Source organism: Microcaecilia unicolor, chromosome 9, assembly GCF_901765095.1.
Source record: "Microcaecilia unicolor chromosome 9, aMicUni1.1, whole genome shotgun sequence".
Taxonomy (NCBI): domain Eukaryota; kingdom Metazoa; phylum Chordata; class Amphibia; order Gymnophiona; family Siphonopidae; genus Microcaecilia; species Microcaecilia unicolor.
In genome coordinates, this window is record NC_044039.1 from 165,189,445 (window position 1) to 165,306,823 (window position 117,379).

Here is a 117,379-nt window from a genome sequence, read left to right on the forward strand (position 1 = left end):
AGGGGGAGGGGAGGGTCGCTGGACATGGGTGGCTGCAGGGGGGGCAGAGGGAAAAGGAGGGTCGCTGGACATGGATGGCTGAGGGGGCAGGGGAGAGGGAGGTGGGGAGGGGGTCCTGAGACCAGAGAGGTGGAGGTGGAGGTGGGGAGGGGGCCCTGCGAGGGGGGCACACACTCACTCACTCACTGTCGCTCACATACACTCTCTCTGACACACTCTCTGTCTATCACACTCTATCTCTCTGTCACACACAGTCTCACACACACAGACACTCTGTCTCTCACACACACTCTCTCTCACATAAACACACACACGCTCTGGCTCTGTCTCTCTCTCATTCTCTCTCTGACACACACACTCCATCTCTCACACACACTCTCTCTCTCTCTCTCTCTCAAACATACACACTAGCTAGCGCTCGTTTCATTTCTGTCAGAAATGGGCCTTTTTAAACTAGTTTTACAATAAATTAGGACTGGAATTTGCGTCTAGTACTCATCATTCTAATAACTGTTGTGAATGTCAGTGTACATAGCCAGGGCTGGTGTAACCATTAGGCAAGATTAGGTAGTTGCCTAGGGCAGGTAGCTTGTGAGGGGCAGCAAAGAGCAGATGCAGATTCTTTTCCCTGCAGGGAGAGTGACTACACATTTTAAAAGATAATGTCCAGTTTTGTGTTTTTATAGGATTCTTGTGGGAGGGGTGGTGTTGGGGTGATCATGATTGCTGAGCTCTCAAAATTTTGGAGCCATCTGAAAATTAATTGGAGGGAGAGGCATAAGCTTGAACGTTCACCCACGTGTCCAACCCTAGCACCTGTACACAGAAAGTCCAGGGAAGAACTGTATCTAATATCAGGGATTTGAATGGCACTGAACAAGGCAAACTTTATTCTTGTATTTCCGTACACTTGTTAAAGATGAACTAATCAAGATGCCAACTTTCCAAAACGACTGGGTTACTAAACAGCACACATGATCCCTCTCTAGAAGCAGGGAAGGAGGTTGCTCAATATCTGGGGGTCTTCAAACACTGCACCGACAAGATCTCCTTCCTTCGATAATCTTGAGTGTGCGGATCTAGATAATAACTGTTCTACCACCAACAACACTAGGAACGCCCTCCTTGCCATTACAGATGTTAGCCTGGGAAGAGGGGGTGGGCGGATGGAGGAGGGGCAGAGCACGACTAGCCATGACTGGAGGCGTGACGATAAAACGCTGGGGGAGGGGACAAAGGAGGTCCTCTGTCCTCTCTAAGTATTGAATCTTTGTGCAAAAAACAGTCTGAGACAGAGAGTGAGTCTATTGCTCCCTGATTATTGCAGACAGTAGGCGACAGGAAGGGTTAAAGTGGCAGCTCAGCAGGAAGGAGGAAAGATTTAACTTTGGCTAGCAAGGGAAAAGTGCAAACAGAATTGCAATAATTCCAAGAAAAAGGGAAAGGAAAGAAGCGTATAACATACTACAGTGCTGATCTAAGCAAGCAGTAGCTGCAGCAAGGGGAGGAAGTGGAGATCGGCGGCTTCCTGTAAGCAAAGCGCCCGATTGAAGACAAAGCTGGGTGGGGACTGCGCCGCTGTTGGGCTGCTGCACGGTTCATCTATCTGAGTAAGAAGACAGGGGCCTGCTGTGTTTACTACTAAGGTAAAAACCTGGAAAATGGCTTCATTTGCACAGGCGTTTCCTTCCACGTGATTTTCAGAGGGACTGTGAGGCCACTGGCTGAAAATACGGAGGGGAGCCGAGTGCTGAAAACTGTGAGCTAGAAATGAGCGGTGCTGTGTGTAATTAACGTAGAGTGAGTATGAATGACTTCTGGCAGCTAGTCACAAAAATCATAACGTCAGTTTAGGCAGCTCTTTGATTATTCTGTTGGTATTAAGCATAGCAAAACTGAGGTCTTAGCTTTACAAATAATCAGCTAATTCACTGGCTTGACTCTAAGAGAATGCATAGCGGGCTGTTTTAATTCAGAGCTGACTGATGTTATAAATGTCTTACCCCATAGAAAATAACAAATGTTTCTAGAGGGAGAATGCAAGTTTTATGTTGCTAGACAGCACGTTGTATAAAAATATTTATGTATTTTATAGCCGAATGTTAATCAGCTAGGTTTGTGAAAATGTGCAATTTCTTTTCGTGGTTGTCCGTTAAAAAAAACAGCAGGGTGCTGGGCTTTACATTCGGAGGTACTAAACGAAAAAGAGATGGTTGTAGAAGATGCATCAGTGGCTCGTATTTGTGAGAGATACATATACAGCAGTACTGTTAGGTTTGGGGATTTCAGAGTTGGTGGATGGCCACAGCTCTGTTTTCATCTGTTATAAATATGCTTTCAGACTTGGCTTTTGTATGTGGCCAGAAACTAGTTCTAACTAAAAGAAATTATTTCTTTTATAAATGGGAAAACCTTGGGCATATTAACAGGTGTGTTTATGAAGAGGAAGTTTGTAATTAGTGGCCTGTAGAGTCAGAACTGCTAAAGTCCTCCTGAGGCTGAGATTTTATCTTTGAAGACAGTTACAGTATACATTTAAAATTGGCTGCATATGTCCATAGAGTATTACAATGATTTTTCTTCACATAGATTGCTTTGGTCTGCCGGAAGGATTGAGAGAGGCAGAATGCAATGACTAATTATGATTATCAGAAACTAGAAAAGATTTGCTGTGAGATACGCCCAACCCAGTGTTAACTGTTTGTGCAGATAGACTAATATCCTAGGCGGGCAGGGATACTCAAGTTAGTCTGCTGTCTGAAACTAAGGAGTGATGTGTGCCTCAGACGCTGAGGGCAGGGGGTGTTCCTCTCAGAACTCCAATGGAGGAGCTGGGGTGTTTATGTGTGTATGTGGCAGGGGGTCACTCCCCTCAGAGCTGCAGTCAGGTACTGGGAAGTGAGGTCCCCTCAGAGCTCTGGTCAGGGTGTGTGCATGAAGAGTGTTATTTTTTTACTTATTGGTATTTATTAACCACTTTTCTTCAGAGATTCATCCAAGGTGGTGTACAGTAAGGTACAGTTTAACATAAAATTTACAGTTTTCTTTAGCAATAGTGAAAATGACCAAGTATAAACATAAATACAGTACATAAGGTAAAGTTGAAAACAGCAAATTGAAACCTAATAATAGGGCTACCGTGAAACAGGGTCAAAAATATAACACACTTGAAAGCACTGAAATTCAAGTAACAGAGATATAATATGATACCAGCATAATACTAATGAAATATCTAATAAGCACACATTAGAACATTCAAATAATGTAGCTAGGACACTAATGGAATAGAGAGATGCTGTGGGGGAGGTGGGGAGGTATCTGCAACAACAGCAAGGGTTGTGAGGAGATGTCTGAGGTAGGGAAACAGGTGCATGTGTTGGGGACACTGAGAAGAGAGGAGCACAAGACACACACTGCACTCATTTGCAGCAGTATTGCTGTGTCAGCTCCTGGTATTTGCCTGGGGCCAATCTTGCTGTTTCAACTGAGCGATCTTGCAACCCCATGGCAGTAAGATGTAATGGACCAGGTAAATGGTGCCGATAAAATTCAGTGCTCAACACTGTTCTATAAAGGACACTTTGGGATGAGAACTCTATACGATAGCACTAAGTACCAAATTCGGCACTCAGTTATGGGTGCAAAGACTTATTCCAGCAGAAACCTGGTGTAAATCCTGGCGTGCAAATCGGACACAGATTCCCACTATTCTGTAGCACTGCGCGCATTTTTGTAATTCCCCCTTACACGCCCATGCCCCTCCCATGGCCACACCCCCTTTGAGTTGTGCATGATCTAATTAGGTGCCCATTGTTATAGAGCAGTGTGTAGCCAAATTGATACCCAAACCATAATTGGTGCCATTTAGGTGCTTGTTAACTCCAATAATTAAATCATTGGAGCCCATTAACTAATTATGGGTGCCGATCTGGGATATGCACCTAATTTTGGGTGACCTTTAAAGAATCTGGGGGAGTGTGCTTAAGTGCTGCTGCCGCCAAGCCCGCTGGGGGTAATTTAGGGCCTGATAGTCAGTAAAAGCTGAGCTCCTAACTTTAGTTTCTAAATGTGTCCTATTTTCAGCCAAATTTAAGAGCCTAAATTGTTGGCTGAAAATCCATCTTAATTCAGGAGCTTAAGTTATGCTTATAAATTTAGGACTGCCTTTCATGAACCTAGTGCTGAAAATCAATGCTAAGCTTGTAATCTTCCCCACTCCCCCCATCCTATATCTGCCCCTGTTGCCATCCACTTTCTGTGCTTCTAAATTTAGGAGTTTAGTAATGTTTTGAATCTAAATGTAGGAATCCCGCCACTTCTCAAAGCCAGGAGTATAAGTCCTTTGAATATCAACTTGTTTGAAAACAATATCGCCTCCTTTCATCATGCCGCTCCCAAAAATAGCTTCCTGAGGCAGCTTCCTCAAGTGGCCTTATGATAGAATTGCCCCTACCCTGAGGCTTCAACTACTTCTACAGCAAGCGTATTGCTCAGTTTCTCTTTAAAAAAAAAAAAAAAAAAGACAGTACCTGGATAAAAATGGGTCATGTAAATACAAGGCTTTGAATATTTATGAGTTAGTACAAACAAACACTGGTGTTTTGAAGTTGTTACATAACATAATGAATGCTGCTTTGTGAGACTGCCCACTTGCAGACCAGACTGAATTAGGGCTCTCGCTTAGTGTTTTAAGCATATGCAAAGATGTCTATATGGCTTGGCTATGATATCACTAATACCACAGACCTTATTTTCTCTGGCTGCTCTCTTCCGCTGTGATATGGGCAAAGGTAAATCTTTCTTCATCAGAGAGGCTTTGTTGCTGCTCGGTGTGTAGTAGATTCAGTAAGAACATTTACTACTTACATTTAACAAAATATACTACAGGTGACCAGTTATAGTACCCAGCATGAAGGATCCTGCAGCCCAGTCCTCCCTTTTGATGAAATGATTTTAGTGAAAATTCAAGAACAATAATTGAAATGTTTCTACAGTTCTGAATGTTGAAGCCTTTCGCAGGAAGGGAGTGTAGTATACTACTTCTGGGGAAATTCTGAACACGATATTTGAAAATTCTGCAACGTTTTGCTTACTTCATTTGATAATTTTTTCTTCTGCAGGATTTCCCTCGTTATAAAAGCTGACACTTCCCTACTCATCCCAGCTGTTTTCCCTCCTCAAATTCCATCTTTTCCAGCTCTCTCTTAGCTTGCATCCCCTCCTGTCCCCTGGTAAATTCAGCCCCCAGCTTTCTCTGCCCCTCCTCCAAGGTGAATTTCCCACCCATCTTCCACCCTCTCTCTCTCTGTTCACCTGTTCTCTGTCCTCTAGCACAGGGGTAGGCAACCTCGGTTTTCGAGGGCTTCAACCCAGTCAGGTTTTCAAGATTTTCCAGGGAATATGCTTGAGATCTATTTGTATGCACTGCCTCCATTGTATGTAAATAGACCTCATTCATATTCATTGGGGAAATCCTGAAAACCTGAAGAACTGAGGTTGCCTGCACCTCTCTGCGTTTCAGTTCTCTCTCCCTACTCTTCAGCATTCATTGACCCCATTCTCTCTTCCCAACTTGCAAGTATGCTCCAGTTTTGCTATTCCCAAGGTCTCTCCCATCCCTTATGGGACATACCCCATCCACCTTTCTCTCCCCGTCTCCCCCCTTTCCCACACCAACACACATGACATGTACGACCCATCTGCTTTTCTCTAGACACCCCCCACCTTTCTTCAGCCATTCCCCCCCCCCCCCCAGATGATGTGGTGTAAAGCTGCACAATGGGAAGGTTGCGTTCTCTTCCCTTCCCATTCCAGGTCCAAGTGTTCTTTATAGTCGCAAGGTTTCACTGATCAATCAGGACCAAGATGGCAGAGGAGGAGGACGTGGACCAATGCGCTTCCAGGCACTAGCTGTTGAATGCAGCAGGGATGGAGAGAGGGAGGGAAGTGAGACTAGGCTCGGCCATTGCAGCTGCTTCTGCAGAATTTTACGCAGATGGGTACTTCTGTGCCAATTGTGCATTACGCAGTTGCACAGAATTCCCCCAGGATTAACATACCAAGTGTTCCTTGACAGAACCAACATACCCGTGTGTGTATGTTTAAGTTTAGTTATTTTATTCGTTATCACTCCGGACATGTCTTAATAAAATACATAAAACAAATACATATACAGTTTAATATACCATTGATGGTAACATTATTAGATATCTGACTTCTCCCTTTACCTGGTAGGTTGGAAATTTACCAAACCTTCCTGGGTACCCATCAGGCCGTTTGCATTACATTAATAGGTAAAAGTTTGTAAATGCAAAATTGGGGATACATTTTCTTCCTCCACAGTGGGTGTCATATTATATTTGTGATCTTGGACAAGTCACTTAACCCTCCATTGCCTCAGGTACAAACTTAGATTGTGATCCCTCCTTGGACAGAGAAACATCCAGAGTACCTGAATGTAACTCACCTTGAGCTATTACTGAAAAAGGTGTGAGCAAAATATAAATAAATAAATAAATAATTTACCTTTGTGGAGTCTGGTATAGAATTTGCCCTTCATTTTTGTGCTTCCCCCTGATTCTAAAGCAGGTCGCCTCCAGTTGTGCAGGTGAGTTAAAGAATACTGTCGCTTGTGTGTTATTGTTAATTATGTGCGTAAGTGCTAGCCAGATACTTGGTATGATCCTCTAAATAGGTGCGCAACATGCCTAGCCTGTAATTTCAAGGGAGCGGGTGCATGGGCAGGTCCTACTTTTACACAGTTATGCGCTAATGTTCTTCATTTAGGTGTCCGCATTTACGCATGCTATTGATGTTGTGTAAATGGGCACTGTGGGGAAAAAAAGAAAATAGTCTTTAATGAGTTGTATTGATGCTCTCAGGATTCGCAATCAGCTGCCTGACGTGGCCATGTTTTGCCAAGAGTACAGGCTGCATCGGGAGCATAAAGGTCCAACAAGTCACGTAGATGCACGTACATTTTGCACATTTATTTATTGATTTTATTTATGTGTGACTTGTTGGACTTTTTACAGATTTGTTTTTATGTTGATTATCAACAGTTCTTTATGCTGCTGAAAAGGGGGTGTGGCCAGGGGCATATTGGAGGAATTCCAAAAAGTCACGTGCAGATTTACAAAATTCTCCTGAAGCACACCTAAGTTGGGAGCTGGCATTTGTACCCGCTTTTAGCAGGCATAAATACAGTTCCCAAAAAGGCACGTGATTTCTGCCAAACACTATTCTATAAAGGGCGCACACTCCCTATAGCTCTTAGCAGGGCCGCCGAGAGGGGGGGCCAAGATTCCCCGGGCCCAGCCTCCAAGGGGGGCCTGGCACGGCATGGCTTTCGGAGGCAAGCAGAAAGTTCTGTTTTCTCTATCTGTCTCTCTCCTGATTCCATGTGTCTGGACCCTTCTTCGGTCTGTCTCTGTCCTGCTTCTGTGTGTCAGGACCCAGGTGATTGCGTTAACACGATAACTTGGGTCCCGGCACACATGAGTAAGAGAGTGACAGACCAAGGGAGAAGCAGATACAGGAGGGTGAGGGGGTGGCGGTGGCCCGCGTGGAGGGAGGTGGCGGCTGCAGTAGCCTTCCCTGGACCCGGCTGTCTTTTGGGGTCCTAGATCTTAGTGCTCAAGTTCTTCGGCACTGAATTTTCGTCCCCATTTATTGAATTGTCTCTCTAGCATGTAAGTGCAGAGGTAAGAAGTATTCTGTAAGGATCTGCATAAGTTGCAAATGTAAGGGAGTGCTCACATGGGAAGGGAAAGGAAATGGGACTTGATATACCACCTTTCTGTGGTTTTTGCAACTACATTCAAAGCGGTTTACATAGTATATACAGGTACTTATTTGTACCAGGGGCAGTGGAGGGTTAAGTGACTTGCCCAGAGTCACAAGGAGCTGCAGTGGGAATCGAACCCAGTTCCCCAGGATCAAAGTCCGCTGCACTAACCACTAGGCTACTCATCCACTCCATGGGTAGAGCATGGAAGGGGCATGGGTGATAGTGCCATACATGCAACTTACAGAATACTGTACATTATCCTCTGGATCCTATATATCACGCTAAGATTTCCACACAGCAATCAAAGCATATTCCATAACAATGTGCATAACTTAATTAGTTAACAAGCTAATCAGCGCTGATAATTGGATGTTAACCAATTATCTAATTGGCATTAATTAGAATTTATGCTCAGTACTTGCTAAGCGTATTCTGTAACGTGGTGTGTGTGTAACTTCTAAATAACTTAGTTTAAAAAGGGGTGTTATGGGCGGGTCATGGGTGTATCTAAAATCTATACATGTTGTTATACAATACACCCACTCCGCGCCTAATTTAAGCATCATGGATTTACACCAGTTTTTACTTGGCGTAATTGCACTAAATTTAGTCACATGGACTGGCATTCGACATATTCTATAAACCGTGTGGAAATATAGGCTTATTCTATAAAGTACGTTAGGTGTACTTTATAGAAGATGCTTAAGCGAATTTAATTTTGGCGCTGAACCTTTAGGTGTGATATTTAGAATCTAGTCCTACGTGTGCCCTGGTGTAACTATGGCTGCATAAATACAGTAAGATCTATGGGTGGTAGGTAGTAAATCTTTTCTTCTGCTTAAAAAATTGCAGGCTATTCGCAAATACTTTGATCTAGAAATCTTTTGTTTGGTGATTCAGTCTCTAATACTTTCATCTCTGGATCATTGTAATCCTATTTATATAGGGTGCTCAAAATCTTTAAATGTTAAGTTGCAGAGAGTACAAAATTCCGCAGTTAGAGTACTATTTGTGGCAAATAAATTTGATATTTCTCCTCTTATGTTGCAGTTGCCCTGGTTGCATTTAGATTGCCAGTGTAAAATATTGGTCTTAACTTTTAAAGCCTTCCATGGGGACTCCCCAGGTTACCTAATGAAACATTTTTTTTTAAAAATAGAAATCATAATAGATCTACTAGGAATATTTACTTGATAGGCTTTCCCACCATTCGAAAAGTAAAAGCATTACGACCTTTACAATCCTCCTTAACATATCAAGCTGCCTCTATTTGGAATTCTTTACATTTTACTCTCAGACAAACGGGACAGTATTTTATGATTAGGAAGTCATTAAAGACCTTTTTTTTTCCCTAGAAGTATTTCTCTTGATCTATACATTTTGTACTTTACTCATGGTATTGTGATTATTTTTTTTGTAAAAGCTGTTTGGAGAATGCTCCTCCTTTTTGAAGAACTTGTCAGTTGTAGCAGACTATAAGATTCCAGTGTAAATATAAAATGTGTTACTGTGGGCACATAAGTTAGGCACACAAATGCCAGGTTAGACTAGTATTCTGTAATGGAATCTGGGCTCTTGCCACATGGCATCAGGGAACCTAAAAGGGAGCGTCCAGTTATAGAATTGCCATTGTAGGGGCCCATTTTACTAAGGTGTTAGGCGCTAATGTGTATATATATATATATATATATATATATATATATATATATATATATATATATTGAGACATGGGGTGTTCTGTGCTAAACAGGTAACGCATCAACATTAGCACCCACTAACTGGTTAGGGCACGAATACTACAAGAGTCCTTACCACCTTCAAACTGCAGTAATTTTTTTTTAAAGACCGCACACTAATGGCAACATTAACGCATGTAAATTTAAAGCAGACTATTTGCAATTAAACTTGAGTGTTTCTCACAGAGGGACGGCGCTTTAAGTTAGCGTATTGAATTCTTTGTTTCTGCTTCGTTCCCAGCTTCCAGCCTGGGATTTTGTGCAGCTCCTTGGTTCTGTGACAGCGGCCCAGGAAGTGGTACCTTACCCTCGAATGTGGCCAATTTATAGGGCCCTGTTCAGCTCCTGGTCTCCAATTTCAGAGGGTTACAGTCTCTGACTTCTTTGCCCCTAGCAGTCAGACAGACCTGAGGTGGTTGTGGCTTCATCAGTCGTTGACCCTAGGAGGCCCTTCCCACTCCTGCATTGGGAAGCGGGGTCTATGGTTGACAGTTTCTTGGGCTGGGGGGCCTTTGCAAGGGTCCCCTGGTACGGCTCTTGGTTTCTAGTAGAGGTGCATTGGCCCTCTGGAGCTGTGAGGGGTGCGTTAAGCTCTGGAGGCTTTTGCCCCGCAGTTGGGAATGCTTTGGTTTGGGCCTTTTCGGACATTGCTATGGCACTAGCCTCTTCTACTAGCTAGGGGGGGGTGGTCTCCTAGCAGTCTTCTGGCTCTGGAGCCCAGCTGGTTAATGGCCAGGGCAGAGAGACACTTGTTGTGCCTTTCGGCGGTTTTGAGGGGTCCCTCTCGTGGGGACCGAACTTCTTAGCAGGCACGCTCGGACTTCCAGTGATTGGGAGCTGTCGGTCGAGCCATTACAGCTGCTGATGTGTCGATGGGGCTTGGTTCTCTTGGCCTATTCCTATGTCACTGTTCCTCGGTTCTTCAGCCGTCACAGGGAAGAGGACTCTCTGGGTCTGGACACCCTGCTGCGTTTGTGTTTGAGCGAGGGACTCCTGTATGCCTTTCCCCGTGCTGAAGTTAGGCCGGGAGTGGGGGAGAGTGGGAGACCTTCGGGATACAGTGCTCCTGTTCTCCAGCCTGGACATGGCTCCAGTGCTATGCAGATCTTGTGAAGCTCCCTAGTTGGGGAGCTAATGCAATTCCCTCAAGTTCAAGGTTCTTCTGTTAGGGCCTGGTGGTCATGGAGGATTCTTCTCCCTTTAGTCTTACGGCCTGGCCCTTGAGAGGGGTCTTACGGCCTGGCTTCCCTTCTGCAGGCTAGGAAGTGCTCTTCTTCCTTGGGCCTGCCAGTACTTTGCTTCCTCCCTGGGCCATTTCCTGGCATTTTTGCGGGAGGGAGTATCAAGGGCTAGCATTGGGTTCCTTGTGGGTTCTAGTGGCAGCCCTGGCTTGCTTTCAGGGTCGTTGGCAGACCTGTTCTTTGTGGCTTTTCCGGTTGTGATTTGTTTTCAGAGAGCTGTGGGTCGCTTACGCTGCCCTTCGCGTGCCTTTTCCGAATGGGATATTATGCTGGTCCTTCGGATGCTGCGGCACTCTCCATTTGTGTCCCATCGCTAGGTGATCCTGATAGTTCTCACATAGAACTCGGTGTTATTAGGGCGCTTCCGTTGGCCTGTTGCTTTTTGCAACTTCAGGCTCCTTCTTGAGACCCTTTCTCCGTCTCTGTTTTGGAGGCGGGGTCTTGTTTCGGGCAATACCGTCCTTCTTGCCCGAGTTCTTGTTGGTTTCTTTTTATTTAGTCGTCTATATGCCTCTTGCAGGCTTCTGGACTTTCACAGGGCTCTCTTGTGTTTTTTTGAGGTTCCTGATGTCTTCCGCCTTTCGTATAGACCTTTTGTGCAGTTTGGTAAACAGCATTTGGGTCTCATGGCTTCCAAGGCTTCCTTTGCCCGGTGGGTGAAGGTGGCTGTGGTCTCTGCTTGTATTCTGGGAGGCTCTTCTCCTCGTGTTGGAAGGCACACTCTCCTGGGCGTGTGACTATGTCTCGGGCAAAGACTTCATTGTCTTATCTGATGGATATTTGTAGGGCAGAGGCATGGGCTTCTCTGCTTTCCTTCCGTAGCATGATGGTATAGCGGGGGCCATGCAGGCAGCGGCTGCATTTGAGGTGTCAATTCTGCTTGTGGCTGGTTCGGTTTCCCACCCTTGTAAGGATAGCTTTTGAACATCCCACTCATCCTGGAATAGTGGGAATGAACGTAATGGAAGGAGAAATTAGGACTTACCTGATAATTTTCTTTCCATTAGTTCTTCACACTATTCCAGGAGCCCTCCCGAGGTTTGACGCCCTGATTGGTGGCTCTATGCACGGTCTTTGTATCCTGTTTTCCAAGGACCTTGTCTTCAGATGGTTCTTGGGGCTGGATATGTTGGTTGCTGACCATGCGCCTGTTTGGGCGTTCTTTCCTCCTTGCTTGAGGACTGATACTGAGGAGCTGAGCTGCTAGCAGGTAGCTATGTAGTGGTGCTCAGTTCTGTATTTTCTATCTCCACCTGCTGGTCGATGGACATAACTACCCACTCGTCCTGGAATAGTGTGAAGAACTAATGGAAAGAAAATTATCTTAATTTCTCCATTCTTTTGATTCGTTTTCCTCATTTATTTTGTAGTTTGTAATGTTAGCGTATGACCATTAATACAGAAAGTCGGCCATTTTGGACTAGATTCTATATATGGTGCCTAAAAAAAATCTGTGCCAAACAAAAGACGCCTTGGCATATTCTTTAAATTACACCTAAATTTAGGCGTGCTTTATAGAAAAAAAAAATCTAAATTTCTGAGCAGTTTATAGAATACGCAGAGTGCCCATCCACATGACTAAATTTAGTTGCAGGCAGTTACGCCAAGTAAAACTTGGTATAAATGTTGACGCCTAAACTAGGCACGGATTGGGTATATTGTATAACAATGCGTGTATATTTCAGAAACGCCCATTCCATGCCTATGGCCACATCCCCTTCTCAACTATGTGACTTAGAATTTACATGCATCACGTTATAGAATACGCTTAGACAGTTCTGCGCTTAAATTCTAATTAATGCTAATTGGTGTAAATAATATTTATTAGGTTTTATTTACACCTTTTTGAAGGAATTCACTCGAAAGTGGTTTACTGCTTGTATAAAGCCTATCATGATAACTGTCATCACAGTCATAATAACCCATTTATTGAATCTTAAATGTCACGATAAATGGTCAGTAGTCAGTGCACGGCATTTTTCACTTGGTACACTCGTTATTGTGTGATAAAACTCCTTACCGCATTCTAGTACATTTCTCTCTAGGTAGTTTTACCTTTTTTCTTGGGACTCTTGAGTGCTATCCCATTTAAATCAATAACATTTACTGGCTTGCTTGTTAAGTGGAAATTATCGGTGCTGATTGACTTGTTAACTAAGTTGCAAGTGAATTCAGAATACGAATGGATTAGCGTGCGCAACTTAAGATGCATGATATAGAATCCTGTGGTTTACGACTGCAGTTAAAAATTGACCTTAGCGCATGAGGAAAACGCCACGTAAATGTGTGCTAAGGCCACATTTTTACCTCAGTCGTAAACCCCTGGATTCTATATCGTGCATCTTAAGTTGCGCTCGCTAATCCAGTGCAGCTTCTTAAAAGGACCCCTTAGTTTTACATAGGAGCAACTTATTAATAACTAGCTTACTTCCTGAATCTCAAGATCCCTGAACGTGAATATAGTCACTCCAAGGCATATCCACGCTCTGCTCCCTGTCCGACAGCATGCTGGTCTGAAACCTAACCACGGATTTGTTAGTTTTAGCTGTAAGTGATCGTAAGCTGTTTCCACAAGGAGGTCGGGAGAATTGTGCGGTTGCAATATGAGTGCTGTGGTTCACCGTCGCTGTTAGCTGTGCTCATAATTTACTGTCTTAATTGGATTCTGCCAAATACAGTTTGAGACTGACATATTTAATCCTCTTCTTTGCCATATGAGCCTTGATTGGGCTGAAATGTGACTCGGGTAATTAATCTGCAGAAAGCAGCATGGCCAAGGTTTTTCATTTCAAGAACAGTCTGCCGCTTGGGATGGGCGTTCAGCAGAGGCTTGTTAGCGTGTCTTGGTTCTTTGATTTTTCTCAGCACTGTACAAAGAGGGCCCAGGTGCTGGGGCACTTTTCCAGATGATTACAATAGACTATCTGTAGTGCATCACAAACCATTTCACTTGGTGCAGTGCAATGTTATGCTTGGTGCCATCCTTTTGTAGGTCTATTGTTCACTGTGTTTTCTTTTTGTCTGTAGGCATGAGCCTGCTGTTTAGCTCCTGAGCACAGCAATGCCAACTGGATCCTTGAAATAATAGCTTGCTTGTCTTTTGTTTCTGTTGCTTCCTCTTATCTTTAATTCCAACCATTTGTTTCTCACCTGGCTTTCTAGTAGACATTCAACTTTAAGTGGCTTTGCTAAATTCTTGTACTGTGACCTGCTAGTACCCCTGCAGTTTCCAGAACAAGAGGAGGGCTCTTCTGAGCAATGAGGTAATGGTAGGAGGGAAACTGCAACTGGTAGAAAAGCCCAGCCCCATTTAAGGTCCTTGGGGGTCAATGTTCAGCCAGTGACAGTCAGCAGTTCAGGTTCAAAACTTAGACTATGAGCCACTAGGGACCACCGTGGATATACCACAGAAAGGTGATATCAGAAATACATGACCTTTACCCAGTGGTGTGCCTAGCTTGGTTGCCACTTGGGGCGGGTCACCCCGTCACCCCCCCCCCCCCCCCCCGAGGCATATCACATCACCCCCCACCACTCTTTCTCCTAGCACTGGGGTGCATGGAGCAGACGCACGGCTGTTGAGTCTGCTGGTCCCCTGCCCCGGAACAGGAAGTAATGTCTGAGAGAGCAGGGAACTGGCAGAGCCGACAGCCGCTTGTCTGCTCCATGCATTGCCCCACCCTTGGTATGCTGCTGCCCCTAGATAAATTACACCCTGTTATTTAGTGCTGATTCCTCTCTGTGTAACTCCATGGAATATCCGGGTAAAAAGTGGCCACTGAAATTTACCTGGGTACTATCGGTACTCAACGGCAGTACCTGGATAGATACTGGGTTAACTTAGCACCATCTTAGTGCTGCCTTCAGTTAACCAGAAAGCTGTTTGGACACCAGACACCTAGCTCCGCCCCATCACTAATTAACTAGTGCTACAGTGGTCTCCCTGGATTTTCAGCACCATTACAGGTTATGTGCTACTGAAAATCTAGGGAAGACCCAGCAGAGGCATATCCAGCCCTCTGATTTTTTTTTTTGGGGGGGGGGGGCCAGAGGTGGATGAGGGGGCAACCTATTCCCTCCCTCCACTCCCCTGTTCCCCGCCGCCATGTTAAAACTACTACTACTACTACTATTTAGCATTTCTATAGCGCTACAAGGCATACGCAGCGCTGTACAAACATAGAAGAAAGACAGTCCCTGCTCAAAGAGCTTACAATCTAATAGTTTTACCTTTGCTGGCAGGGATGCTGAAGCCCCAGCAGCCGAAGAAATTCTCTGCCGAGCAGCTCCCCTCCTCATACTGCTGCAGTAACCTGGACATCAGAGGGGTCAGCCAGCTGCTAACTCTGGGACTCCTTGAGCATGCTCAGTTCTTGCAGGAACTGAGCGTGAGCAAGGAGTTGTGGCATTGGCTTCCAGGAGGGGAGCAGCTCAGCAGGGAATTTCTTTGTCTGGCAGAGCTTTGGCATCCCCACCAGCCATTTAACATGTGCAGTGCAGGTTTGGAGGGTGCTCAAAGTGAGGGGGGCCCAGGCCCCCAGAGCCTCCTCCTCCTGTAGCTATGCCACTGATGCCCAGTCAGTGGAAGAGAACTGGAGAGCCAGAGCCCCTTCCTCCCTCTCCTCCCTACTTTTCTCTCCCACTGAATATTGTGCCCCTTGTCTTTGGTTTCTGGTTCCCTGGCTGTTGCACCACACAGCAAGGGGACAAAGGTCTGGCTAACTCAGCCATTTCACCTGGAGGGGTAGTGAGAGCTGATGGGGGTTGCTTAGGCCTCTGTGTTTCCTGAAAGTGAGCATGCAACTGCTGTTGAGGAGCAGAGAACCACTGATCTGGAAAACAGAGGATAGAGTGGACACCCCCTGGATCTGAGCCGCATCTATGGCCACACCTGAGTTCAGTCCAGCCCTGAAAGGTGTTCACCAGAAACGAGTGAAAGGGGGAGTCTCTTGGGGATAGGAGAATAAATCACTGTAAGCGTCTGGAGTGTTTTGCTCACTGCCGCCTATTATTCTTGTTGTGAGTCGTTCCTTGTGCTTTGAAGACTATTTTCTAGTACCCATTTTGGTTCAGAATGCCAATTGTGGCCTGGGCTGAATTATTAAGTGCTGGTAGAGTAGAGTATGGAACATTTATTTATTTTAATTTTTTACCATTATGGGAAAAAATCCATTTAAAATAGTTTACAATTAAAAGGAACAATAACAGCAAGAGCGAAAACATAAAATACAAATTTGAAAAAAGTTCAATGCTGGGCTCCATAGGCCTGAAGAAACAAAATCTTCAAACTCCTCCTAAAAGACAACAGTGAAGGCTGATCGCTCAGATCTTGAGGAATACGATTCCAACCTTCTGAACCAATAGCTGTGAAGGACATGTTCTCCCGTGGACAAGCCTCATGATAACCCGACCAGGGATTAATTTTTGCCAGTAAGCTCCCAGTTACACTGGTCTGAGTTGGACTCGAGGATGGTATCCAGGGGTCCTTTTACTAAGCTGCGGTAAAAAGTGGCCTGCGATAGTATGGGCGTGTGTTTCTGGCGTGTGCTGGGCCAGTTTTTACTGCGTCTGCAAAAAGGGGCTTTTTTTTATAATGGGACAGGAAAAGGGCATGCTGTAAAACTGAAACCAGCGTGCGCCTAAAACCAGCCTGAGCCCTTAATGCCACCCATTGATCTAGCGGTAAGGGCTCACGTTCTACATGCGTAGTGACTGGTTGGTGTGCGCAAATTGCCGATTACCACTGGAAGAGGTGTGCGCAGGAGGAAATAATATTTCCCAGGGTGCATAGCAAATCCAAAATTACCACCAGGGGGTGCGGTGTTCTCATTTTGGCGTCTGCTGCATGCGCGTAGAGCCTAACACGCCTTTATAAAAGGGCCTCTGAGTGAGAATAACCCTACACATCAGTGTTACCTCCCTGAAGATGTGCTCTCAGTCTGCAAAGGCGTGGATAAAAACCCTGTGAGGACCCCTCCAGACTGGCAAGGGGGTTACATAGGATACAAAGAAATATATAAATATATAAAATTCTAAAAAGCATAAGACAAAATAAACATGTACAAAGACCTAGCAGCTGCTCAGATAAGTCCCAGAGCAGCGGGAATAGCTAAGCCTTTACCCCTTTCCTTCTACAAATCTGTTATAAACCTGAAATCAGTTATTGGCAGGTTCCACAATGTGGAATTGGCTATTGAGAACATGCTTGGTCGTACAGATTCTCACGGAGGACTGCATGCCTCTGTGAGAATCTGTTTCCACCAGGCTAAAGCTCCCAGCTTCAGGTTTCTCATTCCAGTTAATTCAGAGGGAAAAAAATAAAAAGTTTACAATCAAATGTTTCCTAGGAGAAATCAGTTGCCATGTTCAGATTTGGGGAGGAGGGAGGGAAAGCATTCAAAACACACTTTTCCCTTCGTTTAGCCAGTAGACCAAAATGTGCACAAAGAACCCCACGGGGCTGTGCTTTCTCAGACACAAGAACGGGACTAATTAGATCATAGAAGCCAGTCACATACTGGAAGGAGAAGGAGCCGTAAAGCCAGCAGAAAGAGTGAAGGTGAGAGGAAGAGATCAAAAGTTTGATCAGAAACACTCACCTGTGTGAAACTGAGCTAGCTGCAGGAAGGAGCTGTTCAGTAGCTGCAACAGCACAAGAAGGTCTTGAGCACATCTACTGGGCATGTCCCTGTCCTTACATCCCAGTGCTCAGCACTAACAGCACGCATACAATTTGCATACCATTAGCGCTGATCACTGGGAAGTTCTATTTCAGCGGTGTCCACTCAAATGAGTAGTGCGACCAGCAAGGCGCTCCCAATGAGAACAGGAAGATGGAGCTACAGTAAAAAAAACTTTATTCTTATAATGCCCGACACGGCACCGTGTTTCAGCAAAGTGCCTGCTTCATGGGTCTTAATATGGACGTTTATAGACTAGAGGTTTGCACTGGCTCTTTTTACAAAGACGCTCGGTGCGAAGAGGAAAACAAAATCAAGGAAAGGGAACACAATACTGGAAATCACTATAAAACATGTTTCCTTTCCTTGATTTTGTTTTCTTCTTCGCACCGAGCGTCTTTGTAAAGACAGCCGAAACACAATGCCATGTCGGGCATTATAAGAATAAGGTTTTTCTACTGTAGTTCCGTCTTCCCGTTGTCATTGGGAGTGTCTTGCTGGTCGCACTACTCATTTGTGTGGACTTCTATTCCTAGTGGAGCACAGTCTCCCGCGGGTTTCCCTCTCCTCTTTGTTCAGCAGTGTAACAGCGGTATTTTCTGGCACTGTTTTGTATAGCGCCGGAGTTTTGAGCACGAGGCAGGGAGATAGCGGCCCATGAAGACTCTGGAACACTACATAATAACTTAATCGGCAACCAGAGAAGCTGGTTGGAGCCACAGTAGTCAGTGAGAACAAATGCTGCTACATTTTGAACTCATTGAAGTACTTTTGATAGTGGAAAGTGCTGTAAGAGCGGTGGGCTGAGAACCAGGGAAGTAAGGGTTCAAATTCCACTGCAGCTCCCTGTGATCTCGGGCAAGTCACTTAACCCTCTGTTGCCTCAAGTGCAAATTTAGGGGTCCTTACGAAGCCATGCTACAAAGTGGCCAGCGCTGCTGTCAGCGCATGGGTTTACCGCTAGCTGTGGCCACTTTTTTAACGCAGCAGTAAAATGGCCATGTGCTAATTTCCTAACCTAAATTTGCTGCTTTCAAGAGGTTTAGTCTCTTCTTGATACAGTCTACAGGGAAAAGGCTGTCCTTTCCTACCATATCACCCCGGGGGAGAATAAAGTTAACTTTCTAGTCAATGAGGTTGAAACAGAGTTTTGATATTAATCGTTTTATGTATGAAAGGTCCTTTTAATCCTTAAGAGAGAACTTTGACACTGACACGCCAGTACCAGGGATGGAGTTTTATGACATTACTAGTGATCATTCTATGACTGTTTCTTTCCCTGTTATAATAAACTACAAAACCAAAGATATGAACTCAATGTCTGCAAATAGCAATACCTTTAACTTTTCTCTTTACACATTATTTTTATACATACATATTCATGGTATGATATGTTCTTATATTTGTTATAAGGGAACCCTCGGAAGATACCACTTGTAAAGACAATATCATTAGTTATTTTGCCTAGTGGCATAGCATCTCTTCATTGGGCTATCCCTTAATTAATTTTTTATATAAATGCTATTGCAAACACATAAGAGTGCTCAAACTAAATGTGCTCCAAATAATAATAAACTTATCTTATCTTTAAGCCATGTCCATGTCTCTTGATTCTGTAATCCACATGGGCGCAATCAGGGGAAGCCCATGTGGATTACAGAATCAAGAGACATGGACATGGCTTAAAGATAAGATAAGTTTATTATTATTTGGAGCACATTTAGTTTGAGCACTCTTATGTGTTTGCAATAGCATTTATATAAAAAATTAATTAAGGGATAGCCCAATGAAGAGATGCTATGCCACTAGGCAAAATAACTAATGATATTGTCTTTACAAGTGGTATCTTCCGAGGGTTCCCTTATAACAAATATAAGAACATATCATACCATGAATATGTATGTATAAAAATAATGTGTAAAGAGAAAAGTTAAAGTTATTGCTATTTGCAGACATTGAGTTCATATCTTTGGTTTTGTAGTTTATTTGGTTGCGTCTACCAAAGAGCATAGTATTGGGGAGATTTTGTGTAGTTTCTTTCCCTGTTATAGCAGTTCAAGTTACCTCTCTGGTCTGTTGGTAACAGTGAGCTGGTAATTAGATTTTTTTTTTTCTGCCCTTATCTGTTAATGCCAAATCCAATTTCCTTTATGAACCTTTGTTAATTCCTTGTTACTCAAGATGTGTACCTTGATTGCGCATTCTTGCATGCTGTGACATCCTTTTTATTCCTCCCTGAAGACAAATGCAGTTGTAATAATTTGTTGCACAAGCTGTAAGTTTTTGTGTCTGTGGCATGGATTTCTGCCCGAAACATTATGGGCCCTGTTTACTAAGCCGTGCTAGAGGTGCGTTAGTGCTCTTAGAGCGCGCGCTAACTGTGAAGGAGCCCCCACAGTGCATGCGCTAAAAAACGCTAGTGCACCTTAGTAAACAGGGCCCTATGTGTGAAATAGGATAACACTGAGAGCCACAAAGTATTTGATGAACTTCAAATAACAGCTTTAGAACTCATTGTGACCAGGGGGATGACAGGAGTGGAGAGAGGTGGAGGGTGGGATAGATAGGGGGGCATAATTGAACGCAAACGCCCATCTCCATGGGCGTCTATCTTCGAGGACGGGTCTGCGAAGGGGCGGGTCAGACCGTATTTTCGAAAAAGATGGGCGTCCATCTTTTGTTTCGATAATATGGTTGGTGCCGGGCAAATGCATCGGATTTGGGCGGATTTGAGCTGGGCGATATCGGTTTTCAGTGATAATGGAAACCGAAGGCACCCAGCTCAAAAACGGAACAAGTCCAAGGCATTTGGTCATGGGAGGGGCCAGGATTCGTAGTGCACTGGTCCCCCTCACATGCCAGGACACCAACCGGGCACCCTAGGGGGCACTTGTAACAATTAAAAAAAAAAAATTTAAAATACCTCCCAAGTCCATAGCTCCCTTACCTTGGGTGCTGAGCCCCCCAAATCCTCCCCAAAACCCACTCCCCAGAACTCTACACCATTACCATAGCACTTATGGCTGAAGGGGGGCACCTAGATGTGGGTACAGTGGGTTTTGGGGGCAGTTTGGAGGGCTCCCATTTACCAGCACAAATAGGGTGGGGGGGATGGGGATGGGGGATAATGGGCCTGGGTCCACCTGCCTGAAGTCCACTGCACCCACTAACAACTGCTCCAGGGACCTGCATACTGCTGTGATGGAGCTGGGTATGACATTTGAGGCTGGCATACAGGCTGGCAAAAAAAGTTTTTAAAGTTTTTTTTTTTTTGGTGGGAGGGGGTTAATGACCACTGGGGGAGTCAGGGAGGTCATCCTCGATTCCCTCCGGTGGTTATCTGGGCAGTTGGGGCACTTTTGGGGGACTTGTTCGTGGAAAAAAAAGGGTCCAGAAAAAGTGACCCAAATTCTCGCTTCTGGCGCCCTTCTTTTTTCCATTATCGGCCAAGCGCGCCCATCTCTCCTCGGCCGATAAACACGCCCCAGTCCCGCCTTCACCATGCCCGACAACTTTGTCCATTCCCGCGACAGACTGCAGTTGGAGGCGGCCAAAATCGGCTTTTGATTATACCGATTTGGGCGCCCATGAGAGAAAGGCGCCCATCTCCCGATTTGGGTCGAAATATGGGCGTTTTTTGAAAATAAGCCTGATAGTAACATAGTAGATGACGGCAGATAAAAACCTGTACGGTCCATCCAGTCTGCCCGACAAGGTAAACTCATATGTGCTACTTTATATGTATACCTGACCTTGATTTATCCTTGCCATTTTTGGGGCATAGACCGTCGAAGTCTGCCCAGTACTTGCCCCGCCTCCCAACCACCGGTGCTGCCACCCAATCTCTGCTAAGCTTCCGAGGATCCACTCCTTCTGAACAGAATTCCTTTATGTTTATCCCACACATTTTTGAATTCCATTACCGTTTTCATCTCCACCACCTCCCGCGGGATGGCATTCCAAGTATCCACCACTCTCTCTCTCTCTGAAAAAATACTTCCTGACATTACTCCTGAGTCTGCCCCCCTTCAACCTCATTTCATGTCCTCTAGTTCTACCGCCTTCCCATCGCCACAAAAAGATTTGTTTGCGGATTAATACCTTTCAAATATTTGAACGTCTGTATCATATCACCCTGCCCTGTTTCTCCTTTCTTCCAGGGTATACATTGGCAGTCTTGATTCTATGTACCCAGAGATAAAGAAATGACTCTGATTTCTGGGAGAATGATTTCATGTCTGTTTAACATTTGTCCCCCCCCCCCCCCCCCCCCCCCCCCCCCACTCCCCACATGCTTTGTTCTGTTTACTATACACAAGTCTTGCCTGGAAGGTTAAATATGTTTCTTATATTATACCTTGCACATTAGCCATTCCTTTGTAAGATATAGTGTAATGATTGTAATGTGTGTGTGAATGGTAACTGATCTTATTCTTCCATCCATGGAGAGAGACACCTGCAGAGCTAATTAAGACATCTTAAGCAAAGTGATTCTACAGAGACTGCCCCTTTAGCTGCTATTTTGGTGCAATGGCTTTGAACCAGTGTGGGTGGAATGGTAATTGCACAGGATTCACAGCTGAATATATGATATTTGCTGACTATGCACATCCATAAATCAGATCGGAGAGCATAAAACATGGCCAGAAGGCAACAGTGACGTGACCAGGACAGTAGCGAATGTGCCACTTGCCTTGCTGTATCTGCCCATTGCTTAATAAGCCTCCGCACTCATAACAGATGATAGGGATGGGTGTTACATGATACAAAAGTGCATGAGAGGTTTCTTCAGCATGTGGTGTTCTCCAGTGACTATAAACGCTGAAATAATGTAGTGCTTGAAACAAGGTCCTTGCCCCAGAGACCTTACTGTCTAGTGCAGTGCTTCTCAACTCTCTCCTGGGGGCACACCTAGCCAGTTGGGCCTTCGGTGTGTGCAGATCTTTCATGCATATTCATTGTGGCAATCGTGGAAACCTGACTGACCAGGAAGAGGGTTCAGAAGCACTGGTTTGGTATCTCGGGTAATGGCAGATGAAGTGGCTTGCTGAAGGTCACAGTCAGGCTCAAAAAATAATCAAATGGTAGAAGTAGAGTGTATAATAATCCTCCAATAGGCAGAACTTCACTGTAATAATAAACACCTTAGAACCCAATTTCAAGAACGTCAGTGGTACCACTCCAGTAGCTTATAAAATCATTGCTATCTAAGCTTTATGTACCAAATCGTCATTGGTTCTAAATTTTTTTCATAGACTGATGTGGTAGCCGTGATAGTCCACTTTTAAAGGTAATAAATAGAAATGTATTTATTTATTACATTTGTACCCCACGCTTTCCCACACATGGCAGGCTCAATGCGGCTTATACAGTAACAATGAATATACAATTTGTAATGTACGTAATAATCATGTTTTAATAATAGTAATAATCAGAAATAAAACACAGAAAAGAAAATAAGATGATAACTTTTTTATTGGACTAAGTTAATACATTTTTTGATTAACTTTCGAAGGTAACCCTTCTTCCGAAGGGTTCTGGTCTGAAGAAGAAGGGTTACCTTCAAAAGCTAATAAAAAAAATGCATAATTTTATTTTCTGTTCTTTGTTTTGTTGTATTTCTATTTATTACCATTTGGGTTCTGCAATATCTGTGAGGCGGCAGCGATGAGATGGAGGGACCCAGTAACCTGGTTCAACACGATGTGGAAACTACTGGAGAACTAGACAGTGGAATAGACTAGCCCCAGGGGCAGTTGAAGATAAGCAGGGAGGACCATCAGGATCTCGTGAAAATTTTTAAACGTTATCTTTCTTAATTTATATTTTAGTTCACTAACTTAATATGAAAACTTAAACATCATAAGCACTAGCAATTGTAGCAGCTTTTAAAGCTATGCTCAAACTTTCAGTAAAAATATGGATATAAAAAAAATTACATAAGTACATAAGTACATAAGTAGTGCCATACTGGGAAAGACCAAAGGTCCATCTAGCCCAGCATCCTGTCACCGACAGTGGCCAATCCAGGTCAAGGGCACCTGGCACGCTCCCCAAACGTAAAAACATTCCAGACAAGTTATACCTAAAAATGCGGAATTTTTCCAAGTCCATTTAATAGCGGTCTATGGACTTGTCCTTTAGGAATCTATCTAACCCCTTTTTAAACTCCGTCAAGCTAACCGCCCGTACCACGTTCTCCGGCAACGAATTCCAGAGTCTAATTACACGTTGGGTGAAGAAAAATTTTCTCCGATTCGTTTTAAATTTACCACACTGTAGCTTCAACTCATGCCCTCTAGTCCTAGTATTTTTGGATAGCGTGAACAGTCGCTTCACATCCACCCGATCCATTCCACTCATTATTTTATACACTTCTATCATATCTCCCCTCAGCCGTCTCTTCTCCAAGCTGAAAAGCCCTAGCCTTCTCAGCCTCTCTTCATAGGAAAGTCGTCCCATTCCCACTATCATTTTCGTCGCCCTTCGCTGTACCTTTTCCAATTCTACTATATCTTTTTTGAGATACGGAGACCAGTACTGAACACAATACTCCAGGTGCGGTCGCACCATGGAGCGATACAACGGCATTATAACATCCGCACACCTGGACTCCATACCCTTCCTAATAACACCCAACATTCTATTCGCTTTCCTAGCCGCAGCAGTACACTGAGCAGAAGGTTTCAGCGTATCATCGACGACGACACCCAGATCCCTTTCTTGATCCGTAACTCCTAACGCGGAACCTTGCAAGACGTAGCTATAATTCGGGTTCAAAATTTAGAACCAATGACAATTTGGTACATAAAGCTTAGGTAGCAATGATTTTATGAGCTACTGGAGTGGTACCACTGAGGAAATTGGGTTCTAAGGTGTTTGTTATTACAGTAGAGCTCTCTCTATTGCTCAAGGTCGCAGCATACGTCAGAAATAGGGCTTAAATCCAGGTATTGAGGTTCTCCGTTGTCTGTCCTATCAGTATGCTTTCTGCTAGAACCAAAAACAATAAATATTTCATTCCGTAACACTCTCGGCTGCAGTTATCCAGTGGACTCTGATTCACATGTGTGGACAGAAGGGATCAGGTGTTCGCATCCTGGGACAGTGAAGTGAAAATGTAACTCACACAGTTTACAACTGGACCTTGTTTTTGGAGTACAGGTAGTACAAAATCTGCCAGTGGAGCTCAGTGGTTTCTTTCAAGGATTTAAAGAAATGTCATTGCATGAATTTAATTCTTCACAGAAACTTGGCCGTGTGTCACAAGGAAAAAGGTGTCTAGAGTCATTCTTACTGTAATGAGAGCTCTGGCCAAATAGGAGGGGGTAGGGTGACTCTATAGAAGGTGTCCCAAGGCAACCAGACTTTTGCTTTCTTCTGTTTATGTTCACTTCTAAATTATGATTTGTATTGCAAACTTTTTCTAAACATTTTTTTTAAGTTAGCAATACAGAAAATGTAAGCACACAGTAATAAAACTGAGACTTCAGTGCTCAAGGCATAAAGACCTGGAAAGTGCCTCCAGGGAATCCCGCGGGCAGGTCTCTTAATCTCTAACTTCATCAGGAGTAAAATCTTGTTATGTCCTCATTTGCATCTGGCTCTCTAGGTAGATGATGATCTGGGATATGCTGTCATCTGAGCCAGAAAAACCTGGTCATCCGGGATTTGATTAGCAGCAGGTTTTCTCCATAGACCCTTACTGTGCTTCGTATTTCAATAACATTACCTGCATCTGAAAGCCAGGGATTAGCTGTGTGGAACCACAAGTTCAATTCTGCTTTCCAGTTAGCTCAGAGCAGGTCAGGTGACACTGACTGCTTTCCTCCAAGGCTTAGATTCCTCCAGGTCACTCTGAATCCACACTACCAAAGCTGAGCAGTGAATATCAAGTTGGCCAAATGTTCGACTTCACTGAGATTCTCTTCTGATATATGGAAAGGCAAACTTTAACCATCTGCAATGGTGATATTGAATTCTACAAAATAAGTCATACAAGTATAGTAAAAGATGGAAGACTGATAGACCCCGTCTAGCCTGCCCTGTGAAGAAAGCACACACACATTTCCCCACCATCCAGCCCAGAAGGGTTTTCCCTCTCCTGGCAGACTGGGAGGATAGGGTGCCAGTCTGTCACAGCAAATAGGGAGGAACCTCTACAGAAAGCAACACAAGCAGGGAAGGAGTAGAGGCTGGCCAAAAGGACAAACCACCACAAGAGATGTTACTTAAAGGTGTATTTTCAAATCACTTAGGCTTACAAAGTTCCACAGTAACCTATGGGACTTTGTAAGTCACACTTCATTCAGAGCACCAGTTAAAGGACCCAACACTAGTTGAGTATTGGCGGGGAGAACCACCTGCCTCAGGGGTCACAATCAAACCACTGACATGGTGTTTGTCTAAAGCTTCTAGGATTGACCAACACTTTTGTTTTGCTAGCTTTGTGATTGACAAACAATTTTGCACCAGCAAGTATATGCCTCTCTTGCCTATAGAGTTTGTGACCCCTAAGGCAGGTGGGTCTATCCCCCCAACCCCCCCCCCCCCCCCCCAACACACACAACTTTTATCTCAACCTTACTTTCCACAGTTGGCCCAAGAATGAGTAATGGTAATGGGTAATGTATTTAATAAACTGCCTTTCTATGGTACAACCAAAGCAGTTTTACAAACACAGGTACCTTCTCTAGCTCACAGTCTTAAGTTTTATATACTTGGGGTAATGGAAGGTTAAGTGACTTGCCCATGGTCACAAGGAGCCACAGTGGGAATTGCACCCGGCTCCCCAGATTCTTAGCAGTCGCCATTTCCCTTTTCTTTTATCTCTACCTGTTATCCTTCATCAACTCTATCACTACATTCTATGTCTCTTAAATTCTATCACAGTGTTGGTTGTCACTTCCTCTGCCTGTGGGCTGTTCAGGCAGCAGCCACCTTCTCGTAAAAACCAAAGAGGAGTGTATTCTCATACTTCCTTTACACCTGGCTGTCTGCATCTTCTTGCTACTGAATTTTCCACTTCTGTGGAATTCACCTTACCATACTTTCTCTTTCTCTCCTCCAGTGAGTGCATTTTGAGCATCCTAAGCCTCCTTTCTAAGGTTGTGAAAAGTGTTGAACTTGGTGATCTTGACCCTGGATCTGAAGGGATTTGGCTCTACTGCTCTAAGCCGGGTGTGCTTTGCCGTACTCGCACAAAGAGACAGCCCAAACAAGTGCTTCATTTCTCACTTTGTGTCGCCACTCTCCAGAAAAGAGGGTGCAAAATTCAAGGATTTTGGGGTCAGCTTTGATGACATTTTATGTGAATCATGTACTATCCTGTGGCAAATAAGCCGGCTAGTATTTTCAATCCTGTGTTTCTCAGAATTGGTTGAACAATATGTTTGAGAATAATTAGTTTTATAATTGATTTTAAAATATGGACAAGAGAAGAGAACTTCAACAATTTGGGGCTATATCTGAATGAGTATTACGTTTAATAAGCCATCAGTACCAGTCAATCAGTTATCAATGTAAAGCAAGTGAGTTAGCCTTCTTTTGAGTGATCAGTTCAGGACAGATCCATTAACAACTATTAGCCAGGTAGGCTTCAGAAATGCAGTCTCCTCCAGTTGGAAGCTGGGAGTAAGCTCCATCTCCCCATTTGGATCTGTGGGCGACTTCTTTAGAGTCATCGGAATTTATCACTGTTGGAAATAGGATGCTGAGCTCAACGAACCTTTTCATGTGACCTAGTACAGCATATCTTATGGCAAGGCTTCTCAACACAGTCCTCGGACCAGATCTCATTGGGATTTTAGGATATCCACAGAGAATATGCATGAGTTAGATTGACATGGTCTTCCAGTCTATCTCTTTCATATTCACTGTGTATATCCTAAAAACCCTATGTGACTGGGTTGAGAAGGCCAGTCTTATGGCATTACCATGTAGCCTGGACCCACTGCTTGGCTAGGCAGTCCCGGGTTCGCTCAAGGGTTTGTACAAGCTGAGTAATAGGGTTCTGGTGAACAGGGGGAAACACAAAATCTCCCAGGCAACTCAAAAATATGGAAAATCCACTTCTCTCAAACCCAAATGTCCTCCTTTCATAAAAAGATCACCTATCGTTTTGGTGATGTCCCTAATTTAAAAGTGCACACAGAAAAAAGATACACAAATACATTTTAAAATAAAAATCAATCTGCACTAACACAATGTTCTTTCCTTATGGAGTGGTCCTTCTCTTCTCCATGGATCCCAGGCTTGGATACCTTGGACTCCTTACTTTCTCTGGAAAAACACTCACAAAATAACATTTGCAAAACAGTCTCTCTGGTACTTGGTTTTAATCACCTGTGTCTAAGCCATGGACTTCGCCAAGAATATCCTGAAAGTTTTTATATGCAAAATTGGATACTGAGGGAAGTTACTTCATATTCCCAAAGACAAAAACAGCAAATTGGGTTTGGTCGTCACACTGTAATCGCAAGATGGTGAGCAGGACGTGCCCATAGGTGTCACTAACATCACAGGATTATCTTGCATCCTTTCCAGCTACTCACTGCTGGAACTCCACTCTCCAAAGTCCACACCCCTCTCGGTTCCTTACCACTGGTTAGGTCAAGCGGAACTGTGAAACTCTTCTCTCTGTATGAGGCATGACTGGCCAAGCTCCCTGCTGCTCCTCCAAAGCAGGGGTTCTTAACCCGGTCCTCGAGATAACCTGACTGGCTGGGTGTTTTCAGGATACCCACAATAAATATGCGTGAGAGTAATTTGCATACAATGGAGGCAGTGCATGCAAATTTTCTCTCATTCATATTCATTGTGACTATCTTGAAAAACCAGATGGACTTGGTGAGTTCCGAGGACTGGATTGAGAATCCCTGCTCTAAAGGGCCTTCTCGGATCACTTCTGTGGTGGACAACTTCTCCCACTGAAAAGCCTCCAGCCCCCCCTCTTATAGTTCCCACCAAAACACAAAAATGAGACCCCCCCACACACTGATAGTGATGGATATACAGCCCCTCCCTCATTATCTCACTTTAAATGAATGTCAACAGCTAGAATCGGGGTCCAGAATTTTCCTCTAGTCAAGTATAGAGGGACGATTGAGGAGCCCTTCTACACCTGTCTTGTGTGTATACTGGAAAAATGCATTTTTCATGACTAATATGCATTATGAACGTGTCCCTGTGCTTGTCATTCTGTTTGCTTCGCAGAACACCATTACTAGTAGTGATTCAGGAGAAAACAAATTAGAAATCCTGTAGAGTGCTGTCAGTAGAACAGAACAAGCGGGGTGAAAATCTGAAATCTTTCAAGCCCTAAATTGCACCAAAAAGAAAAAAAAAGTTCCCTTCTTTAATTATCGGTTTTCAGTTACAATATAGGCAGCCTACTGTGAAAATTATCATGTCTTACAGGGAGAAGTTCAGTTATTATCTTTCTAAGCATAATGTGAGAAGAGAGAGATAATCCACCAGCCATATATGTGCAAAGACATTCTAGCCCAGGGGTTCTCAGCCCAGCTCTCGGGACACACCCAGTGCATGAGCTAGATTTAAATTCACTGCCTTTTATTATATGCAAATCTAGCTCATGCATATTCACTGTGGATACCCTAAAAACCAGACTGGCTAGGTGTGCTCCGAGGACTGGGACGAGAACCCCTGTTCTAACCCAACACCTACTCTTCATTGGTACAGTTGTTTGATAATTTCTTGTCTTATTACTGTTTGTGGTGGGGGAGGGGGCAGAGCGGTATTTTAAGCAGAGAGAAATGCTTAAAAGAAATGTGAAAAATTTTTCCATTCTCACAAAGTACCGTTTCCAAATTGCTCAGAAAAATCCTGTGACACTGACCAGGGATAGATTGGCAGGCCACTGATATATCAGAATGGACCACTGATCTGGTCCCCCCTCCCCTCTAACCACAACCCCATTGCTCACCTAAATTTATTGTATTATGTACACAAAAAATATGCCTCATGCTTAAACATGAAGGTTTTAGATTCAGAGCGTTGCTAATATGTATACTGTCTTATCTTTGTTTTTTTATGGCTACAGGTACACAGTCATTTTGTCATATAACGTTAGCTTACAGGATTCATGGACTTGATGTCTTATTTCAGACAAATTCTGTGTACCTGTGTAATGTGGTATGTGCTTTTCCTTAGGTTTTTGGCTGACCTGGCAGCTCCTGTCATTGCTCTTATAACCATGCTCATTCTTATTATCCGCTGAAATGCCTAAGAGAAAAGGTAAACCAAAGGGACTTCCCCTCCTAAGGCAACAACCTGTCTCTGCTGGTCAATCGTCCATCGTAGCGTATATGGTTTCTACACCGACGGGCGAATCCTTAGCCGCGACCGGGAAGAGTCCTGGCTTGGAGGGCGAGACTTCGCTTAGCCCATTAGGCCCAACTACCCCCCCACCGCCACAACCCGACGGCGTCGGAGTTCCGAGTGCGGAAAGCGATAACTCGAAGGGGCGGCAGACCCCGTCGAGGGAAGTGGCGTCAGCTGCTATCGAAGAGGTGGGGGAAAGATCACCAAACATGGCGGGAGGAGAAACATCGATCGAGGGGAGCCAGAATGCTGACTCTGGTGAGGAAACTTTACTGCAAGCCATGAAAATACAACCTTTGGTGAAACCCCAAGAGGTAACTCTGGAATCTATTTGGTCAGCGCTTGAGGCAATGCATAAGGTCTGTACTGTGTTTATTACTGCCTCTTTAAATTCTACAACGCAAGTAAAAGAAATAAAAGATAAACTTGAAAAAATTTCCTCTAAGCACGTAATTTTTGAAGCAGATTTGGCTAACATAAAAGAACAACAATCACAGATAATAGGAGATCGAATGTTGTATAATAGGAAAATTGAAAATTTGGAGAACTCAGTGAGGAATTTAAACATTCGTTTGTTAAATTTTCCTCAGACTAATTATATGTCTGCTAGAGAAATGTTTAATAAATTCCTGAAAGACATATTTAAATACTCAGAACAATCCCTGCCTCCATTACAAAAAATATATTACCTAGGAGTTAAAAAGAAATTGTTGACTTCTTCACAAGCAATATTGGATCAACGGGAGATTTCTTCTGAGGTATTGGATTTGTCAGGCTTCTTAGAGCAAACTACAGAAGAAATTAAAACACGAGCAACTGTAATTGCTACATTTGTATTTTTGCAAGATAAAGAAGCGATGCTCCGTTTATACTTCAAAAAAATTAAACCTGAATTTCTGGGAAGCAAAGTACTGATTTTTCCTGATATTTCCCGCTGGACACAAAATAGAAGGAAGAAATTTTTGGAAATGAGACAAAGAACTTTGTTGATTAGTGCTTCTTTTCAGTTGAGATTTCCCTGTAAATGTTTGGTTACTTTTAAAGAAAATAGATATATATTCTATGAGCCAGAACAGTTGGGTGCCTTTTTGGATATGCAAGATAGCAAGTAGACTGACCGATAGAATTTAGTTGGACTATAAGATATAAAGAAAACCACCTACTCATTATTTCCTTGTTATAATTTTGTTGTTAAAAATTCAGCTTCCAGTATTGAAACCTTGGATCTTCCATTTTTGTGGACTATAACCCAATATTTTATTTTCTTTTTGTTTGTATAAGTATATTTTCCTTTGTGTTTTGACACATAGTAGCTAAGTGTAAATATTGGTATATCTATCAAAGATTTATGTCTTTGTAATTATGAAAAATCAATAAAGAAATTAAACATAACCATGCTCATTCTTTGTAGCCAGCTTTCTCTGCTCTGGTTTTAATTAATGATCACTTTTAGTCCTCCCGGGACCTAAATTCACACAGTTAGAATCTACTAGACATCGTGCCTTCTTTTTTTGAAGCAGGTTATTTTGGAACTCCCTCCTTTCTGTATTCATGCTGAATCTTCTCTGAAAACTTTCAAAACAGCAATTTATTTATTTATTGCATTTGTATCCCACATTTTCCCACCTCTTTGCAGGCTCAATGTGGCTTACAATACGTCATGAATGGTGGAAATATAATTAAGAAATAGACATTTAGTATTACAGAAGGATCTTGGGTACATGATAATGATAAAGCATGATAATAGTCTAACAAGCAAGTATTATAAGACAATTCTGGATATATGTGGAGGAGTTCACATTTGTTGATCTTTGTGGTATGCCTTGTTAAAGAGATGGGTCTTCAGTAGTCTGCGAAAGTTAGTTCGTATATCGTTTTCAAGTTTCATGGCAGTGCGTTCCAGAATTGTGTGCTCAAATAGGAGAAGGTTGACGCATGCATTAGTTTGTATTTTAGACCTTTGCAGTTAGGGCTTTTTACCCAAACCTATAACACTGCATAGGGCAAATGCTGCTTCCTACTGCTACCTTACCTCTCAATGGAGGAGGGTGAATAGTGGAGTTCCACAGGGATCTGAAATGCATTCCTTCCCATGGCCGATGCCCTTCCCCCACCCACCCGCCCATTTGGTCTGGCATCTTTCCCTTCCCTCCCAGGTTTACCTTTTCTAGAAGTTTTCCTTTTCAGTAAGCCTTCGCCTTAACAGCAGCAGACGTATTGAAACGCTGCTTCGGCCTGCATCGGGCCTTCCTTTCTGACCCGTTCCACCCCCTTCTGAAAACAGGGTCTGAGGGAAAGGCCCAGTGCAGGCCGAGGCAGCATTTCGATATGGTTGCCGCTGCAGAGGAGAAGACTTACTGGAGAAAAAAAAACAAACTGGGAGGGGAAAAGGAGCCACCAGTGGTTCGAGAGAGGAGGGAGAAATGCCGGACTGACCACACATGTATGTGAGTGTGTAGGCAGGGGAGGGAAACCTTGAATTGTGATTAACGTGCAGCCCTACTATTCACCCGGCCTGTGGAGTCAGTACACCAAACTTTCGACTCCGACTCCTCTCTTTTTCTACTGTCTTATTCCGACCCTGACTCCTCCTATGTGTAGTAAATCTAAGAGAAATCCAGTTAATTACAGAAACATAGGATATTTCTTTATGTACAAAATTAGAACTAATAGAAATAAATATATTTGAAGTTTTAACAAGAACCGGTACAAATTATCTATCAATCTCAGTTGTTTGTTACATATGTATAAGTATAAAATGATATATTTACCATATATTATAATGTAAGTTTGCATTTTGGAGCTGGGAGAGGTACATTTTACTGACTCCGACTCCACCCAAAGTTGCTTCCAACTCTACAGCCCTGTTCTTTACACATGGAGATAGTTTTTAAATGACTTCCTACATCTGATTGGGGAATGACACAGGGACAGTGTTTTTCCCCGTAACAGTACAAAATCTCATTCGTACAAAACGTGCGGGCGATTGTCTTTCATCTCAAATGATGGGATTAGTGCGGTGAAGTATCCGTTTGCCGGGATGGGGACGAGGATGAACTTTGTCGCCATGTCCAGGTTCTATTCTTCCAGATGGCCCTCTAGCTGCCGTGTGGAGCCTTTGGAGAGGCTAGTGTGGAAGCCACAGCTTCCAGATTGCTTTGCAGTGCCACGGGGGTATCCGATATCACAGCAAGCCCAAGTTTTCTCCTTTTGAGGACATGTAGCTCAGTTGTAGCACTGGGCAGTCCTCAAGCATTCTAACCATGTTGATTTTCGTACATCTGAGGTTAGCATGTCTTTTTGTTTTTTTTTTTAATGAACATAATGAGTAAAGAACTGAGTGCTTCATCCTTGAGTGGATCCATGCTTAAATGTTAAGGTTGTTGTCGAGCAGTCAGTGATTACGTGTTGCATTATTTGAGCGGGATGCATAAATCAATGAGTTAGCAATATCTTTAGAGTGCGGCTCTAGGCAACTAATTGCTTTATTTATAGCGTGTGTTGCAGTATGCATCTTTTAGTGGATGTGATAATGATAATCATTATGGAAACACATTCTTAAAAATTGTATTCATCCTAATCAGCTAAGAGCTTAAAGGTATTTTTGGAATCGTATCTTATGAAAGCCTGTGAATCGTTTATAAAAGTACCAAATCAGTATGCGTCTTGTTAAAGTAATTAGACATCTCCAAGCAGATGTGCTTATCCAGCTGTACGGGACAAGAGGAAATCAAGTGTAACCAATTGAATTCAGGGAAGGAACAGTGTAACTTATTAGGAGCTTATAGTCCTCTCATCACAATGAAGTAAAGATGTTGGATGCCAACCTGGTAGGAATTTAGATGAAGAAATGGGACAATTTCTAGCTGCTTTGAATAGAAAAAATGTTTCTTATTGAATTACATTTTTAAAAAAAAGTGTCAACAAAGAGGTTGTAGGTGACATGTTTTTACTGGACGGTGGCATTTGTGACTAGCTCCCGAGATCTTCGTCAACTCCATGCCAAATTAGCTAAGGGTGATGTTGGTTGGCTTCGGTCTCTCTGGCCCTTTTTATCTCTTTCCTTCACTCATTTCTTTAGCTTCTCCTTTCCATTTTATTTCTCTCTCTCTCTCTTCTTGTCGTTTTCTCTTCCTCCACTACATCAGCCTCTCCATTTCTTTTTTTTTTCTACCCTTGTAACTATCCCTTCCCTCATACTTCTACTGTCATCTGACTCTCTTTTGACCTTCATCCCTGTGCCCTCTCTCACCCAGCACTGCATTTCCATGTCTGTTGCCATTGCTAGTCCTCTCAGCCTTTTTGACGCTCTCCCCATCTGACTTCTCATCAGTCTCACCTTTTCCTTTCTCTCCCTCAGCAATGCCCTCTCTCTTTACCTTCCCGATCCTCACTTTCCTACCCCATCAACAATCCATGCCTTCCCAAAATCTACTCCCCCTTCTGCTACCCCTTGGTTATCCTTCTCTAGCATTCCACTATTTTCCCCGTTTTGGACTCTTCCCTTCCTCTTATTTTCCCTCATACTCATCTTCATGGTCCTTTCAGTCTTCCCACTCACTCTCTTCTGCAGCTTTTCTTCACGCACTATCACACTCTGTGTGTGTCCCTAGTTTCCTGTTCTCTAGCTCTCTTTCCTCTAAACCTCTCCTCCCAGAAATCTGCCCACTAATGTTATCTTTTCTCACTAATCTCCCCTGTCCAGCTCAGCTGAGATTGCAAATGGCAGTATGGTGATAGCAGCTTTCACCCTCATGGTATCAGCAGCTTGAGAACCATGCATGCATGCATGCCACGCTCTAAGTTGTCAGTGCTACGAGGAAGACAGCTGCTGGCATTGCACCTCTTATTTGGTGCCAGCTCACTGGAGAGACCTGGAGCTGCAAACCAGAAGTGAGATAGCAGTGGAGAATGTACTCACTCTGCTGCTCCCCAGTATCTCTCCACACTCGTCCTTCCCTACACCCCTTCCCGTGCACTCCGCTCCATGGATAAATCCTTCTTATCTGTTCTCCATTACTGCCAACTCCAGACTTCGCGCCTTCTGTCTCGCTGCACCCTACGCCTGGAATAAGCTTCCTGAGCCCCTATGTCTTGCCCCATCCTTGGCCACCTTTAAATCTAGACTGAAAGCCCACCTCTTTAACATTGCTTTTGACTTGTAACCACTCGCCTCCACCTACCCTCCTCTCTTCCTTCCCGTCAACATTAATTGATTTGATTTGCTTACTTTATTTATTTTTTGTCTATTAGATTGTAAGCTCTTTGAGCAGGGACTGTCTTTCTTCTATGTTTGTGCAGCGCTGCGTACGCCTTGTAGCGCTATAGAAATGCTAAATAGTAGTAGTAGTAGTAGTAGAATTTGGCTTTCTGGGGCACAAGATCACATCATCACAATTATCAGGTCCAAGCCCCTCTTTTTCCAAATTTAAAACACTCCTGAAGACTCATTTTTATCAGTTGACCTTTGGAACCGATCTTACTACTACCTGACTTCGGTTTTCCTGGACCTGCGTCCACAGCCTCAGACTCCTCCCCACTCCAGCCCTGTTTCCCTGTCCTGTCTATTGATGGCATTCTTTTCCACTTTTTTGAGGTTTACTGACTTCTTTTATCATGTTAACCACTTTGATTAAGCAATTTGTAACAGCAGTGTACCAAGACCCGAATAAATTATACACTTCAACAATAAACAATCTGAAAGGAATGGATGTGTTTCCATAACCGGTATGGCCAGTAGGACTGCGCTCTGAAATGGACCTCGACCTCATTTCAGGGAGTGAGTCTCAGTAGAATATTGGTTGGGAAACAAGTTGGCCTTCTGCAAAGAGAAAACGGAAAGTGGCAAGATGAACTTTAGCACAGCCCCATCTGTTTCTTTGCTTCCTCTTTCCTTGCTGGTCGGATTGTGAGATACAGGCTGCTGCTTCTACTGCTGTTGTGCTGCCCTTTCTACCCCCCTGCGCAGAAACTTCCTGTGTGTAAGGACAGGCACATTATTTATAGTGACTAGATTTGACAATATTAGAGATGCCACAGACACATCTAGCTGATTAACCACGAACAAAAGAAGTAAGAGATTTGAATTTATCTCACCAGAGATGAGCCAGCTTCAAAGGCTAAATATAATACGCACAGCGAGAAAACTGCTCCTTGTGAATTGGCTTAATTCTTTATTGCAGAATTTCATGATAGGCCCATTAAAAAAACAAACAAATAAAAAAAAAGATTTAGGGTGGGGAAGGGGAGAAGCATTTCTATTTCAGGCTGCCAGCTCTGTCAATGTATTTGTACTATATATTAAGGAAGGTAGAATCTTGTTTCCACCACACTACTCCTTGTGGCCTTAGGCGAGTTGTCATATCCCACTACCTCAAGTACTTCCTTACATTGTACACTCTTTGGACAGGGACTCTTCATAGGTACTCGGCTACCACCATTGTACAGTGCTGCATGTGCCTAGTAGAGCTTTATACATACTAGCCGTTAAGCCCGTAACAACGGGCTAGTTTTTTGTTTTCCTATGCCCCGCCCACCAACCCTGCTTTCTCCCCTGCCCTCCCCCCAGCGTGTTTCCCTCAGTTCCGCCCCCTTCTTCCCTCCCTGCTCCCTCCTCCTCCGATTTCCACGCCCATGTCCAAGCCCCCCTCCCTATTGGGCTGTACTGCTGGTGGAGGCGGGGCTTGGACTTCTACACTCTTAGCGTTCTGACTCTACTGCGCATTTGCAGGTGAGTCGGTCACTTGCCGTTTATATGTTTGATGTTTATAGTAGCTTGATCTATTTATATACCTACCCACACCCTGAGCCTTGTTTAAGAATTACATCTATTACCACATGATCCAAAGATGACATTGTTTATCAAAAGCAGTTGTTTGGTTTGTTTGTTTCCACAAGCACAGCTATAATGTATCAAACCTCACTGTGATGTCATAATGAAAGTGGAATGCTATTGGTCTGCGACATTTCCCCAGTTTTCTTGGAGGTACACCTAGCCGCTTGCATTTTAATATGTGCACAGTGAACACATCTTCTTCTTATATAATAATTCTCACCTTCAACATTCTAATGTGCCTGGGACCGTGCCTCCCTCGGAGGTGGTCTGCTAGGCAGTTTAGAATGCACTGACATCAGTGATGTCACTGGCAGCTGATTCCAAGGCAATGGGAGGAGTAGGGAAACATGCTCCGCGTGTTTCCCTACTCCTCCCCCTGCCTGGGAAACAGCTGTCAGTGCCCCCCCCCCCTCGGTGCAACAACCAAGCCCCTGCCCTGCAAAACCGCGAGCCAGGCAGGGGGGGGAGTAGGGTACTCCTCCCCCTTTCTATGAATCAGCTCTCAGTGCCCCCCCCCCTCGGCGCAACAACCAAGCACCGGCGCAACACCAAAACCCCTACCCCCCCGTCAACGCATCACCCAAGACCCTCCCCCCAGTGCTTTACCAAAGCCCCTACCCCCCCCTAGCGGGCACATCAACCCCCTCGCCACCCGCAGCCGCCAATACTAACGCTGTCCGGCTGCTACTGCTTCTCCTGTGGCGCAGCAGCGGCCGGTACAAAAAGAAAAAAGCCAAATTTTAAACCTGAAACGTGGCTCCGTAGACAGCCATCTGGCATTGGCTGTCGGCTCTGCAGCCGCTCCTCCTCTCCCCTCCACGTCACTTCCCCTGCAGGAAGACCCCGGAGGAGCGCAGCGACGTCAGAGGGGAGAGGAGGACGACAGCCAATGCCAGATGGCTGTCTATGGAGCTGTGTTTCAGGTTTAAAATCTTTTTTTTTTAGCTTTTTTCTTTTTGTACCGGCCGCTGCTGCTCAACAGGAGACTCAGCAGCGGCCAGACAGCGTTAGTATTGGCGGCTGCGGGTGGCGAGGGGGGGTAGGGGCTTGGGTGATGCGCCGGGGCGGAGGGGCTTGGGTGATGCGCCGAAGGGGGAGGGGAGGGTCGCTGGACATGGGTGGCTGCAGGGGGGGCAGGGAAGAGGGAGGTGGGGAGGGGGTCCTGAGACCAGATGGGTGGCTACAGGGGAGGGGAGACAGAAGGGACGCTGCAGGGGGGGCAGGGGGAGAGGAGGGTCTCTGGACATAGGTGGCTGCAGGGGGGACAGGGGAGAGGGAGGTGGGGAGGGGGTCCTGAGACCAGATGGGTGGCTACAGGGGAAAGGAGACAGAAGGGACGCTGCAGGGGGGGCAGGGGGAGAGGAGGGTCGCTGGACATAGGTGGCTGCAGGGGGGGCAGGGGAGAGAGGAGGGCCGCTGCACATGCATGGCTGCAGGGGGGAGAGGAGGGTTGGTGGGGAGGGGGTCCTGAGACCAGATGGGTGGCTACAGGGGGGCAGGAGGGATGCTGCGGGGGGGGGGGGGGATTACCTTGCTAGCGCCCGTTTCATTGCCTACTGAAACGGGCCTTTTATACTAGTACTAGATAAATTGGAACCAAATAGGACTAGATTCTACATATCGCAGCTAAAACTTCGATGCCGAAATGAAACCCACTCAAGCTCATTCTATAGAGTACGCCTTAACTACTACTACTACAAATCATTTCTACAGCGCTACCAGTCGTATGCAGCGCTTCACAATTGAACATGAAGAAAAGACAGTCCCTGCCCAAAACAGCTTACAATCTAAATTAATTTAAGTGTTTTCTAGAATCGGCCTAAATTTCCATGCAGTTTATAGAATACACTGAGCACCAGTCCACAAAACTTAATTTAGTTGCGGGCAGTTACGCCAAGTAAAACCTAGTGTAAATGCTGACGCCTAAATTAGGCACGGACTGGGTGTATTCTATAAGAACACACATAGAGTCTAGAAACGCCCACGACTCGCTCATTCCACGCCCACTTTTCAAGTGGAGGAGTGGCCTAGTGTTTAGGGTGGTGGACTTTGGTCCTGAGGAACTGAGTTCAATTCCCACTTCAGGCACAGGCAGCTCCTTTTGACTCTGGGCAAGTCACTTAACCTTCCATTGCCCCATGTAAGCAGCATTGAGCCTGCCATGAGTGGGAAAGTGCGGGGTACAAATGTAACAAAACAAAAAAAAACAACAAACTATGTGACTTAAAATTTATACACAGCACATTATAGAAGATGCAGTTTTGCATATAAATGCTAATTAATGCCAATTGGTGTCAATTGTTTGGCAGTTATCGGCACTGATTAGCTTGTTAACCAATTAGGTTATTTGCATTGGAATACACTTCGATTTATGCATAGAAATCTCGGCGCGATATATAGAATCCTGGGATAATGTGCAAATCGGTCTTGTGCAAAAAAAACCTTTTGCTAACATGGGAGAACACAGTAGGCTTTGCACAAACAGGTTTGCTCTAGTTCAGGGGAGGGCAACCACGGACCTCCAAGGGTCACAAAGCAGTCAGGCTTTCAGGATTTCCACAATGACTATGCAAGAGATTGATTTACATGTCCTGCTTCCATTGTATGCAAATAGATCTCGTGCATATTCATTATAGAAATCCTGAAAACCCGGCTAGCTTGTTGCCCACCCCTGCTCTAGCAGCACCTAGATCTTGTATATAAATGGGCAGGGCCGGTCTTAGGCAGGGGCAGCACGGGCAGTCGCATAGGGCCCCACGCTCCTAGGGGCCCCGCATCTCTGGCATGTGTGTCCTCCTGTCTGGGAACACCTCCCTGCTCCGTACCTTAACGTGCATCCACATTTCAGTAGAGAGCATCAGGCAGCGATTCTCATATCCCGTCAGCTGCTGAGCCCAGAGCCACCTTTCTGCTACATCCTGCCCCCTTTTGATGTCACTTCCTGTTTTCGCAAGGGCGGGATGCAGCAACGAGGAGGCTCTGGGCTCGGCAGCTGACAGGATATGAAAATTGCTGCCACTGTCTGCCGCTTTCTCCTGAAACGTGGTGGATGCACATCAAGGTATGGGTTGAGGTGGGGTTCCAAGAGTTCTAAACCTCCTTTTAAACTTTGATAAATTGTAGCTTATGGGGGTGGGGTGGGTGGGGGGCCCACTGAACTGGTCTGCACAGGGCCCCGCAATTGCTAAGAACAGCCCTGCCCCCGGAGTTGCAGGCATATATATCTGTGCATGTTCAGGGATACTAATCTGTGCCTGAAAGTTTTGTGGTACTAATATTTATGCGCAGAATAGCGGTCCAGCACACGCTCGGATCTATCCACATGCATCTCTGGGTGCTGATAGTGTTTTGTGCAAAGACAGTGTACTTACGCCCTTTGCCACCAGCACACAAACCATGAGCTCTTTTAAAAAAAAAAAAAAAATTGTGGATCACTACACTCACAGTAAAGGGACGTAGCAAGCATGAACTTTCACTAAGACTACCACAGAAATTCCCTACTTACATTAGACGCCTCCTCAGACCTGGCATTAAATTTCTGCTTTGCACTCAGCCTTTTGGTCTTGTGCTCATTAACCCTTGGAGCAGGGACCCGTTCGACCAGGCATGCCCCTCCCCCCCCCTATACTTCATCAATAACTCTTCTGCACACAATTGTGGGATAACCATATGCCGCAGCTTGATTTATTAGTAATTTAAAACTTTCAGTTAATATCAGTAAAGGATAACCCCACCCCCGAGCTACAGTTGTCAAAGCATAACATCAACAGCTGCCCCCCTCCGCCGCTCGCCTTGATAGCAAAGCAGCAAATTCCACTTCCTGCTGTCCCCGCTTCTCGTCCTCTTCCCAGCTCCGCCCTAACAGCAAGAGCCCTGGCCTGTGTGGACCTCCACACATTTATTCCGGGTCACCTGCCTTTAATGCCCTGGTTCATCCCCGTGAGCCATTGCTCCTGTAGCTCTGGATTTTGCCGCTGCGACAAATCCAACGCCATTCACCTGAAAAACAGAATTCTACAACACAACAAAGGAAGCCTCACCCCCTCAATTAAATGTGAGGGTGGGAGGGAGGGCAAAGCCACCTCCGAGGATCAGGAAACGCCCTGAGCCTCGGAGGAAGCCCAGCCTTTATTCCCTCCCCACTGCCCTGCCCCCGGTAACCTCTCCTCCAATCGGAAGCAAGAATCAGGCTCAAGGGCTGGCTGGCTTCTTTTAAGCCAACCAATCCTTCCAGCCCCCGAGCCCTCGGCAGAGAAAAATAACCACCCCCCCCCCCACGCACTCTCTCCTTCCTGCCCAGAACCTTCCTGAACGGGCCCAGCCCTCGTTTAACTGGGCCCGTCGAGACAGGCTCTCGGGCCTTTCTTTCTCTGCATCTGTTCTGACTAGCCGGTAGGTCTTATGACCATGGATTTAAATGTGTATATGCCAGTGTGTGATGAGCTCTTGCAAAAAAAACATTTTTACATAGGACAGCCTTGTGTGCTAAAGCTGAGAACTGGTGTGCGAAGTCTAGCATTCTTCACTGTAACAGCCTCCCCAGTGTACATAACACTGTGTAAATCTGTCTCATGTGCCTCCAGGACAGGGTTGCGAATTGCTGGTTTTGAGTCCTTCAGTGAAAGTCTAATCGCAGCATTGAGTCACATCTCAGTACTGGGAGATTTAAGATGTACTTTAGGTGTTTCTCTGCCAGTCTAGGTGTACAGAGACCAGGAATAAGGGGATGCAGAACCCTCATAAATGTAGAGGCTGACCAAATTTTGGTTTTGCTTACGGTGCCAAAATTGGCCCATTATCCATTTTCTACCTGGTTTTGGTTTTGTCTGAAAGGTTATCTTAATTTTCAATCATGTTTTTGGTCTCAACTGAAAGTTTGTGCTTAGTTTTGTTTGTCTCCCAGACCCCCTTGAGTGCCTTCCCCCTTCCACCTTTAGGTTCCCTGGGCCTACCTTACAATCCTCAGTAGTCTGAGGCAGGGGCGTAGCCAGACTTCGGTGGGAAGGGGGTCCAGAGCCCAGGTGAGGGGGCACATTTTAGCTTAGCCCCCCCCCCCCCGGCGCTGTCGTTGCCTACCTTTGCTGGCAGGGGACCCCAACCCCCGCCAGCCGAGGTCCTCTTGCTTCCCACGCAAGGCTTCATTCTGTTTCTGACGAGAAACAGAACGAAGCCTTGCGCGGGAAGCAAGAGGACCTCGGCTGGCGGGGGTTGGGGTCCTCTGCCAGCAAAGGTAGCCCATGGCAACGGCGGGGGAGGGTTGGGGGGGTCGAGAGGGTCGTTGGCAGGGGGGTCCAGGACCAAATCTACGGGGGCCCAGGCCCCTGTGGCCCCACATAGCTACACCCCTGGTCTGTGGGTCTTGTTGGGGCAGGAGCTGTGCCCACTTACTCCTGCCCATTCTGGCTTTGCTCTCAAAATGGCTGCTGTGACTGGAGCAATTCTCCTGCCCTGACTACACCACTAGACCACCAGGGATGGGAAGATAGTCCTGGAGAAGGGGGGCGGGGCTACTTTTTATATTCTATTTTTTTTTAAACTGAGATTGCAAGTAATGCAGTTATGATCATTCATAATGGTTTATATAGTAAATAGAGTGCTCCAAATAAATGCTTTTGATACAGAATTTTAGCAGGAATTTTAAGTCTGTAAATTTGGGGTAAGCTCCTTAGGAATTAGCCTCTCTGTGGAGATATGACACCAGCTGTTACTCCAAATGTGGCACAAAGTCAATCAAAATAAAATTCAGCCTGCCTCCGCCACACCTAGCCCCACCCCCGCACCGCATTGCCACCTTGACCCCTTCCCAAGAAAGCCAGATCTGTAAGCAGCGAAAATACTGACAGAAATGCATTTTCTTCTGTGCTAAATACAAAATGAACATGACATGCTCATGAACTGCTTAGATATGTATATTTCATGAGCATGTCCCCCTTTCTTTTCCCTCCCATCCATGAGCAACATAGCCCCCTTTCCTTTTCTCTCCATCTCCTTCTGTGTATTACCCTCTTTTTTCCTCCCTCTTCTCCCCTTCCCAATATTTTTTCCAGCCTCCCTCCACCCTCCTTTTTTTTTTTTTTTTTTTTTAACATCTCCCTCCCTCCCTCCCTCCCTCACTCCACCCAACCTACCTACCTACATAACTCCATCCATATCCCATCCCCTCCTCTACTCTCCTGTCCCGTACCTTATCGTGCCTGGTGGTCTAGTGGCCTTTTCAGGGCAGGAAAGAGCACCCCCTTGAGCAAGTGCAAGGTGATGCATGTGGGAAAAAAGAACTCGAATTATAGCTACGTCATGCAAGGTTCCACGTTAGGAGTTATGGACCAAGAAAGGGTCTGGGTGTCGTCATCGATAATACACTGAAACCTTCTGCTTAGTGTGCTGCTGCGGCTCGGAAAGCGAATAGAATGTTGGGTATTATTAGGAAAGGTATGGAAAACAGGTGTGAGGATGTTATAATGCTGTTATATCGCTCCATGGTGCGACCGCACCTTGAGTATTGTGTTCAATTCTGGTCGCCGCATCTCAAGAAAGATATAATGGAATTGGAAAAGGTGCAGCGAAGGGCGACTAAAATGGTAGCGGGGATGGGACAACTTCCCTATGAAGAAAGACTAAGGAGGCTAGGGCTTTTCAGCTTGGAGAAGAGACGGCTGAGGGGAGACATGATAGAGGTATATAATAATGAGTGGAGTGGAACAGGTGGATGTGAAGCGTCTGTTCACGCTTTCCAAAACTACTAGGACTAGGGGGCATGCGATGAAACTACAGTGTAGTAAATTTAAAACAAATCGGAGAAAATCTTTCTTCACCCAACGCGTAATTAAACTCTGGAATTCGTTGCCGGAGAACGTGGTGAAGGTGGTTAGCTTGGCAGAGTTTAAAAGTGGGGTTAGACGGTTTCCTAAAGGACAAGTCCATAAACCGCTACTAAATGGACTTGGGAAAAATCCACAATTCCGGGAATAACATGTATAGAATGTTTGTACGTTTGGGAAGCTTGCCAGGTGCCCTTGGCCTGGATTGGCTGCTGTTGTGGACAGGATGCTGGGCTCAATGGACCCTTGATCTTTTCCCAGTGTGGCATTACTTATGTACTTATGCTGGGTGCTGCAGCAGACTGTTCACTGCTGGAGCCGCTTCAAAATGGCTTCCGATGGTTCCAGGGTTCTTGAAAACCTGACTGACTGGCTAGGTGTGTCCCAAGGACTGGGTTGAGAATCCCTGGCTTAGATTTATGAGCCTAATGCTGAAAATCAGTGCTAAGCTCCTAACGTTTCCCTTGCCCTAAACTGACCCCTGTTGCCACCCACTTTTTATGCTCCTAAATTTAGGGGCTTCATGAATTTTCAAGTATAAATTTTGGCACTCAGCCCTAGTAAATTTTCAAAGAGGCCAAATTGGGATCATAAACCCTTTGAATAGCAAGCTTAAACTAAACAGTGCCCATGTTAAACTTATAGCGGCACAAATATTTAAACACTGGCACATAAGAAAATAAGCATTGCCATATGGGGACAGACCGAAGGTCTATCAAGCCCAGTATCCTATTTCCAACAGTGGCCAATCCAGGTCACAAGTAGCTGGCAAGATCCCAAAACAGTAAAACAGATTTTATTCTGCTTATCCTAGAAATAAGCAATGGATTTTCCCCAAGTCCATCTTAATAATGGCTTATGGACTTTTCTTTTAGAAAATTATCCAAACCTTTTTAAAACCCTGCTAAGCTAACTGCTTTTACCACAGTCTCTGGCAACAAATTTCAGATTTAATTTCACATTGAGTGAAGAAATATTTTCACTGGTTTGTTTTAAATTTACTACTTAGTAGCTTCATTTCATGCCTCCTAGTCCTAGTATTTTTGGAAAGAGCAAACAAGTGATTCACATCTACCCATTCCACTCCGCTCAGTATTTTATAGACCTCCTATCGTATCTCCCCTCAGTCTTCTCTTCTCCAAGCTGAAGAGCCCTAGCTGTCCCATCCCCTTTTTTTGTGGCCCTTCTCTGTACCTTTTCTAATTCTGCAATATCTTTTTTTGAGATGTGGTGACCAGAAATGCACACAGTATTCAAAGTGCGGTCATACCATGGAGTGATACCGAGATATTATAACATTCTCATGTTTGTTTTCCATTCCTTTCCTATTCTCTGTACCTTTTCTAATTCTGCAATATCTTTTTTTGAGATGTGGTGACCAGAAATGCACACAGTATTCAAGGTGTGGTCATACCGTGGCGTGATACCGAGATATTATAACATTCTCATGTTTGTTTTCCATTCCTTTCCTATTTCCTAATGTTCTGTTTGCTTTCTTAGCCGCCACTGCGCACTGAGCAAAGAATTTCAACGAATCACCAACGATGACACTTAGATCCTTTTCTTGGGTGGTGACTCCGGAACCTTGCATCATGTAGCTGTGGTTCGGGTTCCTCTTTCCCACGTGCATCACTTTGCATTTGCTAACATTAAACATCATCTGCCATTTGAACGCCCAGTCTCGTAAGGTCCTCTTGCAATTTTTCACAATCCTCTTGTGATTTAACAACTTTGAATAACTTTGGGGGTCTTTTACTACAGCTTAGCTCGAGTTATCTGCAGCGGGGCCAATCAGAATAAAAAGGGCCCTGGTGCAGATAACTCAAGTTAAGATCTAGTAAAAGACCCCCTTTGTGTCATCAGCAAATTTAATTACCTCAATGGCTATTCCCACCTCTAGATTATTTATAAAATATAAAAAACAGTGGTCCCAGCACAGACGTCAGGGGATCCCCTCTATCTACCCTTCTCCATTGAGAATTTTGACCATTTAACCCTACTCTCTGCTTTCCACTGGCACTTAAAATTAATACAGCCACCCGGCTAGGTGAATATTAATCCTTTTTATTTTTAGGACTATGCTTCATAAAAGTGTTTTCCAAAAAGTCTCCTGTTGAGTAGACTTGGTGTTTGCAGTGCATAAAGCTGATTTAGGAATTTTTTTGTGAGTCAACCAGTTAGGGCCATAGGGCATCTGCCTCTCCTCTCTTCCCACTAGAATGCCTTTATTTTTAGATTTCTCCCCCCCCCCCCCCCCAATATTTTTCTGTACTGTCCAGGGAAACCTTTAAAACTCCCATTCCTCCCCGAAGAGGCTAAAAATGTAATTTACATTGATGGTTTCAGTCCCTGTATGCTGTCATCACGTCTTCTTTTAAAATGTCTCTCTCTAATAGCATCTTAAAGGACTAATTTTTCTTTTTGAGGGGGGGGGGGGGGGGGGTGTGGTGGAAAAATAAAGCATTGCTTTGAGCATCAGTGTCCATAAGGTAATGGAGCATGATTCATTTAGACTTCTGGCCCTTAACTGCAGGGGATCCTTGCTTCCTCTGGCAGCTTCCAGTCATCCCAAGTTTTATCCCGTTACCTTTCCAAGTACAGAGACTGATGAAAGCCAAGTAAGACAAAGAGATGTCTAGTGACTCAACTATTATGAAATAAACAGTTTATTATATTCAAACACATAATTAAATCAATTTATTACATATAATTAGCTCTTACCTGGGAGGCTAAATCAGGTGTATCATGCATTAATTACCTACTGGGTTAGTTGTATGCCACTGTCCTCCTTTTGAGTTAAATAACCAAGGGGGTCTTTTATGTAAGTGTGCTGGCATTTTTAGCACAAAATAGGCCTGCGCTAAACGCCAAGGACACCCATAGAAATACATTGGTGTCTTTAGCGTTTAGCATGCACCTGTTTTTTAGCACGCACTGAAAACACCAGCGTGCTTATGTAAAAGACTCCCCTAGCAGTACAGTACAGTCTCGATTATCTGATTTTCGCTAATCCAGCCACCCAGCATATCCGACAGAGACCCCACAGTGACGTCATTGCATTTATTTCTATTAAAAATCTTAGAACGATTTTTGAAAATTGGGAACTCTGTGCCTTTGTTTATGCATTGTTTGAGGGGTTTATGCAGTGTTTTCCGTATTATGCAACTTTTTACTTAGCTAACAACAGGTTGGTCCTGTTCACGTCGGATAATCGAGATTGTACTGTAGGTACAAAAGAGAGAAAAGGGTAGGTGGGAAGGATTTAGCAATCGGATTTAAGGTGCCATTGAAATTTTACGTCTTCACGAAGTCCTTTGAGTGGTAAGAGGCCTGGCTGTGGTGGGAGATGCTGGAGAGAAGCCTTGTAGACTCCATTATTTCCTCCTGCTCTTTTTTTTTTTTTTTTTTTTTAATTAGTGCTATTTTTACTGCTAGCAGTGTATTGTAAACTGCTCTGAAGAAGGGTTACCTTCGAAAGCTAATCAAAAAATGTATTAAGTTATTCTAATAAAAAAGGTATCATCTTATTTTCTTTTCTAAGTTTTGATTTATTTTGATTTATCACCTAGAGTGGTATAGAAATTCTTTTTAATAAGCATATGCTAATATTTAAACTTTATATTCTGATCATACTGTTGCTTTCATTGTAAATTGTCTATGTCTAGGTTCACTTGCTTTCATTAAAAAGGAGGTAAATAAATCTTGATAAATAACTTGGGGCTAGATTTACTATAGTGGATTACTATATTATCATGCAAGTTATTTACCCATTTTACACAATAACAGCTATTTACTAGTAATGTGAATTAACAGTACTGGTGTGTGTTAACACAGTGACAGGGATGCATATTTTCAAAGCACTTAGACTTACAAAGTTCCATAGGTTACGATGGTTCCATAGGTTACGATGGAACTTTTGTAAGTCTAAGTATTTTGAAAATGAGTAACCTATTGGTTTGAATATAGTTGCAAAAACCACAGAAAGGCAGTATAACCACTACACCTCTACTCAGGAAATCTAGACTGCCCCAACTTGACATTTCGTTCTTTAGATTGTAAGCTCCTTTGAGCAGGGACCGTCCTTCTTTGTTAATTTGTACAGCGCTGCGTAACCCTAGTAGCGCTCTAGAAATGTTAAGTAGTAGTAAGTATTTTGAAAATGAGCCCCATAGTAACATAGTAAATGTCAGCAGATAAAGACCTCATGGGCCAACTAGTAGTAATAGTTCAATCACAGTGAAACCCAGTAAAACATTCAAATAACAGTTAAGAAACATAAATGATCTCTGAGGGAGATTAACGACCTTAGTAGTTAGAATGGATGAGCAAACTGTGTAGGCCATTTGGTCTTTATCTACCATTGTTTCCTGTGTTAATGATTGCTTGGCAAATAGTGCAAGTAGCTTTATTAGGATGGGAAATTAAGACCACAATGTCTATTCTGTATTCTGACCAAACAAATAATATGTTTGGACCAGTGGTGTAGCACCTCTTCCTCCCCATCCCTGGTGGTCATCCCAGCATCTCCCCTGATCTTTCAAACTCTTCCCCCCCCCCCCCCCATGTACTTTTTCAAAACTTCACTGCTGGAGGTTGCCTGCATCAAGTAGAGACTGATGCAGGTTACTGATTCTGCATAGGTGGGACCAAATCTGAAGAAGGCTCTGGGGCTTGTGCAGCAGTATAGGTGAGTCACTGTTCACTGCCAGCAACCGCCAGAAGTGAAGTTTCTAAAAAGAACACCGAGTTGGGGTGGGGGTGGAAGAGGGCAGTTGAGAGACAAGGAAGAGATGCTGGATTTCTAGCAGGGGAGGCGAGGAAGAAGAGATGCTGGGAGTCTTCAGCTGTTGGGGCTTGGAGTTTCCCCACCAGCCACAGCAAAGGTTCATCATTGTTGGGTAGGCCTGTGCCAAAAGTGGGGTGTGCCTGTTGTGCCCAGCAGGGCCCAGTCATGGCACCAAGGCATTCACTTGAACAGATGACTGGGAAATTCTCCCATGATGGCTAATGCAGGCTTTTGTTGTTTGAGGCAGGTGAAGTCTTTACTGTAATTTTGTGTGCTTACCTGATGCAGTCTCTGGCAATGCCCTGGAGCATCAGGGTGATTAATTTGTTGTTGGAAAGTGGTGGTTCATGGTTCCTCCTCAGGTTTAATGGGAAAAACAGAAACACCCCCTCTCATGCTGTTTATCCAAGCTTTGTTGCCACTGCATGTTTGTTGATTCGTTGTTCTGTACATGCTCACCAGCTGAATATTTTTCCAAATTCAGTAAAGTTTCTATAATGTTATTGGAGGGTTTATCTGTATTAAGTATGTTAAGCCCCTGGAGCTCTTCCATAATTGTCATATCAATGGCAGATTTTTGGAATTTAGATATCAATAAATCTTTGGTAGGTAAACATCTACTCAGAGCATCAGACTGGAAAATGCTTTAAAAATACAAACAGCCTCCTGTACCAACACACAGCAGAATGATAAGGCTAACTAATACGAAAGCAGGTTTAAAAAAATGTATAAATTGGCCATTTAAAATGTTTTTTATTAAATCATTAAGACTTGACATGAACAGCTCCATCAGGTATACTAGGTAAAACCAATTCCAGAGATATGAAATCATTTTATTATGGCCATCCCCAACCAGTTTCAAAGAGCAGCTCCTTTTGAAGGGCGACTGCCTTGAAATGAGAAGACCACGGGTTCATGGCTGACACTTTCAACAATTTAGAAAGTTTAGAAAATCTTGTTTTGACTTAGGACTGCTTGCATTTGTTTGCTTTGTTTGTTTATGGACATTTCATTCTTTTGGAATAGGTTCACGACATCATCATTTTAACTATTTATGTCTTATTGATTTGAATTTGTCTTTGTTTTACAATTTTATTTATTACCCCCTGATGAAGCCATTTGAGCAAAACGTGTCTATGTTGAATCTTTTAATTTGATTTTTATGGAGCTTTTGTTTGTAGTGGTATAATATATATTTGTATTCATATGGTTTGATCTCCTTTTTTGCTGCAGATCCCAGCCTCTCTCTTTGTAATCTCCAATTAACGTCTCATCCTGGACTAGTCCATGGGGTTCACTAGTGCCAAGCATCTCGGCACCAGGAGATTTGAAAGGCTTCACTGCACAATCTATGAACCAATATCTTTTGTCTTTTTAAAGTAATATAAGGCTCTCTGTTTAAAATCAAGTCAGGCAACTGTGGAAACTGCTGTATACTATACCAGTGCCTTGAGATTTCTAGAATGATAAGGCAAGTGGTCAAGATTGGCTAAATAAGAGAAAGGGAAATGGAACTTACTGTGGTTTTTGCAACTACATTCAGGGGCCCTTTTACTAAGCTGCGTAAGCGCCTATGCACGCCCAACGCATGCCAATTCGAAGTTACCGTCCGGCTACAGAGTGACCCTTGCAGTAATTTCATTTTTTGCACACGTCCGCTATGCGCGCCCGAAAAATATTTTTTATTTTCTAGTGCGTGTTTGGCACGCGTAGGTCATTACCGCCCAGTTACCGTGTGAGTCAATGACTGGTGGTAAAGTCTCAGACCCAAAATGGACGCGCGGCAATTTTCATTTTGCCACATGTCCATTTTTGGCAAAAAAAAAGACTTTTTTTACAGGTGCGCTGAAAAATGATTGTGTGTTCCCAAAACCTGCGCCTACACTACCACAGGCCATTTTTCAGCGCACCTTAATAAAAGGACTCCTCAAAGCCGTTTACATAGTTTATACAGGTACTTATTTGTACCTGGGACAATGGAGGGTTAAGTGACTTGCTCAGAGTCACAAAGAGCTGCAGTGGGAATCGAACCCAGTTCCCAGGATCAGAGTCCGCTGCACTAACCACTAGGCTACTCCTCCACTAGCAACAAGCCATGTAGAAGCCTGCCCTTGCAGATCAGCAATGTGGCCGCACAGGCTTCTGTTTCTGTGAGTCTGACGTACGTGCAGGACATCAGACTCACAGAAACAGAAGCCTGCGCAGCCGCGTTGCTGATCTGCAAGGGCAGGCTTCTGCATGGAATGTTGCTAGTGGAATAGCAACATTCCATGTAGAATCTCCAATAGGGAAAGGGAAATGGGACTTGACATACCGCCTTTCTGAGGGTTTTGCAACTACATTCAAAGCGGTTTAAATATATTCAGGTACTTATTTTGTACCTGGGGCAATGGAGGGTTAAGTGACTTGCCCAGAGTCACAAGGAGCGGCAGCAGGAATCAAACCCAGTTCCCAGCCGACTGTACTAACCATTATGCTGTTCCTCCACTAGTGGGATATGGAAGCACAAGGTGCATCTTCTGAGAAGGGTGACAGATGGCATGCAGTGGCAGAACCGTCTTTGTATTTATAAAATTTATAACCTACTTTTCCAACGAGAGGTTGAGATGGTTTATAATGAAGAAAATGGCATTAGCTCATCTCTAAACACCATCACCAATTATTAAAAAAAAAATCAAAGCAGAACAAACTGATATATTACTACTACTACTACTATTTAGCATTTCTATAGCGCTACAAGGCATACGCAGCGCTGCACAAACATAGAAGAAAGACAGTCCCTGCTCAAAGAGCTTACAATCTAATAGACAAAAAATAATAAAGTAAGCAAATCAATCAATTAATGTGAACGGGAAGGAAGAGAGGAGGGTAGGTGGAGGCGAGTGGTTACAAGTGGTTACGAGTCAAAAGCAATGTTAAAGAGGTGGGCTTTCAGTCTAGATTTAAAGGTGGCCAAGGATGGGGCAAGACGTAGGGGCTCAGGAAGTTTATTCCAGGCGTAGGGTGCAGCAAGACAGAAGGCGCGAAGTCTGGAGTTGGCAGTAGTGGAGAAGGGAACAGATAAGAAGGATTTATCCATGGAGCGGAGTGCACGGGAAGGGGTGTAGGGAAGGACGAGTGTGGAGAGATACTGGGGAGCAGCAGAGTGAGTACATTTATAGGTTAGTAGAAGAAGTTTGAACAGGATGCGAAAACTGATAGGGAGCCAGTGAAGGGTCTTGAGGAGAGGGGTAGTATGAGTAAAGCGACCCTGGCGGAAGATGAGACGGGCAGCAGAGTTTTGAACCGACTGGAGAGGGGAGAGGTGACTAAGTGGGAGGCCAGCAAGAAGCAGATTGCAGTAGTCTAAATGAGAGGTGACAAGGGTGTGGTAGAGTGCTCGGAAAGAAAGGGGCGGATTTTACGGATGTTGTAAAGAAAGAAACGACAGGTCTTGGCAATCTGCTGGATATGAGCAGAGAAGGAGAGAGAAGAGTCAAAGATGACCCCAAGGTTTCGAGCTGAGGAGACAGGGAGAATAAGATAGCCATCAACAGAAATAGAAAACGGGGGGAGCGGGGAGGGGGTTTGGTGGGGGGGGGGGGGAAATGAGAGCTCGGTTTTGGTCATATTTAATTTCAGGTGGCGTTGAGACATCCAGACAGCAATGTCAGACAAGCACGCTGAAACTTTGGTTTGGATGCAAGGTGAGATATCAGGGGTAGAAAGGTATATTTGGGAGTCATCAGCATAGAGATGGTAGGAAAAGCCATGGGATGAGATTAATGAACCAAGGGAAGAAGGTGTAGATAGAAAAGAGGAGGGGACCAAGAACAGAAACCTGAGGTACGCCGACAGGCAGAGGGATAGAAGTAGAAGAGGATCCACCAGAGTGAACACTAAAGGTGCAGAGGGAGAGGTAGGAAGAGAACCAGGAAAGGACAGAGCCCTGGAATCCAAGTGAGGACAGGGTATCAAGAAGTATGCTGTGATCGACAGTGTCAAAAGCAGCGGAAAGATCAAGAAGAATGAGGATGGAATATTGACCTCTGGATTTAGCCAGTAATAGGTCATTGGAGACTTTAGTAAGCGCAGTTTCGGTTGAGTGGAGAGGGCGAAAACCAGATTGTAGTGGGTCAAGAATAGCATGTGAGGAAAGAAAATCAAGGCAGCGGCGGTGAACAGCACACTCAAGTAATTTGGAGAGAAAAGGAAGGAGGGAGATGGGTCGGTAATTAGAGGGACAAGTAGGGTCGAGTGAAGGCTTATTAAGGAGAGATGTGACCATAGCATGTTTAAAGGCAGTAGGGACAGTCGCAGTGGAAAGTGAGAGGTTGAGAATGTGACAGATAAAAGGAATAAGAGCAGGAGAGATGGCATTAAGAAGGTGGGTGGGAATGGGATCAGAGGAACAGGTGGATCAGAGGAACAGGTGGTACATTTTGAGGAAGAAAGGAGAAGTGTAGTTTCCTCAATAGTAACTTGAGGAAAGGGAATGAGGGCTCTGTCCTCTCCTGGTTCTCCTCCTATCTCTCCCACCGCACCTTCAAAGTTCACTCTCATGGATCTTCCTCCACCCCCATCCCCTTATCTGTTGGTGTTCCCCAGGGATCGGTCCTTGGACCCCTTCTCTTCTCAATCTACACCTCTTCCCTGGGCTCCCTGATCTCATCTCATGGTTTCCAGTATCATCTCTATGCTGATGACACCCAACTGTATCTCTCCACACCAGACATCACCGCGGAGACCCAGGCAAAGGTATCGGCCTGCTTATCCAACATTGCTGCCTGGATGTCCAACCGCCACCTGAAACTGAACATGTCCAAGACCGAGCTTATCGTCTTTCCACCAAAACCCACTTCTCCTCTTCCTCCACTTTCTATCTCAGTTGATAACACCCTCATCCTCCCCGTCTCATCTGCCCGCAACTCGGAGTCATCTTTGACTCCTCTCTCTCCTTCTCTGCGCATATCCAGCAGATAGCCAAGACCTGTCGCTTCTTCCTCTTTAACATCAGCAAAATTCGCCCTTTCCTCTCTGAACACACCACCCGAACTCTCGTCCACGCTCTCATTACCTCTCGCCTGGACTACTGTAACTTACTCCTCACCGGCCTCCCACTTAGCCATCTATCCCCCCTTCAGTCTGTTCAGAACTCTGCTGCACGTCTCATATTCCGCCAGAACCGATATACTCATATCACCCCTCTCCTCAGGTCACTTCACTGGCTTCCGATCAGATACTGCATTCAATTCAAGCTTCTCCTTCTACCTACAAATGCACTCAGTCTGCTGCCCCCTCACTACCTCTCTACCCTCATCTCCCCTTACGTTCCCGCCCGTAACCTCCGTTCACAGGATAAATCCCTCCTCTCAGTACCCTTCTCCACCACCGCCAACTCCAGGCTCCGCTCATTCTGCCTCACCTCACCCTATGCTTGGAACAACCTTCCTGAACCCTTACGCCAAGCCCCCTCCCTGCCCGTCTTCAAGTCTTTGCTTAAGCCCACCTCTTCAATGCTGCGTTCGGCACCTAACCCTTACCGTTCAGTGAATCCAGACTGCCCCAATTTGACTGCCCCTATCGGACCGACCGTTCCACTTGTCTATTAGATTGTAAGCTCTTTGAGCAGGGACTGTCTCTCTTTGTTAAATTGTACAGCGCTGCGTAACCCTAGTAGCGCTCTAGAAATGTTAAGTAGTAGTAGTAGTAGTAGAAGGAGAGAGAGGGAACGGACTAGTGGAGGGAGAGGTGGTGAGGTAGAGAAAGCAAGGTTTATCTTTTGAACCTTGTTGTGAAAGAATTCAGCAAGGGTCTGAGGAGATAAGAAGGGGGATATATATGTATATATAGGTATACATAAGAATAGCCATACTGGGTCAGACCCAGTGGTCCATCTAGCCCAGTATCCTGTTCAACAGAGGCCAATCCAGGTCACAAGTACCTGGCAGAAAACCCAAATAGTAGCAACATTCCATGCTACCAATCCAGGGCAAGCAGTGACTTCCCCCATGTCCATATTCAATAGCAGACATTTATTTATTTATTTAGATTTTGCTCACACCTTTTTCAGTAGTAGCTCAAAGTAAGTTACATTCAGGTACACTGAATATTTCTCTGTCCCCAGGAGGCTCACAGTCTAAGTCTGTACCTGAGGCAATGGAGGGTTAAGTGACTTGCCCAAGGATTTGAACCGGACACCTCTGGATTGCAAGACCGGTGCTCTAACACATAGGCCACTCCTCCTGTAGCAACATTCCATGTAGAAGCCTGCCCTTGCAGATCAGCAATGCGCCGCGCAGGCTTCTGTTTTCTGTGGGTGCAGGACGTCAGACTCGCAGAAACAGAAGCCTGTGCGGCCGAGTTGCTGATCTGCAAGGGCAGGCTTCTACATGGAATGTTGCTACTGGAATAGCAACATTAACATTCCATGTAGAATCTCAAATAGTACCAACATTCCATTTATTTTATTTATTTAGATTTTGTTCACATCTTTTTCAGTGGTAGCTCAAGTTGAGTTACATTCAGGTACACTGGGTATTTCTCTGTTCCAGGAGGGCTCACAATGTAAGTTTGTACCTGAGGCAATGGAGGGTTAAGTGACTTACCCAAGATCACAAGGAGCAGCAGTGGGATTTGAACTGGCCACCTCTGGATTCTAAGACCGGTGCTCTAACCACTAGGCTACTCCTCCACTCATATGGACTTTTCCTCCAGGAACTTGCCCAAATCTTTTTTTGTAGATAATTGTAGCTCACTTAAGCTTCATATCATCGTGATCCCTGTTAAAACTGAGGTGGAGTATTTTAGTTGCGATCTTGGATCAACACTGGGGCTCTTTTTCTAAAGAGCGGCAGGTTTTTGCAAATACTGCACCTTAGTAGCAAATATTTTGGCATGGTGCAAAGCCTGTGTGGTAAATGCAGGGGACATGCCCAGCGTCTACCCTGTCTTTATCACACAGGGCATTTACCACATGGGCACTGTGTTACATGCTTTGGCAGATAGATAGCATACCAAAAGCATGTAATGCAGTGCCAGCCCACTTCAAGATGAATGAATAAATAGTGCTTCAGTTGCACCCCTCCCCCTCACTGGCCACACCTGTACACCACCCTGTTTGTGCCTGCACACTGACTCTACACACATTAAGCAGCTAGCACAGGGTTTTTATTGCAATAGTTCCCTTTAGTTCACATTAGCTGTTAACCTATGAACACATGACAAAACCTGTGCGAGCTGCTTAATGCATTATATTGTTGTAAAAGGGCTCCTTACTGTTAAAGCAGCTTAACAAGGGCTGCTTTTTAGAAGCTTATACATAGTATAATAGGTTCAGCTTTTTCTTGATTCAGGTAGTTTCAGGATTTTATTTGTTGGGATTTATTAACCGCCTTTATGAAGAGATTCACCCAAGTCTGTGTACAGTAGGTACAGTTTAACATAAAACTTTTATAATTTTATTAACAGCATAACAATATTAAAATAACCAAGAATAAACATAAATGCAATAAATGAGGTAAACTTGAAAACGGTAAACTGAAGCCTAATAATAGAACTATCATGAAACAGTATAAACAAATATACACATTTAACAGCACTGGAATTCAAATACCAGAGATATAATACAATGTCAGCATAATACTAATGATATACCTAATAAGCATGCATTAGAACATTCAACTAACCTAGATATGATGCTAAAGATTTTCTGCAATATAGCTTACCATATAGCTGAGGGACCAAGGGCAGATATATGATGGGAACAAGATGGATGGTATAGAGTCAGTTGGAATAATTGGATGGTTAGCTAAACTCAAGGCAAGTTCGTTGTATAGTTAAACAAGAGATAAGGAACTGATTTACGTTAGTGTGTGTAGCAAGCTAGTCCAGGTGCAGAATGAGTGTATAGTCGGATACCCTTTCTATGATCTTGCAAGCATTTTCTCGTCCCCTGTTTGATTACGCCAGTGTGATTTGGTCAGATTCCCAGAGGCCACAATCAAAGCATTACAAGTGATACAGAATTTGATGACCAGAATTCTGTTGTTTGTTTGTTTTTTTTTTGTTTTTTTTTGGGGGGGGGGGGGGTTAGCTCGTAATGAGCTTGATTGATTGTCTTGTTCACGATCAAATAATGTATAAAGTTACATTGATGATTTTTAAATTGATCATTGGTATGGCCCCTAGAGTGATGTCCATGGTGGTACACACCTGTACTACATTCCTCCGAATGCCCACTTTGAGCTTGTTTAAGTCATTCTTTTTGAAGTTCCTGTGGTAAGATTTGTCCAGAAGGCTAAGTCCCACTCCAGGGCTTTTTCCTAACTTTGAAATGGGTTGCCTAATTTATATTAGAGACATTTTTGATTTTTTTTTCCGCAAGCATGTTAAGACATTCTTAATTGACTTTGCCTATCAGGGGTTTTAGCTAAAGATTGCAATTATGTTGTATTGGTTTCTAATGACTTTTTTGTTTTCCGTAACTCACTGTGAACACATTGGATGGGTGGAATATGCTGATTTTTAGAACTTTTAGAATTTGGAAATCAAGAAAGCGTCCTTATGGTATTATCTTATGTGATCAATTTTAAAAGAAATTGTGAATCTATTTTGTATCCATACTACCCTTTATTTCCTGTCTTGAGCTAGATTATTGCTTTAGTAGGTTATAAATGTGTTATTAAATTAAGAAAGAAAGAAATTAAAATATCATACAAGCATCATGCATAATAAAGTAAGACAATTTTCCCCACCCCCTAACAATGATACCGTTGATTGCTTACTTGATTAAAAAAAAGAAGTTATTGACTCAGCACTGGCTTCTAAATTCTCTAGCTCTGTAATTGTTGCATACAGTAGACAGTCTTAATGACCAGTGATCCAGTCAATAACAATGGTTGTTTTCTTCTCTGTTCTGTAAACTGACTGCTTTTTTTCTCGCCATTTCCACTAAGGCTTTGAAATGAAACACATCCTTCATTCTAGCACATGTGTACTCAATATAGCATTTCCAAATTGGTCATCTTGTGACCTTCTGAAACACGTTCTGTTTTGAGATCGAGACCTGCACATTTAAGAAGTCTAATGCCTGTCTGGCCTTAACTCGACTGATTGTATCAAAGAGAAAAAGTCCTTGTCCTTGTAGTGATCTTCATTTTAATTCCAGTGAGAACATTTTAGCACGTTCTATTCAGTGTAACAGTAGGTCTTTATCATAAAATGGGCATTAGCGAAAACTCAACTTACAAAGAGTTAGCTGTAACTACACTTAAATAGCATCCCAGTCTATATAGCGCTGGATTCAGCTAATTGAGGCTTGGGCTTGCTAACAGTACTGTCATTGCTGGGCAGGGGTCAAGAGGGCAGGTTGTCACCCATAAGTCTTTTGGAGAATTTTTTTTTTAATGCCTCCTCTATGACCTGGTTTAATGAGTCCCAGATAGATGAGCATTCTCTTCTCCTCCATTCCTCCCCCCCCCCCCCCCCCCCCCCCCCACCCCATGCACATTAGAAATACTGCTACAAACACATTTTCACCTTATAATAATTAAGCATTTATTCCTGGAGACACTACTGTAGTTAAACTCCAAAGAATGGCTTTGGCTCAGCTAGAAATGAAGGGGCCACTAAAATGGTGAACTCCTGTCTTATAGAAGGACAGCTGCCAACAACACTAAAAAGGGTTGTGGGCACCCCCTCCTGAAAGCTCCCTTGATCAGGGAAAGCTCAGAAGCTACCAATCGACCTCTAACATCTTGATCCTAGCGAAAACTCAGTGCATTCAAGTCAGTGAGTGGCTTAATGAAATCAACTGACTAGACCAGGTGTTCTCAACCCAGTCCTCGGGACATAGCAGTCTGGTTTTCAGGATAATAAATATGCATGAGATAAATTGCTTACAATGGAAGTAAGGCATGACAATTTTCTCTCAATATTCATTGTGGGTATCCTGAAAATCTGACTGGTTAGTTGTGTCCCGAGGACTTGTGAGAACCCCTGGGCTAGACCCATGCCAATCTGGTTTCAAATCTGGGTACAGAACGGACAGTTCTTGTGTGCCTTTTTGATGGTCTCCACAGAAACCGTGACATGGGATCTGCCTCTGTACTAGTTTTGCTGGATTTCTCACACTGTGGATCATAATATCATTCTTACAAGGGTAGCAAAAACAGGCATCGGTGGCACAGTATCTACATGGTTCAAATCCTACTTGTCGGACAGACAACAATCATTCTGTTCATCACCCTGGGCACTGAACTGTTACACAGAACCGAAGAAAAGTTTTCTCCGTTTCGTTTTAAATTTACTACTTTGTAGCTTCATCGCATGCCCCCTAGTCGTAGTATTTTTGGAAAGCATAAACATAGACATATCTATGTTATTCAAATGTTCTAATACATGCCTATTAAGGTGTTTCGTTTGTGTTGTGGTGACCACATGAGTACATGAATGTTTCTGCTATGCTGCCTATTATGTCATTGTTTTGTATTTTGATTACATAGATCATATTGTTCTACAGTGCTGTTAAATATTTATTTCTGATATCATGTCATGTTATTCCTATTATTAGGATTCAGTTTGCTATCTCAGACTTTATCACATGGATTATATTCTTGCTTTCTTTGCTTCATTTTACTATTGTTTATGCCTGAGGTTTTCAACCTAGTCTTCAGGGCACACCCAGCCATTTCGGGTTTTCAGGATATCCCCATTGAATTCAATGGAGATATCCTGAGAATACTGACTGGGTTGAAAACCTTTATGCTGTTAACAAATTGTGAGCACTTACTTACGGGTGAAGGGGCACATACATGAGTTTTATGTCAAGCTGTACCTGCTGCACACAGAGGAGCAAAGAGGCAAAGCAGGAGCAGTGATCAACAAAATGACATGGAGCACAAATTCCAAGATATGTGGGTGATAAAGGATGAACGCAAAGTGATACCATTATGGCATACAAAATTAGATTTATGAGGGGCGGCTGAGGGGAGATATGATAGAGGTCTATAAAATAACGAGTGGAGTGGAATGGGTAGACGTGAATCGTTTGTTTGTTCTTTCCAAAAATACTAGGACTAGGACATGCGATGAAGCTACAAAGTAGGTAATTTAAAACGAATCGGAGAAAATGTTTCTTCACTCAACTTGTAATTAAACTCTGGAATTTGTTGCCAGAGAATGTGGTAAAGGCGGTTAGCTTAGCGGGGTTTTAAAAAGGTTTGGATGGCTTCCTAAAGGAAAAGTCCAAAGACCATTACGGCTTCCTAAAGGAAAAGCCCATAGACCATTATTAAAAAGACTTGGAGAAAATCCACTGCTTATTTCTGGGATAAGCAGCATAAAATGTATTGAACTTTTTTGGGATCTTGCCAGGTATTTGTGGCCTGGATTGGCCAATGTTGGAAACCGGATGCTGGGCTTGATGGACCTTTGGTCTGTCCCAGTGTGGCAATACTTATGTACTTATATGTGTGCATAGATCAGTGGTTCCCAAACCTAGTTCTGGAGGCACCCCTGCCAGTCAGGTTTTCAGGATACCCTCATGAGATAGATTTCCATGCAATGGAGGCAGTGCATGCAAATCTCTCTTCTGAATATTCATTGTGGATATCCTGAAAACCTAACTGGAAGGGGTGCCCCTAGGACCAGGTTTGGGAACCACTGGCATAGGTATTGTATTCATTTAATTACAAATAATACCCATGATGCAGGCAATTGCCAAAATTGTTGCCACATTGGGTTTCATCTAATAAATCTGATTTTGTGTGCCAAACCGGTGTCACGTTGTGTTCATCCTTCATCACTCGCACATCCTGGACTTTGTGTGCCAGGTCGTTCAGCTGTACCTGCTGTACCCAGCCTTGGGTGCATCTCTTCATGTAGGTAATTAATAAATAAATAGGTGCCCGAGTTTATAACTGGTGCATTTCTTGAAAACTAAGTGGCCCATTTTCAGTACTGCGAGTAATGTGTAGGTCTGTGTACACTTTTGCTTTTGGAGCTGGAAATAGATTCACATGAGTTCTGTGCTTCAGGTGCTTACCATTAATGAATTAGTTGGTATATGCAATGCAGGCTTAATTAAAGCAACTCTTCTGAGACCCCCCAGTGAGCAGGGCTTGTCATCTGGGATTCTTTTCTTGCTGATGTAATCTGGCATATAATGGGCATATTTGCTAGGTTTTGTTCAAATTGGACTGAAAATTAATTGAAACTTGCATAATCCCCTTGCATAGTGTCCTCTATGTAATTGTCAAGGGGCCACGTTCAGATGCTGAAACCCTGGAATCGGACTTCCCCAACGGTATGGGGAGCCAGTGTTCTGGGCTCAAGGGGATCCAGCAGAGTCACTCAAAGTCTCGCACAGTAAGTTGCTGTGCCAAACCAAACCTGATTTTACTGAAGACAAAGATATGGAAAACAGAAAATGGTTCTTCAGAGTCTCAGCAGATATAAGGAAACAATAAAAACAGATTTCCTTATGCTAAAGTTGCAGGAATATTAGGACTTCCACCAGGTCCTTATGGTCTCACTTCTTGCTGAGGTCCAACTAGAAATCGCAATATGAAGCAAGTAGACCAATCCCCTATGTGAATAATCTAATTACTGATGGAGGAAAAGACTTCAGATGCTCGGCTATCAATGGTATAATTTCTAATGTAGACACCAACCGAGCTTCCTCATTAGTCTTAAAAACCTCCCGTTATTGTATAAGATTTAGTAATTTTTTTATATTTCATTTTTTTCTCTCTCTATATTAACTTTTATCATTTATCAGGAACATGTCAAATTGAAGACACTTATCTTAGTAAGGTATGGTTTGTTGCAGTTTGCTCTTGCAGAGCACCTCCGTTTCACTTATCGCTTCCTCAGGAGTCAAACCACCATTCCTCTTTGTAACTTGCCAACATGTGAGTTTTTATTGTGTAAGCGCAAAAAGGCTGGATCAGGTTTGTTAGAATACCTCTGTTATACAGAGGGTATTCTGAAAAACAACACAGTTTTAAATCCCAACGCATGTGGATCACCAGGCTGCGGTTAATAGATTTTCAGCTAAGTGCTGGGGACGTGTGAGCATCTCTCTGTTCTGACATGTTTTGTACAATGAAATGTCATCTGTTATGCTTCTAACTTCCCACTGCTTTTCACCTGTTCAGTGCATCTACCAGTTACATCTGTTCAGAGGTGTTAACCTTTAATAAATATAGGGGTATGTTTACTAAGGTGTGCTAATGATTCATGTGCGCTAAATGCTCAGAAGGCCACAGGTATAACATGGGCTTTTTAGCATTTATTTATTTATTACATTTGTATCCCTCGCTTTCCCGCTCAGCGCAGGCTCAATGCGGCTTACATAGTAACAAGAGAATACAATCTGTAGTATCTGAATCAACAAAGGAGGTATGTGGTAGGACAAACGAACAAGGGTAAATGGGATAAAAGAGGTATGAGAGAAAGGATAGGGATAGGTAAGGAAGTGGAGCGATGAAGAAGAGGTAGGGGAAGAGCATGGAGGGTAAGAAGATTGGTAGGAGGTAATTTCTGAGCCATTGTTGTTAATGATTAGATGAACCGGTAAATGGATGGGTTGCTTATGTTTGCTTATGGTAGGTCAAGTCATTTGGGTAAATCTGTTTGAATAGATGGGTTTTCAATAGTTTCCTAAAGGGAAGGTATTTAGCACGCCTTAGTAAAAGGACCCCTTAGTCTGTAGGATTTCATCTCTAAACGTTAAGGGAATTAGCAACCCATCAAAAAAAGAGAAACTTTTAATATATTTTCACAAGGAGCAAATTGATCTTGTGTTTCTTCAAGAGACTCATCTTGGTTATAAAGAGTCTTTGAAATTGACAGATGGGTGATGAAAAGCGTTAGCTTTTTCTCCAGCCTTGGAAAAGAAAAACAGTGTGGCAATCCTTTTAAGAAAGTCATTGGCTGGTGCCATGCTATCAAAGCATTCTGATACAGAAAGGATGCAAGATGTAACCTGTCCATCCTTGCAGTAACCAGCAAGTCTGCCTATTTAATCTATATGCTTCTACAATAAATGTCCCTTCATGGTTTTTTTTTCATAATACGGTGAAGTTATTTTTAGAAGATGCTGCAACTCAATAATAGGAGAGGATTTTAACACATAGAGACAGTTATCTACCTGGATACAAAATTGAAGCATCTGACTTGATTTTCCATCTATTAAGCCACTTAATGGTCTGGTAGACCCATGGAAGGCACACCATCCTATGCATAGAAGATACACCTTCTAAACAGAAACATTCCTTTCACAAACTACACAAGACCATAGGATACTGAGCTTCATCATGTCTTAGTCTGACCCAGTATGGTCATTTTCCAGCAGTAGTCAATCCAAGTCATGGCCTGAAAGGATCCCAAAAGTAGATACCTTCCGATCTTCTTACCCCTACGTTTAACCAGTTGCTTTCCACAAGTCTACCCTGTTAAGTCAACTTTTCTTCCAGATTACACATGTCCTTTTTTCCCCTGCTCTGGTGGTTCAGTCTTCATCCTTTGTAGGATAAGGAGGCTTTGACAGCTCTTCACTATGTCTACAGAGAAACAAGAAACCTAGTATAAGAAGGATAGATTGTAAGCTCCTTGGTGCAGGGACTGTCCTTTTCTTAATCTGTACAGCGCTGCGTAACCCTTGTAGCGCTCTAGAAATGTTAAGTAGTAGAGTGATGGGAACAGGATAGAGTCATCTCGTACAGTAAATCTCCCTTGTGTAACTATGTATTGGATGTAGTCGGACATATAGACAACCGTGAGAGTTCACATATCTGGAGAAACAGAACTGATTAAAGGTATCTAGGTCTCTCACCATCCACAGAGCAGTCGGTGCTTTCACATCCATAGCCAAGCTGCGAGGATGATCTACAGAAGAGTTCAAACATGCAGCTGGAAAATTAGAGGTTTGATCAGGCAGAATTAATGCTTCTATTAATAGAGCCACTGCTGGTGCCTCTCATGCATCCTGAATATCTTATTCAGGTTGTGGTGCATATTTCTTATTTTTTTTTTAGTATCTGCTTTTATAATTATCCAGGCTCTATTTTCCACTACCTTTAAGGCCCATGAAGAATATGACTGAATCCATCATTAGGTGTTGAGACATTGAAATTCATTTCTTAGTAAACGTCTAGAAATAAAACAAGTGCATTTTCTACACTTCAGGCTTGAGGAAAAAGCATTTCAGAGAAATGATCAACTTCAGTAATTAGCATAAAATTACCAGTATTGTCTGTGCCTCTTAATTATGGGTCATATACTTGGAGCTGTAGGAACAGATGTTTCCCCCATTATGAGAGCTGCAGTTTCCAATGAAACATGCTAGGACTGGTATATTCCCAGAAGGGTAGGAGTGCAGGGGAGGGGAGAGGGAGGGAATTTTCTTGACAAAATCACCCTCTATAAATATGTGGGCATGAGTTTTATGGTTTTCTTTATTTTCTGGAAAGGACTAGGCTGACAGTATGGAGAACCCATTTCATTTCTTTACACTGTCTTGCTACCCTCCAATCTGATATATTTATATATATAAATTTATAGTGTGCTTAGCACAAGCTTTGTTCAAGGTGGTGTAAAAAAAAAACAAATCCATAGTAAAGCAACAACCACGTAACAAAGAATTGAAGAGTGCACTAACCAACAAAAGAAGAAAAATCATACAAACAAAGGGCTGCTTTTATACAAAGCCATGGTAGTGATTACTGCGCGCCCAATGCAACAAAGCCCAGAGGAATTGAATGGGTTTTGTTGCCTTTGGCGTGCCGCTAATCGCTAGCACTGCTTTGTAAAAGAAACCCAAAGTAAATCTGTCAATTCCAAAAGCTTCTCTCTAGACAGCTGATTGGAAAAAGCTGATGCGTATGGTAATTGTCTCTCTTACCTTCCATAAGGAAGCACCATATGATTTAGCCAACTAAAATGCTTTTAACAATTTTTTACTACATTTTAGTCTTCTACTAAGGGTGTACTTTTTGACTGCTTTGCACCTGTGGAGAAACACATACTACAAGGACTAGATTCTATGCATGGCGCTGAACATATTTCCGTCTAGGCATATTCTGTAAACACCTAAATTTAAGCACAGTTTATAGAATACGCCTGGTGACCATGCCCGTGCTTAACTCTAGGTGCGTCTATTTACGCCAAGTAAAACCTGGTAAAAATACTGACGCCCAGGGGTGTATCTGAGGTTCAGCGGTAGGGGGAGCAGGGGCTAGTGTGAGGGGGCACATTATAGCCCCCCCCCCAGCCGCCGCCGCCCCCCACCACTGTCAACCACCCCCCCCGCCGCCAACCCTCCCCCGCCGTCGCCTACCCCCGCCAAGGTCCGCTTCCTCCTGCCTGCCAGTGCCTTTTACTTCAGCTGGCGGAGGACCCCAACCACCGCCAGCCCAGCCGAGGTCTTGTTTAAGTTTTCTTCCTTGTGCTGTGCTGTTAAAAGCTGCATCCCTTCCCTTCCAGTTTCAAATGGAGCCTACGTGCAGGACGTCAACGTGCTATGATGTCAGACTCCGTCCGAAACTGGAAGGGAAGATATGCAGCTTTTAACAGCAAAGCACAAGGAAGAAAACTTAAACAAGACCTTTGCTGGGCTGGCGGGGGTTGGGGTCCCCCGCCAGCTGAAGTAAAAGGCACCGGCAGGCAGGTGGAAGCGGACTTCGGCGGGGGTAGGTGACGGGGGTTGACAGCGGTAGGGGGGTCCAGGGCGAAATCTGTGGGGGCCCAGGCCCCTGTGGCCCCACGCAGATACGCCCCTGCTGACGCCTAAGGTGCAGAGCAGGTGTATTCTGTAATCATTCTTGTAGATTTTTGGAGCACTCACAGTCTGCCAATTCCACGCCCCCTTTTGGGTACCGAACATTAGAATTTACGTGCACTGCTTTACAGAATACGCCTAGAAAGTTGTGTGTGTAAATTCTAATTAATGTCAATTAGTATCAATAATTGATGGAGGAGTGGCCTAGTGGTTAGAGCACCGGTCTTGCAATCCAGAGGTGGCCGGTTCAAATCCCACTGCTGCTCCTTGTGATCTTGGGCAAGTTGCTTAACCCTCCATTGTCTCAGGTACAAACTTAGGTTGTGAGCCCTCCTGGGACAGAGGAAATATCCAGTGTACCTGAACGTAACTCACCTTGAGCTACTACTGAAAAAGTTGTGAGCAAAATATAAATAAAATAAAATAATTGCTTGTTAAGCTGATTGGCTTAAGTAATTAAATTGCGCTGATTGACTTGTTAAGTAATTGTATTCACAAATCCAGAAGACGACCAGATTTGCACACACAATTTCTGTCACACTATATAGAATTTGGGAGAAAGTGTACGACTGAAAAGAAATGATTGTATTCCAACCAGTCCTACACAAAAGGAATGATCTTTGCCGAGTCTATTGTGAGCCACTTCGCTGTTGTGCTGAGGTGTGAACATAACTCTGCCGTGTTTACGCGCATTTACACCTGGATTCTATATATTGCACCCAACTAAATCGTCTAACAAGCTAATTAACACCAATTTGGAAATGGGCACACACCTTATTACGTGTTATTCTATAACAATGTGTGCCCAAATCCCATAGTGCAAAGCCCAAAAGGGGGCGTGGCATTTGTATGCAGTGTTATAGAATATTGGGGATTTGCGCCTAAATTGAGTGCTGGGAATTACATTTGGTTTCAGCAGGCAAATCCGAGTGCCCATTACAGAATAGCATGGAGTGCCATTTATTGAATCTAGCCCTTAATGTGCACTAACATCAAAACTTAACCCATAGTACCTGCAAAACCTCTGCATTAACTGTTAAGGACATTACCAGTTAACACATTAGCTATTGTTTTCCTTCATTAATGGTACAGCCGATAATGTAGAATGCAGTTACATCCCAGGAGTGGAGGAGTGGGCCTAGTGGTTAGAGCACCGGTCTTACAATCCAGAGGTGGCCGGTTCAAATCCCACTGTTGCTCCTTGCGATCTTGGGCAAGTCACTTAACCCTCCATTGCCTCAGGTACAAAGTTAGATTGTGAACCCTCCTGGGACAGAGAAATATCCAGAGTACCTGATTGTAACTCACCTTGAGCTACTATTGAAAAAGGTGTGAGCAAATCTAAATAAAATCTCTAGGCAAATAAATAAAATCTCTAGGCGTGTAGTTAATTGTATCATATTATCTGCAGTGTTAGCACTTAACACACATTGACCATCTCCACATTAACTGTGAGGCACAGTCCACATCTGTGCTATGCCCGCTAATTAGAATTTCTGTGTTAGGTGTTTAATAGTAGTTAACGAACACTGGCAGTTAATGCATGTTAGAAAGACATGTTTAAAACACTTATTGCAGCTTAGTAAAAAGGCCCCATGTGTATGAAAAACAAAAACATGTTTTTTCTTTTACTTTTCAGTCAGTGGAAAGGGAATGAGGACTTGATATACCGCCTTTCTGTGTTTTTTTTTGCAACTACATTCAAGGCGGCTTATCTACTCACCCTCAACCTTCTGAGGACACTGACGTCAGTGAAGCCAAGCCCTGACTTCCTTCAAAAAGGTTCGAAGGTTCATGGTGGTGAAGCCACCAAAATCGCTCCAGGCCCCGCCCTCAAGGGCGGAGCAATGGCAGAACAATGAAGGGGTTGGCAGGGAGGGAAGCAGGGAGAGGCGTGGGGGGGGGGAAATCGCTCCGGGCCCCGCCCTCGAGGGCAAAGCAATGGCAGAACAACGAAGGGGTTGGCAGGGAGGGAGGCGGGGGTGGGGGGGTGGGAAATCGCTCCTGGCCCCGCCCTCGTGTCAAACGTCATGACGTTGGGGGCAGAGCAATGGAAGAATAACGAAGGGGTTGGCCAGGGAGGGAGGGAGGTGTGTTGGCGACGAACACCTTGCTAGCGCCCGTTTCATTTGCTCTGAAACGGGCCTCTTTTACTAGTATAGTATATACAGGTACTTAGTCTCTACTTCAAAAATGTATTCAAAATATATTTTCTTGGCTCTGAAAAGAATCTAGTGTAAACTGGGGAGACTTGGGCCCACAGTAACATAGTAAATGGCAGCAGATAAATGAATGGTCCATCCAGTCTTCCCAACAGCACACTCATTATCAAGTTGTGATTAAAGCAATAATGACTGTGATATAAAATACTGATCATTGTCTCTATTTTTTTGTTTGTTTTTTTCTGGGATATAGACTGTAGAAGTCTGCCCGGCCCAGTCCTTAGGTTCCAACTACTGAATTTGCCATCGAAGCCCACTCCAGCCTATCCAAATTCGTGTTGTTATTTCCAGGACACAGACCGTAAAAGTCTGCCCAGCACTGCCCTCACGTTCCAAATTACTGGAGTTTGCCTTAACCACACCTTCCTATTTTCAAATATTTGAAAGGTATTAATTTGCAAACAAACCTTTTCCAGAGATGGGAAGGTGGTAGAACTAGAGGGCATGAATTGAAATTGAAAGGGGGCAGACTCAGGAATAATGTCAGGAAGTATTTTTTTCACTGACAGGGTGGTAGATACCTGGAATGCCCTCCCGCAGGAGGTGGTGGAGATGAAAAAACGTGGGACAAACGCAAAGGAATCCTGTTTAGAAGGATCAGATTCAAAGAAGCTTAGGGGAGATTAGGTAAGAAAACCGGTGCTGGGCTGACTTCTACGGTTTGCACCTTGATGGAGGCTGAGTAGATTTGGATGATCCAGAAATTTTAGGCCAGTGCAGGGCAGACTTCTATGCTCTATGCCTTAAAAATGGCAAGGATAAATCAAGAACAGATATACATATGATGTAACACTTCATACCATATGTAATGAGTTTATATTGGGCAGACTGGATGGACCATACAGGTCTTATCTGCTGCCATCTACTATGTTATGTAACTGGAGAGCACCACAGCAGTCAGACCATATATTCTGTGGTGCTCATCAATTAAGTGCAGCTGAATATTTCCTTCTGGCCTGATCAGTAGAATGAGAAGAATCCAGCTATAATTTAGAGAATGATGGAACAGCAGCAGGTTAGTATTTCAATGCAGAGCACAGGAAGGGGGTGTATAAAATAAGTATGGAGGAGAGGTAGGCTGACTGGCCAGTGTAAAAAGCTCTGTGAGTAAGAAAAAGAATTTTAAAATGTGTTTTCTGTAACAGGCAAGCAATGTTGTGCAGGCAGGGGAGGTGGAGGGGAAGTCACAGTCATATCGGGAGCCATTGTAGAAGAGTTCTGTGTTCTGTATCCAATTTAAGACATCTTAAGGAGTAGAGTGGTGAAGCTATGAAAAATGAATTGCAATAATCTGGTTAAAATGAGAATTTTCAATAATTTATCATCCAAAAAGAGCCTAAGGGATCTTACCTTCCACAAAGCTTGGAAAGATTTCTGAGCAACTCAACAAAGCGACTGATCTGAATGGATACCGAGAGAAAAAAGCATGTCTTTATAAAGAACAGGTATCCAGTAGATGCTCGGAGAAAGTAGAATGGATGAGTTATTGATAAGAGCCTCAGATTTAGCTGGATTTGAGGACAACATATAGTCTGAAAGCCAAGATGCAAAAAATGTGAACATAGAATTTTATGATCATAACATCTTAAACCACCAACTTAATAATAATAAAACAAAAATAAGTAAACATAAAATCATGTAAATCTTCACTACTCTGGTCATCCCTCATTGGGTTCCAATATTATCAATATGCTAACCCCCAGATTCTGTAAAGTCGCTGAAATTTATGGTTAGCACACAAATTTGCACATGCAAGTTATAGAATAAAGTTAATTACATGCACGGCTTGATTTAAAAATTGGCTGTTAATCGGAATTAACAACCAATTATTGGCTTAAGTAGGTGTCAGGTTGTGATAATTGGCACCATTTGCATGCACAACTGCCCTTATTTGCTATTCTAGAAGTTGTGCGTACCGATTCCATTGCGTGCAGCTTCTAGGGGACGTGGATGTAGGAGAGGAATGGGTGGGTTAGGGGTGTGTCTAGGAGTTAGGCGTGCAGGTTATAGAATACTATGAGTTACGCACCTAATTGCCAACAGGCACGACCACTTACACCATGTCTGGTGTAAGTGCTCGAGCTTAAAGTCTGGCACGAAATTGCAGACTTAATCTAGTATTCTGTAACAGCAGTTCCATAACCGTTATAGAATGTGAGCTTAATGCACATCATCCCGGTACCAAAACTTTGGCGCTCTTTCTTGAATCTTACCCCTAAGCTTACAATCGGTCCATATTGCTGAACATCGGTTTAGGATTGAATTTTCAAGGCGAAAGATTCCATGGCTATCCCAAACTGAAGAAGAGGGATTGGCGATCCTGCCTTCTTCCCCACTTAAGAACAGCAGAGAAAAAAAAAGTACACATTTTGATTTAATGGAAGCTTTTAATTATTTGGGCACACTAAAAAAAAAAAAATTTTAAAAATAGGGAGCCAGTACAATGGACTTTCTAAAGCCGCCTTGGAGTCACATAAACCTGTTTTACTAATTCCCACTGAGCTGGGCCCAGGGCAGGACAGCTGCCACCCCACTCGGGCTGCCGCTCCCCCCACTCAGACCCCCACTCCTTACCTTCCTGCATCTGCTCCTCCCTCAGTCTGTCACTCTCCTGCTCCTGTGTGCTGGGACCCAATGATCACGTTAACGCAATCACCCAGGTCCTGACACACAGGAGCAGGTAAGGGGAAAGGGAATGGGACTTGATGTACCACTCTTCTATGGTTTTTGCAATTACATTCAAAGCGGTTTACGTGGCATATACTGGTACTTATTTGTACTTGGGGCAATGGAGGGTTAAGTGACTTGCCCAGAGTCACAAGGAACTGCAGTGGGAATTTAACACAGTTCCCCAGGATCAATGTCTGCTGCACTAACCACCAGACAGACTCCAGTGCTGGACCTCCTTGGAGACCGGGCCTGGGGAATCTTGCCGCCCCCTCCCCTCTTGGTGGCCCTGCTACTTCCTGCTCTTATTCAAGCACCAAAACATCCACTTACCACATAGTGCCAGTAAAACTATTTAATCTGTCCTTAAAACGGAAGTGAGATTTCTGCTCATAAAGCTTAAGGTTCAATATTTAAAATTACTTATCCAAGTAGCAGCATCTGCTTCCTGGATAAGTTCCACCAAGATAAATATTCAGTAGCCTTATTTAAATAGTACCAGGGCAAACCAGAGTTATTGAGGAAGTGGCAATTTTAGCACTGGATAACTATCCAGATAAGTTACAGTAGGACATTTAAAAGGCTGTTCTGTGTCTATCTGGATAGTGGCTGCATATCACAGTTCTCCGGATAGTACCAGCACCTCACCACTCTTTCTGGATATTCAGCGACAGCCACTATCCAGATACTGCCACTGAATATTCAAGAAAAATGTTTTTTTTGCCCACGGTGGCTACTGTTTTAAACAAACGCTGACCACTCCAGGTTCAGTATTGGGGCAGGGGTTAGCTTGCGCCTGTTGTCTGAAATGGAGAGAGGAGCGAGGTCTGTAGAATCCGTCCTGCAAAGATTACTCGTCCCGTTGGAAATGACTGCAAGTGGAACGCGGGCAGCCCTCTGACACTCACTGCCCTCTGAGGCCTGTTCTTTGGCAACAGTTTTATGAAAACTGATTTGGAGCCCAGCACTCAATGTTTCTTGCCGCAAGCTCAAATATTGCTGTGACCCGTTTCTAAAAAAAAAATCCTGCAAGATGTCTTGGTTCAGTAGAGATTGTCATGATATTGTGCAAAGACGAACAGCATGTTTTATGCACAGAGATTGCTTTATAAAATCACTCCCCATGATTTGACAGATCTGCTGTAATCTCTTCTCTCGTGTAGCTAATAATAAGCTTAGCTTTCAACAAGCTTTTATTTAGAAAGTGTAGTGGAGCAAAACTAGAACCGTGCAAACTGGTACGAAAGCATTAAGGAGGTCTGAACATGAGAAAATCCGACCTGTGTACATTTTTTTTGCCTTCTTTCTCTGAAATGATTTGTCTTCAGCCCAAGGCATGATCTGATGGGACAAACTGTACTCTGACCCAATGTATATCTTTCAGTTCTTCTAATACGGTAGTTCGCAAACGTCTCCTGTCCTACTGTAATATTTTTAAGATGTGCACAATGAGTATGCAGGAGAGACCAGAATGGTGAAACCGTGATTTTTACTGACAGACCGGGGGCAGCCTTCCTCTTTTCATTTAGGCCAGTGCTTATCAATCTTTTTGTCCGTGACCCCATGGTCGCACCAAATAAGACAGTGTGACCCTCCAGAGGTGCAGAATGATTCGCCTGTGGAACGCCTACCCAGGTTGGGACCCCAAATGCAGGTTTTGAGACTTCCATTTGGGGCCCCAACCTACAGTTTGGGAAGCTCTGCCTTAGGCTAACCTATCCCTGTGTCTGTGATTGATCTGTGATCCCAGAATTTTATTTATTTATTTATTTATTTTTGGTCTGTAGATGCATTTCTACTAACTGTGTGTGTGACAAGAGTTTTGTTTTTCTAAATTCAGATCTAGTTTGGAAACCTGGTTTTATTGACAAGCTTTTGAGCTAGGAACCTATAAATAGGGAGTAACACGGGATTTTCTATTTAATTTTTATGAATTATGTGTACATGTTGGTTATGTGTTTGGTTTTGTCTTGTTATTTTTGTCTGTTATTATATGCCAACTTGATGCACCATGAAAGAAGGTTAAGAAGATCTTAGAATAAATTAAACTAACCCCCCTGTTTTTTTTTTTTTTTGTTTGGGTGGGTCTGGGTCCTGCTCACAGGTAAAGAAGAATACAGTTGGTGGGTAGTTGTCAGGTACAGACAGGGCCCTCTAAACATTGAGGGGTAGTGCTGAAGCATTGTGCAACACCTAGATTTGGGGGGTTTGTTTTGCATATCCTGTGTTAAGGGCTTTGATAATTAGTCTGTCTGTGTTTTAGAGGCAGATGCAGCAACCAAACGTAAAAAAATCAAAATCGTTAAAGTCCCTAACGATTTTTAAAAAACGAAGAATGCACCAAAAAAAAAAGTCACACATGCTCAGATTGGTATTCAAACGTACAATGTATCAAAGAATCACAATACACATCGGTAATCGGCCCCTAAATCATGCGCAGAGCAGCCAAGCGTTTTGCTGGCTGCTCTGCGCATGCTGCAAACGTAAAAACAAACAAAAAAAAAAGCCACAACACATACACGTGGCTACCCGGTCAGCAAAATCCAAAAACAAAGGATCGGGAGGGGGCAAGGGCGCTCATCAGGAGCGTCCTGTATGGACGGCCTTGCCCCCCCCCGCTCCCCACTTTCCGCCACTCCCCCCCCCCCCCACGAAAAAGCAAAGTGCTAGCTGCCCCGGTCCCCCTCCCTTCCTGTTCCTGTGTTCTGCAGAGCTAACTCCGCCTCCCGTCATTCTTTCGCCCCGTGCCCCCGCCCCGCTGCCCCCCCTGAGGTCGACTCCGCCGCTCCCCCCCCTCCACCGAGACCCCCCTCCCTATTAACGACCCGAGCAGCGCCTCTCACCTCTTTCAGAAGCGCTGCACGGGCAGGAAGATCTATTGTGTTGGTTGTAGAGTCTCCATGACGTCTCTTCTTCCCTGGCCCAGGCCCCGCCTCCTTCTGACGTAGGTTACTTACCTCTCGTTAGATTTCCTGCCTTTTTCCTGCGTAAAGGCAATCGTAAAAGGTTAGTGCATGTCGTTTCAATGGGGTTTTCACACTAATTGCTCATCTCCATTCCGTTTTCGTTAGCTGCTGGCTTCCTCGGTAAAAGCCCTTTGATGCATGCAACGGATCAAATTTTCCTCGTTGGAGGGTCATTAAAGGCTCATTTAGCTTTAGTGCATCTGCCTCTTAATGTCTTAAAGAGGATGTTTTCCTTTTGCATTCTCTTTTTAGCAGGAAAATGCTGTTCACTGACCTCAGTGGTGTGGGCTTCATGCAATGGACTTTTTCTTTCTTCATCTGTAGTATGTGGTATATATCATTCAGTGTAAAAAATGTAACGAAGGATGCTATATTGGAGAAACAGGCCAGATGCTTAAGACAAGATTCAATCTGCACAGACATCACATGAAAATAGCCGGTGCCAGTCAGGCCCCCACCCCTATGGGCCAACACTTTACAAGACCAGAACACTGCACCAGTGATTTCACAGTAAGAATCCTGAAAGGTAACTTTAAAACAATACAAGAACGTAAGACCTTTGAAGTCAGAATGATTGAATATTTTGACACCCAACAGACGGGACTTAATAAGGATCTGGGTTTTATAGCCCATTATAAACCATAAAGTAGTATTTCTCTGTTTATCACCCTCCTCTCACCTTCCCACACCATCCTCCCGTTAGAATATCAGTGAAATGCTTTGATGTCCCCATGCATACCCCCACCCTCCTACTTTGTCAGACTGTCAAAGTAATGCTTTGATGTTTCTCTTATATATACTATCTGCTACCACATTTGCTTATTTCCGATCTGACAAAGAAAGGCAACCTTCGAAAGCTAATCAAGAAATGTATTAAGTTATGTCCAATAAAAAAGGTATCCTCTTATTTTCCTTTCCATGTTTTATTTTGTTTGATTTCTATTGATAACCTTCATCTGTAGAAATACCCTCATTGGCAAAGTTTTAGCGAACCTTGTAGCAGATAAGCTACATTTTTCAGTTTCTCCACATCTTCAGTACGTGTTGCCTGCTTTTCCAGAACATCCTGCTTATTTCTCAGTTTCAGATTCTTATGTGAGCATATGCTTAAAGCCTTGGTGATTAGTGCTGCTTGCACGTGTCAGACTTGCGTTCTGTCCATCAGTTTTTTTTTTTTCATATGTGTAAGTGCTGAAGAAAGCATGCTGGTGTAAGGCTTTGTTCCTCTGTGCTCTGCTCTCTCGCTTGTACTGCTCATTTCTCTTATTAAGGCTGGTGACAGCAGAACTTAATAAGTGGCTGATTTTCTTTTATTCTGTGAAGTGTTTTTTTTTGGTCACAGTTGTTTAGAGGCCTGCTGCACCTGTAGGGTCCAATGTATCAAGGCCCCAGAGCCATTCTGGATCACAGTTATGCTGTAGTGAGCTTCTACTAAGATGAGAGCACCACAGAGTAATTTTTTGCTTTTCTCCAAGAACATGTCTGCTGATTGCTATGTTAGCTGCAGTTCAATGCAAAGACAAAGCCTTTCAGTGTGATAGAGAATGGCACAGTATTATTATGGAGGGAACATAACATATTTACATAGTAAATGACAATAGAACATCGCCCATCCATTCTGCCCTGAAAGGTGCCCAAGCTTGTACCTGTGACTCTGTAGGGGTTAACCCCCTTTAAGGTTGTAATTGATACTCATAGTAACATAGTAGATGGCGGCAGAAAAAGACCTGCACGGTCCATCCAGTCTGCCCAACAAGATAAACTCTTATGTGCTACTTTTTGTGTATACCTTACCTTGATTTGTATCTGCCATTTTCAGGGCACAGACCGTAGAAGTCTGCCCAGCACTAGCCCCGCCTCCCACCACCGGCTCTGCCACCCAATCTTGGCTAAGCTTCTGAGGATCCATTTATGTTTATCCCACGCATGTGTGAATTCTGTTACCGTTTTCATCTCCACCACCTCCCGCAGGAGGGCATTCCAAGTATCCACCACTCTCTCCATGAAAAAATACTTCCTGACATTTTTCTTGAGTCTGCCCCCCTTCAATTTCATTTCATGTCCACTAGTTCTACTACCTTCCCTTCTCCGGAAAATGTTTGCGGATTAATACCTTTCAAATATGTGAATGTCTGTATCATATCACCCCTGTTTCTCCTTTCCTCCAGGGTATACATGTTCAGGTCAGCAAGTCTCTCCTTTACAGATGCCAATAAAAGAGTTTGCTCATTATTGGAGGTGCTCAACATCTACAGAGAAGGCTTATATACTCGATGCAATGTGCTTCAATGTTTACACTACCATGCATGATACCCTTTTAAAATACAGTTTGGTTTTTTTTCATACTTCAGGTCTGCCATCCTGTGGCAACATAAGCGTTGCCATACTGGGACAGACCAAAGGCCCATCAAGCCCAGTATCCTGTTTCCAACAGTGGCCAGTCTAGGTCACAAGTACCTGGCAAGATCCCAGAACAGTAAAATAGATTTTATGCTGCTTATCCTGGAAATAAGCAATGGATTTTTCCAAGTCCATCTTAATAATGGCTTATGGAGTTTTCTTTTAGGAAATTATTTTTTAAACCCTTCTAAGCTAACCGCTTTTACCACATTCTCTGGCAGATTCCAGAGTTTAATTACACGTTGAGTGAAGAAATATTTTCTCCAGTTTGTTTTAAATGTATAACTTAGTAGCTTCATTGAGTGCCCCCTAGTACTGGTATTTTTGGAATTAGTAAGCAAGCAATTCACATCTATCTATTCCACTCTACTCAGTATTTTATAGACCTCTATCATATCTCCCCTCAGCCATCTCTTCTCCAAACTGAAAGTAAGTAATTTCATCCTCTGTACCTTTTCTAATTCCACTATATCTTTTTTTGAGTTGTGTTGACCAGAATTGCACACAGTATTTGAGGTTCAATTGCTCCCTGGAGCGATACAATGGCATTATAACATTCCCATTTTTGTTTTCCATTCCTTTCCTAATAATTCCTAACATTCTGTTTGCTTTCTCAGCAGCCAGTGCACACTAAGAAGATGGTTTCAAAGTATCATCAATGATGACACCTAGATCCTTTTCCTGGGCGGTGACTCCTAATGTGGAACCTTGCATCACATAGCTATAGTTTGGGTTCACCTTTCCCACATGCGTCACTTTGCACTTGCTCACATTAAATGTCATCTGCCAATTGGATGCCCAGTCTCCTAGTCTCATAAGGTCCTCTTACAGTTTTTCACAATCCTTTTGCGATTTAACAACTTTGAATAATTTTGTGTTATCAGGAAATTTAATTATCTCACTAGTTATTTCCATCTCTAGATCATATATATATATATATATATATATATATATATATATGTTAAAAAGCAGTGGTCCCAGCACAGACCCCTGGGGAACCCCACCATTGTTCCCTTTCAGCTGAACGGGAGTCCTCCAACTGCATTGCTACCAGTGGGGGGTGGTGTTTCAATGGCTAGAGACAGGCTGGTTCCCTGGAGTCCTGCAGTGCTTGCCTGTCCCTCACTATTGAAAATGTGATAGTAAAACAGCACCACCCACTGGCAAGACTGTAGATGGTAGACTTCCGCTCAGCTTAGAGGTAACAGTGAACCCTACTATCTAGCCTTCTCTATTAAAAATACTGACCATTTAATTGTACTATCTGTTTTCTGTCTTTTAACCAGTTTTTAATTCACTATAGGACATTGTCTCCTATCCTATGACTTTCTAATTTCCTCAGGAGTTTTTCATTAGGTACTTTGTCAAATGCCTTTTGAAAATCCAGATACACAATATTGACCAACTTACCTTTATCCAAATGCTTATTTACCCCTTCTAAGAAATGTAACCAGAGTGTTTTACATGTATTATACGCAGGTACGCTCTCTGCCCCTAGTGGGTTTACAATCTAAGTTTTGTACCAGAAAGACCCAGATTCTCCTCCTGGGTGGTGTATAGAGCAAAGGATGTAGACCGATCCCAGAGCAGTGCTTACCAAACTCTATGACTGTGACTTCATTCTCGTGGCAGTTGATAAACACAGGACCCCCCAGGCTTGGCGTGATGTCCGTTTTTCCAGTAGCTGGAATGTAAGACCAGTGCTGGGCAGACTTCTACGGACTCTCTCTTAAATATGGAAAATAGGACACGTCTTATGGCCTGTGTCCCTAATATGGAAAAAAAAGATCTGGATGGGCTGGAGTGGGCTCCGATGGTAGCTCCAGCAGTTGGAAAGTAAGGCCAGTATCGGGCGGACTTCCACGGTCTATGACCCGAGTATAGCGAGGACGGATTAAGGTCAAGTATGTATATTTTATATCACATTCATGTCTCATGTTAGGAGTGTAACTCAGAGGGGAAGAGGATAGGTTAATAACGAGTAGAGGGCAACCAAAACCTTTTTTTTTTTTTTTTTTTGTTTCGGATGAAAACAAATGTGCAGCCAAAATCTGTTGCTCAGATTTCGACCAAAACTGAAACCAAAATTAGCCCAGCCTTAAGACCAGGAACATCCCCCATTCACTCTCTCCCTTCCTCCTTTCCTTCCTCCTTCACTGCACCACTCCCGTGCAAAACTACTAATCTGCAAAGGGCACTCTGTGCAGAGCGCCATGTACAGAATAATATCATGGCGCAGCTTTTAATGCCTGGGATTGTAAGTGAACATTATATACCATCGCACCTAAGTCCTGAGAACGCCTCTCACCCACCCGTGCACTTCTCATGGTCATGCCCCCTTTTGAGTTGCATGCTAGGAATATTAGGTGCACCATTACAGAATTGGGCGTGGAGCAGATCTGCGCGTAACTCCTAATTATTGCCAATTAAGTGCCGGTTAACACCAATTATTGCCTAATTAGTTTGCAAACAGATCTGTGATCCGCATCTAAATTTTCACGGCCAATTTTGGGTGGCTTATGTAGAATCTGGGGGTTAGCATATAACTGCATGAGGGTATACACATGGGCAGGACATGGGCGTATCTCCCACTTACATGCCCAACTTAGTTTTATGTAAGTTACACACATTGTATATTCAGGGCCAGTTTTACCAATTGCGGGGTCACCCCCTGACCCCTTGCCTAGCCCTGCCTCTTGCCCAAACCCTGTCCACCTAGCCCCACCCCCAATGACATGCATATTTTTCCAATTTTAAGAAATATGTTGAGTCCTCCTTTTCATAAAACATTTAAAACAACTGAAACAGCAATACCAGACTTAAAAAGTAATCTTCCTTGCTCTTTCTGCAAAGTTTCTCAAAATTTTGTTCAACTTTAATTTTTTTAGCCTCTTCATTTTCAATGGATAATATTGCAGGGCTGTTCAATGTATGTTGGAGCATGTTTGACCTTAGATAAGATTTGATCAGTTTTAATTTGGAAAAGCTTCTTTCCCCTGATGCAGTTGTCTCTGGAATAGTCAAAAACATGCATAGCGCAATAAAAAAAAAAAACAAAATGGGAAAATGCAGTAACTGTCTCATTAACTACAAGGAATTCCAATATTTTCAAAGCACTTTTTAAATGTCTGTATCCTTGCCCTGACACTATCAAAGCATAAATCTACCTGAGTGGTACAGAACGAGTAGAAGTAAATTGATTTTTCACTCGTTTCAAAAGTACAAAGACTAGGAGACACTCAAGAAAGTTACTTGGAAATACTTTTTAAAACAAATAGGAGCAGATATTTTTTTTTCACTCAATGAATAGTTAAGCTCTGGAACTCTTTGCCAGAGGATGTGGTAACAATGGTTAGCATATCTGGGTTTAAAAAAGGTTTGGACAAATTCCTGGAGGAAAAGTCCATAGACTGCTATTGAGACAAACATGGGAAGCAACTGCTTGCCCTGGGATTTGTAGTATGGAGTGTTGCCACAATTTGGGTTTCTGCCAGGCACTTGGGACCTAGCTTGGCCACTATTTGGAAAACAGGATACTGGGCTAGATGGACCACTGGTCTTATCCAATATGGCACCTAGGCATACCTATTGATGACTGCTATTGACAAAGGGGTAAGTGGGAAACGCTAATTTTAGGTGTGCCAGTGCAGTTTTATGCCAGTATTCTATAATGGACACAGATGCTGTGTATAGAGGAGGTGTTTCCAATGCAGCATTGGGGTGCCTGATGGGTCACCCGGTTTTAGAATTGCCCCCTTAGCTATGTCTTCTTCAATGGAGCAGTAGTGAGGGTAAATCTCAAAGGATAGTGAGTGGAGGAGTGGCCTAGTGGTTAGGGTGGTGGACTTTGGTCCTGAGGAACTGAGTTCGATTCCCGGCCCAGGCAGCTCCTTGTGACTCTGGGCAAGTCACTTAACCCTCCATTGCCTGCCGCATTGAGCCTGCCATGAGTGGGAAAGCATGGGGTACAAATGTAACAAAAAAAAAAAAAATACTGCCTGGGGTACAGAACTTAGGGGGGGGGAACAGGAGCTTAAAGGAAAGTTTAAGAATCATATTACTTGAATTTTTTGAGATGGGGTGAAAGTGTAGCCATCCGTAAAATCCGCCCCTTTCTTTCTGAGCACTCTACCAAAACCCTTATCCACACCCTTGTTACCTCTTGTTTGGACTACTGTAATCTGTTTCTTGCTGGCCTCCCACTTAGTCACCTCTCCCCTCTCCAATCGGTTCAAAACTCTGCTGCCCGTCTTGTCTTCCGCCAGGGTCACTTTACTCATACTACCCCTCTCCTCAAGTCGCTTCACTGGCTCCCTATCCGTTTTTGCATCCTGTTCAAACTTCTTCTACTAACTATAAATGTACTCACTCTGCTGCTCCCCAGTATCTCTCCACACTCGTCCTTCCCTACACCCCTTCCCGTGCACTCCGCTCCATGGATAAATCCTTCTTATCTGTTCCCTTCTCTGCTACTGCCAACTCCAGACTTCACTCCTTCTGTCCTGCTGCGCCCTATGCCTGGAATAGACTTCCTGAGCCCCTACATCTTGCCCCATCCTTGACCATCTTTAAATCTAGATTGAAAGCCCACCTCTTTAACATTGCTTTTGACTAGTAACCACTTGTATCCACTCGCCTCCACCTACCCTCATCTCTTTCCTCTCGCCTCCACCTACCCTCCTCTCCTCTTTCCTCTACACATTAATTGATTTGTTTGCTTTATTTTTTGTCTACTAGATTGTAAACTCTTTGAGCAGGGACTGTCTTTCTTCTATGTTTGTGCAGCGCTGCATACGCTTTGTAGCACTATAGAAATGCTAAATAGTAGTAGTAGTACTTTGCTTTGCTCCTTGGAGTCTTTCAGGAGATGTGGCAGTAATAAATAGATGAGTTAGAGATTGCAGAGTCCAGTAATTAAATCACTGCTTTTCCTTTTGTTGTTCATTTGAAACATTGAAGCACACAGTTAAAATGCAGGTGGCCCTCACTGTGATACATAGCAGCTAAAATACGTCAGAGGAAAGTACTGCATAAGAAAGGTATTTAAATCTCTCCCACTCTCTCAAAAAGGCTGAGTTGAGTCCTTTTCCTACAGAGACCCAGGCTGGCAGCCAATGAGAAAGGCCAGAAGGGATTTTTCGTGCAGCAACGGACTTGGCACTGAGAAATGTGTGTGTTGAGCTTGTGCTGCATGCTCTTTGCTTGTGACCCAGGCACTGCTGGTGCATTTATGGAAGAACAGTGCACCGAATCAGGTCTGGATAACACTGAGAGACTCGGAGGTGTACTTTCAAAGCACTTAGACTTACAAAGTTCTATAGGTTACTGTGGGGCTCATTTTCAAAGCACTTAGACTTACAAAGTTCTATAGGTTACTGTGGGGCTCATTTTCGAAAGAGAGAAACATCCAAAAAGTGTCATAAAGCACCATTTGGACGTTTTTCTTCTCAAAACGTCCAAATTGGTATTTTCAAAACCTATTTTGCAGACGTTTATCTATGCAATTTGTCTGCAGTGCATTCAAAGGCGGGATTAGGGCATGCTCCCACTTGGAGGTTTTACAGCCATAATGGAACAAAATAAAAACGTCCAGGACTAAAACTAAGACGTTTTGTTCTAGTCCTGTTTTCAGAACGAATAAGGAACAAAAAGGTGTCCTAAATGACCAGATGATCACTGGAAAGAATCAGGAGTGCCCCCCACAACATCCTCCCCAGTGGTCACTGACCTCTTCCCACCCCAAAAAATGTAAATACAAATATGACTTACCAGCCTCTATGACAGCCTCAGATGTTAAAGTCAGGTCTATTAGAGCAGCATGCAGGTCCCTGGAGTAGTGTAATGGTCAGTGCAGTGCACTATGGAGTGAGGGACCCAGGCCCCTATCTCTCTCTACCTGTCACACTTGTGGTGGAAATTGTGACCCCTCCCAAAGTCACCATATAGGTGCCCCCTTCACCCATAATGGCTATGGTAGTGGGGGACAGTGGGTTTTGGTGAGCTCAGGGGACAAGGGAGCAAAGGTGAGATGTGTACCTGGGAGCATTTTCTTAAGTGCACAGAAGTGCCTTCTAGGGTGCCCCATTGCTCTCCTGGGATGTCTGAGGGATCATTCTACTAAAAATGCTGGCTCCTCCTACATCTCAATGGCATGAATCTCTTCATTATGCACTTATTAGTTTTGTTTTGTTTTGTTTTTGAAAATGGACCAAAAAAAACAAAACTTCCAAAGCACAAAACCTTGTTCGAAACAGCATTTTTGAAAGAAAGAATAAATAAAGAGAGGCGTTTTTTCGAAAATGACCTCCTTTCCTATTTGGATTTTGGATGTTTTGTGCAAAACGTCCAAAATCAGACGTCATATCGGAAATGTCCTTCCACGTAACTTTGTAATTCTAAGTTCTTTGAAAATATACCTCTATGTAATTTTGTAAGTCTACACTATCCCTATAGGCGCCTACGTGGTTAGCGCGCAAGCTAATTGTATGCTTGTTGAAAACGCTAACGTGCCTTAGTAAACAGGGTTTTAAATGCTTTGAAATTGAGCCCCTCTGTGTCTTAAGAGCTCTCATGTGGCACAGATGGAAAAGAGTTAGGAGAAAGGAGAAACATTCACAAACAAGCAGCAAACAGCAAAGTAAATTTTATTTATGGATCGAAAGGGAATCCTTCTCATCATGAAGTGTGTAGGTTAAAAAAAGGGATAATTCCTATTAGGTAACATAGAAAATTTTATCTTGTACTTATTTTGATTATAAAAATAGATGATAATATTGAGATTTTTTTTTCTGCCAATTCCCTACATTTTTTATTTATGTATCTGAAACCCCACAAATCCCCTTATCTGTGGATAGTAGAAGTAGACCTGATAACCCATATCAGTTTTGGCATCCACCACCGTCATCACAGAACTGGAAAATTGTATGAGTTACAGGGAATGGAGGAGCAACACAGGATGAGACACAAAGTTACCTGGGATAAGGAGTAACATCCTTTATAGCAAGTTTCCATTGTACTTGCAGGAAGAACCTCCTGGGTCCCTGCTCCAGAAAGGTGCCAATCAGATCGGAATTGGAGGAGGTCTGTTCTGAGAAAGTGGCCCTAATAGCATTTGAGGCTTCAGATTTAGGATAGCAATTAAAATACTGAGTTAATGTTGGAGTTTTATCCTCCTTCCCCAGAGGAGAAGAGGGATATAGAACAGCAGTAGGTGGGTTACTCCACTCCAGGGCCCACAATTAATTGGTGTGCGCTTACGACCAAAGGAAAAAATGTATCAATGAATGATTAGAGGAAAAGTGTATATTTGGAACGATTGTGGAGACATTTAAATGCATTAAAATGATGTAATAAAAATGATGAAAATCCCTAGTATCAAATAGTTGAATTTCTATTGAAGTGGACGTTTTTTTTTAATCAATTCATCTTTGTAATAGTATTTCTTTATGCTTCATGTATAACAAAGAAAAACATAACATATGATCTTTAAAAATGTCTGTAAATCAATCATATGTATTAAATTAAAAAGATTTTAATATCATAAATGATGTCCTAAAATAAGGGTCAAAAATATATATTAAAACTAGTAAAATAAAAAATAAGAAGAATTATTTATCTACTCATATAATAAAAGTATTTGGCTGAAAAAATAAATAATATAGGAATTAAAATAAAAGCAACTCAAAATAAATAAATAGTGGTTGATTGAAAAATAAAGAATAATAATTAAATTTAAAAAAGAATGAAATAAGAAACAAAAAATCAAATAATGAAACAATGTATATAAAATAAAAATGAAAAATATGTATAAGTATGGACAGTTTGTAAGTTCAAAGGTGAATGACACTGTTCAGAGGAGACCAAGAACTGTTTCTCTGACAAACCTATTTGGTTCTTTTGCAGCTCTCTCTTGCCTTGGCTTGTTTGAATGGGCTATTTGTCTTCTGGTTTTCATAATTCCTACTTTGTCTGTTACTAGAGGGCCCATTTAAAGGGAGTTTTTATTTTAAAAGCCATAATGGTCTCCAGTCTTTTTCTAAGTTACTATGCATATTATTATTTCACCTAATATATTAAACTCATTGATAGGGGATCCTCTGCTTCTCTGTTAGCCATGAGAAAGAAAGTTGGGAGCAGTAAGTTATATTTTCAGCCATAGACCTTACTTATAATTGCTAGATATACTCCTCTGGAGTAAGTCTCAGTTCCAATATACAAGAGGTTTACTACAACTACAAGCACTCAAGATTCTATGGCCTGGCAGTTGGGTTTTATCCTCGGTAACAAAATAAACGGGCAGACTTAAATGTTGAGTTGGCCTTTTGCTGCTGTCATAAACAATGTTACTTTGCTCATCCTTGCAAAGATATAGATACTAGGCAAATGGCCTACTGCACTCACTCATTCCAAGAAGTTCTGACTCTCTTAGACTTGTGAGAAAATGTAACAAAGACCTGCAAGTTCTGCTCCGATCCCAAATGAAACTAATTTCATCAAACCAAGCTGGAACTCTTGCTCTTCAGAAAGCCATCATGCAAGGTAGCACAATTAGAAATCTGCCTGAAAGAGGCTCAGGACAGGCATAGAGGTCACACTGCAGACTAGAGAATGACACTGGGACAAAGTTTGTCTCCATCCCCGCCCCGTCCCCGCAGGATCTGTCTCCATCCCCGCCCCCACCCCATCCCCGTGGGCTCTTTCCTCATCTGCAGAAGCCTCGAACACTTATGATTTTATATTTAAATCTTTTTATTAAAATATAAAAAGGAACAATATGCCGTGCAACTGTTGTGTATAAATTACAAATAGAGAACAATAATAACAACGAGCAGCTATAATAACCCTCCTTCCCACCACCACCCTCTACCCTTCCAACCCCAACAATAAGTGATTTCTACTACACCAAGGAATCCTAATCCACACTGTTAAAATGTCCAGGGGTATAAAATACAACCCGTTCTATATGCTCTAGAGGGGAAAATATGCCCTATAAAGCACTGTTATGTTTTTTTTAATCTGTGGATAAATAAGAAATCATCAACAATCTCAGGATTCAATCTAGCTCTCCTGTCTTCCACAGGCCTTCCTGGAATAGAAGTTGCCTTCTTAGAAGATGTGCTGGTAGCAGGATGTACAAGATCTCCCATGCAAATTTTGGTAGTTGTGGCCAGTATGTTTGCTTGTTTTTCTAAAAAATCAAAATATCTTTGTAGGCATCACTTAAACATAAATAACAGTCCAGTTCATTAACAGGCTTCAAAGTAGAAAATGACACGGGGGCAACGTTTGTCCCCTGTCCCCGTGCCTGTGGGCTCTGTCCCCGCCCCCATCCCCACGGTTACTGCAGTTCCCCGTCCCTGTGTCATTCTCTACTGCAGACTGAAGTACAGTAACAGAACTGGAATCTTGCTAAACGCCTTTCCAGCCAATGTGAAGACTCCATTGCTTTTATGAGTACTGATAAAATACAATTAAACCATGCTTAAAGCGTCAGATCTAGAAACACCACAAACTAATTCCGACCTACTGTGATCACTACAGAGTACTTGCTAAATGTCTGGGACTTAAACACTGGATTGGCGAAAAACAGAAGAACAAGGTCCTTCACAGAGCACAAAAGTCACAAACACAGCGAAGGTGACAACAAAAAAGAGAGAGACTAGACGGTGTTAAAATGTGAACAAAAGGCAGTCACCCACCAATGTGTTTTCTGCATTGCTTTGAAGGTGTATTATATTACTACAAGTGATCTAAGAAGTAGAGTATTTGAACCCATCCTTTCTTAAGACTCCTGAGGCAGGTTGTGTGGCCGAAACACGATTTGTGTCGAGTCTTTGGATGATTTTATTAAAACTGTATACTTTTTAAACATCATCTAGTGAAACAGTGGAACCACCTCTCTAGAGAGAGGGAAAAATCCCCCATCAGTGGAAATCTTTTGAAGGATAAAATAGATGAACAGCTGTTCAGGATGGTCTAGGTACAAGGCTCCTATGTGGAAATGGGAGATGAACTGTTTGATCCTTCGAGTTTACTTTACGCTTTTTCTTTTTAAACCCAATCTAAAGCTTTCTTGCAGATCTGCTTTGGCAACAGATTTGCACATGTGCATGAAAGTCACATTCATCTAGAGGGTTTTTTTTCTTGCACATTTGTGCTCACCCACTGTTTAAAGCACTTAAGTCTTGGAAAGTAGCTGCTTATGCCAATTATAGATTTTGTTGGCCCCTATGGCTTCTTTAATCTCTAATGCGTGAAATGTAGAACCAGAAAGCTAAGCAAGGAGACATGATGTTCTGGAAATTACAGCTGTTATTTTAAATATAAGTTTGTCATTTGTGTTCACAGCTGCCAAAGTCCGTGAGCAAATATGAGTCATGTCATGGGTGTTTCAGTTCAAGAGACAAAATGCTAATTAATTTGAGTACTTATAAATGGTGTGCCACTGAAATGTAATGTGTATGTGATGTGGGTAGCAGAGACACTAAATTAACATGAGTAAGTGTCGTTTAAGATGAGGAACATTTTATAGGTAGAGAGTTTCTTAGATATTAGATTCGCAGCCTGGTTGTTTTTGTAGATGTTATTATTCAGGTTGCTATCAAAACCAGCAGGTTCAGTGCCAGGAATGCTGGGAGGTGGATCTATTAAAATGGAGGAAAATCCCTTGGTGGTCATGAATGTAAAGGTCATGGCGCTGGGATCTTGGCACTGGTTCTGGCTAGCTGGAACAGAAAGGAACAATTACTTGGCCATAATGTTTTGTTTTGTTTTTTTCCCCCCACAGAACATACTGTTGGGTATTTTTCTTTTTTTTAAGTAGATATTACAATGTAGAAAAAATGATTATTTTAATATCAACCCTTCAACAGCTTATAAGTGTATGATGCCGTGCACGTCCCTGTTTATTAATTTATTTTAAGGGGGTAGCTATCTAACGACCTGCATAGGTGTAAAGGTTGCAGGTAAGTTTTATCTGCAGGCCTTACGCTAATTTTCCAAGTGAAAATATGCATATACCTGCCCTTTGAAAACTGCCCACACATTTACAGCTGCTAATGCATATGCATAGTTTTCCTGAGAAATTTTACATATGCACTTCTGAAAATGCAAACCGTTCTCCAGCATCAACCTGAGGAATGCCTCAACTCTGTCTGGGTAAACTACATAGTAACATAGTAACATAGTAGATGACGGCAGAAAAAGACCTGCATGGTCCATCCAGTCTGCCCAAGACAAACTCATATGTGTATACATTACCTTGAATTTGTACCTGTTCTTTTCAGGGCACAGACCATATAAGTCTGCCCAGCAGTATTACCCGCCTCCCAACCACCAGTCCCGCCTCCCATCACCGGCTCTGGTACAGACCGTATAAGTCTGCCCTCCCCTATCCTCCCCTCCCAACCACCACCCTCTTCCCCCCCAACTGCTCCACCACCCAATTTCAGCTAAGCTTCTGAGGATCCATTCCTTCTGCACAGGATTCCTCTATGCATATCCCACGCATGTTTGAACTCCGTTATCTGCATACAGGTTCTAGGGGCATAATTTAATTACAGCGTGCCTAGGTTAATGGTGCAGAGAGGCCTCTGTTTTTAGCCTGTGTTATAGAATACTAGCTGAGTCCTATAGAAATGGCACCTACATGGAGGGCACAAGCATTATGCTAGCTTGAGATCAAGTTTAAAACCCTTTAGTGTCCAATGTTCCCGTAATAAGTCATATGGGAACAGATTGATGGGAACATTGGACACTAAAGGGTTAAATGTACGCGTGGATTTTATTTAAAATAAAGAGAGAAAAGTATACAAATCGTGGATCCTTCCAAACTCTGCCCCCTAATTCTATAAAAGTCGCCAAAAATTGTGTGCACAGTTTAATTGTAGGAGCTAATTAGTACCAATAATTGGCTTTTAAACAAGCAATTATTGGCACTAATTAGATTTAATTTGCTTTTATGCGTGATCTGAAAAAGGGGGTGCAGAAATGGAAGGGTCATGGCCGTTACAAGGATGTTCCTAAAATTAGCACACATTGTTATGGAATGACGGGATTACGTACCTAATGTAGGCCGTACATTTGCACCACGCTTCAGTTGGTGCAAATGGTCACGCCTAAAGTTAAGCACGATTTCTGGGCATAGGCACTATTCTATAAACCATACCTAACTTTAAACGTAGCTTATAGAATAGCGCTTTTTTGGCACTGGGTGTTTGGCGCCATATATAGAACCTAACCCATACCGTACAAGTACACACTGGTTTGCCTGTGCATAATTTTCTAAAAACCCATTCGCATAATATAGTATTTTATGCATGAAAATGATATATAAAGTTACCTTTCACGTGAAAATTGCCCTCAATGGGAGCAGTTTGTAAAGTATATACTGGAAAATGGTTGTTGTGGTATGGCCTACCTGTGCATCTTTACAAGACTGCACCTACGTTTCGTGTGTTGCCGATAGAAGTCGAAGTTGGTGGGTAGTTTGTGCAGAGATGAGATGGTGGTGTAACGTATACCTTTATCTTATAAAATACACATGCATGCATTCATTTACACATACCCTTGCCCATAAAACGCTCCACACAGGATCTCCCCCTTATCTGGCCTTACTCATTCAATGCCCTTCCTTCATTACATGACGGATGACTGTACACCCCTTCTGTTCACGCTGCTCGTCTTAACTGTACATGCGCGTGTGCTTTCATTGTTAGCACCCCTTCTCTGGAACTCTTATGCTGTCGGAATTGTGAACTGAACCATCTTTTCTGAAACTGAGGGCGGCACTCGAAACTTTTTTTTTTTGTTTAAGAAGGCGTTCGATGGCTGGTGCAGCGGCGATGCTGTGCAATCACAGACACACTCTGCCTACTAGTTGTTAATGTGGTTTTGTTTTAGCCTTATTCTTAGGCCCACTCTGTTGCTATCTTTTTTTCCTTTGTTTCGAATGGTGTTCTTTTCTGAGTTCTTGTTTTGCTATGTGTGAAGGAAAGGTGGTATATGAAGACAAACAAACCAACTATAAACCTTCTTTGGAGCGAAAGTAAATTTGCCTGTTATTGGGGCTTGATTTATAAAGGGTGCAGAGATGCTTATGTTTGCATAAAATACGCTTTTGGGGAATTTTTGCATAGATGATGTGTTGTGAAATTCCCCTCCCCCTCCCTTTAAAAAATAAAATAAAATACATTAAAGGCGATTCTGTAAGTTGTGCACCAAAATTTATAGAATTGTGATGCTTATGCATGGGATTGGCGTCATGAATTGGCTCATATGTGCATAAGTGCTTGATGCTATTCTTTAAAATTGGTGCACATCTTGCATATTGTGTAACAAAGTGATCTGTACCTTTGGGTGTAGAGTGCACATGTCACCATGTGACATGTGCAACTTACAGAATACTATTAGTTGTGCAGACTGCATGAAGCACTTAGCTGTGGCAACTTGCACCAGCCATTGACATGGCATGAGTGATCACGACAAAACCGTTTTGCACTTGTACTCTGTAACAGGCTAGGCGTGCCTCAGTGCCGCTAAGCGCGCTCCATTCTGGCACCTTAATTTAGGGTGCAAAAGCAGGAGCAGAGGATGACACAATGACTTCTATCCAGAGGATGTTTACTTATATATTACCTTCGGTTTTATGTTCTATGTTTAATAGATTTTATATCATATTTTTTTCCATGTACAGTACTTTGTGACCCCTGAGGCAGGCGGGACTGCTGGCTGAAACACGGCTCCATGTCTGGTCCTATCCTGGTGCTTTACTCAATGAAGACTGTCTTGACGTCATCTTCCAGTTGCAAGTCATTTGTGTCATCCCCTGCTCCACCTTTGCACTTTCTGTAGGGGTTTTCTCCTGTTTTTGTTCTTTACCTTAATTTAGGGCCACTTTATAGAATTGCTCCCATTGGGTTTTCTTTTCCATGGAGGCTGGTTCTTTTTCAGATCTGACCTTTGTGTATGTATTTGTTTCTGTCAGCTTTCTTTTGAGAAGCTGAAAAATGTTCATTTTGTTTCTTCCCCCTATTGCTTTGTTTTCTGTTTTAGTCAGATGATTGAATTTGAAGCCTTATCTCTGTGGCATTGAAAAGGCGATGTAAAGTACCAACATCTCCGTTCAATGAAGCCAAATCTCCCACCCATGCCAGCCCAAATATCTGTGTGTAGTATGAGAAAAAAATGCCGTGGGCTGAATGTCTCCAATTGTTACCATTTTGGCAGCCTAGGAATGTAGAAGACTTGAGGGCTTTGTTCTTAAGCATGTAAATCCATCTCGGATTGTGTAGGAGCACATCCAGGCCTTTTCATTGGCCTACACATGACTCCCATTGAACTCTTAATTGTGAACAGAACGCTATCACACATTTATCAGTCTTGTGGTTAATACTCGACAGTGACTAGAACTCTAAAAGTTTCACTATTAGATGTCCGTATCCATGTAGTTGTGGCAAAGTGAAGGTGTGTAGGGAAATTCTTGATTTGTGTGTGTTTGGGGGGGGGGGGCTGTTTGTTTACTTTCTGTGTCCTTTTTAGCCTTGGCTGAATGGAATAGAGGGGTTCATTTTGAATGTCTGTGTATGTTGCGATTTGTGTTTTTATTCATGTGACCCCCACTAGCTGTTGTAACCAACTTTGTGTGAAGGCAGGTCTTTGGGAAGCATATACCTTTTCCCCTTTTCAAAGATAGGGAGACATTTGTGGGAGCCATTTGTAAGAGGGAAGTGTTGTTTTATGCCAGTGAAGAAATTGCCCCTGAGATCAATAAGTTTTGTTAAGTCTGGGACTTTAGGCTTTTTCCTTCCAAGAATAGTGTTAACAGAAGTGTTGGATAATAATATTTAGTGGGGACTAGTGTACTGGGAAATTAGAGCTTTCAGAGTTGGTGATTTGTGGGGGGCAAAGCTGGCACCTCTTGAAGGCGATGGGTCAAAAAACCCCAGCAGGGATGAGAAGCTGAAGGGGAGGTGTGCTGAAGCAGAATAAAATGCAAGACGAGAAATGTGTGAAGTAGTATCATTGTGTGTGTGTGTGATACTGTGAGCAAGGGTTGGGGGTAGGTCTCCAAATAACATAGACAAGGTTGCAAAATTAAGCACTTTACCTCAAAGGGTCAGGAGCAAAAGGAAATGTCTCCTTATTTCAAGGGAAAAGTCTTTACAAGGGCTTGAGGTTGAGAAGGCCCAAACACAATCCATGCCACACCCCAAACACAGTCTGTAAAGTTTCTTTCTCACTCGCTTTCTGGGTCAGCCAGGCCTCAGAACTGAGCTCACAAGTATCCACTTGAAAGTTTGGCTTACCTCGGCCAGGTCAGAGTAGCTAGACTTACGTAGTAAAGGCGTATGTCTGGAGATCACTTCTTCCATCCCCTAGGTCTCCTCAACCCCATTTCAGTCCTGTCTTTTGTAATTCCTGGTTCCTGTCCTTTCAGCTCCACCCCTCACTTCCTTTCTGGGCAAGATTAAGGGTTTTTTTTTTTTTTTTTAGGTGGCTCACAATACCTGAGGGATCATTCTTAAGGGTGAGGGGCACTGTTCTATATGTATATTCGCCCTCACAGTGGTTTTTCTGTGTACAAAATATAGCTGCCGCTAGTGCACCTGTGTGAACCTGCATCTGGTGTGATCTCCCATGTTGGTGCACAGTTTTTGCACACAACTTATTTCACACTGCTGTATGTGGTTACTTCACTGGGGAGCAAAACCATTGCTTTACACTTGGATTAGGAAACTGTACTAAACATTTGCCTAAAACTCAAATGCAGGGTTACTACATCGGCCCTTTGTGTGTTAGTGCAGAATGTTTTAGCATATTCTAAGGTGCGGAAACCAAACCATTTCTTGTTTTATTTTATTTTTTGGCAGGGGGAGAACATTTAAATGGGGAAATAACACAAAATGCAAAAGTAGTGATTTCTCTGTCATTTCAGAACAGCAACACATCCCTGTGTCACTCCTTTCCGTAACCGTGTATATGTGTTAAAAGATCAGGAGATGCTGCGTTGGTCTTGCAAACTTGATCATTTGCCCACACACGTGGAAAACCAGAGAACAAAAACATCTTAAGAATAGCATTAGTCTTGTTTTTGGTGCTGTCGGTGCCATCCCACGCTGCTATTGTGATTAATGAACTCTGACCTCACTCGGGTATTCAGTAACAGCAAGCTGCTGTTTATAATACAGTTCTATTTTTACAGTTTTCTTGCCATGTTTTTAGGTGATTGTATTCATCCTGAGTTCCTCTGAAGCCTTCCGTCAAATTCCCAGGCTGTGAGGAGAGTTATTCTGCAAAACTAACAGCAGTGGTTAAAGGTCTGACATTGCAGGCTTGTCAACAGACCACATGGGACAAATGTAATGTAACAACAGGGAATCTGGAAGCTAGGCAGAGAAAATGAATAAAGGCGAACGTTCAGGCAGTACGTGACCCTCTGACACCATTTTCAGGGTTGCAAGTCTCAGGGGTAGGCAATGTGCAACCTTTCTGACTTCATACCAGCCCTTTCGAAGACCCAGTTGTTCTTCCAGGCTTTCCAGAGCCCTCTGGTACAAGAAGTTGAAAGAATTGTAATCACTGTCTTTCTGATTTTTACTTTTTTTTCTACTTTTTGTCGGCATCTGTTTTGTGATTCAAGGTATGCTGCGGCCATTTTGTTCCATTTACAACATTGCACATTAATTCAGCCTTATAGAGGTGTTTAAGCACCTTCACCTTGATTTGTTCATGATTCAATTTTGCAATACTTTTTACCAGGGCTTTTTTTGAGGGGGTACTGAGTACCGGCACCTTTTCCATTGTCTACTAAAATTGACCCATGGACCCCAAGTTTTAATGAAAGAGCTCAGGCTCTACACACCAATTCTGCCTTGTCATAGATTCTGTGACTGGTTGCTGGGAGCTTGGCTATTGTGGGATGAGTCCCTCAGTGATCACCCCACCCCTGAAGGGTGGCCTAGTATTTGAGTACTGGCACCTTTTTTGCTAGAAAAAAACGCACTGCTTTTACCAAATTAAGTTCTGTTTTTGCTGCGTCAAGTATTCTGACTGCCACATCCTTGTTCATGCACTTCCAACTTATTCACAAAATAATGTTCTGTTTCTGCATCGTTTAGTGTTTTCACGTTTTCTCCTTTTTTCATTACGCACTAAGGGGGTCATTTACTAAGGTGCACTAGTGTTTTTAGCTCACGCTAGAAATGAGCTGGTGCTAAATGCTGAGACACTCATAGGAATATAAGCATTTAGCACCAGCTCATTTCTAGCACGAGCTAAAAACGCTAGCACACCTTAGTAAAAGACCCCCCCCCCTAAATATTGTCATGTTAGGCTTTGCACACATTACCACCATATTTTTAAGTAAGCTTCTCACACTAGAGAATGACATGAGGAGAGAGCCTGCAGGGATGGGGACAGAGCCCGTGGGGACGGGGATGAACTTTGTCCCCGTGTCATTCTCTACTTTGAAGCCTGTTAATGAAGTGGACTGAGCGATGCAGACAACGATATTTGATTTTTGGGGAAAACAAGCAAACATGCTTGTCCACAACTGGCAAAATTTGCATGGGGCATCCTGTACATTCCTGCTACCAGTGTATCTTCTGAGAAGACATTTTCTTTTGCAGGACGGACTGTAGAAGTCAGGAGAGCTAGATTGAATCCCGAGATTGTTGATGATTTATTCATTCACAAATTAAAAAATCAAGTGTTTTATAGGGCATATTTCTTCCCTGCTAGAGCATACAGAATAGTTTGTATTTTGTACCCCTGGACATTTTAACAGGGTGGATTGGGTTTCCTTGGGGGTAGTAGAAGTCAGCTACTGTTGCTGTTGGAAGGGTGGTGGTTATTATTGGTTTCTGTTTGTGATTTGTAAACAGTTACACACATATTGTTCCTTTTTATACTTTAATAAAAATATTTAAATATAAAATCATAAGTGTTCAAGGTTTCTGCAGATGAGGACAGAGCCTTCAGGAATGAGATGGGATCAGGATGGAGACAAGGTCTGGGGGTCAGGTTGAGGATGGAGACAGAGCCCGTGGGGACGGGACGGAGACAGAGCCTGCAGAGATGGGGTGGGGACGGGGACAAAGTTTGTCCCCGTTCATTCTCTATCTCACATTAGTGTATATTTTTGGACTCAGGTTTTTTCACATTTTTAATATTGCATTTCTTTAATATCACTATTCTGTCACTTTAGTTGTACTTTCATATTTCAACCAGATTTATTTTTTTTTTTTCACACTAGGTCTGTTATTTCCGGGCAAGTGTGTATTTTTCCATTGGGTGATTGATACATTTGGATTGAGATAACTGCAAATAGGTGTGAGCTATATGTAGCTTCCTGTTGCTTTTTCACTTCACCAGTTTTATCCTCAGTTTAATTTACATTTTGTAATCAAACTAGTAAAAAAGGCCCATTTCTGACACAAATGAAACGGGCGCTAGCAAGGTTTTCCTCGGAGTGTGTATGTTTGAGAGAGTGTATGTGAGCGTGACTGTGTTTGAGAGAGAGTGTAAATGTGTGAGTGTGTGTGTATGTGAGAGAGAGAGAGTCTGGGTGCGAGTGTGTCTATGAGAGAGAGTGTGTGTGTGTGAGACTGAGAGTGTGTGCAAGTGCGTATGTGAAACACAGTGAGAGAGAGAGAGTGTGTGTGAGACACAGACTCTCTGTGAGACTGAGTGTATGAGACCAAGAGAGTGTGTGAGTGACATAGAGAATGAATGTGATACAGTGTGAGACATAGAGTGTGTGAGAGTGAAAGAGAGAAAGACATTGACTGTGAGAGAGAGAGTGTGTGTGTGTGACAGAGATACCTCCCCCCAACTCTGGTGTCAGCCCCCCCCTTCTTCCCTCCCTCTCTCTGGTGTCAGCCCCCCCCCCTCTCTCTCTGGTGTCTGAGTGTTACTGTGCAGGATGCTGAGCTCTGGCTGTGCTTCAAGGAACTGACCAATCCTATTTAATAGAATGCACCTCCAACATTCTGAAGCCAAGAAACCTCGTGTGGTTGGTCACTTCTGCTTGTGACGAACCCGGAAGTACATGATGTCAATTCAGGAGATGGATACAGAGAGCAGGAATGCCTCAGCCATGCAGTCAGCTTCAAAATGTTGGAGGTGCGTTTTATTATATAGGATTCATTCATTCATTTATTGGTTTATATGTTCATTTTACATCTTTTTTTTTTGTATTTATTTATATTGTGTTCATTATTGTTTGATTTTATGGTTTTAATCCAAAATTTTCCTGTAAAGTTGATTTTTTTTTAATGTTCATTTGTCTAGACCCCCTCCCAATGATCAGAAAAGAGCACCTGAACAAAGGTGCCTAACCGCTTTTACCACATTCTCTGGCAACAAATTCCAGAGTTTAATTACACGTTGAGTGAAGAAACATTTTGTCCAATTCGTTTTAATTTTACTACTTTGTAGCTTCATTGCATGCCCCCTAGCCCTAGTATTTTTGGAAAGCCTAAACAAACGCTTCACATCTACCCGTTCCACTCCACTCATTATTTTATAGACCTCTATCATATCTCCCCTCCAAAACTCACCAAAATCACTCTGCAGTTGTATATAGGTGACACTGCCCACGTCTGCACAGTTGAAACGAATTATGTTTGAACCAGGCTCCATATATACAGAGATCCATGTTTCAAAGAGAATTGGTTTGAATTGGGGCTAGGATGGGGTTGAGGACTTGAAGGGGGCGAACCCAATTCAAACAAAATAAAGTGCTCTGACAACACACACACACACACTTTCTCTTTTTCCAGTATTACACTACTCTGAATCTAGCTTTTTGAGGTTTCTATGCAGGTTTCTTTCTAATTGGCGATGTTTTTTCAAATATTTGGTTAGGGTCTCTCCATGTTCTGAGTGTGTGACCGAGGTGAGGGATTCTGTTAGTATTTCCTGTGTAGGGATCTGTTGCAGTCTCATCTGTTCTATTCCCCCAACAGGCACAGCATGTGTGTTCCAGGACCCGGTGTAACATTTGCAGTGCTGCCTTTTCATAGGTAGGGTTCTCGCACTTTGACTAGGAGCTAATGCTGTTTGCTGTACAGGTTCTGAGTCTCAGTTTTTTGTAGGGTTGTTTACTTTGCAAAGTGGCTGGCACTGGAAAGTGTGTTGTTCCTGTACCACAGTTTTAATATTTATATATTTTATATGGGGGCCTGTTTACAAAGGCGCAGGATGGCTAATGCGCGGGTAGCTTGTGCCTCATCGGCTCTACTGCTTGGGTAGCGTGTGCGCCCAGCTGTAATTCCAATTTTGGTGTGCGCCAAATCCCGCAGTACAAAATAATTTTCTATTTTCTACCATGGGGGGGGGGGGGGGGGGGGGGGGGGGAACGTTCCTAGTGATAACCGGCAGCGCACCCATGTTGGCACACACTGCATGGTTACCACGTAGGTAGCATATGAGCCCTTACCACTAGATCAGTGGGTAGCTTTAAGGGCTCAGGTTGTAAATAGGCGTGCGTTAGTTTTAATATTAGCGCAGGCCCATTAAAATGTCCTTTTTCCCAGCCGCGGTAAAAAGTTGCCCAGCACACGCCCAAAAGACACGCCTACACTACCGCAGGCCACTTTACTGCAGCTTTATAAAAGGAGCCCAGGGTGAGTTGCAGAAATGCCAAGTTACCCTGTTCCAGGCCGGAGACCTTTTAGTCAGTCCTGGTTTTGAACTTACATCCCAAAGCACTTTGGGATTTGTAGTGAGTGATCCTGCCCTTTGAAATAAGTGCTGCAAGTCTCATAATGCACAAGGATGGGTGGGCAGAAATCCAGGACTGTCCCAAAACCTCCATCCTGGAACTGGTTAACTTGGTATCTCTGGAGTTGCGAGGAGAAATGTGCTAGCATCATTGCTGGGGGAACGTGGAGAGTATATTACAAAATTATGAGTCGTGGGGGCAGGGCTGGTTCAACCATTAGGCAAGACTAGATAGCTACCTAGGGCTCCCACTTTGGAAGGGGGGGGGGGGGGGGGGGAAGGAGCGGCCAAAGAGCAGCTGCAGTGAAAGCAAAACAATAGGCCTTGAAAACCCCACAAAGTAAAAGAAACAGGATATTCTTACCAGCAGGGAAGCGGTACTGTTTTCAGAAACTACCCCATTACCCAGATTATTCTGGGAGAGATGGTTTTGGGGTGATCATGCTTATATGTGAGCCTAAGGGGCCTGGAAGTTAATGGGGTGTGGGGGCGGGGGTGAAGTTTATCTAGGGCACCTAATACCATGGGGCTTCTATTGAGATTCTGTTCCATTCTGTATATTTATTTATTTATTTTATTTATTTATTACTAACCGTTAAGCCCGTTAAAACGGGCGCGTATTGGAATGTTTTTTTTCCCAAGGCCCCCCTCCCATTGCAGCTGCAAGGCCTCCTGCCATCCTCCTTCCCTGCCAGCTCCAAGGACCCCTTTGTCCCTCCATCCCAGCTCCAAGGCTCCAGTCCTCCCCCCTTCCCAGCTGCAAGGCCCCCTGCCTGCCCGCCCTCCCAGTTCCAAGGCCCCAGGCCCTCCCCCCCAGCTCCCAAGGCCCCCTGCTCTCCCTCACAACTGTAAGGGGCCCCATTCCCTCACAACTGTAAGGGGCCCCCTGCCCTCCCTCCCAGTTCCAAGGCCCCAGGCCCTCCCCCCCAGCTCCCAAGGCCCCCTGCTCTCCCTCACAACTGTAAGGGGCCCCCTACCTACCCCCCCCCGCCTTCTTCCCATCCAGCTGGAAGGCCCCCTTCAGTCCAGCCCTCCCAGCTCCAAGGCCCCCCCCCCTTCTGAGACCTCCCATGTCCCCCCCCCCCCAAGGTAGCCGCTACCGCCCCCCCACCCAGGAGTCGCCCCCGCTCCCCCTTCACCCGGCCTGGGCCCTCTCTTTGTTATTCAACTTACAGCAGCGCCAAAACAGCAGCAAGCAGCAGCTCCCGTTGGCCTTCCTTCACTGCCTGTGCCTCGCCCTCGTGTGACGTCACGTCGGCGAGGGCGGGGCACAGGCAGGGAAGGAAGGCCGACGGGAGCTGAAGCTGAGCTGCTTGCTGCTATTTCGGCGCTGCTGTAAGTTGAATAACGAAGAGAGGGCCCGGGCCGGGTGAAGGGGGGGTGGTGGCGACTCTGGGGGGGGGCGGTAGCAGCTACCTTGGGGGGGAGCGGTAGCGACGTCAGCGGTTCCCTCCCTCCCCTTCCGCGGTTTCCACTCTCTGTCCCGCCCCCCTCCCCCCGTCATCACGTCTTGACGCGGGGGCGGGACAGAGAGGGAAGTCTCTACTGCGCATTTGCAAGTGAGTACGGTCACTTGCCTTTTATATGTTTGATATTTGTATCCCGCACTTTCCCACTAAAAGCAGGCTCAATGCGGCTTACATAATAATAGGTAATACAGAATTTTGTTATGTAAAGTAGAAAATTAAGTATAACATAATAGAAGGATGGATGGGTATTAAATGGATGGGTAGGTAGGTAGAGACAGGTGATAGAGAGAGCAGGGTAAGGTAGACTCCAGACTTGAGATTCAGGTAAAAGAACTTATTAAATAATCATTTTACTGGGTGGCTGACACTGAATGGTGGTTTCTCTACACATAAAACAACAAGAAGTGTTTTATTTTTATAGCTAATTGAAATGGGAGGGCTATGATGTGGGTGTGTCCTGCAGGGTATACGAGAGGCTCGCCCCCCTCTATTGCTCCACCAAATACACCACTGCCCGCTAGACTGTATCTTCCTTCAGATATTCCAGTGGTCCTCAACCCAGTCCTCAGGACACACCCAGCCAGGCAGCTTTTCAGGATATCCAGAATGAATATGCATGAGAGAAATTCACATGCAGTACTTCCATTCTATGCAGAAATATCTCATGTGCATTCATTGTGGGTATCCTGACTGACTGGGTGTGTCAAAGACTACATTGAGAATCCCTGCTCTAACCACTGCAAATTGCCACCTCATTTGGGGGGGGGGGGGGGGTCTGCAAATGATTTGAAATGCTAAGTCCTATAGCTACTACTATTTATCATTTCTATAGCACTACTAGACGTACGCAGTGCTGTACACTTGAACATGAAGAGACAGTCAATACTAGACACAGACATCGCTATATACTTACACATAGTTTTAGTTCTTGTCTTTACAGCAAGCTTCCTTTCTATTACATTATCCTTATAAATGTCTTGTTAAATGTGTGGGAGTCAGTTATGTCTTCTTTATTGATAAGCAACTCAGGGCTTTTCTTCATTTAAGTCTGATTTCTGCTGTATCTCCTCTCAGGGTTCCACAGTAGGAGAACTGGCCCAAAGTGATTAATTGTGCGACAGTGCCTGGGTTTATCTCGCATGAATGCCTTTTCTTCTTCTTGGTTTCCTTTGGAATAAAGGAAGAACATTTCCTCTACTGTTTATCTGCTCCTTTTCTCCTCTTTTTATTTTGGTCTAATGGGATAGGTTTCTAGTTTTGTTTTGTTTTTTTCTTGTCTTGTTTTTGTTTGTTTATATTTTGCTGGAACAGTTTTAGAGTTTCTCATAAAGTTATCTTGTGATGTATGATATCTTATTCATTATAAAAGAAGACAGATTTTCATGTTTGGATTTTTAAAAAAGTTTCCTTATGCAGCATACCTCCGAATTGCCGTTCCCTTACTTGTAAGAACATAAGAACATACAATAGACCTCTTTCTGCAGCCAACATTTTACAGTCCATACTTGTCTTTTATCACAAGACCATCTGGGCTCCCAGAAAATTACATACCACTGGACTGAGCTCCTCTAACCATGTTGGCATTGCCTTGCGCAAATAGGCCCTGTGGTCCACATGTCCTATGAATGTCCCACTATTTGGTATGAAATATGTAAAAGTTTCAAGCTCAGCTCTGTCATCCCCAGTCTCTCTCTCTCTTATTTCTTATGTTTCCCCTGAAAAGGTGGCAGCTGTTAATTCATATTTATGATAAAGATGAACTGAGTGGCACCCAAAATGTTCATTGAGTAATTTTGAGTTTTTCAGATTGGTTAAAATCATTTTTTGTGCAATAGTTATTAAAATATCATAAAGAAGTTTGTGGTTGTAAAGGAGAGCAAGAGAAGGGGAACAAGATTTGTGTTGAAAAGGTGGCGGACAGTGCACAATTGACATAAAAGAAAAAAAATGAGCTTTTGGCGAACTGGGAAAGAGGTAGGGGCTGCCAACCTCTCTGCATTCAGCACAGGAATTCCAGTATGTATTGGCTACTTATTCATTTATCGGTGAGTATATTTGGAAACCAGTGTATGACCCCTCTCACAGTTTATCTGAAATTTGGACAGATTAGGTCTAGTTTCCATTACATTTGTGTGAACTTTTGCTGTGTCGTCCTTCCTTGGATCACTGCTGCTGTTTGTACTGTCTGCTTGGATACTGCAGTGGGTTGTCTCCTGTTTTGTTTCTACATCCCTTGGGAGACAGTGCAGATGGACCTCATGGGCTCAATATGCTTCATTGGTCCAAAGAATAGCATGGCAGCAGCAAGAAGAGGGAACAGGAGGACAGGTTGAGTTTGGAAGGGGGCAAAGGCTACACTGCCTCCAAAGTAAGTGTGCTTCTTGGTATGGTTTCCCTCTTGACTCCTAGTATTGCAGTGCTGATCAACTCCTAACTTTGGAGTGTGTGATCTATGCAGCTGTGCAGGTCACTATGAATAAGGGGTTATTTCAATAGTGGTACCCCCACCCCATATCTTTCTCAATAATGAGAGGAATTCTATAACAGGGTGCTTAGCATAAGAGAATAAGCAGGCGCCTATTTTAAGTCTGTTTTATAACGAAGAATAGGTATCTACTTTTCTTTACAGAATACTAGTGCACCTGGCAGAAAATATACCTTCATTTAAGGTGCAGTCACTTATACCAGCCCTATGGCTTACACATAGATGTTAGCCAGAGCATGCATAATTTATAGAAAGCTATAATTTATGTGCATATTTGCATGTTCCACCCATGTAAATGCCTACTGGGGAAATACACACCATCAGAACAGGGTGCATACTTTTCTACTAGTTGGTGTTCTGTAAGTGCTGATTTATATGTGCTCCTGCCTCCTAAAAAGAGAGAGTTCCTTAAAGAACGTGTGCTGCGTTGAGCTTCCCGAATCATTTCGAAAAGTTGGCTTATGTGTATAGCAGTGGTGGTGGTCGCCATATTATATAGGGGCTGAATGTATGTATGTATGTATTAAGCAGCACAGCCAGGTTTGAAATTAGAATGCTGAATATTAACACTTGATGCTGTAAGCTAATGGCATGTCGATACATTTGGGCATTAATTAGTTTTTTTAAAAAGCATGTTTTTAAAATATGCTCAACCCATACTACAGATATGCACTTTTAAAAACTATACACGCTTTGGTTCAGCCTAGGACCTCTGGGCCAGACCCACGGTTACCCCATGCTGGATACTAGAAAGTGTCACAACTTCTCCCTATCCCGACTCGGCCATTCTATCCATTCAGCCCAACCCTTCATCAGCCACCTTGTTCCCACAAACTGCTGCCACACCACATTATCCCCCCAAACCGATTTGGTGTGAGAATGGTATATACAGTAGTGGGTTTAGGGATTTAGTTGATGGTTCTCCTACATTAAATAATGTAGCACTTTGGCTTTCATGCCTGGAATTGTACCCCACTAAAATCCTCAACCCACTAATATATCCCTAAACCTTGTAATGTACCTCACTGACCCCTTAAATTTACTAACATGGCCCAATGACCCTCTAAACCATTTATTGACCCCCAAATCCCCTAAAGTACATTAGTTACACTGGGTCAGACCAATGGCTCATCTAGCCCAGTATCCTGTTTTCCGAACAGTGGCCAATCCAGGTCTCAAGTACCTGGCAGAAACCCAAATCATGGCAACACTCCATACAGTTGCTTTCCATGTCTGTCTCAATAGCAGACTAATGGACTTTTCCTCCAGGAATTTGTCTAAACCTTTTTTAAACCCCAGATATGCTAACCACTGTTACCACATCCTCCAGCAAAGAATTCCAAATCCCCTAATCCCCCAAACCTAACAGCATGTTCCCCATGAGCCCCAACATATTGGCAATTTTATACTGTACCCCTCTACATACCAGTGAACCCCATTGTGCTCAACAACCGTTACCCCCTCCCCCCAGATGTACATTAGGCATTCTCTGAAGGGCTTTAAAAAAAACCAAACACTTTTACACAAGCTGTCTAGACAGATTTAAGTTAAGTACAGCTGTACAGTTAATTAGTCTAACCACAAATTGCTCCTGGAGGAATATTTCAAGTGGTTCAGCTGCTGTTCAATTAGCTAAATCATTTATAGTATTCCCCCTAGATCAATTTGTGGTTAAGCACAACTGTAGAGTTAATTAGTTTATCTTGCATCTGTCTAGACAGTTGGTACAGAAGTAGTTTTTTTTAAACCCGTCGGTGAACAATTAAAGGGATGTGTGGGGTTTCAGGGTGGTTGGGTGCAGTGAGATATATTTGGCAGAGGGGAATGGTGAGCATTGTTGTATTGGTGGGATATTTGAGCTGCAGGGGATTGGGAACACAGGGGTGTATTTTAGTGATTAAAAGTTCATTGGGGCACAGAGCAGCCAATGGGGCAATGGGTCAGTGGGTCGAACAGGGCGAAAATGGATGGGTCATGAGTATATTCGAAAGGTGACCTTTTTTTTTTAATATATATTTTTTGTTTGAAAAGGGCCTACCTATTCAAGCTCAGTTTCAAATATTACTTGTTATCTATTTCAGTGATTATTTCAAGGAGGAACCCAAGGTGCAGAATGTGTTGGAATGGCGTTCTCCTTGGTAAACAATTACAGAATTGGCATTGATTATATTCAATATATTATGGGTGGGCCAAGGATAATGGGTCATGGGTCACTTGTCACATGGGCCAAATTGGTCATGGGTCAGCTTGCATAACCCATTGCTTACTCTGGTGGTATATATTAGTGAGTTTTGAGGGTAATTGAAATGGATTAATGGGTTCAGTGGGAAAATGTTAGTGGGTTTGCAAATTAATGGGGCGTGTGATGGATGTTGGGTGTAATGGGATGCATTAAAAGGTTTAGGGAGTATATGGGGTGCATTCATGAATTTGGGGGAAGAGAAGTGTGTTACCAAGTTTGGGAGTTAATGCTACATTACTAGATTTAAGGAGTTCTGACCTCAGTTTTGTTGCTGTAGCTCGGAGATATTCCTAACTCATGAACAAATCTCACTGCCTTCGCCCTCCCCCTCCCCAGATTAGTTTGTACAGTCAGTTTAGGTAGTAGTGTGTTTGAGTGGGTGAAGTGATGTTTAAACACCTTAACATGACTTAGTAAATAGTGAACTACGTTAGAGTCCGTAATTGTAAATCCTTTCCATTCATCAGTCTTAGGAGTGCCAAAGTAGATGTTTGGTTAGGCAGGTAGAATTTGTACAGAATGCAGCAGCCTGGTATTTGTTGGGTAGATCAAAATATAACAGTGTAACCTCACTTTTGAGGAAACTTCATTGGCTTCCAATTTTATTGAGAGTGATGTTTTAAGATCTTGCTGTTGAAATGCTAGTCCTGGTTATCTATACGATTGTGGAAATGTATTCCAGGAAGGACTTTGAAATCTAGTCGGGACCATTTTCCTTCTGAAAAAGAAATAAAAGGAATGAGGCTAAGATCTAGTATAGTGGAATTCTCTCCCTAAAGATCTTAAGATGGAAATATAATTTATAGTTGCCTTTAACAAAGAATAAATATTCAGTGTTGGGGCTTGGGGGGTGACAGCTCCTATCTCCTAAATTATTCTGTTTTATCCCTAATGTTTCCCCTATCCTATCAATTTAATTAGAGCTCTTTTCTGGCTATGTTTTAGTTTGTAAACTGCTTTATAGTGGCAAAACTGATAGGCAGTACAGTAAATACCAAATAAACAATAAGCTGTTTAAAAAGAAGATAAAATTGTGGCTTTTTCTAATTGAGTAGCTCCTTGGGGTACTGGATTTTTAAGAATAATGGATAATAATTTAAGAAGAAGCTAATATTGTGTTTTATTGGGTTAAGCAGTGTATTGGGATGCTGGGCTTTTATGTTTTTCAACATTGAATATTGATATATTTTAGGTTTTTTTATTATGAATTTACTTTTATGAATAATATTAGTTTTGTTTTGTTTTTTTAATTATTTTCGAATTTCAACATAACAAGAAATCAGAAAAAGACAAAGATACAGAAACCCCACTTAATAGAGGAAATAAACATAATCCATTAGTCTACAATATTGCTGGAGTCAAGCAGGAAATACAAATATAGAAAAGGAAATAAAACCCTAACAACAAGGCAGATGAATCCTACACAGTGACAGTCAGATTATGTGCTAACCAAAGGGAACTACCATCGCAGTTGGACCACCCTCCCAAGGCTCCAACAATTGCTTAGGTTCAAGAAATAAATCACCACCATTGATTTTTTTTTTACATGACATATAACAGGAAATTTTAACAAGTATGATGCCCCCCATCACCAAGACGACCCTTGGGCAAAATAAAAAAAAAAGTCCTTATGGCACCTTGGGGTCACCAAAGAAAATTTAGGAAAATATACAAACCTTAGAACCCAGAAATTGTTCATACATATTTCTGAAGTAATTATTTAATACCAAATTTCTGTCCAGTTCCAAGGCAAAAGGTTACTAACAGAGTAGATCTAAACACCCTGTATTTCCACCTTAGCCTGGATAACCCCAGATTTCTCTGAAGATATCTTCACAGTTTGCTATAGGGACAGATCCAGTATCCTGATGGTGTCACAGTCGACTACTGCTGGTTTCCGTAGTCCACTGAGGGCAGCACTATGCTGTGCTGAACCAACTCAGCAACACCAAAGGTTGTTGCAGTGTCAAGCCTTGATCCCTGAAAACCTCTCTCCCAGCCACCTCAAAAAGAGGGGGGGGGGGGGGGATGGGGCATTGCACCCACTGGCTCCCCGCTCGATGAGCCTAAATTCTGCCCCTTCACAGACAGTGCAAAAGCCAACAAACTGCTTCCCAATCTCGGTGGAACCAGTCTTATCTTCTGGGCTCAAAGACACCCACTCTGCACTAAGGCCCGATTCATTGAATGTCGGGCCCTCCAAAGGCACTGTAGCAGATCCATGGGTCATGATGCCAGCATAGGAGCCAACTTTTCAAAATTATTGGGGGTGTCTACCCCAGTGGAAATAACCCCTCCCTGGACACATACAAGGAATGGGAAGGGAAGGGTGCTCAAGCACCTACAGAGCCGGCTCCTGTGGATGCTAGCAAACTTGAAGAAGGTCTGAATCGGCTCAAGAACAGAACTTTGCACCCATGGGTAGGTACGTATCTGACCTCTCTTCTTCCCCATTGTAACCTGCACAAACGGGGAGAAAATAGCTTAAAACAGATGCCAACACAGGAGCTGACTCACAGCACTTCAGCCTCAAATACCATCTTGACTCCCGCGGGTTTGGGACACTCTTTGTCTGGTTTCTCCTCAGAGGCTTGTCTGGTATGGGTGGCCCGACAGCATAGCCCTCTGAGTCATTGAAACACACAAGCCCCTCCACCACTACAAGGTGGTGTCCCTTTGGAAGGGATAATATTCTGACATAGGCGGTGTATACGTTTTTAATAAAGATCAGCTATGTCTCTGGTACTTTTACAATATTTGAGGAGATTGTTTATGACTAGAAGAAGCAGTAAAGCTTGTATTAAATGTGGTATGCAATATGAAGCATTTGGATGTGTTAATAACACATAGCTGTACTCTCTGGGATAGTGAGTGTTTAGGAGTTTGATCTGCCAAAATCCTTAGAATTCAGGAGTTGTAACCTGGAAGATAAGAACCCAAGATGCAATTAAAAATAAATAAATAAATAATGCATTGATTTAGCCAGCCATCAAAGAGCACTGAATATGAGATCCAGAGAAATGCTGGCTATACATCATCTCTGGGAAAGACTGTTTTGATCTTCTGTTTATCATTTTAATAATTGAAGAAATGTATACTTGGCCAAGTCCAGCAATTGTGAATGAAACTCCACTGGAAAGTAGCCCAGATTGTGTGCAAAGTAATACAGAAGCCCATCAACTTAAATTACTCAGTACTTCCCCTCTGCATAATGCAATATATAAAAAAAAACAATACTGGAAAATTAAAATGAGATGTCATAGGGATGGTTCTGCCAATATACATTGTAAACATCATTAAATTTCACGAAACACTACTCTCCGTAATTAATCTGTCTTCAGGGACCTCATCAGTAAAGCTCTGTTGCATTTTTCTGCTTGGAAATTTCAGGTCCTGTCTATTGTCTTCCCCTAGAAAATGTTTGTACTGTGCTCTACAGACCATCTCTAGATAAATAGTACCTTCCGTGGCTAATTTCAGAAAAGGGCACCTATGTGAAAAGTCCAAAAAGGTGCACATAGTCATCTATTTGCCTTTACAGAGCCGTGTAATGACCTCCCAGTAGAGCACTAATTTACACCTGCTCTGCTGCATAAATCTGTGCATGTACTTTCTGCAGGTATATGGGTATTCTTTTATCAAGTATGAACGCTCGTTGCAACTCTACCTCTTCTGTGCTCAAATTCCACCCCCTAGAATGCCTATGCACATATAAATTTGCAGCATCTTACTTATACATATGGGTGAATTTGGCTACACGGTTTTGGACACCCTCTCTTTTTGGCATGCTCTATGTGCACAAATGCCTTATAGAATTACAGCCTGAAAGTATAGTTTGGACTGGGTTAATCTCATATTAATACCTTTTCTTCTTCTCGATTTCCCAAATTATCTTCTCCTTTTATTTTGGTCTAATGGGATAAGGTTCTGGTTTCTTTATTTTGCTGGAACTTTTGAAAAGTCTCATGTTTTCTTTGCTGCTATGGTTGTACAAAATTTCACATTTAAGGCATCTCTGTTCACCCCAAAGCTAATAACTTGGACAGATTGAACATAACAGTAGCATATGCCGGGCATAAATTTATTTAAAAGCATTTATATGCCATCTCTAAACTAGTAGTCAAAATGGCTGTCATTGTTAACATTGTAACAGTAAATCCATCCATATCATCACACCAGAATTTTCTTGTGATGGTAGATATATCCACATTATCCTAATAGAACTCTCTTGATTAGTGAAGAATTAGTCAGTAGCCTTCAATATATGTATACAGGCAACTTACATTCACTCTTCCCCTAATCCACAATCCAGAGATCTCAGTTCTTCTTCTGCTCTTTGATACATTGCAGGCTCTCCACTTCCAGGGCACACACTTTTCCTTTCAGACCAGGATATAAAGTAGCAGTATATGTACTGGTCTCAATAGAATTGTAATCTACCAGGGATAGAGCCCCCCCCCCCCCCCCCCCACCCCGGCCTTGCTTATTACAATAGGGATGACGTGTTTACCTTATCTTTTTGCTTAAAACTGTCCTATTTTAGAATTAAAAACATTTCCTGTTTTTCACTTTGCCTCCACCCAGCAGGTGATTTGCTTTTGAAGCATCTGCGATTGCGGGCCGTCATGATGAACAGAGATTCCACGATCTCCTGTCATTCTCTCAGCTCTCACATAATTTAAGAAGAAACTTAAAAACAGCACAGCTGCAGAAAAAAAAAACATCCCAGTGATCCTTCCTCTATAAATGTTGCTGTACTTGCAGTAAATTTGAATTTCATCATGAGGCTGAAATAGTACAGTTCTTGTGACCCTTTTTCATACTCATCCTTTTCCCAACAGCAGTGGATTTCAAATCAATTCTTGCAGTCCTCCTGGTTTTCAGGAGATCTGTACTAAATTACCCTCATTCCATAACTTGGTGCCTACATACACACTGGGTGAGTAAGAACAGACTAATGGTCCATTAAGCCTAGTATTTCCATTAGTAGCCAATTCAGATCACAAGTACCTGACAGTATCCCAAATAGCAACAAAATTCATGCTGCTGATCCCAGGGCAAGCAGTGGCTTCCCCCATGTCTATCTTAATAACAGACTGTTGACTTTTCCTCCAGGAACTTTTTCAAACCTTTTTTAAAACCAGATACTCTAACCTCTGTTACCACATCGTCTGGAAACGAGTTCCAGAGCTTAATTATTCGTTGAGTGAAAATGTATTTCCTCCTATTTGTTTTAAAAGTATTTCCATATATAATTCCATTGTGTCCCCTGGTATTTGTACTTTTTGAAAGAGTGAAAAATCAATGGAGTGGAGGAGTGGCCTAGTGGTTAGGGTGGTGGACTTTGGTCCTGAGGAACTGAGTTGGATTCCCACTTCAGGCACAGGCAGCTCCTTGTGACTCTGGGCAAGTCACTTAACCCTCCATTGCCCCATGTAAGCCGCATTGAGCCTGCCATGAGTGGGAAAGCACGGGGTACAAATGTAACAAAAATAAAATAGATACTATTGGAGATTCTACATAGAATGTTGCTACTATTGGAGATTCTACATGGAATGTTGCTATTCCACTAGCAACATTCCATGTAGAAGGCTGCGCAGGCTTCTGTTTCTGTGAGTCTGACGTCCTGCACGTACGTGCAGGACGTCAGACTCACAGAAGCAGAAGCCTGCGCGGCCACATTGGTGATCTGCAAGGGCCGACTTCTACATGGAATGTTGCTAGTGGTTAGGGTGGTGGACTTTGGTCCTTAGGAACTGAGTTCGATTCCCACTTCAGGCACAGGCAGCTCCTTGTGACTCTGGGCAAGTCACTTAACCCTCCATTGCCCCATGTAAGCCGCATTGAGCCTGCCATGAGTGGGAAAGCGCGGGGTACAAATGTAACAAAATAAATAAATTTACTTTTATCTGTTCTACGTTACTCAGGATTTTGTAGACCTCATTTGTATCCCCCCCTGAGCCGTCTCTTTTCCAATCTGAAGAGCCCTAACTTCTTTAGCCTCATATGAAAGGAGTTTCTTCCCATTTATAATTTTGTCGTACTTAAGTGTGACTTTTAGTTACACACATACCCCGGATTCTATTTAGTGTGCTTAGGTTTAGGCACTGAAATCGGCGCGAATTCTATAACACCACACATAATGTAAAAGACGTTCGTTCGTGTGCACTAAGCTTTAGTAAAAGGTCCCCTCAGACACTTGGCAGTTTTTGAACTTTCCAAATTAGGAATAGAGATCCTTTGAAAATGAACCCCTAACATTTCTTACTCCAAGATATGAAACTTTAAATATCTGATACATTTGGAATCATTTATGTTCATTATTTATTATTATTTTGTAATCAAAAAAAAAATAAAGCAACAATATGTTTTTTTTTGTAGTTAGAAGTTGGTTATTTTTAAATAAATTTCTAGGCGTAAAAAGTAAGTCCTGCAAATTAGCGGCCTTTGAACTGCCATTTGATGCTTAAAATCCTGAAGCAGTGAACCAAGTGCTTGATTCATCCCCTAAATGTTTATTAAGCCTCTTTTTCAATGATTTGTTGAATTCTGGCACAGTTGTGTTCAGCTGCATAGCCAGAAGGCAATTTCAGGGTAGGCCCAGGGGTGGAATGGCTGGGTGCCTGCATTTTGTCACCACCTTCCCCTCTCATCCCCCCCACACGTATGTAAGCACACATGAATCTTTTAGCATACAACTGAAAAGAGGGCATGGCCATAGGAGGGATGTTCACTAAAAATGCGTGCCGTATTTTAGAATTCAAGGGATCCGTGCCTAATTTATATGAAGATTTACACCAGGTTTCAGTTGGTGTAAATCCTCACGCCAGAAGTTGGTTGCAGATCCTGGGGCTAAGCTTTATTGTATAAACGGCACCCAACTCAGAACGTCGTTGATAGAATAGCGCTTGGTGTGCATTTTTCTCAACACCCAGATGTGGGTGCCATTTACTGAATCTTGTGCAAATTACATGAAAGTAAGTGTTGTTGTCCAGTGTGTATACCCCTGTGCGATTTGGTAATAACCATTTGCTTCATGTAAAACACAGGGAAAATGCATTCTAAAAGTCCCACCTCGGGGGGGGGGGGGGGGGGTAATTCTATAGAGGGATCCTCTTTGGAGCCTGATCTTTTAGTTTGTAATGTCAGCAGATGTACAGTTCGAACAACATATGAAATGAATTCTAAGCCAATTCAATAACAAGGAAGATAAAGGAATATGCAACACTGATAGACATGGTACCCATACAACCATCACAGTGAGTCTCATGTTCGTTCTGCACCACCTGTGGGGACTCATCCAGTGGATTCCATTTATGGGCTAACGAATCAGCTGAGGATTTTTGCTTATATGCTATTAATCACACTATACAGTTGCACCAATGCACTCGCTCATTCCAATCCCCCCCCCCTTCTCATTTGATCACACCTTGCAAGACTCAAGAAAATTCATTTTCATCCTGATGCTCCCACATTTTGAGCGTGGTTAGGGAGGAATTTATTCCACAGAGTTTGATAGGTTCTAAGTAGGCACTTAATTTCTTTTGTAGAATACTAGTGTAGCACAGCAAACATGCAGGTAAATGTTAGCCAAAGATCAGACTGAGAAGTGTTGTTCTTTTAAAATGGTGATTTTAGCATTCCAGGCTTTTTAAGTTGCCAATTTATGTCCCTATGCACTCTTTATGCTCTGAGAGGCATTTTTTTCCTTCTCTGCTAGATCTTTTCATCTTTAGTGTTCCTGCTCTCATGCTTATTCTTATTCCATGACTCTTTTATGGATTAAAGTCCCTTCCTCTATTAGCCTGATAGATGATTTATTAGAGTTTTGAAGAGCGATTAAAACCTTTTTGTTCTATTGAAGTGTATCTGATGGAGGAATTTAAGAGACTTGATTATTTTTTTTTTTTGGGGGGGGGTATTCATTCTATTATTTTATTATGTTTATGAGATGTTTGTTTTATGTGTTGTTATATTTATTTTAAAAAGTTTGTACTGATTATTTGTATGTTGATTTTATTATGTATGTGATCTTGTAACCCGTTCTGGGCATTATTGAGAGGATGGGCTAAATATTGAATTAAATAAATGCTTGCACTCTGTGCATTTTTGAGCATTCTATAAATTACATGTGCAACTGTGCACTAGAGATCTGTATGGGAACCCGTGTGATTTCTGCAGGTATGGAAGAAGTTGCTGTGGGATTCCCATGGGAGTGTAGTCAAAATCTCTGGTACTCCAGAATGAGGCTTGGCATGCACTAATGACACGAAGCACGAGAATGAGGCTTGGAATGCACTGACAAAGACAATTGGAGCACCAGAATGAGGCTTGGAACACTTATTGGTTGAATAGGGAATACCATCCAAAAACCTATGGGAGGCTATTGGGGTTGGGAGGAAATAGAGAGCTGCAGGCAAGTAAATAATAGTGTCAGCTCCTGCGGGTACAGGTGGGGATGGAGGAGATTAATTGTGGGGATGGAATGGATCATAGCGGGTATCGGTGGGTCTGGGTTAGATTCCACTGGGGATGAGCAGGGATGGGTAAAATTTCTGTCTCCATGCATCACACCCATTAATCTGGTCCACCTCTAAAGTATGTGCCATTGCATTTAGGCAGCATGTTATAGAATAACTCATTGTCAGAATATTGGCATTTATGGGCTATTATTTATTTATTTATTTTTATTATTTAACACATTTATATCCCACATTTTCCCACTCGGTTGCAGGCTCAATGTGGCTTACACAATACCAAAGAGGCAGGCTCCCGTTCAGTAAAATACAAATACACAATGTAGTAGTAAGCATGTAAGAAACATAAGTATAAGGCAACAAAGAAAGAGGGGGTGGTGATAGAAGTCCAATACGATCCATAGTTTTGCTGTGTCGCAGGAAGTAGAAAGTTAACTTGGGTCAGGGGTAGGCCTTCGTAAACAAGCTGGTTTTCAGTAATTTCCTGAAGTTAAGATGGTTATGGATAGATCTCACGGTTTTGCGCAGAGCGTTCCACAGTTGTGTACTTATGTAAGAAAAGCTGGATGCATAAGTTGATTTGTATCTAAGTCCATTGCAGACTGGATAATGTAAATTTAAGTAAGTTCGGGAAAGGCTGGTACTATTTCTGGGTGGTAGATTTATGAGATTCAACATGTATCCAGGAACTTCACCGTAAATAATCTTGTGGACCAGAGTGCAAACCTTGAAGGCAATACATACCTTGGTGCGAAGCCAATGCAATTTTTCACAAAGGGGTTTGGCACTTTCAAATTTTGATTTTCCAAATATCAGTCTGGCTGGTGTATTCTGTGCGGTCTGAAGTTTCTTAGTTAGTTGTTCTTTACAACCTGCATAAATTCCATTGCAATAATCTAAATGGCTTAATACCATTGATTGTATTAAGTTGCAAAATACATCTCGTGGTAAGAAAGGTTTCATACGTTTAAGTTTCCACATTGAGTGGAACATTTTCTTTGTAGTGGAATTTACTTGGCTTTCAAGTGTCAGATTGTGGTCAATTATGACACCAAGTAGTATTATGGTAATTTATGCACATTTGTGACACCTAAATGTTGGCATCCTCTTATATAGCTAGATTTGAGCTAGAGTTACTAAATTATTGCTACTGTATTAATTCACTCTGGGCCTCTTTTACTAAACCGTGCTAGCCGTTCCTGGCACGGCAGATGTGCCGCAGCCCATTCATTTTGAGTGGGTTGTGTCGCATTTGCCATGCAGGAATAGCTAGTGCAGTTTAGTAAAAAGAGGCCCTTTATTAGTAAATATCCAAAATGGGACCTGCCAATGCTAAATGATACATGTTAGTGAGCAGTCACACAATTGCACCTTTTCCTAAATCTAGCCCTTAGCCAGCTAACACTGCAAATTAGTCAGAAAAGTTGTTCCCCTGACCAAATCCTGCCCCTGGAACTAGTAGCACCATAGAAATTAGTGTTGCCTAGTGTTCATTGGCTGTACGTAATCCTGCACATGATTGAAGTCCACCAATTAACTGCCTGAATTATTTTGGTTTTGTAGGACAGCTTGAAAGTGTAAGAGCAATCAGATGGCCAGTAATAATACGGCAAGCATAGCACAAGCCAGGAAGCTGGTGGAACAGCTGAAAATGGAGGCCAACATTGACCGAATAAAGGTAACCTGGGATTCAAAGCCCTTGGGCAATAATGAACATCTGCTTACTACATATAATATTCCTTTAGCAGGGTTTGTGGAATATTTTGTGCATCAGAAATGGTTATTATAACAGACAGCTGTTGGGGAAAATGAATAGACCTGAAAAGAGAACACAGCAATACAGAGAAGCATATTTTATTTCTCAGTTGCCTTCTGTGCACATACAGTTCCGTAATATATGGTTGGTCATTGGGAAAGCTTGATTTTGAGCTGTGTTGACTAATGGCTAAATTTGATCTGGTGATTAATGCTCTGTTAATAAATATTAAAGCTAAAAAAACAAAAACCCACAGTAATATACTGACATAGAATTTAATATGCAGTCCAAAGGAGCTGTATGCAATTGGAGAAAAGGGGCTGTTTTGTGAACACACTAGTTGATAGTGTATGAAGATCTCAAGGTGGTGAAACAATGGGACAAGGTGGTAGCCAAGGCCAGAAGGATGCTAGGCTGCCTAGAGAGAGACATAACCAGCAGAAGGCAGGAGTTGATAATGCCCTTGTATAAATCATAAGAACATAAGTATTGCCATACTGGGAAAGACCAAAGGTCCATCGAGCCCAGCATCCTGTTTCCAACAGTGGCCAATCCAGGTCACAAATACCCGGAAAGATCCCAAAAATGTACAAAACATTGTATTCTGCTTATCCCAGAAATAGTGGATTTTCCCCAAGTCCATTTAATAACGGTCTATGGACTTTTCCTTTAGGAAGCTGTCCAAACCTTTTTAAAACTCCGCTAAGCTAGCCGCCTTCACAACATTCTCTGGCAACGAATTCCAGAGTTTAATTGCACATTGAGTGAAGAAAACCTTTCTCTAATTCGTTTTAAATTTACTACATTGTAGCTTCATCGCATGCCCCCTAGTCCTAGTATTTCTGGAAAGCGTGAACAGACGCTTCACATCTACCCGTTCAACTCCACTCATTATTTTATAGACCTCTATTATATCTCCCCTCAGCCGCCTTTTCTCCAAGCTGAAGAGCCCTAGCCGCTTTAGCCTTTCCTTATAGGGAAGTTGTCCCATCCCCTTTATCATTTTCGTCACCCTTCTCTGCACCTTTTCTAATTCCAGTATATAGTCATTGGTGAGGCCCCACTATGTTCACCGTTGGAGACCGTTTCTTTCTAGAATAAAGGAAGCTTTATATAATGAAAAAAATAATGATGAGAGGTGAGAGTGTTTGATAGGCATGCAAATTACCCTGAAACCCATCAAATCTAGGTCCAAGCATTAGAACTAACCTCACGGAACGATACATGTTACAACCCTAAAAAGCAGTGGTGCTACCATGAAAGGTTAGGTAAAAGTCTCGAGGGAAGGGGGATTCGGTGTTGGTTGTTGACGTTCATGTAGGAAAGTGTATGTGCGCATCTACTCAGTGGAGAAATCACTGCTTGCAGTGTTCTGTCTATCGTTCCATGGTGCGACCTCACCTTGAGTATTGCGTTAATTCAGGTTGCCTTATCTCAAAAAAGATATAGCAAAATTAGAAAAGGTTCAAAGAACAGTGACCAAAATGATAAAGAAGATGGAACTCCTCCCATAAGAGGAAAGCCTAAAGAGGTTAGGGCTCTTCAGCTTGGAAAAGAAACGGCTGAGGGGGATATGATTGAGGTCTACAAAATCCTCAGTGGTGTAGCACGGGTAGAAGTGAATCAATTTTTCACTCTTTCAAAAAGTACAAAGACCAGGGGACACTCAATGACATTACGTGGAAATATTTTTTTCTGTCAAAGAATAGTTAAGCTCTGGAACTCATTGCCGGAGGATGTGGTAACAGCGGTTAGCGTGTCTGGGTTTTAAAAAGGTTTGAACAAGTTCCTGGAGAAAAAGTCCATAGTCTGCTATTGAGATGGACATGTGGGATGCCACTGCTTGCCCTGGGATTGGTATCATGGATTGTTGCTACTAATTGGGTTTCTGCCAGTAGATTGGCCACTGTTGGACACAGGATACTGGACTTGACCCAGTATGGCTGTTCTTATGTTCGAAGCTAAGTGCATGTGTTGCACACGTGACAAAACATAGCATGCCCAAGAAAATATAAATTGAGATGTTTTAATCAGTTGTTCTCTCTAAGGCAGTTCTTCCCAATCTTTTTGTGGCTGTGACCCCATGATTGAGGCCAAATTCTGTGACCCTCCCCCCCAGAAGTGCAGAATAATGATGTACCTATGGAGAGCCCACCTAGACCCCAAAAGCAGGTTGCATGACCCGATTTGCAGTCCCAGCCCACAATTTGGGAAGCTCAGCTCGTATATAGTTAGCTGCTAAGATGAAATGGATGTTTCTCTGTGCAGCTTTCTAATTGAAATGTCTCAATACTTTATTTTCTTGTGCATAATGTGGTGGGGGAAAGGGATAGAGGGCAAAGATGACAGTTTTCTCATAAGAATAGAAGCGTTTATATCTGCCCTTATAATCTTGAAATGGATGTATCTAGTTCTGTGGAGTAAAGTGAAACTGTCTCGTTCTCCATAAGTTCCTAGGGAAGAAGAGACCTTTTCACTTTTCAGTCTGTGTGTGATTGAAAGCAGGGCCGCGGGGGGCAAAATTCCCTAGCCCCGGGACTCCAAGGAGGGCCCGGCACCGGGGTCTCTCACCCTCTCCTGCTCCCAGGTCGCTGGCGCCCCAGTTTCGAGTTTTTTTTTTTTTTTTTAAATGAAGGTGGTCGGATGGCAGACAGAAGGGAGCTGAGGGAAGGTAGGTGGAGACTAGGGACTGCAGCGCGGGCAGACTGGGAGCAGGAGAGGGAGGCAACAGCAGTAGCGATTGGGGGGGGGGGGGGGGGGGCTGGAGGCGCCCTTGCCCCGGGCCCGGCTCAGTCTCTCGGCGGCCCTGACTGAAAGGACAAAGTTGACAGCTTTGAAAAAGATGCATTGCAGGGCGGGTGGTGAACTGAAGCTATCTAGACTGTCATCCCATTCCATGTGCTTTAATATTTCGGTCTGATTTGAAGCTCTGTCTAGTAGACTGTGCCTAACGAAGTTTATAAAGGGTGTCCTATCTGATTTTCTTTTCCAGGTTTCTAAAGCAGCAGCAGATTTGATGGCTTACTGCGAGGCCCACTCTAAAGAAGATCCTCTACTGACCCCAGTTCCCGCATCGGAAAACCCTTTTAGAGAGAAGAAGTTTTTCTGTGCCATCCTTTAAAACGAGGAGGCGCCTGAAAGGCATTCGGGCCTTCCCGAACACTGATGTAGAAATTTTTTTTAGCCATGTGGACTTCCTTTGTAGTTCACAGATTTTCAGGCGGCCTGGAGGCTACAAGGATGTGCATGTCTAAGAAACGTGTCACCTTTTCAGGAACGGAAGAAGATCTGCCCTATTCATCATAAAGATCTGAAGCCCACCGCGTTTGCAAAGAGACAAAATGTGTAAAGAGAAAACTCAGTGTCAGTTTCTGCTCCCTTAAAAACCCTTTATGTTTGAAAGTTTCTCATGTAAAAAAAAAAAAAAAAAAAAGTTGTGCGGGACAAGAAAACTATTCAGAATGTGTGTATCCTTATTGTTTATTTTTTCCAGTAACCTCTATTTAAACTCTGAAATCTAGCAGCAGACTAGGATACAGTGGGTGGTGTAAGTTACTATTTGATCTTGTGCTTGTTTAGACTACAGTAGCACAGAGGTACAGTAGACCTAGCTTGAAGAATGGGCTCTAAGAGGGATAACCAAATTGACTATGTAGCCAGTTGTCATCCAATGATATCTGTCCCAACTATGAGTACAAAGGCCAGGTCTCTGTACGGTAGCTTCAGTTCTGCCAGTAAATGTAATTCGTTGTGTTGTGACTGATGCTTTACATTTGTGAGACTATTTTTAAGCTCTACTGCATGCACATACTCTTCACTTCATAAATTTCTGTAGCTATTTCTATTGTTTTAGTCTGAACATGGGTGGGGGGGGGGGGGGGGGAAGCTGTAGAGAGAAAAACAAAAGAAATCAGTGTCTTAGCTACACCTGGACACTTCACATGTTGTGATCCATGAATCCTGAACAGACCATGTAACTTTTGTGATTCATCTTATTTTCTAAGAGAAACGGTCTTTTGCTATCCTTCAGAAGTAACTTTATAGCCCATTTGAAACAAAGTCTATTTTTGCTATCTTTTGGTAAACCTGTATCTTTCTGTCCAGGTGGAAGGGTTAACTGTGGAGATAACCGGTGATTGTTTCACTGGGCTGTGTTTGCAATTTAGGGGTCAAGGGTGGGGTGGGCCCTTGGTGGGTTTTTGTTTGTCATTAGCTTTTTCTGCAGAGTGAAATTTTTTAAACAGTCGAAGATGGGAGATTTTTTTCCAGAACTGTACCTTCTAGAGCGGTGTCTCTAAACATTCTGCAGCCACAGAAAGTGTGTGACCCCCCTCCCCCTTACAGAGGCATGGGTCAATGATGTCTCTATGGAGGGCCTTCCTAGGTCATGACCCCAAATGCTGATTTATGCAACCCACAGTTTGGGAAGCTCTTGTAGAGGCAAAGCCATTCTGTTTCCATGAGCATCATTCTGGGGACCATCAAAAACCATTCTACAGCGCTTTTCACTGGTATCAAAATTAATGTAAATATACTGTAGATTATTATTAATTTTTTTTTTAATTTGAAATCTACTATAACTGACAGTGATGCACATCCTAATTAGCCAAGGCCCTAAATGGTTCTCTAATGCTGTATTCTATTCAATGTTTCGCATTATAATCAATTGTAATAAATTTTTGAAGGACTATTTTACGCTTTAAATACATAAGTACAAAAACTTACTGGTGCCTGTGGCAACTTTAAATAACTCCTAACTGTTCATACAAGATATTTATCATCATTATTTGTTTTTTTTAATTCATGGTGTGTTGGAGGGTAGATGGTCCAGGTCTTCACATGCTCCTAGATTTCACAAACCTGTTCTTGCTAGCAGTGTCAAATCAGATTGGCTACTATTAAATGTAAAAATAATGCCAAAACTGATTTGGTATATCTGATGAAATACAACTAATCTCAAAAGAAAACTGAACTGTGTAATA

General features: G+C 43.1%; 1 protein-coding gene across 2 annotated transcripts; it reads left to right on the forward strand.

Moving 5' to 3' along the window:
- The first annotated feature begins 1,232 nt into the window (after positions 1-1,232).
- Positions 1,233-116,955, forward strand: GNG2 (G protein subunit gamma 2). Of its 2 annotated transcripts, none has more exons than XM_030214460.1 (3): positions 1,233-1,646; positions 112,205-112,319; positions 115,390-116,955. In XM_030214460.1, exons 2-3 carry the CDS (start codon positions 112,233-112,235, stop codon positions 115,516-115,518), a joined length of 216 nt encoding a protein of 71 aa, XP_030070320.1. In that variant the 5' UTR covers positions 1,233-1,646; positions 112,205-112,232; the 3' UTR covers positions 115,519-116,955. The 2 variants fall into 2 exon arrangements, with proteins under 2 accessions (XP_030070320.1, XP_030070321.1); XM_030214461.1 differs by lacking the exon at positions 1,233-1,646 and adding an exon at positions 1,681-1,800.
- The last annotated feature ends 424 nt before the right edge of the window (positions 116,956-117,379 follow it).

Bases quoted from the DNA above. Each gene is read 5' to 3' on its own strand.
- GNG2 (XM_030214460.1), top strand. From the start codon at position 112,233: ATGGCCAGTAATAATACGGCAAGCATAGCACAAGCCAGGAAGCTGGTG. The intron at 112,320-115,389 runs GTAACCTGGGAT...TTTCTTTTCCAG, and splicing joins CCAACATTGACCGAATAAAG to GTTTCTAAAGCAGCAGCAGA.